This window comes from Balaenoptera acutorostrata, chromosome 16, assembly GCF_949987535.1.
Source record: "Balaenoptera acutorostrata chromosome 16, mBalAcu1.1, whole genome shotgun sequence".
NCBI classification, from domain to species: domain Eukaryota; kingdom Metazoa; phylum Chordata; class Mammalia; order Artiodactyla; family Balaenopteridae; genus Balaenoptera; species Balaenoptera acutorostrata.
In genome coordinates, this window is record NC_080079.1 from 70,999,626 (window position 1) to 71,143,804 (window position 144,179).

Consider the following 144,179-nt stretch of genomic DNA (forward strand, 5'->3'; position numbering starts at 1 on the left):
TGAAATAGCACTTTAATCAGAAATGTCTTCTCTTTAAATTAAGGGTATAAATCTTGCCAGAATTTTTTCCTGTTGTCATATAAAGCCAACAAATGCAATGTTTGATGAATACTAATAGCAATATACTAGTTGGAATTGATAAAAATGTGAAACTTATTTCATAAAGATGAGCTAAATAGTACTAATGCATTCTCCAACATGTTTTCACTCTATGACTTTTGAGATATTTGATGACCAGGTAACAGAAAAAGTGGTCTTAATGCTAAATAGTAACTGCCCAGTTGAAGACATAAAAATTCATCCAGAGGATAAAGAACAATGAATTTACAAACCCCTTCTTCTTATTTCAGATGCATATACATATTTTTTATTGTGGGTAGTGGAACAAGATTAATTTAACTTAATATAGAATTCTACTGTCTTAATAAAAGGAAGTTTCTATGTTAATTTTTTCCCCCAAGACAGTGTGAAAATTATGCCTTCTCGTGAACCTAAGAAGAAGCATGTACTGAATTCACCCAAACCCCCTAGAGTACATCCTCATATTTTTGAGTTACAAACAAAATACAGCAGATCCTTCGTGGACTGAGATATCTAAGATTATAATGAGGAAAGCACTATGGTACCTGCCATAGCAGGACAGGGCCCTTTCTCAACTCCAGGTTACCTAGTATGAACAGCCAATTGAACTGGGGTAAAAAAAAAAAAACACAACTTGAAACCATTTGCCTAAGTTGAATTTAGTTCTCTGGTTTTCATATAATCAATCTCATATCAGAAGAAGGGGTTAATGACCATCTATGTCTGCTACCGACCTTAAGAATTTCTTATATTTAAGCTAACAAACACTGTATAATTGATTTTGCCAATGTGTACAGAACAAAAATATATTCCTCCCTTTCAGAATAAAGTGAAAAACATATGTAACCATTTTTGTTAATTTAAGGATTTTCTAGTACTTTTATCAGATCCTGCAGTATAAAAAAAAACCAACCAAACAAAACAACTAATACTAAACTTTCATTGGGTTATTTGTATGGAAATATGTTAATATAAATGTTTCAGACATTACATGAAATTTCTAAAAATCTTATATGTTCTGGTATAATGTTATAAATCATAATTCTAGTTATTACTTTAAAATGTATATCTCAGAAATAAAAAAAAGAAAGAAAGGAAGAAAGAAAGAAAACAACGACCCAGTGAAGGGAGACTAAGGTTATGGCACCTGAAAGAAAGCCCATAGGCCGAAGTTACCTATAATTAAGTTGAGAAAGAGGGGAGGAGGGAGACACATGGATGAGAAAGCAAGAAAATTTTGCAAATCTGAGAGGTATGTGCAGAAAAACTGTGGGTGTGTGTATTAGTTACCTGTTGTGGTGGAATGCGTTACCCCAAAACTTAGTGGTTCTTTGTTATTTCACAGAATCTGGCCACTGCTTAGCTGGGTTTTCCTCCTTAGGGTCTCCATCAAGGCTGCAGTCAACATGTCAGCTGGCTGGTTGACTGGGGAAGACTCCACTCCCAGGCTCACTCAGTGCTTGTTGATAGGACTTACTTCCTTACGAGCTGTGGGACTGAGGACCTCAGTTACTCACTGGCAGTTGGCCTGAGGCTGCCTTGTCACATGGACCTCTCCAAATGACAGCTTCATTAATTAATGTGTCCTAGCTGAGAAGGCAATGGACTCTGCTAGCAACACAAATGTCTGCAAACTAATCTTGGAGGTAATATCCCATCACCTTTGCCATATACCATTGGTCAGAAATAAGTCACTTGGCCCGGCCCACACTCAACGGGAGGGAATCATGCAAAGTCATTACACAAAGTTGTTATGGGCTGAATTCTGTACCCCTAGAATTCATACATTGCAGCTCTAACCACCAACACCCCCAGAAGATGACTGTAGTTGGAGATAAAGCCTTTAAAGAGACGATTAAGTTAAAATTAGCCTGTTAGGATGGGCTCTAATCCAATCTGACTGGTGTCCTTATAAGAAGAGAAAATTGGACACACAAAGAGATATCAGATGCACATGTGCACAGATGGAAACCCATCAACAAGGCAAGGAGAGGGGCCTCAGAAGAAACCAACCCTGCTGACACCTCGATCTCAGACTTCCAACTGCCAGCACTGTGAGAAAACAAACTCCAGTTGTTTAAGCCAGTCTATGGCATTTTGCAGTGGCGGCCTAAGCAAACAAATGCAAGTGTGGATTCCAGGAGATGGGGAGCACTGGGGCCATTTTAGAAGGCTGACTATCAGAGTGTGATTGTTGCCACAAATCACTGGCTGAAGTCAAACTGATAAAAGCTAAGTTTTCGAGAGAGCTGCACTCCCAAAGGGATGAATAAAGACACTTAAAATGAATCCTTAGGCCTCCATATCTCTCTATGGATGGGCAGTGGGCTGAGAGATCCCATGTGTCTGAAAGGTGGACAACATCAATGATTAACCTTCTGGATCACTGTGAAGTACTGACACTTCCACATAGAATGGGGAAATTTCAGAACACCCCAAGCAAGGGGAACACTTTAAAATCTTGTGGAGAGAAAAAGCATACTAACTATAAAGGCATAAAAATAAGATGGAAATTAGACTTCTCACCAGCAACACTAGGTACCAGAAAACAGGATCAAAAATGTCAAAATTCTGGTTCAAGTAATTTAGACTTAGAATTCTAGAATTTTCTAAATATATAACCAAACTATCATTTAAGTGAGAGAGTTAAAAAAAAGACATTTCCAAGCTTGCAAGGACACAGAAAGTATAATACCCACAACCCTCCCCCCCACCCCCATCAAATAATTTCTAGATGACATACTCTAGGAAGAAAAATGGACTCAAAGGACTTTCCTGGCGGTCCATTGGTTAAGACTCTGGAATTCCACCACAGGGGGCGAGGGTTAGATCCCTGGTTGGGGAAGTAAGATCCCACATGCTGCACAGCATGGCCAAAAAATTAAAAAAAAAAAAAAAAAAAAAAAAAGTGGACCCAAGAGAAAAAGATGGTATAAAAGAAGCAATGGTGAATCACAAGAAAAAAAAACCATAACATATAAACAGAAAACCAAACTTATCACTATTACCATATAAGTAAAACTTATTTATAATGCTAAAAGGAGTGTGGGGAAGGGGGTGGATATCATAAAATTCTGAAACCAAAATCCCAGCTGATACACACAGAGGTTGAATCAAAGCCACGGAGATGTGGGAGATGGTAGACAAAAGTCACCTCATGGTGCTATTTCTTCCCTCAAGGACAGAAGGCAGCTCCAGGAGCCCTGTATTGTACATCTTCTGGAAGTTTATGTTCAGTCGCAGAGGGTGTGACTGGCTCTTGGCCCGTAAGTCCAGTAAAAGAATCACTGTATCTTCTTGGGCCTTGTTGGGTTAGTTGCCCAAGAGGAGATGGTTTGAGTCCCATTCTGGTCCTTGGAGTCTAGGATGGAGTCAACTCCACCAGAAGTACATTGTATCAGTTAAAATTTGAACTTGGATCTGAGTCAAGGGGAGGCACTCCCCAGTAGCAGCAGAGGCTTCCTTCCTCTTATCTTTCCTCATGATCTTTATCTTCTGGACAAGGCAGGGGCTTCACCTCTAGCATCCTGTTTGTGTTCTGGAGAGGGAGAAGGAGATAAAGGTATAGTGGGTGGCCTTATTGTAGGAATATCCAAATAGATCAAGGAACTGAATCAGGAGGTGGGGTCAGGTAGATATTTTGCATAAGATACAGGTGGAATAAATGATCCAATCAATGATGTTGGAATGACTAATTTTCCATTTTTAAAAATATTTGAACACTTTATTACATACATTATATCACAATTAATTTATAAAAATCAAGAACTTGGGCCCAGCCCATTGTCTTCAGCCTCCAAAGAATGAGCAGGATGCGGTACCCATTTTCTTTTCATCCAAGTTTACCACTGAAACAAGGTTGCTATAGTTCTCCAGCATCACATCCCTTTACAGGTTTCTTTGAGCAGAGTCCAGCTGCTGCCACTTCTCCTGAGTGAAGTCCACAGTCACATCTTTGAATGACACAAAACCCTGAGACTTGGTCATCTTCTGTTGCTTTCAGAAGCAGCAGATATCGCTATAAACACTCAGTCATTGATCAAACATGACACCCTAACTCCCAACACGGCAGCCAGTGACTGAAACCTTTTCTGAGAACCGGACTCCTCAACTTCCCGCCTCTTCTCCCTGGCCCTCAGCTGAAAACTACAACCCACGCCTTCCAGTGCTGGGGCTGACGGACTCTCAGTGCTCCTAATTTTTCATTTTGGAAGATTAAAGTTAGAACCAAATATACTAGTATGATAACAGGAAAATGTTTTTGAATTCTTCGTTTAATGAATGCATAATTAAATAAGAAGGAAAAAAAGCAAAACCCATAAAGGAAAGGGTTGATAAATTTGACAACAGCAAGGTTTAAAAACTTTCCTATAGCAAAGACGCTCTTAACAAACTGTAATCTAGCAATAGATAGGTGAACATATTTTCAGCATATATAACAAAGAGTGATATTTAGAATATATAAGACTTTCCTAGAAATCAACAAGAAAAAGAGAAGTAACCTAGTTTTAAAAAAGGGTAAAGGATAAGAACAAGGAATTTACAAAAGAAGAAATACATATAGCTAATAAACATAAAAAGCTATCTGACCTAAGTTAAAAAACAAAATTCAAATGAGTACATTTGCAGATCTAATTGGGTCTATCAAACAATTCATGAATTGGGCAGCATATCATCTCGCCAGCAGAGAGATACTCCAAGGGGTTATAAAAACTGGAAGGCTGTTATAGAAAGGAGGGTGGGACAAGGAAGTCATCAGCAAGAGAAAAGTGAATGATCATTGGAGGAAAGTGAGAGTTCAGGTTTCTCATTGGCTGAGCTGTGGCATTTTCATTGGCTGAGCTAGTTGCTGGGCGGGAAGAAAATCTTCCTTCCTCTTGAAGGCATGAAAGCTCCCTCTACAGGCCTTCCCGACTCCAATTTTAGATGAGGTTTCCTTTGATTACTTTTCATACTTAATATAATCAGGGAAATACAAATTTAAAAATGGTACACCAGGGACTTCCTGGTGGTCCAATGGTTAAGAATCCGCCTGCCAATGCAGGGGACATGGGTTCGATTCCTGGTCTGGGAAGATCCCACATGCTGGCGGCCAACTGAGCCCGTGCGCCACAACTACTGAGCCTGTGAGCCACAACTACTGAAGCCCCCATGCTTTGGGGCCCACGTGCGGCAGCTACTGAGTCAGCGTGCTGCAACTACTGAAGCCTGCCGGCTTAGGGCCCTGCTCCTCAACAAGGGAGAAGCCACCACAATGAGAAGACCATGCACCACAACGAAGAGTAGCCCCTGCTCGCTGCAACTAGAGAAAGCCCGTGTGCAGCAATGAAGACCCAGCGCAGCCAAAAAAAAAAAAAAAAAAAGTATACCACTTTGAATCCTTTAAAACTAGAGAATTCTCACCACTGCTGCATTCAGTTAGGCAAAGACAGACACAGCCAGCTCAGATCGTGGGGCAGGAGAGCAAGCTATCACTCTTGATGGGGGGCAGGGGGAGGAAGGGTCTGCTCCCACAAGCAGGGGAGAAGTCGGGGCTTTTGTTGGAGATGGGCTACCACAACTCGATTGGAGATTTCAAGGGTGGCTTTTGAAGGATGTGACAATTGAGCTGAACTCTGAAGGTCAAGTAACGCTTACTTAGGGGAAGAGGAAAGCTTATGTGAAGCTCCTTTGCTAGGACGGGAAGTCTTGAGGCATGTGGTTGGGGAGGCATAGAAGGGCCAGCCCTTCTGAGCATCTTGGCTGACTTGAGGATGTTGGATTTTATATGAGAGCTGTGGAGACCCATAGAAGAACTGTAAGTAGGAGGTAGGGTGGGAGAGATGGGTCTCACCAGACTGACATTTTAAAAGATGAGCGTTTCTGGCTGCCTGTGCAGTGTGGAGTGGAGGGTAAGTGTTGGCATCCATCCACAAGGACCAGCAACTTAGGAGGCGTGGGAATGACTGAGGCGAGAGCTGATGGAGACTTGGGGTTGGTGGTAGCCGTGGGCACAGATGAAAACAAGGACTTATGCAGTAGGAAATCATACAATCCCCATGCAAGCCTGTGGTGCTGGCATAATTATCAATATTACCCTTTATACTCTTAAAAAGTGTTCACATTTAGAGGCTAGATTGTGTTCCTGCCCTGTATGTGGCAGGAATGACAAGCCAGGTGTGGTGAGAGGGTAGCTGTGGGGTCAGGGAGATGATGTGTCCAGGATGACTGCTTCTGGCTTGCAGACCAGGATGGAAGGTGGTCCCATTGCTGAGCCACTGTGAACCCTGGGTGAGGGACAGTTGGGGAGATGTCACAGGATCAGACAGAACATATACAGATCTGGAGCTCAGACTAGCAATCTGGCTGGGGAGAGGAATTTGTGAATGAGTTATTGATGAATAGTTGGTAACTGAAACTGTTCCTGAACCCAAGTTCATATGCCTGACACACTGTGAGGCCAAACAAACTGAATCATCGGAGTCTGGAGCAGAGAAAGGTTTACTGGAAGGCCAAGCAAGGAGAATGAGCAGCTTGTGCTCCAAATACCTGAACTTCCCGATGGTTTTGGGGGAAGAATTTCTATAGGCAAAATTTGGGGGGAGGGCTGCCAGGTGTGTGACCCTCCTCTGATTGGTTGGTGGGGAGAAAACCGGATGGGGCTCCAGGAATCTCCATCATCAGCCTTGTGGTTCCAACCAGTCTGGGGTCCCTGTGCTTGTACTCAGCCTGAAGTCACCATCCTCCCCTGGGTGGGGCCCCAGTCCCTGTAGAAGAGCTCAGAGATCTGTGTCAGATTGCTATGTATCCTTTGTTTCTGCATTCCTTCACTCTTCTAATTAGTAACTGTTTGAATCTGCCCTTTGGAACTCAGGGAAGGTCTAGGAGGCTGAAACTTTTTTCTCACAAAAAAGAAACAGGGACACAAAGGATTTTGTACCCGGGATGGGCCCCACAGGGTCCTGATCGGTTTCAATCACTCCTTTTCTTTGATTCTCTTCAATCTTGAGGGGACAGGTGTTGAACAAGAAAAGGAATAATGTTTTGGATAGAGAGGTTAATCATATAATGGGCAGATTAACTCAGTTTTAGGCAGACTCGGTTTCAGCACTATTGAAAGCATGGGTTAAATCCACTTCATCTGCTTTCAGCAATGAAGGTCAATTTAAGACCTGCAGGTCCTTCAAGCAGCATGGAGCCTAAACAATAAGATGTTTGCCTGAGTTGTTTTCCAGGAGCTTGGAGTCAGCTGCATCTAGTTTGAGCTAAGCCGGTTAAGACTGGATGGGACCACTGACCCTTCACCTGGGCCTGTGCGAGTGTCTGCTGAGCGACCTTTTCAAAGTGCAGAGGCCTGTAGCTGAGTGACACCTGCCCGGAATCAGGATGACCACACTTTTTTGCAATCACCTTTCCCCATGCTCCCCACACCTCACACCTTTCTGCTTCTTTATTCTTTATCCCCTAAAGACCCCTGCCCTGCGGGGAGGAAGATTTTTTTTAATTAATTAATTTATTTATTTTAAAATATGGCTGTGTTGGGTCTTCGTTTCTGTGCGAGGGCTTTCGCCAGTTGTGGCAAGCGGGGGCCACTCTTCATCGCGGTGCACGGGCCTCTCACTATCGCGGCCTCTCTTGTTGTGGAGCACAGGCTCCAGACGCGCAGGCTCAGTAATTGTGGCTCACGGGCCCAGCTGCTCCGCGGCACGTAGGCTTTTTCCCAGACCAGGGCTCGAACCCGTGTTCCCTGCATTAGGCAGGCAGACTCTCAACCACTACGCCACCAGGGAAGCCCCGGGAAGGGAGATTTGAGACTTGCTCTCCAGTCTCCTCGCTTGGCTGCCTTGTGAATAAACCCTCTCTTTGCTGCAAACCTGAGCATCTCAGCGTTTTGACGTGCTGTACTTCAGGCAAAATGAACCACGTTCTAAAAAGTAAAGCAAGCAAACAAACAACAGATTTTTAAAAAGGACCTGGTTCTGTAACACTCTGAGTAAGACATTGTCTAGAAAGAGCAAATGCTGCAAAGAGAAAAGACAATAGAAGAGATGAGGGCAAAGGAGGCTGGAAATGCAAGGTGGAAGCAAGTTGAATGTCATTCTAAGGAGGATCCACTTATTTCTGTCAACCATTAAAATGGAAATCCATTGAAAGTTTCCAGTTGAGGAGCAATGGGTTACTGTTCTGAGAGTCTACAGAGGAATTTAAGAGTTTTACAGGATAACTATTCAGAGACTCATGGCATGAGTGTAGGAATTCCAGGTAAAATTAAACAATTTTTAAAATCAAATGTAATCTTCTTGACATATCTAATTCAAAAAAACCACTTTGTTCTTCTTTTGTGGATCCCCTAATTAACAGCATTTGACACTTAGGGGCTGTCTCTGTATCTACTCCGTTCTCTTCAAGAATTAATCTATTACAAGCCTCAATTACTCCCCAGAGCTATTATTAAAAGAATCTTTAAATGGAAACATTTGAAAAGCCAATAAGTTTAATCATTTCATCCTGATCAGATCAGAGTTTGTAAGATCAGAGCTTTTACATTTTGGTGTCTTATTGTGTAAAGATAAAATTTAACTATTATGAGAAAACACAATATAAATTAATGATCAAACTTATATATGAGTCCATTGACCTCAAAATCTCTCGTTTACAGTGTTGCATAGATGTACTGAAGTTTTAATTATGATTCTATGACTTATTAGATTTAGAGGAATTAGTTAAATCTCCCTTATCCTCGAGTTTTTAATCAATAAAATAAAAATAAAAATACCTACCTCATGGGGTTCCTGTGAAGTTTAAATGAGACAACATCCATATACTATTAGCACTTTGTAGTTACTTGAATGCATTTTACTAGTTAATATTACAATACAAAATTTCTGTTTGGGATAATGAAAAAATTTGGAAATAGTGGTGATAGTTGCACAACATTATGAATGTACTTTAATGCCTTAAAATGTACTTAATGTACTTAAAATGACTAAAATGGTAACTTTTATGTTTTATATATATGTGTGTGTATATATATATATATATATATATATATATATATATATATATATATACACACACACACGTTTACCAAAATAAAAACAAAAAAGAAAAGACAACAATTATATATTTGCAGTTTATAATATATTTAGCAATATGTTTCTGAAGTTCCGTTTCAGAGCTGCAGTGGAAGCTTTACTCCTACAATATGTGACAGCTGTAATGTTTAGTAACCCAAGCCACGCTGAGCACGTGCTCATTTTCAGCCGGCGGTGCTATGAAGTATGTAGCCCGGGACCTGTGAGAATGGTGTCCTCTAATGGCGAGCATGTGGCATTGCAACCACGGCTGCATCATCAAAGTGGGCATTTGGCAGCAGGATCTTCTTTTTAAAATCCCAAGTTCCTAATTTTTTATGCCTTGATCATTAGAATTTTTAAAAAGATGAATTTAAGAAATGATAGTGAGCTGACTAGTAAAAGGGAGTGCACGTAACCCCATTTCTATTATTTAAGTGAGCCATTGTTTGCTCGTCAGGAAGCAGGGAAGCCCAGGATGGGGGAAATCCGCGGGGGATCTTCACGCTTTCTGGCACCGTGGACCCGAGAGGTGAAGGAGGACATGACTTAACGTCAGTCACTAGTAAAAGTCTGGTTGTGAAGGAAGCTAAACTTACTGTGAGGATTCAGGCTATAATTAAAAAAAAAAAAAAAGACGATTTTTAAATCGTCTTTAAAAAAAGACGATTTTTAAGCAGCCAGCACCTCCTTCAGGTGACTTCATGGCAGACTCAGAACCGTGCTGCATGCTATCCTCCTAGCCAAATTGCTCAACTAAGACCAAGTCCTGGCTGGACTGCTCAGGGTGCCAGACCTCATCCACTCCAAAATATGCCCGGTGCTATCCGCCCAGCCGCTCCTAGACCACCGTTTAGTACTATGAGACCAGCTTCTTCACAGGTTCCACGAGTCATGTCGACACAGCGTGTTGCTAACACATCAACACAGGCAATGGGTCCACGTCCCGCAGCTGCTGCAGCTGCAGCTACTCTTGTTGTTCGCACCGTTCCACAGTATAAATACGCTGTGGGAGTTCGCAACCCTCAACAACATCTTAACGCACAGCCGTTAAGTTGCCATGCAGCAGCCTGCTGTTCATGTACAAGGTCAGGAGCCTTTGACTGTTTCCATGTTGGCATCTGCCCCTCCTCAAGAGCAGAAGCAAATGTTGGGTGAACGGCTCTTTCACCTAATTCAAGCCAGGCATCCTACTCCTGCTGGTAAAATCCCTGGCATGTTGTTGGACATTGATAATTTAGAATTTCTTCATATGCTTGAGTCTCCAGAGTCTCTCCATTCTAAAGTTGATGAAGCTGTAGCTGTACTACAATCCCACCAAGCAAAAGAGGCTGCCCAGAAAGCACTTAACAGTGCCACTGGGGTTCCAACCGTTTAAAATGATCAGGGACCATGAAAAGAAACTCGTGCTTCACCGAAGAAAAATACCTAAACATCGAAAAACTTAAATATTATGGGAAAAATGCAAAATATAAAATAAATTAAAAAAGGAAAGGAAACTTTGAACCTTATGTACCGAGCAAATGCCAGGTCTAGCAAATGTAATACTTGTCCTAGATTACTTACTGATTTAAAAACAACAACAACAAGAAAAAAAAGAACAGAAAAAAATAGTAAAATATAAAAACAAATTAATGTTTTATGCCCCCCGTCCCCACGCATGCACGGCCTCCCTCACTATCAATATCCCCCACCAGGTGGGACATCTGTTACCGTGGATGAACCGACACTGACACATCACCCAGAGTCCACAGTTTACATTACATTCATTCTTGGTGTTGGGCATTCTACGGGTTTGCTGAGTGTATAATGACATGTATCCACCATGATCGTATCACACACACTATATCATTGCCCTAACATCCTGTGCCCTGCCTTTTCACCCCTTCCTCCCCTTAACCCCTGGCAACAACTGCTCTTTTTACTGTCTCCATAGTTTTGCCTTTTCCAGAATGAGATATAGTTGGAATCATAGAGTATGTAGCATTTTCAGATTGACATTTTTTAATCTGGTCACATGCATTTAGGTTCCTCGATGTCTTTTTATGGCTCAATAGTTCATTTCTTTTTAGCGTTGAATAATAGTCCATTGTCTGGATTGACCAGTTTATCCATTCACCTACTGAAAGACGTCTTGGCTGCTTCCAAATCTTGGCAATTATGAAGAAAGCTGCTGTAAACATCCACGTGCAGGTTTTTGTGTGGACATACGTTTTCTAGGCTATAATCTTTTATCTTTAGTCCTCCGTATCTGAGAACAGAGGCTGTAAAATTGGACCCAAGCAGTGCAGCTATCAATCTAGTTCCTGCTATGCCTCCTTACCAAGGCAACCATCCCAAATGCTAGCAAAGTCAATACAAATGTTGAAAGAACCATGGCAGAAGTATTTAATCATATTACCCAGAGTTTATTGTACTTGGGAATGATTAGACCACAAGTATGCAGTCAGTACAGATTAAAAGCAATTACAAGCTTCCTCCTGATTTCATGAGACCTTCAAACATGCCATGGTTGCTTCTGACCATAAAAAGTTTAGACTTTAATTATGGAGGAGCAATGTGTAAATGGCTCACCCAGCACTTTATAAAGGTTATGACAGCTGGGCCGTGTGGGGCCCAAGATATACTTAATTCAGATCCTGGTGACAAGTGAGCCCTGAAGGCTTGACATGAGTAGATGAATAGAACTGAAGCCCACAGATTCCCAGAGAAGAAAATCCAACATGTGTTTCAATGACATATACAAATTCTTTAAAAAAAAACATCCTACAGTGGTCATTATTTTGTTATTTTTTAGAGAATTATAAAGTGTTTAAAAAATTTTTATTTTTCTTCCAGGTTTTGGGATTCTTTTTTTTTTTTTAAATAGTTTGGTTATGATTATAACTCTAATGGTTTAGATCACATTGACTTCTTTTACATCACATAAGGGGAAGATTCTTCTTACACTTTTTTTGTTTTGTTTTGTTTTTTTGTGTGTTTTTTTTTAAATTAATTAATTAATTAATTATTTTTTGGCTGTGTTGGGTCTTCGTTTCTGTGCAAGGGCTTTCTCTAGTTGCGGCGAGCGGGGGCCACTCTTCATCGCGGTGCGCGGGCCTCTCACTGTCGCGGCCTCTCTTGTTGCGGAGCACAGGCTCCAGACGCGCAGGCTCAGTAATTGTGGCTCACGGGCCTAGTTGCTCCACGGCATGTGGGATCCTCCCGGACCAGGGTTCGAACCCGTGTCCCCCGCATTGGCAGGCAGACTCTCAACCACGGCACCACCAGGGAAGCCCTGGGATTCTTTTTTTATTGAGGTAACATTGGCTTATAACATCATATGTTTCACATGTACAACATTGTATTTCGACTTCTGTACTGTATGCCCTACAGCGTGCTCACCACCAAAAGTTTAGTTTCCATCTGGCACCATGCAGTTGACCCCCTTTACCCATTTTCCCCTCAACCCCACCCATTCTCCTCTGGTAACCACCAATCTGTTCTCTATATCTATGTGTTTGTTTTTGCTTTGTTTTATTTGTTCATTTATTATTATTTTAAAAAACATTCCACATATGAGTGAAATTGTGCAGTATTTGTCTTTCTCCAGCTGACTTATTTCACTTAGCATAATACTCTCAAGGTCCATCCATGCTGTTGCAAATGGCAAGATTTCATTTTTTATGGTTGAGTAATATTCCATTGTATCTATCTATCTATCTATCTATCTACCTATCTATCTATCTATATCACATCTTCTTTATCCATTCATCCATTGATGGACACAGGTTGCTTCCACATCTTGCTATTGTGAACAATACTGTGATGAACATAGGGGTGTGTATATCCTTTCAAATTAGTGTTTTCATATTTTGGGGTAAATACCCAGAACTGGAATAGCTAGGTCATATGGCAGTTCTATTCTTAACTTTTTGAGGAATCGCCATAGTGTTTTCCACAGTGGCTGCATCAATTTACATTCCCACTAACAGCACATGAGGGTTCCCTTTTCTTCACATCCTCACCAACACTTATTTGTTGTCTTTTTGATGATAGTCATTCTAACGGATGTGAGGTGGTATCTCATTGTGGTTCAATTTGCATTTCCCTGATGATCAGTGATGTTGAGCATCTTTTCATGTATCTGTTGGCCATCTGAATGTCTTCTTTGGAAAAATGTCTGTTCAGATCCTCTGCCCTTATAAATATCAGGTTGTTTGGTTTTTTTGTTGTTGAGTTGTATGAGCTGTTTATATATTTTAGATATTAGCCCCTTGTCAGATATACAATTGGCAAATATCTTCTCCCATTTGGTTGGTTGTCTTTTCATTTTCTTGATGGTTTCCTTTGCCGTGCAGAAGCTTTTTAGTTTGATGTAGTCCCATTTGTTTATTTTGGCCTTTGTTTCCCTTGCCTGAGGAGACATATCCAGAAAGATATTGCTAAGACCAGTGTCAAAGAATATACTGCCTATGTTTTCTTGTAGAAGTTTTGTGGTTTCAGGTCTTACATCCAAGTCTTTAACCCATTTTGAGTTAATTTTGTGGTTTTCTATGATGTTTTCCTCAGTTTCTTTTTTTTTAAAGAAGAAATCTATTTTTTAAATAAATTTATTTATTTTTGGTTGTGTTGGGTCTTCGTTGCTGTGTGCGGGCTTTCTCTAGTTGTGGCGAGCAGGGGCTACTCTTTGTTGTAGTGCGCAGGTTTCTCATTGTGGTGGCTTCTCTTGTCATGGAGCACAAGTGGCTTCTCTTGTCCCCTGCATTGGCAGGCAGATTCTTAACCACTTCACCACCAGGGAAGTACCCAAGTCCCCTAAATTGTGACTTTTGACAGTTTTAATATAACATGTCTTGGAGAAGGTCTTTTGCATTGAGGTAACTAGGAGTTCTCTTAGCTTCATGGACTTGTGTATCCAGTTCCTTCCCCAGTTTGGGAAATTCTCAGCTATTAATTCTTTAAATAATCTCTCTGCTTCTCCCTCTCTCCTCATTCTGGGATACCCATTATCCTTATGTTGCCTTTTCTGATGGAGTCAAATAGTTCTTGTAGAATTTCTTCATTAAAAAAAAATCTTCAGGACTTCCCTTGTGGTGCAGTGCTTAAGAATCCACCTGCCAATGTAGGGGACATGGGTTCAGTCCCTGGTCCGGGGAGATCCCACGTGCTGCAGAGCAACTAAGCCCGTGCACCAAAACTAAAGAGACAACGCTCTAGAGCCCACGAGCCACAACTACTGAAGCCCACGCGCCTAGAGGCTGTGCTCTGCAACAAGAGAAGCCACTGCAGTGAGAAGCCCGCGCACTGCAATGAAGAGTAGCCCCCACTCGCCTCAACTAAAGAAAGCCCACACGCAGCAACGAAGACCCAACACAGCCTAAAATAAATAAATAAAAATAAATAAATTTTAAAAAAGAAATCTTCATTCTCTCTCCTCTTCTACTTGAATCATTTCTAGATTTCTATCTTCGAGCTCATGAATTCTCTCTTCCACGTGGTCTGCTCTATTTCCAGTACTCTCTTATGCATTCCTCATCTCCTTTATTGAGTTCTTTAGCTCGAGAATTTCTGTTTAGTTCTTTTTAGAGTTTCAATCTCTTTAGTAAAGTATTCCTTCTGTTCATTCATTTTACTCCTGAGCTCATTGAACTGCCTTTCTGAGTTTCCTTGTAGCTTGTTAAGTTTCTTCATGACAGCTATTTTGCATTCTCTATCAGTGAGATCACAAACTCCTGTGACTTTGTTTGGTTTCGGGATAATTGCCATTTTCTTTTTGTGATATCGTGTTACCATGGTTTTTCATGGTGCTTGATGAGTTGTTCCTTTGCGAGTGCATTTGAAGTAGCCAACACCTTTCCTATTTAAGTAAATCTTTTTTTGTGTTCATTCTCACAATTTAACAGGTTCTTAATTCAAGGTCTTTCTTTGGTTTCCCAGTAGGTGGCGCTAGAGCACAAGATTTTGGTTTCACTGCCTGCTCTGCCTCTGGATATATTTGAGAATTGGCACTTTCCAGCCTCCCTGGCCTCTGCCAGAGGTGTTGCAGGTGCCCTTGTTGCTGCTGATGCCTCCAGGGTCGCTGGTGCCCTGCTGCTGCGAGTGTCACTGCTGTCACTGGTGTCGCTGCTGGGAGCACTGCGATGGCGGGTGCCTCTGCCACGTGTGGGGGTCGCTGGGGGCGGGCACCACCACCACCGCATGGAGAGTGAGAGAAAGGGGGAACTGGGGTTGCAGGTGCCTTCTCCTTGGGTGGGGGGCTGGGTTGGCAGGTGCTGCTGAAGCTGGAGGGACCGGGGTTGTGGGCTCTGCCACCACCACTGCCCAGTTCCCTGTGGCCATGGGTGCTGCTGTGGCTGGCGGCAGGCGTGGTGGGCACCACCTCCGTTGTTCCCGCGGTTCTGCCCTCTCTGTGTGTCCCGTTCACCCGCCTTGAGGTGCACAGATGTGTGGAGCTCTCCAGAGTCCCAGTGTGCCGGGCAGAGGCGCCTTTGCTGAGTTGTGGATGTTTTGCTAGTTGTAGGGTGAAGGGGAGAGACAAAGGGAGCTTCTCATGCAGCCATGATGCTGACCCCTCTGTCACAGTGATCCATTATTAAAGGTTAAAACATTTTAAACTACTCAAGGGCTTTATGAAATCTTTTATTTTCTAATTATCCACATGTTATTCTTATTTGCTACCATGCCCTGTCTCCACCTCTACCCCAGCTCAAAATATCACAGAAGACCCTGCCTTTCACCTGCCACCTACCCCCTCCCCTCCCCAGTACCTAAGGAAGACTCTGCCTAGGCACAGAGAATAGAGATTTTTGTTTCTTTTTTTTTTTAAACAGGAGTCCTATTTTATTTTATTTATTTTTTAAATTAATTTTGGCTGCGTTGGGTCTTCGTTGCTGTGCGCGGGCTTTACGGCGAGCGGGGGCTACTCTTCGCTGTGATGAGTGGACTTATTGTGGTGGCTTCTCTTGTTGTGGAGCATGGGCTCTAGGTGCATGGGCTTCAGTAGTTGTGGCATGAGGGCTCAGTAGTTGTGGCTCGTGGGCTCTAGAGCACACGCTCAGTAGTTGTGGCCTACAGGCCTAGTTGCTTTGCAGCATGTGGGATCTTCCTGGACCAGGGCTCAAACCCTTGTTCCCTGCATTGGCAGGCGGATTCTTAACCACTGCGCCACCAGGGAAGTCCAGATTTTTGTTTCTTGATTAGAGTCTTTTGTTTCTTGTTCTTTTGTTCTCTGTTGTTTTATTTTGTTTTGTTTTTTTCCTAGTGATTCCAAAATCAGTTTTTACAACATTTGTGGATGTAAGAAAATCGGGTATCTGTAAAAATCAAATCTTCAAAAGAAAAATAATTAGGGGAAGAGTATTTACATAACAAAAGAGTGTTGTTAAAGTTTTCACTGAACAGCTCCTTTAAATTATCACGCTCTCCGAACACATTATAATATATAACTGAATTTGCAAAAATTGGATTTGTGTATAACTGTTCAGGCGCACCCATAACCCACGTCCAGCAGTGCCCCTGACTACCCATGTAAGTTTCACTCAGTGTCCAGTAAGGAGGGTCCAGGCTTTTTTAAATAGAGAAAGTTGAACAAGATAAACCATCATTTCCTTCAGTATTAATTAACCCTATGAGTTATTAATCCATGTGTTAATAAAAACAATAAAACAGTAAATCAAAGCTTTCCAATAACAACAATCATTATGAAAATAGGTTTAAGTGGAGGTGTTTTTGTTTACAGTTTGTGTTCCTACCTGACTTGGGTTACATGGCTTGGTAGTGCTCACTCATCGTAAACTGGTCTTAGCCCATCCATCTGCCATCAACAGTAGGTTTCCAGGCTGGTAAACTTCAAGCACTTAAGAATTTAAATTTGATCTGATCCCCAGATAGGATTTAATTGGCTTGAAGTGTGTTAAAGGAAAATATTAAAAGATATTCAAGGAAAAGGACATTGATATCCAGCTCAGCTGTAGAAGTCACATCATCAAGTTAATAATTAATATGAGGCTAATTGACAACTGTGTAGCTAAACAAAGCTGATTTTTAAAATATTTATTTTTTATTGAGATGTAATTGACATATAACACTGTATTAGTTTCAGATGTACAGCATAAGGATTTGATATTTGTATACATGGAAATGATCACTACAGTAAGTGTAGTTAATATCCTTCACCATACATAGTTACAAAAATTTTTTGCTCCTGATGAGAACTTTAAAAGAGCTATTCTCTCAGCAAATTTCAAATATGCAAAACAGTATCATTAACTGTAGTCATCATGCTGTACATCACACCCCCAGGACTTATTTACTTTATAGCTAGCAGTTAGGAATTCCCTGGCAGTTAGGACGTGGTGCTTTCACTGCCCAAGGACCCGGGTTCGATCCCTGGTAGGGGAATTAAGATCCTGCAAGTCTGGTCGAGGCCAACAACAACAAAAAAAGTATTTAGTATCTTTGGACAACATTCCCGCATTTTATTCACCCCCACCATCTCCACTTCTAGCAGCCACCAATCTGTTCTGTGCATCTACGAGCTCACTTTTTTTGTTTTAGTTTTTAAAATATTCCACACATAAGTGAGATCATCAAATAAGACTTTTTAATTTATTTTCTTTTATTTTTTTAAATTGAAGTATAGTTAATTTACAATGTGTTAATTTTGAGTGTGCAGCAAAGTGATTCAGTTTTGTGTGTGTGTGTTTGTGTGTGTGTATATTCTTTTTCAGGTTCTTTTCCATTATAGTTTATTACAAGGTATTGAGTATAGTTCCCTGTGCTATACAGTAGGTTCTTGTTGTTTACCAAAGATGATTTTTAAAGTTAACATTACCTATTACCAAGGTAATATTCTTTTTTCCTCCAAGGATTGGTGACAAATACAATGAAAGCATTAGAATAATAGGATTTTAGAGCTGAAGGAAACAATTTTTCTACATGAAAGTTCAAAGGTTTCTCCCATATATTGTCTGTGTTTCACAAATCAGTTTAGGCTAGACCATAAATCTACTCAGTGCCAGACCATATCTCAGAATTTTCAGTTTCATGTTTTTTCCATCCCTCCACACCCATTTCAGATTGCCCAGGACGGATGTTTCCTTCCAGAAACTGTTTGCTCAGCTCTGGTGTCAGCTGGGAGGACGCCCTCTCCTCAGCCGTGCTGGGTCTCTTCCCACAAGCTGATTTCAGCAACTGAGTAGATACTGTTACCACCAGCTTCAGTAACCAGGCCAAGGTTTCTGGACCTACATGTGGATAAAAGAGACCATTTTATTACTGATCTGTTTTATGACTAGGAGGGTGGCCTGTTTTTTGTCTTACTTGCTTAGTGCAGCCTTATAAAAATTATTCTGCACCTCAGTTTCTTGAGATATGAATAGAAGCAAAAGGAGTAATAGAAGTTGTACTAAATGAAAGCAAGGGAACGTGGCAAGAGCAGACATTTGGAATTTAGGAAAATAGAGAGTAATCAAAAAGCCTGTTTTGAAAAAGCTAACAGTGGTTTTGTTAGAAGTTGCAATTTGGGTTAATTTTTTTCCCTGCCTTTCTTTATTTTTCAAAATTTCTGCATTATTTCATGTATTTATATGAAAACTATAAAACATGTTTTTAAAAACACTGTCCCTTAGAAACATTTACTCTGAGGCTGCTTCTCACCTAAGGAAATTAACTTGTGCTCAGCAGAGAGTTCCAATTATTAGATCCTGTGTCTTTTTTTTTTTCTATTTCTTATTCATTAGCAGAAGAATGAAACTGAAAAGAAAATTTCTATTACGTGTTTTTTCTCTCCCCTTGGAAGAAAGGTGCTTTGTGATTCATTATTTTTTTATATCTGAAAATTCACTTTAACTTGGCTTGTCTTCTTCTCTATTTCTTTCCCTTCTTTTCTTTACTTTCTGTCTTTCTCTTCTTAATAGTTTACTGTCTGACACACATACAGGTTTTTAGATTTTATCTTTTATCGTTCCCATGCTAAAAGTAATGACTGACATTATTGATGAGCTTAATAAATAGGGGAAGTTGGCAAAAAAGAAATAATAACACTTTTTTATAAAGTTTATTTATTTATTTTAATTGAAGCATAGTTGATTTACAATGTTGTGTTAGCTTTAGGTGTACAGCAAAGTGATTCAATTATACATATATATATTCTTTTTCATGTTCTTTTCCATTATGATTTATCCCAGAATATTGAATATAGTTCTGTGTATAGTCGGACCTTGTTGTTTTTCCATCCTATATACAATGGTTTGCATCTGCTAACCCAAACCCCCCAATCCACCCCTCCCCCACCTCCCTCCTCTTTGGCAACCACAAGTCTGTCCTCTATGTCTGTGAGTCTGTTTCTGTTCCTTAAATAAGTTCATTTGTGTCATATTTTAGATTCCACATGTAAATTATATCATATGATATTTGTCTTTCTCTTTATGACTTACTTCAATTAGTGTGATAATCTCTAGGTCCATCCATGCAGCTGCAAATGACATTATTTCATTCTTTTTATGGCTGAGTAATATTCCATTATATATATATATATATATATATATATATATATATATATATAATCTCACACCTTCTTTACCCATTCATCTGCCAATGGACATTTAGGTTGCTTCCATGCCCTGGCTATTGTAAATAGTGCTGCTATGAACATTGGGGTGCATGTATCTTTCCAAATTGTGGTTTCCTTGGGATATATGCCCAGGAGTGGGATTGCAGGATCATATGGTAACTCTATTTTTAGTTTTTTAAGGAACTTCCATACTGTTCTCCATAGTGGCTGCACCAATTTACATTCCCACCAAGAAATAATAACTCTTAGGAAATAAGAAGGGGGCATAAATGCCCTTGAAGTTTTAATTCTGTGTTCTACATATTCTTGCCAAGTCTGATTGACAGTGAAATGACCCGAGCTGCCTCAGGACCACACTGCCAGGCCCTAGACCCATGGGCATCACTGAAAACACAGCCCAGACAGATGCAGTAAAAATAAAAGTGGTTAGCACTTGGTGCTCTCACTGCCAGGGGCCTGGGTTCGATCCCTGGTTGGGGAACTAAGATCCCACAAGCTGCACAGCCAAAAAAAAAAAAAAAAGTCTAATAAAAGATAAACATTTCACCTGTCTCCTGCCTGCTGAGCACTCTATGTCCTTGTCTTTCAAGAAGCGGGGCAGCTGTGATCAAGCCTGTTGAAAACACAGAGATGTGTCAGCACCTTCATATTTATTGTAGGACCCAATCCTCCCCCAGGAAAAGCAAGCTGCATATCCTATTACAAAATTTTATCTTGTGTAAGGCACAAACCCCCTCAATGTCCTTTCCCTTGAGTCTTTTCCTGCAGAGAGACAGGCATGGAGACTCAGGCGAAGGCTTGGCCTGCCGGTCAGCCAGGCCTGTGGAGCCAGCCCAGGGAGGAGGGGGCGGCGGGTGGAGGGGGCGTGTGGTTTGGATTATCAGGGGGAGGTTTAGCAGCTGTTTGCTTGGGTGACCAACAGTCAGCAAGGCTAAGATGCCATGACTTCCCAGGAAGGAATCAGAAGGCCAGGGAGATAGGTGTGCTGAAATAGGTTTATCATGGTGACCTCCGCCCTCCTTACCACACCTCCTTGGGGAGCCAGAGGGCAGCCCTTCACTGACACATTGGGAAATTTGTCAACAGTTTGTTGGGAGGCAGACAAGAGCTCTGTGGTTGCTGTCCTCTGGGGCCAGGGTTGGTGGGAGATGCTGCCACTGAGGTGTGCTCCCTGATTTCAGAGAGGAGGCAGGATCCCAGGGAGAAGGACAGGATCCCAGGGAGTAGGATAGGATCCCAGGGAGGAGGACAGGTTTGCAGGAAGGAGGACAGGATCCCAGAGAAGAGGCAGGATCCCAGAGAGGAAGACAGGATCCCAGGGAGGAGGACAGGATCCCAGAGAGGAGGCAGGATCCCAGGGAGGAGGATAGGTTTGCAGGAAGGAGGACAGGATCCCAGAGAAGAGGCAGGATCCCAGAGAGGAGGACAGGATCCCAGGGAGTAGGATAGGATCCCAAGGAGGAGGACAGGATCCCAGGGAGTAGGATAGGATCCCAGGGAGGAGGACAGGATCCCAGGGAGGAGGCAGGATCCTAGGGAGGAGGACAGGTTTGCAGGAAGGAGGCAGGATCCCAGAAGCACTATGAAACCAGCAAAAGACCGGTTGGGCCAGTGACTTTTACGGGTGGTTGGGACTAAGCAGTCATCAGTATTTTGAACTGTAAGATATTTGAGGGATGCTAATGGATCACGGTATCCTTAGGAATGAAATAGGTGGGCAATCTATACTTGATCTATATAACAGCAACAATTCTAGTTTTGTTTGTTTGTTTTTATTTGTTTGTAATACCCCCTTTTTATGAAACGTGGAGAATAGGCAAATCCTTAGAGACAAAAAGTAGATTAGTTGTAGCCTGGGCTGAGGGTGGAGTGGGGATTGTGGCTAAGTGGGGACTGGGTGAATCAGGGGGCTGGACCATTGTACGGACCAGCAGGCTTATCTCTGTAGATGTGTGTACGTTTTGCATAGGGCTGAAGAAACCAGAACAAAGGCCTGCAGAAAAGCACCTGACAGCTTCCAGCTCCAGGACACCAAGCCTGGGATCCGCCTCCACCCGGAAGCCTGCCCTCCAGGGACAGGCAAACCCCGTCCAGATTCAAACCCGGTCTTGCAGGCCTGGGCCTGTTGGAGATGGAGAGACGGCTTGGGATACAGGTCCAACCTTGTCTGTCCCCTGGCACCTGGAAGAAGCGGCCGCCCCATCTGCCCGTCTCCATGCAGCTCATCTCGATCCTGAGCTCCTGATGCTCTGCCCCTGATGCGCAATACTTTTTTTTTTTCTTTTAATTAAAAAAAAAATTTTTTTGGCCGTGTTGGGTTTTGGTTGCAGTGTGTGGGCTTTCGGCAAGCAGGGGCTACTCTCCGTTGCGGTGTGTGTACTTCTCATTGTGGTGGCTTCTCTTGTTGCAGAACACGGGCTCCAGTAGTTGCAGCACACAGGCTCAGTAGTTGCGGCACACGGGCCCTACGGCCCATGGGCTTCAGTAGTTGTGGCACACGGCCTTAGTTGCTCCACGGCATGTGGGATCTTCCCGGACCAGGGCTCGAACCTATGTCCCCTGCATTGGCAGGTGGATTCTTAACCACTGTGCCACCAGGGAAGTCCCCTGAAGTGCAATTCTAGGTCTTCTTACAAATCATCTCAAATCGTAGTAATTTAAAACAATGATTCATCATTATCTTTCGTAATTCTGTGCATGATTCTTTTTTATTGTGGTAAAATATATATAACATACAATTTACCATTTTAACCATTTTTAATTGTACAGTTCAGTGGCATTAAGTACAATCGCATTGTTGTGTAACCGTCGCCACCATCCACGGAGCCCTTTACCTTCCCAAATAGAAACTCTGTCCCCATTAAGCACTGACTCCCCACCCCCCCTCCCTCAGCCCCTGACGACCACCATCTACTTTGTGTCTCTGTGCACTTGACAACTCTGGGTACCTCATATAAGTGGAATCCTACAGTATTTGTTCTTTTGTGACTGGATTATTTCTGCTAGTATAATGCCTTCAAGATTCATCCATGCTGTAGCCAGTGTCAGAATTTCCTTCCCCTTTGAGGCTAAATAATATTCCATTTATAGATGGGCCACATTTTGTGCATCGATTTGTCTATTGATAGGCATTTGGGTTGTTTCCATCTTTTGACTGTGTGAATAATTCTGCAGTGCATGCTGCTGTACAAATATCTATTGGAGTCCTTGCTGCTTCCAATTCCTTTGGGTAATAAATACCCAGGAGTGGATTTACTGGAGCATATGGTAGTTCTGTGTTCAGGTTTTTGAGAGCTCACCATACTGTTTTCCACAGTAGCTGCACCATTCTACATTCCCAGCAGCAATGCACAAGGGTTCCAATTCCTCCACAGTCTACCAAAACTATTTTTTACTGTTTTTGTTTTCTTTGATGGTAGCCGTCCTGATGGGTGTGAATGTGGTGGTTCTTGCTTGGGGTCTCTCAGGGAGCTGCAGTCAGATGGGGACCAGGGCCAGGGGTCATTGGCGGCTCCCTCACGTGTCTGCTACAAGGTTGAGGTAGGGGCCACAGCTGGGGCAGTGAGCAGCGTTCCCTGCAAGCAGCTCCTCCGCATGGCTGGTTTGGGCTCTCTCATAGCATGTGGCCTCTCAGAGCATGATGGCCTCTGGCTTCCCCAGAAAGTGTCCCAGAAGCAGGAAGTGGAAGCTGCCAGTGTCTGAGTTCTGGGCCTGGATTCTGACATGTGGTCCCCTCCTCCATGTTCTTTAGTCAAGCACTTAGCAGTCGGGCTGGTTTCAAAGGGAGGTAAAATGGATTACCATGTAACATGGAGCTTCTCTCCAAGGTGGAGGAACGTCCAGAGGTGTGAGGCCATTGTCAGCCTGCCAGACCTGGCTGACCACAGGGGAGCAGTGGCCTCTCAGTCAGTCAAAGGCAGTCAAAGCCCTGAGGTGTCCCTGAAAGAGGGGCCCAGCGTCCCCAGAGGGTCCCTGTAATGCCTCACGTGTAAGCTGAGATCTCCTTCCATGTCTCCCCTAAAGCAGCAGGGACCGTCTGCTAAGCAGGCTGTGCTCTGGAGAAAGGAAGCTATTCTCCTTTCAGCGCTGGCTAGGCGCTGGATTCTGAATTAACACACACCTGGGTCTTCAAAGTGGCCTTGTATCTGCAGCTTAAAGTGTGGGCTTCTGGGGGTCACAGGGCTAAAGGGGTTGTGACCGTTGTGACCTGAGTTCTCACAGGGGGCCCAGCAGGTCTGCAGACACACCGTGGTCCTGCCCTGTTCCTAAATGTGTGACTGAAAAGACACCCCCAGCAAACCGCTCCACTATGGCTGAGTAAACCCAAAGCCCCTTCCCACCCTGAAGGGAAGAAGGACTTGGAAGATGAGAGGGGATTCTGATCACATCCCCACACGACTTTGCCCATCTAACCTGTGAAAGTGACTGGATCTCAGAGGAATCACTGTGGATTCATGATAAACAGGTTGTGGTTCCAATTGCAGTGGCCATTGTATTAATTGTGGCATCTTTACTGGAGCAACTGAGTGCAGCTCCTGGCACCTGGGATTCAACTACTATCTAGAAAGTGCTTTTTGTCCATGGCAATTTGCAAAGAGCCGGCCCACGTCATCTCTTCAGCTCTGTGCAGAGCCTCGCAGAGAAACTGGTCTTCTTCTTCTTCTTCTTTTTTTTAATTGAAGTGTAATTGATTTACAATGTTGTGTTAACTTCTGCTGTACAGCAAAATGAGTCAGTTATATATTATATATATATATTCGTTTTTATATTCTTTTCCATTAATGGTTTATCACAAGATATTGAATATAGTTCCCTGTGCTGTACCTTGTTGTTTATCCATTCTATATGTACTAGAGAAACTGGTTGCCTTGACCTCCCACAGAATGTTACCTGGTCCTTTGCAGAGGTGGCAGCGTGCTCAGGGGGCCCGATGAGGAGGAAGGGGCAAGTACTATAGTTACATTTGAGTATTCGGGAGACTGTGACCAGACTTCTAAGCTAAAGCATGAGACTTGAGGGACTTCTGCCCCCCACGGGGCAGTTCTCTTGTCTTCACAGCAGCAACTCCTGCCCCAGGACGCACCCTCTCCCGCTGCTCACCTTGCCCGCTGGTTTGCGTCCTATCATCCAGGGGCCCCTCCTTATTGTCCTCTACACATCAATCCTCCCTGTAGCAACTATATATCGGGGTTTCCTAAGGCTTAGTCCTAAACCTTCTAGTCGGAGGGCTGGTCTTTTTCACGTGCAAGTCCAGGAGCGGCAGGACCAGTGACCCCAGCAGCACCGCCAGGCTTGGGATCATCAAGGTCAGCAGAGAAAGGCCACCTCCAGGCCCTGGGGAGCTTGTGGTGGTGGTGGTGTCCTCCTGGCCACCTCTGCTGTTTCAGGGTGTGTGGTTCCTTCCTGAGCCCTCTCGAGTTCCTGGTGATACCCCAAATCCTTGAAAAGAATTCCTTTCTGCTTAAATTAGCTAGATTTTCTTTCTGTTGCTTGGCTGTAAGAACTTGACTAATACGATTCCCAGATTTATATCCACTCCCGGCTTCTTTGAGATTCAGACCTGCAGATGCAACCTATTTAGCACTTGAACTTGGAGGTCTGAATGGTACCCCAGATACCCAAGTCTGTGGCTGACGTCATGCTCTCCCTCAACTCTTCTTCCTTTTGGGGTTCCTTGTGTCATCAAAGGCCATCTGTGTTATCACCCTGGACCCCCAGAGCCCCAAAGGGTGCCTGCCACCCGGCCGGAGCTCATCACACCCTGATGGCTGAGCAGATAGAAGTTCATAAGCATCCTCACTTCTTCACACCCTCATCTCTTGTTGTTTGAATTTTAAAGCTTGCCAACCTGCTGAGTGCCAAAGTGATCTCATTTAACTCCTTTCCCTGATCATGGGTGAGGCCAATAACATGTTCATTGCTATAGGCCATTGTGATTTTTACTCTTCAATAATTCATTCCTTTGCCAGTTTTTCTAACTTGTTGTTGATCTTTTCCTTATCAATTCGAGCAAGTTCTTAATATATTCTGGACACTATTTTTTTAAATAAACTTTGCAAATATTTTCTTGCTGTCTGTGATTTGGCTTTTTACATTGTTTGTGGTGTCACTTTTTTTAAATGCAAAGATTTAAAATTTGATGCTGTTGAAACTCTCAGTTCTGTCCGTTCTGATTTATGCTTTCTGTATCTTAAGAAATTTGTCCACACTCGTGAGCTCATAAACCCTTTTTTCTTCTAAAGATTAAAGATTGTCTTTTCAATTTTAATATATATCTGGAATTTTTAAAGATGTATTATGGAATGAGATAATAAAGAGAATGGGATGGGAACTTGACAAATTCTATTTCTGGAAGTTTTCCGTGACTGGTCCAGGAGGCTGTTGGTGAGTACGAGCCCCAGCACCATGTATGGCAAGTCCTTGCTCTAAGGTTGCTCTCCTTTCTTTGACACTCCCTGGCTCACCTTCTCCCTACAGACACTCCCCACAAAAGGGACAAGCATGCAGGTGTAGGGTGGCCACAAGGAAGACACGGAAACAGGATTGTGGTCAGGAGGAATAAACGTCCCAGGTGAAATTGGTAGGCGAGGTCGTGCTGCTAACAGCTCCCGTAGACAAGCAGACAGAGGTATTTCCTCCAATTCAGCCTTGGCTTTTTGAGAACTTGAAACTCCAGTACAGCAGTCCTATCTCTGACCCCACTACCTTTGCAGTCTGGGTGATACCCAGTGTAGTCTGGCCTCCCTCCCAGGCTGGGGCTGAGCAAGGGGAGACGGTATTAAGGTCACTGAGAGCCAGGTGCACCAAGGTTAGGTCCCCGTGATGCAGGTAAAGAGCAAATCTCACCCGACGCAAATTTGCTACAGACCTGGAGTCTGGGCGTAACCCATTAAGAAGAGAGAGAGATCTGTTTTCTGCATTTGTTCTTTCCTTCTGACTTCTGCACTGTCATGTACAGGCCGGATGTGTAAACTACTTGGGGCCCCAAAGCCAGATGGTAGACCACGTATATGTGGAAGAATCATTTCCTCCTTATTTTGTTTAAGTAATAGGAAAAAATAGTCTGATTAGAAATATTATCTTACAAGTAAGAACTGTGAAGTTCAGATAGTTCTTGGGGGTAGGTTTTGTGGTCACATGAAAATTTGTTTCTGAGATGAGTAAAGATGGGGGCAGAGAAAGTCTGTGTTTAATACATTTCATTTTTTTCAAATTTTAGATGAGAAAATGTCATATGTATACAAGGATCTATAAAGGTAAATGTGTAGTTTAAAGAGCATAATAAAATGAGCATCTGTATCTAAGGATTCAGATTAAGATCACAAAGGTTACTAGCATCTCAGAAGTTCCTTGCATGCTCCTGTTAAGGGTCTCCCCTTATCCCCCCACAAGGGGTAACTATATCCTGATCCTGTACTAATAATTTGCTTGTTTTTTCATAATGCTTTACCATTCATTTATGAGCCCTCAGTAATAAATGGTTTAGTTTTGAAAAACCAAGTCGTGAGCTCAATCCTAACTATGCCAAGAGAGGGTGGCATTGCCCCTATTATATGAAGGATCCTAGGAGAGGAAAAGCTGAACAAGGTCTCTGAGTCATAATCAGGCTCTTCATTTTCTAGTTTCTTAAGGTGGAAGCTTAGATATATTAGTTTTCTACTATAGGTGTTTAAATTTCTCTATAAAAATGCTATAGGGGGCTTCCCCGGTGGCACAGCGGTTGAGAATCTGCCTGCCAATGCAGGGGACACGGGTTCAAGCCCTGGTCTGAGAGGATCCCGCATGCCACGGAGCAACTGGGCCCGTGAGCCACAACTACTGAACCTGCGCATCTGGAGCCTGTGCTCCGCAACAAGAGGGGCCGTGATAGTGAGAGGCCCGCGCACCGCGATGAAGAGTGGCCCCCGTTTGCCGCAACTAGAGAAAGCCCTCACACAGAAACGAAGACCCAACACAGCCAAAAATAAAATAAATTTAAAAAAAAATGCTATAGGGAATTCCCTGGCAGTCCAGTGGTTAGGGCTTGGCGTTTTCACTGCAGGGGCCTGATTTCGATCCTGGTCAGAGAACTAAGATTCTGCAAGTTGTGTGGCCAAAAAAAAAAAAAAAAAGCTATAAATTTCTCTCAAAGTGTTGCTTTGTCTGCATCCTACAGATTTTGATATGTTGTGTTTTCATTTTTATTTAGTTCAAAATATTTTCTAATTTTTCATGAGACTTGGACTCATGGATTACTAAGAAGTGAGCTGTTTAATTTTCAAATACTTGGGTATTTTCTAGATCTTTCTATTATTGACTTCTAATTTAATTCATTATGGTCAGAGAACGAACACACTGAGTTGTGATTTCAATTTTTTAAATATGGTACAGTTTATTTTATGGCCCAGAATATGGCCTATCTTGATGAATATTTTATGTTCACTTGAAAAGAATGTATTCTGCTGGTGTTGAGTGGAATATTCCATAAATGTCAATTAGATCCAGTTGGTTGATGGGTATCATTCATTTTTTCTACATCTTTGCTGATTTTCTGTCTACTTGTTCTATCAATTACTGAGAGAAAAGAATTGAAATATCAATTATAATTGATATCAAGTGTATAATCAAGTATAATATCAAGTATAATTGTGGAATTGTCCATGTTTTCCTTTCAGTTTTATTAGTTTTTTCTTCTTTTTCTTTCTATTACTATTTTGGAATGCTTTAATTAGGTGCATTAATGTATCTTCTTGGTGAGCCAATACTTTTATCATTATGTACTGTTCCTTTTTATCCATGGTAATTTTCCTTGTTCTGAAGTCTACTTTGATGTTAATTTAGCTGCTCTGGCTTTCTTTTGATTAGTGGTTTGATGAGTGTTTACATGATATACCTTTTTCCACCCTTTTATGTGTCTCTCAGTATAGTTTTCAGTTTGCATTTCTCTTATTATGGGTGAGGTTAAACATCTTTTTGTATATTTAAGGACTATATTTACACCTTCATGTGAATTGCTGAACTCATGTTGTTTGTCTATTTTTTTCAGGTTTTTCATCTTTTGTTCTTTCCATTTTTAAATAGTGTTTTGCATATGAGGAAGATTTGCTCTTTAGCTGTGATATATATTACAAATATTTTCTCCCAGTTTACTAGTTGTATTTTAACTTTGTTTATGCTTTGGGGGTTTCATTTCCATGTTAAGATTTTTATTTATTTATTTTATGTAGTTACATTTGTCATTCTTTTTTTGTTATTGCATCTGGGTTTTGAATCATAGTTAGAAAGCCTTTTTACATTAGCCTAAGGACATATATTCCAAATATTTTGTTCAAAAGTTACTTGGGTTAGTACTTTCTTCATATATATATATATATCTCCAGATTAAAAAGGACCATGTTTTCTTCTAGTATTTGTATGGTTTCCTAAATCTATGATTCAGTCGGAATTTATTCTTGTGTATGGTATAAGATATGAACATAATTTTATCTTTTTCCAAATGACTATCGAATCTTAGCACCATTTATTAAAATGCCCATTTTCACTCTGGTGATTTGAGATATACATTTATCATATCCTACAGTTCCATATGTATAAAGGTCTATTTCTTGGCTTTCTATTCTATCCTACTGTTTGGTCTGTCTACTCAATGTGCCAATAATACATTGTTTTCTTTTCTTTTCTGTTTTTTAAATTAAATTTTTAAATTGAATTATAGTTGATTTACAATGTTGTGGGTTTTTTTCTGTTATTTTTTAAATTTTATTTTTTATTGAAGTATTAATTGTTTTAATTCTAGAGGCTTTAGAGTATATTTTAATATTTCACAAAGCTAATCTCCCATGTAGATTTTAAAAAAACATACTCCTGTCTATTCTTGCATGTTTTTCTATATGAAGTTTGACATAAACTTTCTAACTCCATTAAAAAAAACCTTGTTAGTATTTTTTTTTCATTGAGGCATAGTTGATTTACTATATTATATAAGTTTCAGGTGTACAACATAGTGATTCACAAATTTTAAAGGTTATACTCCATTTATGGTTATTATAAAACATTGCTTATATTCCCTGTGCTGTACAATATATCCTTGTCACTTATTTATTTTATACATAGTAGTTTGTACCTCTAAAGCCCCTACCCCATCTTGCCCCTCCCTTCTTCCTCTCCCCACTGATAAGCACTGGTTTGTTCTCTGTATCTGTGAGTCTGTTTCTTTTTTGTTACATTCCCTAGTTTTTCTTTTTTAGATTCCATGTATAAGTGATATCATACAGTATTTGTCTTTCTCCATCTGCCTTATTTCACTAAGCATAATACCCTCCGAGTCCATCCATATTGTACCTTGTTAGTATTTTTATTGGTATTGCCTTACCAAAAAATTGCTTTACAAAAGTATTTTCTCTTTATCGATAGAGAGACTTGAGGGAATTCCCTGGTGATCCAGTGGTGAGGACTCAGCCTTTTCACTGCCTGGGCCAGGGTTCAATCCCTGGTGGGGAAATTAAGATACAGCAAGCCACACAGCATGACCAAAGAAAAAAAAATTAAGAGACTTGGGAAGAAGTTTATGAAGTGGAATCATCTTACTGAAGAACAAGTAATGTCTTTTTATTTGTTCAAGTCAACTTTTGTGTTTTTAAGAAGTTTAAAAAGTTTTTCTCATATAGATTTTGTACATTTATTGGATTAATTCATTCCTAGGATATTTTACCTGCTCTGCTGCTATTGTAGATGAGATTTTTCCTTTCATTTTATCAGCTAACTTTTTAGGAAAGCTAATGATTTCTACATGTTAGTGTTATAACTTGTTACTATACTGATTTCTTTTGTTTTAGTTTTATCATTGATTATCTTGAGTTTTACAGTTACGTGATCAGATCCTCTGCAAATAGAAATGGTTTTGCTTCTTTTCAGTTCTTACCTGTCCAATCTGTCATTGCTTTCTCTTGCCTAATTGCATTGCTTAATACCTCCAGTACGGTGTGGCAAGTGGTGGTGATAATGGACACACTTGCCTTGTTCTTAATCCTAGCAGAAGTGCTCCTGGTGCGCTGGTGCTTTCCCATTAGCAGGATACTGGCTTTAGGGCTTTAGGACTAAGGTATATATATTTTTAAGTATCTATCTATGATTAAGAAGGTGTCAATTAATTCCTATTTTAATTTGTTTTTACCAGGAATGAATGTTGCATTTTATAAAAGGTTTTGCAGCATCTATGCAGGCAATCATATGATTTTTCTCATAGATCTATTAATAGGTTTTATTATATTAATGAATTTCTTAATAGTGACCCCATCTTGAATTCCTTTAATGATTCCCACTTTTTTTAAAAGCCCATTTTACTTTTTTCCTGGAATGCTTTTCTGCATCTCACCCACTTCATGTGAATGATTCCTGCTTATCTTTCCTCTCGGTGTTTGTATGTCCTGCCTTTCCCTGACTTCCCACAATTTGTCTCTTTGTTATAACATCTCATGATAAGTCTATAAATTCATCAAATCATTCTATACATGTTAGCTTCCTCCTACGTGCCAGGCAGGATTCTAGGTATTGGGGAAAGAGTTGTGAACAAGGAAGCAAAGAACTGCCCTCAGGCAGCTCACAGACACCATTTATTTATTTATTTTCCTAACATTCAACACAATTTGTAGTTTAACACTGCCTGTCTGTTACTGTCTGTAAGCTTCATGAGAAAAAGACCGTGTTTGTCTTGTTCACTGTTGATACACCAGGTAGGTACAGTGGTAAGTATGTATTAGATGAATCTATAGATCTATGTTTATTTTTATATTTTACATATTTTGTATTCCAGGCTAGGAGAAGCTAGTCACAATTACACACACACATTTTTTTTTTCAGTTCAACTATAAATTTTTCTCACCCATATGTAGTCTGAAACCTCTCATGAAGAAATGTCACTGAGGGACAGTGTGGGCTTCATTTTCTATTCAGCAAACATTCCTCTCCCTTTTGCTTTTGAATAAATGAGTTCATTTAAATTTTATTAAGCAATGACTAGAAGCCTGGAACGAGCTGGCCCTCCTGCGGGCCTCCCAGAATGGATGGGCTGTGGTCCACGAGGAGGATGTGGTATTCTGGTGGGTAACAGAGCTGGAAGAAACTGAAGTCAGGAGTCAGCCTTTCAAGCCACCGAAACCAAAGCGTTATCTTTCTCAGGAGGGTTTTAGAAGAACAAAGAGTTTCAGATCTATAAAACCAAAATGATGCCTTTTGGACAGGTCTACTTTGAAAGGATACCTGGTCTGTGATGACGCTGCGTGGCGGCCAGAAGCACAGAGCACCATATAGTAGGCAGCCAGCAAGGCTCGGCACACAAACAATTCACGAACAACAGTGTTCCCAGAACTGGAATGACCTCCCTCTGCTTCTAGGGCCCATGATATGTTCGTATCACTTTAGAGCAGGGATTCTCAGATGTCAGGGAGGATACCCAAGTCACTGTGAACTGCAAACCCCCTTAGAGTGTATTTAGTTCTACTGTGGAGGGTGGGTGAGATGGGGAGCAGGCAGGGCTTATCACCCACCACCCGGGCCCATCAGTGTGGAAACCGCTGACGGGGCGAGTGGCTGCTGCAGATCTGGGTGGTTGCATGCACAGTGGCATCTTGGTGCAGGAAAAAGTTGAGGACTAGCTTTAGTGAAATGATCTTATCAGAGATGACACTTGATTGGTTAGTGAGAGTGGTGTCCTAGTCCTTCTCGATACATCCAATTCTGTGTTCTTGGACCAAACCCAGCCTCCTTGAATCTAGCCAGCCATTTAGAAGTTTATTCAGGATCAGAAGAAGATACAAGTGAAAGGATCAGGGTGATTCCATGCCCCTCATTAGCACATGTGACTCACAAGATGTGTCATGTCTATATATATTACAGGACACACATACAGATGGTTTCCCCTGGGTTAACTTCCTTTGTGAAAAGTATGTCTGTTCTTATTCTGTATATAGAACATAGACTCTATAGTATAGTCAAGATAATTTGAGATTAAGAAGTAGGATTCCAGAAGACCTTTCCTTGGGGGACACTGAAACGAGAAATCATCGTGAGGATCTGGGGAAGGATGACACCCTGTGTCCCTTCACCCTCCACAAAAACCACTTCTCTACCCGTTGGTTCCTAGTGGATGCGCTGAGAGGAAAGAGGTCTTTGAAACAGGAAGAGCCAGGAGTTTGCTTCTAGACATGAGGGAAAGATGTTAGGATGATGCAAATAAGCTTCAAGGACAGAGAAATCCACTGTCAAGGTTCTGGGTGCTTAGGAGGTTTATTAGCTATCTATGGCCACCTAACAGATGAACATAGGACGTAGTGGCCTAAAACAACATTGGTTATCTTCCAGTTTATGTGGGCAGGAATTAGGGAGCAGCTTAGCTGGGTGGTTCTGGCTCATGAGGTTGTGGTCAAGGTATTGGCTGGACTGCAGTCTTCTGAGGGCTTGACTTCAAGAAGGCATGCTCACAGGGCTTTTGTCGGGAGGACTCAGTTCTGTGCCAGGTGGGCTGCTCCAGAGGTCTGCTTGAGTGTTCTCGTGACATGGTGGCTGGCTTTGTAAGAGAGAGAAGTCACACTAGGTCATTTCTGCAATATCCTATGGGTGGGTGATATGCGTCACCCCTACTCAGTATGAGGGTGCAAATGCCTGGAGGTGGGGTCACTGGGGGACAGACACCACACGAGATCATGCCTGATGCCAGCCTGAAAGGGTGCAGAAAACTTGCAATTCATTAAAGGTAAGAACTGCCTCATCAACTGGTTAAAAAAATGGATTGGGACAAGTACTGAGCAAGCAGGGGCCCAGAATCTCAGGGAACTTTGGGAGAGGAGGGAAAGGAAGAATATGCAAAGTAGTTACAAGGTGGTTTCAAGCTCAGATGTAGAATGTTTGGAAAGACGTTAGAAAACTGTCTTTCTCATCTAGAAACCTGGGGACTAAGGTGTGAACTGAGAAGATTGGGATGGTGATGGAGTGATGTGGACATCTGTACCCAGGACATGACCTGGGGACCTTCCACTCTGCAGGTGGCCTGGGATGCTGACTGTGGGGGGATCTTGAGAGCCAGGGACGATCCCACCAGACCTGCTGGCAGCGCCAACCCAAACAGCCTCGGCTACATGCTTGATGGAGCAAGAGGCAGCATGGCTTTAAAGCAGAAATATAATAGATATTTAGATTATAATAATCTATGATCTATCTATCTATCTATTTATATATTTGGGTGCCCCACGCAGCTTGTGGGATCTTAGTTCCCAGACCAGGAATGGAACCCACACCCTCTTCAATGAAACCTCGGAGTCTTAACAACTGCAGCGCCCAGGAATTCCCAGAAATATAATATTTAAGAGCAGCTATGCCACAACACCTACCTTGAGGGAGTAGCAAGCATACAAGTAGGAGTGAGATTTCCTGTAAGCTTTACCAGCCAAGTCAATATTTGGCTGGAGCATAGACCAAGTGAGACTCAAAAATATGTCCTCATACGTTCCTGTATTATTTTGCTTTCCCATCCGTCCATCCATCCATCCATCCCATGTTTATTGGTCATTTACTTCATGCTTTGATTTGCTAGAGAAAAACAAAATTGTTGAATTTTCAATTCATAAAATTGTGTTTTCCCAAAATCATGACCACAATATTCTGTCTCTGGAGCATGTTACCACACTAATCATATTTGTGGAGGGTGAAAGTAACACAATTAACAAATGGCAAAACTGAAACTTAATTCAGGTTAGCCAGTCTGTCTATACCCTTTTGGATCACATCACCTAAAATGATTTACTTTTTCCTGGCTCCGTATCTCTCTCTCCTGACCCTCATTGCTTGTTGCTTCTTTTGAGAAGACTCCTTTCTCCCAAGCATACCTGATAACTCCAAAGAAAATTACATGACAGTATCTCTATACCTTAAAAAAAGTTAGACGTTAAGTACCCTTTTGTAAACATCTATATTGGTCTCACATTGTAATCATAAGAATTCCTATTAGATTATGGGAAATCAAGCAAAATTTTTTTGTGTACAAAAATAAACATTTAGAAACAGAACTTTGATTAACAGATAATATGTATTATTATGTATACGTAATACTCAATATACAACATAAGCATAATATAATACTCTCTACAAGTAGTATTATCCACATTGTTATGGGCTGAATTCTGTCCCCTAAATTCATGTACTGAAACTCTAACCCTCATACCTCAGAATGGGTGAGAGTATTTGGAGATGGGACCCTTAAAGAAGTTGATATGAGGTATTAGGGTGGGCCCAAATCCAAAAGACTAGTGTCCGTCTAAGAGGAGATTAGGGTACAGACAAGCACAGAGGGAAGATCATGGGAGGATCACGTGAAGACACAGAGAGAAGGTGGCCATCGACAAGCCAAGGAGAGAGAACTCGGAAGGAACCACTCTGCCGACATCTTGACCTTGGACTTCCAGCCTCCAGAACTGTGAGGAATAAATGTCTTGTTGTTTAAGCTGCCCACTCTGTGCTATTTTGTTATAGCAGCCTCAGCAAACTAATACACACATTTTACAGATAAGGGGATTCGAGGGTCAAGAAGTGAAATGATGCACAGGTAAGAGGCCCTCTCAGGCTCACACAGGGGCCTACCCCACCCAGAAGCCATGTCCTGGACCCCACCCCCAAGAAAGCATGCTCCAGGGAAGTAATAAATACTAGTCAGCATTTTCCTCGAATGAAGTCACTTTTACACGGCTCCCTGGACCCTCTCCCCAGCCCTCTCCACAGTCCTTTTCAGGTTTGCAGAGCAGACCACCGGGACCTCCGTGTGTGTCTCTTCTTGCTGGACTCCCACCATGTACTTTGAGAATTCAACTGTCACCTTGACTTTCAAAACAGTAACTATAAGAGCTTCTCAAATAATTCAGAGGATCCGAGAGAACATTTTTCTTCCTAAGACATGCTTGTCATAAACAAGATATTTTACTACTTTAAAGAGGAAATTGATGGCTGGAGCTTCCTTATTAGTCATAGCAGAGCCTGAGAACCCCTGTGGCCGGCCTTCAGGCCTGGTGAGCTTGGAACACACTTGGGCTTTATCTGGCAAAACCAGCTTCAGGCAGGTCTGTTTACTGACCTGACAGGCTCAACGTCCAGACCCAGCGGGTGCGCTGCACAAAGAAAACCGGCCTGTTGGGTTCAGGGCTGTGCCGAGGACACACCCCCAGCCTCCCCTGATTTCTTTTGCTGCAACCTCGATCACCCTCTCCTTCACTGAAATTCAACCCGGCACCAGGATCTAATGAAGCAACCCGTTTGCACACAGGGCGGCCACAGAGCCACATTGGGTTGATTATTGGCCATCTTGTAAACAGAGGAGCAGAGGACCGTTTCCAGTTCCAAAGGGGCCCGGTGGCTAAGTGTGCAGCCAGGCGGAGGGCGGCTGTGTAGACAAGCTCTCACTCTCTCAGGCACTGCCCTGGGCAGGCATTTACTGCTTCCTTCCCAGCTTCTGATATTTGGCCTTACTTAATATTTCTAGATTTTTTAAAAAAATTTATTTTGTTCAAGTATAGTTGATTTACAAGGTTGTGTTAGTTTCTGCTGTACAGCAAAGTGATTCAGTTATACACACATACATTCTTTTTCATATTCCTTTCCATTATGGCTTATCACAGGATATTGAATATAGTTCCCTGTAATATTTCCAGCTTTTTAATGTCTGTCCTTTTATTTGTCACTGGAGTCCTGGAGTTCAGCCCTTGGACTCTCCTCTTCCCGAGTGAGCTGATGCCCTGTTACCCTTCACCCTTCATGTGCCGAGGAAATGCCACCTCCATCTCCGACCAGCATCTCTGTCTGAACTCCGGACATACATTCAACTGTCTACTCAATGTTTCCTCTTAGACTGCTCAGAGGCAGCTCAGACTTCACATGTATAGACCGAATTCCTAACCTTTCCCCCAGAACTTCCACTTGCTGGAATTTTCCTCCTCTCAGTCAATGACACCTTTGGTTTGTCAGGCTGTGATCCCTGGACTTGTCCTGCCTTCCGTGGACCCTCAAACCCGGGACCTAATGTGCCAGGTGGCTGGTGCTAGCTCCACCCTCAAGGCATGTCCAAAGCCAGCCTCCACTCAACACCACCTCGGCCACTCCTGGTCAAGTCCCCACCCTCTCTGGCCCAGAACTTCCTCTTTAACTGGCCTCCAGGACCCCCTGATCCCTGACAGGTGCTTTTCCTCTGCAGCCCAAGGGATCCTGGGAGCTGAGTCAGACGATACTACCTACCACCCAACCCAATCCCAGCAGCTCCTGGCTCACCTAGAATGGATGCCTTCTCCACGGCTGCCTACACTCATGTTCTTTTTTTCATGTCTTCTATGACCTCATGCCCCTCTTGCTAACTTTTCCCAAGGCCCACGAGGCTCCTTGCTGCTTGTCTGATCTTCAGACACAGTCCCTGCCATCAGGGCTTCTGTCTTGCTGTCCCCTTGCCTGGAAGGCTCCTTCCTGACACCCACAGCCCTCAGGCCCCTCCCTCCTTCAAAGTCTTTGCTCCAGCGCAACCCGCGAGAGGCCCTCCCTGACCACGGATTAAAGCACACCCTGGCCCGTTCCCCTCCCTGCTTTTCCTCCTCTGTGGAGCTTGGCATCCTCTGACAAGGTCCACATTCACTTATTCCGGTTACGGTCTGTCTCCGCCCCTGGAACGTTCGCTCCACGAGGAGTGCTTTGCACCCCTTGTGTTCATCGACAGAGCCCAACCGTTGATGAACTACGGGGCTCGATGCAGTGGATGCTTAATAAATATTTGCTGAGTGAGTGAATTAATGGCATTTCTCCTACACAACTGCCCCTATTTAGACGGAAAGGTCCCACTGTCTGAGGAGGAAGGGCAAACGCGTGGTGGCTCGAGCCGGTTACCTTTGAATTACTCCAAACCTGGTGGATATTGTTTTTGGAGTTCTCCCCCGTGGCAAGGGCTGTTTTAACTTACATTAATTCTGTGAGACGCAGGGTCCTTCCTCTCTCGTTATGTCCATCTCATCCTGGTCATTAAATACCCCCCTTGATGCACAGAGGCATTCAACAGATAAGGGCTGAAGCGAGTCAGCCCAAACCGGGCAGCTTCAACACCTTTCCTGGAACAGAGCAGAGTCGCCCATGCTGCTATGTTGTCCTTGAGTCCTTTCTTGTTGGACAGTCATTTTTCTCTGCCTTTTCTTTCTTTCTTTTTTTTTTTTTTTTGAAAGTCTTTTTAAATTAATTTATTTATTTTTGGCTGTGTTGGGTCTCTGTTTCTGCGCGAGGGCTTTCTCCAGTTGCGGCAAGTGGGGGCCACTCTTCATCGCGGTGCGCGGGCCTCTCACTATCGCAGCCTCTCGTTGCGGAGCACAGGCTCCAGACGCGCAGGCTCAGTAATTGCGGCTCACGGGCCCAGCTGCTCCGCGGCATGTGGGATCCTCCCAGACCAGGGCACGAACCCGTGTCCCCTGCACCGGCAGGCAGACTCTCAACCACTGCGCCACCAGGGAAGCCCCTTTTCTTTTAGTCTATTAAAAAAAAAAAAAAACTCCGGACTCCTGTTACAGGGATTAAAGGAAAAGAAAACTAATATTGTTAGCACCACAAAACCCTTCTTGCTGCCCGTTTTCATCTTCTACAGCATTGGGTTATTTCAGATTAATGAATTTGAAGGAGTTCCTTTGGAGTATGCAGCAGGAATGCATTCTGCACACTCAAGTCCCAAAGGGCAGAGTTCAAAATTTATGGAAACTAGATCCCAATGGCTACTAGGCTCAGTCTATATTGTTAGGGAGGAATAGTCCAGAAGAACTCAGCCCATAGTTCAGACATCTTGTTCCCTGCCATGTTTGGGAAGTCCAGAGCCCCAGGGTCAGTCCCAGACCTGAGTGGTTGTAGCAACCCCGGGGGTCCTTGCTAAGAGGTCTGCCTGGAAACTGTGCCTCTCTCTTCACCCTCCACCCCAACAGAGCCCAGGGGAGCTGGGAGGAGGGGCAGTGTCCAAGGGTCTAAGCAGCGCAGGCAGGACTCCTCCCAGGGTGGAGAGCACGGAGGGCAAGTGATGGCAGTACCTCTAGCTGGACCAACAAAGACCCTTGTGATTTAGTTTGGTAAAGGCGATGGAAAGGACTCTCAAGACAGTGATTGCACTATGAAATGTTTTATAATGCAACTTAAAACTTTCCAATTTTTACTGATTAATGAACTTTTAGAATTATAGAAAAGAATTTTAAACATAAAACATCGGATCATTAACGAGTCCTTATGTTGACAAAGGGACTCAATCAATGTTTATGGAATTGATTTAATGAACAGATAAACTGATTTTAGATTAGCAATATGTAGGAATGAGGATGGTATTTCAGTGGGACATGATATGGATGTTGTTTCTAACTACTTAAGCCTTCCCTCTACAATCCTCTTAATATCTTAATAAACATAAAAAATAGCTTCTAAGAGGATAATTTTACCTCAGCCTTTAAAAAAAAACTTCCAAATTGTTGTGAATTGTCTCTCTCTTTTTTTCTTCCTAATTTTCAGGTTTTATTATTTATGCACATTTGTGTTCTTCTCCCCTTGATACCACAAGACGTCAGAGGCCTGTTTCTCCTGTCTTTCCTGAATGATCAGGGCCTGTGTAGTCTGTGTACCTCAGACGGAATCAGGGATCAAGGGAGCTGCCCCATCGCTCTGTTCTGTGACATGCTGCTAAAGGTTTGCTTCTTTTTTTCTTTTCTAAAAAAAAAAAGCATCGTTATTAAAATAACCCCATTGCTTTGTCATCTTTTGATGGTGAGGTTATAGGCTACAGTGAAAACCTCTCCCTCTTGAGAGTCACCAGCGGGGTTACCTTGGGTCCCTCTGAGCTGCTGTTTCCTAATCTATAAAGTTGGGGCAATAATGGTACATGTTTAGATTTTGTGTGTATTAAATATGACAATGCATACAAAATGCTTAGGGCATCGTGAGCCTCACCAGTGTGGCTCTAATTGATTGGAGCTTTGTGATGAGGGAATGGGGAGGAGAGTCTCTCTGGTCTCAGAGGAAGGGTGTTTGCACCCCTGACTTTCTGTTGCACTTGGCACATCCCGTTACTCCCACTACACCCCGCCTTGCACTCCAGTTATTTCATAGATATTTTCTCTCTTACTGGGATTGTGAACTCCTTGAGGTCCAGACTCTCTAAGCACATCTGTACAGACTGCCACTGTTCTCTTTGGTCATACTAAGTTCACGAGTGGAATCCCTCCATCCAATGACGTAGCTAACAACTGTATCCCTTTCCCTCCAAAATCAAACCAATGGCACAATCCCGTGTGCAGAGGCAGTATCCACCTTCTAATACATTCTAGATGCACGTGAAAGAGAAAGCGGACCGCCTGCTACAGTCTCTCTTCTCAAAGACAGACTTGGGCAGCTTTGTAGGGTGTTTGGATGTGCACACATTCATTCAAAGCATTACACAGCCATTGCAAACCCAGAAGTGGATTGTGAGCCCTATTTGAATGTATGAAAATTCCTTTCTCTTCCCTGTTGTAGGATTGTGGGCGTTTCCTTGCCCTCAACCGGGAAGATCTAGAAAAGACAGATGGTTGCAGTTTCTGGAAGTGAGGAAGATAATTCTACCATTTCAGAATTGCCAGCCCAGGTGATTACAGTTGTTGGGAAATGATTGCATGGCGAGTCCTTATCTTCATGGTGGCTGAAAAATTAGAGGACATCAAGGTTTTGCAATAGCTAAGAGGGGTTTCTGAAGAGTTCTTATCATCTGCGAGGATTTGGACAGCTGGGAAATGTCTGGCCTGGGGAGTTTCTGTGATGTGTGTTTGGGGAGGGAAGTTGGAAACATATCATTTGCCGCAAGGGTCTGGGGAAGAAGCTTTTTTATGGGAAGGGTCAGAACAGCTGGGAGGGCAGTTCAGAGGCTGCAGCAGGTCTGAGGGAGTGGAAATGGGGGCATTTCCCTGCAAGGCAGATCAGCAACAGCTGGGAAGACCAGAGTGGGGTGGGATGGGGGGTGGGAGGGGGGGTGGGAGGGGGGAAAATAAACAAAGACTGAGGGTAGAAAGGGGCCTGCAGTGTCGCTCAGCCTTGCGTGGCACCTTTCCTCGGCATTCGCAGTGGTTCCAGGCTTTCTGCCCCAGCGAGCTCCCAGTGCAAATTTACCTGCCATCCTTCCAACAGCCCTCCCGGGGGCTTTCATTTTTCTCCAGGAACTTATGTATGTAAATCATCATTCATCTCTACTGTAATAATCTTGCAGGACCAGTTTAGCTTGTTAAAAATATTAAAATACCTATCAATAACACTTGTGCAGGATGATACCCTTATTAAAAATAAATATTAGAGATGTAAAAAATGCACAGTCATACTTCATGATATGTGTTCCTGGGAAAGTTCTGTAGAAATAGGATTTGGGCCAATCAAGTCACATTTACGTTTTACTCTAAAGTTTGTTATTTAACTTGAAAAGTGCACACAGGTCATCAGCACTGTGCTAGGTTTTAGCAAATAGCTCTTTAAGATGCAAATAACCATGAGTCCCATGTAATACAACTTATAGGTTTGACAGTTTTTAATCATTGTAATTTTGAAATATAATGCAATTCATAAAAATGAATAAAACAAATACATGGTAAAATGAAGTAGTACAAAACAAACGCCTATGTAACCACCATTCAGATCAAGAAACAGAACATCTGAACATGAGAAGCCCTGTATGGCCCCTCTCCCTTCCAGTGTATAAATTATCCTCAATTACTCTGGCATCTAACACTGTTTAGTTCTGCCTGTTTCTTTAGAAATGCTTTTACTATACATACATCAAATTTTATAGTTTACACCTTTTTTTGTGTCTGGCTTCTTTCACTCCTCATTCTGTTCATGAGATTCATTACTGTCGTTGCATTTATCTGTAGTTCACTCATTTTCTTTACTAAATAGTATAACATAAATTCCCAAATTAACTCATGCATTTTACTGTTTTTGACGTTTAGACTGTTTCCAGGTTTGAGCTCTTATAAGACTGCTCTTGCACACATGGGTACGTGCACAGAAATACATGGGCACACATACAGAAATGCATGGTACGTATACAGAGGTGTGAGCAGAAGTCATTTCCAAGACGAAGCATTTCATAATTGGTGGATGACCCTCCACACTCTCTTTCCTGGAAACCATGTGTCCTGGGCCGCATGGTTACCAGATGCAAGCAGCCTGAATCCCTGAGTCACCGCTTGGAAGGGCGCTGCCTCAGACAGTCATTTGACCTGCGGTGGACTTTGCATGACCAAAGAATCACTCCCATGTTTCTAGACATTAAGATTTTGAGTTTATTTATCACTGTAGTGCAGCCTAGCCTAATCTGACCAGTAAAAATAATATAAACATTTTCTTTTCAGAAATATTTTTTAGAATCAAAATTAATGACTGATTTTTCACATCTGAAAGTTTCATCATGTCAATGGGAGCTCTTTTTGAGTAAAAAAAAAAAATTATTCATTCTAGTTACCAACAGGCAAGAGACAAAAGGACGTCTGTAGACAGGGCACCAATTTCAACATGTTGGATAATGTCCGTGACCCCTCACCATAATGCTAGCTGATGGGAGAGTCTGGGGTCTGCAATTACTGACAAGGACCCACTGGTGGGCCAGCTGGTGGTCTGGTGACATTTATATGATTCTCCCATCTACTCTAGTGAAAAATGCCAACATTATTTTCCTTGTCAATTTTTTTTTTTCCTAGGCTGGTATCCCTGGTGGTAAAAAAGAACTAAGGAAGGGTATGGTCAGGGCTCAGTTAGGAAAACAGCCTCTCCAAGGCACAGGGGTAAGGAAGGGAAGCTTTCACGAGGTTGGGAGTTGCAGGGAAGAGGGAAACAGTCACTAAGCCTGTCCAGCTGAATCTGGTACAGGGCTCCAGTTGAAGCTTTTGAGAAAAGCCGGTAGCCCTGCAGACATGGCCACCAGCTGGGCCATGAAAGGGAGCGCAAGGTGTGCTTTGTGGGGGCTGCAGCCTCTGTGGGTCCAGTGAACTCAGGCTGCTGTGAAGACGATGAGGGGGTCACAGAGCAGGAGGAGAGTAAAGGCGTGCCGGGCCCTGTGAGTCTGTCCGCCATCATGTGTAGCCCTATGACGGTCCTCTACTTCCCAATCCCCAGGGAGCTCCTCTCACTGGACAACCATAACCTGGCACACACAGAGAAGGATGCTGTGGGGAACAGCGGCCCAGCCTCAGATCCTGGTTCCCCGACCAGGGATCGAACCCAGGCCCTTGGCAGTGAAAGTGAACAGTCTCAACCACTGGACCACCAGGGAATTCCTGAGAAGTATTTCTCTAACTGGTGGTCTCTTACAGGACATTTAAAAACCAAGGCACCGCTAAAGAAAAGAAGTTTCCTTCAGAGATGAATGTGCCCAAGATAAAGGGTGATGGCTTGAAGAAAGAACAAACACTCATAGCTACACGACCCATTAACACGAAAGATCCAGAAACCATACACTTCTGATTTGGTTCCCTGCTGGTATTTATTTATGGAAGATGGGTAAATAGTGAAATGTTATAAATAGTAAAAAAGAAAAAAAAAACAGCTTTGTATTGAATTTGATGATGGAAATTACACCCTGGCAAAGAATGTATTAATTAGAAAATTATTTTAGCTTATTTCTTGAATATGTCAAGATAGAAAAGTGAAACGTACACAGTATAAAGTCTATTGGCACGGTTTTTACTCTATTAGTTCCAAAGTATAAATTCATGATAATTAGTACATTTGAAAATTAGATACTCTTTGCTAGTAGAACAGGTAAAAGAGCTTTAGGAAAAAAATATACTAGAAAACGTGCTGGGAATAAAGAGTTTGGTGAAGCAAGGGTCATGCTTTTTTTTAGGAGATTAAGAGCAAGTGTCAGTAGGTTATTTTAACAAAGTACTATGATAGGGATTAAGCATAAGTTCACCAGTGTAAGGGCTCGGGTGCGGTGGGGGAATGTTCACAGCTGGGCTGGAGAGCCACGTAGGCACCAGAACTTAAGAGTGGAAGATTGCTTTGTGCCCACGTAAATGCCAGCATTTCCCAAATTTACCAAACCCAAGACACAAAGGAGACATTGCACCAACTATGCCGTCCTGGTGGATATAGATGGGGAGTACAGGAGGGGTAAGGCATTCTCAGAGAACAAAGAAATGGTCTTTCTTGTTAATCGCTGCAGGATTCATGTGTTCTAAAAATATTTTATAAAAGCATAAAACAGAAAACAGCAACCTACTACTTTCCCCACATGATGTAAAGTGTTGGGTATAAGGATGAACAAAATAAAGTCTCTGACCTCATGGGGCTTGAACGGGCAGAAAGACAGTAAACAAACAAGAGAACGCATCATATGATTTATTGATTTATTGTAAGATTTACTGATTGATCATACACTTGGAGGGGCGTCCACAGCCCCGGCCCTGGTCAGCACTGAGTTCCAGGCCATCTCCCTACCTCTGGACTTGGATATCACGGGCTGCAGAAACGTCTTCTCGTAGTGGGCAGTTAGTTCTGGGGCTTTTAAATAAGGCGCAGGGGGTTGATTAAATTGGATCTAGAAAGATGGGCCAAAACGAGTGGAGTGGGACAATATTCGACACAAAAAAGGGAGCGAAGCAAAGCCGGGGGCTACAGGATACAAAAACTACTATATGGCTAGAGGTGGGGGGAGACCCACATTTTGTAGGGCCTGAAGCTGATCACATTTCGGGGCCTTCTTTAAGAGAAAGGATAAAAATTTAAGGATAGAAAATTAGGCACAAAAATATTGACTTAAAATGAGACATGCATCACAATAAGCTATGCAATTTAAAAGGCCGACAAACACCATAAACTTCAAAAATATCCACAAGAAAACATTTAATAAACCACCTGATACACCTCAATCATGCTATTTTTCCCACATTTTTCAGCTGCATACCCTCCCCCCAGCTTTACTGAGGTCTAGTTGACAACGAAAAATTGTACATATTTAAGGTGTACAACTTGATGATTTGATATATGTATATATTGTGAAATATTCAAGTGTGTGTGTATGTGTGTTTTAAGAACACTCAAGATCCACGCTTAGCAGATGCAAGCATACAATATTGTTAACTCTAGTCACGTGGGTGTGCATTAGCTCTCCAGAATGTATTTATCTTGCATAACTGAAACTTTGTGTCTCTTGAACACCACCTCCCCCATACCCCTAGCTGCATGCCCTTTGACTACTTTTTCAATTTTGTAATGTGTTTTCTAGAGAATAATGGAAATGTACTTCACATACAGGTGAACTTGCTGTTTGTGGTACTGCAACAGGTTTGTGGGAACTACACGTGGGAACTGAAAACCACACAGATACATCCCATCAGGGTCAAGGCTCATTCTTTGGGTCAGGGAAGTGCAAGTTTGGTCCCTTAAACTTTGCTCCCTTGTCTCCTTCCTTCCCTCACCTTGGTCCTGGCTCTGTATCCATTAAACGCAAACGAAATGTCTCCCCAACTTTACTTTACTTTGGCTTGATCCTCAGAGTGTCCACTGCCACATCAAAGCTTCTCCGTATGAGAAGTTAGAGTTGAAAGAGATAGTGGGATTCATTGATGGTGGTTAGAATATAGGATTTGGGAAAATTTACAAAAACATAACCATGTGTTCACACTCTTAGGGCCCCCAGGGCCTTGGAGAGGTTCTCTGCAAATGAAGAGCCATGGATTCAAGCCTCCAGCCTCTTGGTAAATCCACCTCTGCATTCCAACTACAGCCACACTTCCAAGGCTGAGTTTATCACTCTGGCTTATTTTTGCTTTCACGGACACTGGGTAAGAACTCAGGCTCTGGAGCCAGACTACTTGAATCCTGGCACTGCCAATTCCTCGCTTGTGGGACCTCAGCATTTTATCTAATATCTCTGTGCCTCAGATTTTCTCATCCTATACCCATAAGATGGGTATAAGTAATTTTAAGATGACAGGAATTAGCTCATGCAGAGTGTTTACCAGTGTCTGGCACGTAAGAAAGGATCGATGTTTATTAGCTACTGTAACTTTTATTACTAGTATCACCATTCGTGTTCACAGTATGTGCCTCTTCTCACACCACAGTGCAAACCCCGAGGAGCCTTTTTGTCCGGACTAGGCCCAGAAAGGCTTCCCTGTCTTTCCGGATGGATTGCTGACTAGACGTAGGAGGAAGGAGTCACAGATAAACGGATCCCCCCACCCCCACCTCCCACCCCCCGATAATATTAACGTCACCACATTACATTTAAGCAAATGAAGGAATTGGGGCTATAAAGACATTTGCTGGTTCAGGGCACGCCAAAGAGAAAGTCACACGAGCATTAACAAAGGACCTTACGTTCTTTTGCTACCAAATGATAGAATACATTACTTTGGAAGAAGAAAAACCACACGACGGGCAGCGGCTAGACCTTAAACTAAAAGTTGGCTGTTAATTCAGCCTCCTTCCGACGACTGTCCCCCACGCATTTCACTGCCCCCCTCGGGTGCAGCGCTGTGGCCGAGGAGGCAGGGACCGCGTGGAGAAGGGGGCGAGGGGCGCGGGGCCGGGAGGAGCCTGGCCGCCGGCCGCGTGGGCGCAGGAGGCGGGACCGCGGGCCTCTAGGCGGTGGCGTCAGTGTCGGCGCCGGGAGGAGCTGCCCTCGGCCGGCCCGGCTCCGCGGCGCCGCCCCAATCGGGCGTCCGGGGGCCCCCCGGCGGCTGTCTGGGTCCCCCGCCCGCGGCCGCGGTCCCGCCCCCCGCGCGCCCGGCTCCGACTCGAGCGCAGAGCGCAGCGCGCAGGCGGGGGCGCTGTGGGCCCGGCGCGGAGAACGAACGGCCGCCCCGCCTCCTCCCCGCGCCCGCCCCCAGCGCGCCTGGCCGCCGGGAAGCGGGAGGAGACAGCACGGGGCCCCGCGCCGCTCGGCCCGCAGTCTTCGGCCGCGGAGCGGAGCCGGTGCCGCGCGAGCCGGAGTCCAGCCCGAGCCGCCCGGCCGCCTTTGTCTGCACCGCGCGCCCGGGTCGGGGACAGCTTCCCCCGCGGCGGGCGCGGGCCGATGCCCCCGCAGCAGGGGGACCCCGCGTTCCCGGGCCGCTGCGAGGCGCCGCCCGTGCCGCCCCGCCGGGAGCGTGGGGGGCGCGGGCCCGGGGCGCCGGGGGGCCGGGGGCGCGCGGGCGGCGCCGAGGGGCGCGGCGTCAAGTGCGTGCTGGTCGGCGACGGCGCGGTGGGCAAGACCAGCCTGGTGGTGAGCTACACCACCAACGGCTACCCCACCGAGTACATCCCCACCGCCTTCGACAACTTCTCAGGTGAGCGGAGCCGGGGACGGGGGTCTGCGGGGGGCGTGGGGCCCTGGGGACCGGGAGCCCTAACCCGGGCGCGGGGAGAGGCGGTCGCCTCGCCATTCAGGGGCAGACGGTGGGGTCTAACAGGTCGCGCCCAGGTGGCCTGGTCAGTTTCCTGGGTAGAGAAGTTGCGTCAGGTCGACGTTGCTGGCGCTGCTGCCGGGTTTCGATCGGAAGGTGACGCGCAGGTGCCATTACCTGTGGCCCGAGGGTCCGTCCTTTCCTGTTGGTGGCTCCCCACCCGAGGGCGTCTCCACTTTAAAGAGCCGCGGAGACGGGGAAAGAGAGTGGATTTAGTGGAAATGGCACTAGAAGCACTAGGGAAGGCCGAGGTTTGGATTAAACCTGGAGAGTAAACACAGCTTCTTCCCTCCGAGCCCCATCGCTTCCCCTGCCCCCGCTTCCACCGCCCCCATGGGCTCTGTTTCTGAGTCTTATATCTTTTCAGTATCTCCTTAAGCTACTGAAAGCTCTTATGTGTACAGTGCTATGTCATTTGGTTTGGTAGCTACCAAGATAAGGGAGTCCTTACTCTTGATTTTTCAAGTCTTTGAAATTTAAGAAGTTAAAATCCACGGAAGTTAGGGTGAAACACTTTCTCTGTTTTTTTTTTTTTTTTTTTTAAAGCACACACACACACACACACACACACACAAGCTTCTCTATCTTTTGGAAAGTCGTGATGGCAAGGACTTGCTTTCATCCACCTGGAAGGCAACCCTAGGTAAAGCAGTGCTGTGCTACTGGGTTTCCCACCTAAACGATATTGTTTTTTTCCTTTTTTTTCCCTCCTCCCAACTGAGTAGTGTAAACATATATAAACAATTTAGAGAGTTGTATTGAGACAAAACTGAGTACTTCATTCAAATAGAAACCTCAGAGCAGCGCCCTGATGAAGGCCCCTCCCCAGATACCCCTTCCCAGTGGAAAGGTGGGAATGGTTTTCTTTCCTTTCCTTTTCTCTTTTAATCCGCTCTTTGAGCTGACATGGAGAGATAAGCTGTGCCCTCTTTTATAAGCAGGACAATGCGGGCAGCCTGTGTTTGCACGTGTTCTCAAAACAAGCCACACTTTTATGATAAACCCCAAAGTCACCGAATGGTTCCCAAGGGAAAACAGAATTATTTGTGAGGTTTTCCACTGACTTAAAGTTGCAAGGTTGGTTCCCACTTACCCCCCAGTGTTGTTTTGGGTTTTTTGAAACAAGTGTGACAGGAAAATAAATCTTCTGGGGCTGGGAGAAAAGCGCAGGCCCTTCTGGGTGCCATCAAAGCTTCTGGCCTCCTGCCTTCTCTGGGGCATTGAGCGAATTGCCCGCCCTGCAGGTTTGGGTGCAAAAATGCCTCACGGGCCTCTTTGATTTAGGCAAGTCTTGAATTCATTGGGGACCCAGAATGGGAGCTGAAGGGTTTGGAGTGAGAATGGTCATACAAATTAAAACTATTATTCTTCTGGAAAAGGTTAAAAGAGACCCCCCCTGACAGTCCTTTTGGTCTTATTTTTAAGCTGTGGTTTCCGTGGATGGGCGGCCCGTGAGACTCCAGCTCTGTGACACTGCAGGACAGGTCAGTATCACATCGCTGCTCAGTGCTGGGCGAGGAAAGGGCCTTTTAAAGCCCTTCACTGCCCCCCCCCCCGCCCCAGCTGGGCCATTCTAGAGCCCCACCCCCATGTATGGCCCCTCGCAGAGGGTGGTGGTAGGGGCAGAGAGCTCCGTGCCAATAAAACAGGGTTTGGCCCGGCTCTGTGTGGGCAGGACAGGGGAAACAGGGTCAAGAGCGGTTCTTATCTTCTGGGAATGTCTGATCTTATTTACTTTCTGGTTTTTATTAAAAATTATCAGTGTTGCGTGGTACTCATTTCTCAAAGTAAGTTGGCCGTAGCTTATGATCATTTTATTAAAGGTCAACAAGCCAAATACTTAATAAACTTACTCAAGAAAAAGATGGAGTTCATGTCAGTAAGTGTTAATGTTTCCCTTCCTAAGCATGGTGGACTTGCTGGGGCTGCTCCCATCCCTTGAAGCAGAGATACAGCGGCCCAGGCTGTCCTGAGCTGGAGGAATGAATGAGCCAGGACTTGATCCTTCTGAATCGCGACCATTTATTCCTGTCTTGGCCAGGCACTTGGACAAGACAGCCAGGGAGCTGGTGTGAAGACCCGGTGTGAGGTCCCCTTTGGAGTGTCCCTGAAGAGCTCCAGGGACCCCGGTCCCCCTGAATGGTGCTTACGTCACTGAGTTTTCACCGTGCTCTGTGAGAGCCCAGGGTGCCGTCTCTTGAGTTTGCCAAAGTGACAGTTACTAAGCATGTAGTCTCTCCAGCACTTGAGAAAGCGCTGGGGTACTTTGTTGGCAGGTGAAAGTGCCCACTTCACTTCTGAGGTGTCACACGACCATATACATTAAAGAAGAAGCTGGCTTTCCAGTGTCCCCAAGGGGCTCCTCCGAACCAGGGCTTCTCAGTTACTCACCCACTTGGGACAGCAAATTCAGTCAGGCCTTTGTTTTTCAAACCTCGATGTGACACGAGACTGGGCAGCCTCGATGCCCGGCAGAATGCTGGTTTGGCGGTGGCCACGGTGGCACACGTCATAGCCAAGCCTCTTCTGCTCTGTCCTTACCCTTCCACTGGGGCTTCCCAGTTCCCCCTTTTATGGGGAGCAGAAAAAACCAACCAGTCTGCATTTTCTTGCCTGTGGAAAAGAAAAATCAAAGAATACAGGCTCTTCTAATATTTAATCTTTTTGGATGCCCTGCTGCTATTTATAATGAAAGCTTAATTGCTTTGTATAAAGTGAGAATGTTTTTCCTACCTCGGGTCAGATTTTCTGATATTTAAAGTGAAGGTTGGGACTTCCCTGGAGGTCCAGTGGTTGAGACTCCGGGCTTCCAACGTGGGGAGCATGGGTTCGATCCCTGGTCGGGGAACTAGGATCCCGCATGCCGCACAGCACGGCCAAAAAATAAAATAAAATAAAATGAGGGTCGAGTAGCGCCTCCATAAACAGAGGCCTCCCCGCCGAAGCAAGACGTGGCAGCTGAACAGCCCGAGAATAAGACAGAAGGCAGGAAAACTCAAGACACCAAAGGGTGCGCTTATCTGGGACCCTTTAGGGAGGAGCAGGCAACCCACTGCAGGCAGCTGCCCACCGCTGGCTCACCTGTCAGGTGTTGGTTCTGCTGGCAGACACGGCTTCCTGGGCTGGGGTTCCCTGCCTCATGCCTGCTCGGTGGCTGGCACAGAGTGGGGCTTATTCACGGTTTGTAGAATGGATCAATAAATAAATGGAGTGCTGGTTCCTGGGGGATGCAAACTTAAGTCATGGGCTTGCCCCTCAACAGACTTACAGTCTACCTGTCAGTGGAACTTGTGAAAGAAACCAGTGAGGTTACAGGAGGAGGACAGCAAAGTCAGCTCAAGGGGCAGGATGGGTTAGACCCAGGAGGAAAATCTCTGAGCAATTTTGAAAGAGGAATAGGTCTTTTACCAGGAACACTGTGTAGAAATGATCCTGAATTATCAAGAAAGAGTTTAATTTTTTCCTTAATAGGGTCTGTTTCAAAGTCAAGGCATCAAGAGAATCATTTTAGACATATTTTCATGAAAAAAGTTCATAATTCAGGAAATGAAAAGGTTTTGGTGCAAGTTGGTAAGCTTTGGTTTATTTGGAAATTATCCTTCTGATCTCCCAGCAGTTTTTGTTTGTTTGTTTTAATAGATCCATTGTTTTATTTATTTATTTATTTTTGGCTGTGTTGGGTGTTCGTTGCTGCACGTGGGCTTTCTCCAGTTGCGGCGAGCAGGGGCTACTCTCCGTTGCGGTGCACGGGCTTCTCATGGCGGTGGCTTCTCTTGTTGCAGAGCACAGACTCTAGGCGCGTGGGCTTCAGTAGCTGTGGCAGGTGGGCTCAGTAGTTGTGGCTCGGGGGCTCTAGAGTGCAGGCTCAGTAGTTGTGGCACACGGGCCTAGTTGCTCCGTGGCATGCGGGATCTTCCCGGACCAGGGCTCGAACCCGGGACTCCTGCATTGGCAGGCGGATTCTTAACCGCTGCGCCACCAGGGAAGCCCTCCCAGCAGTTTTTTTGTTGAGATTCACAGTATTTCTTACCTGATTAGTAAGTATGCCTAATTGTGTAAGGAATGAGGCCAACCATCTACAGATTTGTAGAAAACCAGCTTCAAAAACTATTTGTGAAAAATACACAGCTGGTGAGATAAAGTCAGTTTTTTCCCTCTCCCCAAGTATCAGTATTTGCTTTGACCATAAGCAAAGCTGGGCTAGGTGGTAGTCCTTTCCTACCCTCCCTACTCCAGATCTGATAAATTACCTTTTAAGGGACTTGATTTGACACGTGCCGTATTTCCTTCGTGTTGTCCCAGCCTGTGGCACTGCGCCCACCCCCACAGGCAGTTGTCATGGTAGCTTCCTGAGGACACAGCGACTCGAGCGACCTCCTTTGCAAACTCCCAGAGAATGTGAGCACCCCGTAGCCGTCGCCTAGGGACCAAACGCAGGTTTCACATAGCAGCTGAGAGCTGGATAAATAACTAGAAATCGCTTCTTGTGCCTTGGGGTTTTCTTGTTGGGGGCTCAGTGAGCACCTAAGATGTTAAAAGGAGTTTTTAATGCTGTGGAAATTTCACTGTGATCAATTTCATGCCAGGTGAAATTGATCAGACTGAAATAGCGTGACCAATAGCAGGTGAAAACTCTTCAGCCTTCTGAACCATGAGGCACTTGGGAAAAATCTTTATACTTAAAAAAAAAAAAAGAAATCCGACTGCAGCTTGACCAGCAATGCTGTCCAGCGGCCTGTCAATCCCTCCCTGCCCTGCCCTGCCCTGCATCCCAGGCACATCTCGGGGCCTCAGAACATGTTTCCTTGAGGGTCCATTACAGTTGGCCCTATCACATGTACGTGTGCTGCATTTATTTCAGCAGATAGCTAAGATTTCTGGTCAGCAGGGTTTAATTTCTGCCTTGCTTCCCGAGTCCCTCAGCCAGAACCTCCCGAGGTCTGGGAGCCAGATTGCCAAAGCCCGGTCACAAGGCCTGGGCCTGTGCTCACCTTTCTTTTTATTGGTAACGCAATCCCAGATCCAGGGCCCAGCAGGTGCGATGACTGCCAGCAACGAGGGCAACGCCTCCGTCCTGTGCTTCTTCCTTGCAGGCCTCTGAGAACAGAGGGAATGTTTCACGAAAAGATCCTCGTGGCTGGGCTGTGGGCCACCTGGATGGGTTTCTGTGTTTCTTCTTTCAGCACAAAGTTGGCACTAAGAAATCCAAGTCTTTTTTTTTTTTCCTTTCTTTCTTTTTAACTTCTGTTAAAAAGTCGGAGAAGTGGCAGTGACACGGAGAGATGCCGTATTCCTTCCTGAGGAAGGACTTTAATATTGGTTGACTTTAATATTGTTACTTGGTTGTTGCCCCACAAACTGAAATACGGAGCCTCAGATGAGGAAAGTGAACTCAAATAAAAAGATCCAGGCTTCCCTTATCCCTAGAAAAAGGCCACAGATGCAACATAACATGCATGTAAATAATAGTTCGTAAATAATCATATGTGTCAACTGAGCGGCAGAAACCTGGCTGACGTTTACCTTTTCCTTGCTGCTGGGAATCTGTTTGTCACCTTACACCTGAGGATGGTTGGCAGCCACATATAGAAATTTTAAATACAAATGAGATGATGTAAATATTTTCCTAGAAAGGAGATGAGTGAAAGCTTTCAGTTAGCTAAATATGGTGCTGCAGGGGACTCTAGGGTGTTTGATATAAAGAAACACTGATTTGGAGACAGATGTCCCTACAAGGGCTGAGGCCGTGTCTGTCTGTCCCCAGCCGAATCCCCTGGTGTCTGGTGTCCGATGCGTGGTGCCTGGAGTCCCACATGCATCTCTGTTAGTGAGTGAGTGCGGCACGGCCTTCAGCAGTGTGGTGGATGGTTGGTTTATATAATCAGCTCTAACTTGTTCCATCCAGTTCTCTATCCCTAGAAGTTGGGTGGGTACACCCTTTCTCTGGTTCTTTATCCTCCCAAAGCATCATGCGTGGAGGCCTCTGGGATTCATGGAGAGGAAAGAAGGGGAGGGAAAGTAAGAGAAAAGGAGGGAGGGAGAAAAAGATAAATCGAGAAGAAAGTGTTATATCCAGCAAATGTGAGACTGTATTCACCAGTGTTGTATGTGACATTGAGAGGCACACGTTCTCTGGGTCCCTAATGAGAGTGGCCAAGTCCAGGTCCTCAACTCCAGACCTGTGTCTGATTCCCGTGATTCTGCACCGCGTGTGCCCCGGGTGTGCCCTGGGTGTGCACAGCGCAGATGGGATGGAACAGGCATGGCTCATGGCTGCCGTGAGGATGGGCAGGGATGGGTCCTTACAGAGGCGCTGGGTTCACAGACTGGGGTTCCCTGGGGTCAGGGTGGAGCCCCGAGGGTCAGCGTGGGTACTGTGTACGTTTTAAAAGCCTGACTAAGTACCAGAGTTGAAGGAGTGGGTCTGAGTCACTCTGCGCTGAAGCCTAGAGAAAGTAAATTTTATTTTGAAAATCCATCTAATTTAAGGACCTTTTCTATGGTAAATTGCAAGTAGGTCTAGAGCATCAAGGAAAACGTTGAGCACATCGGGCAGGTTTCCGGGGGCTGGGAACATTGCCCCACTTGGCAGCAGGGGCCTTTCGAGGACTCTGGCTCTTCCTTCCATCCCTCGTGGGCTTTCTGTTACCTGCCAGACCCTTTCCAGAAAAATGTTCAAACGGTCTTTGTGCTGATGAGAACTGATGTAAAAGATAACGTTTGGGTGCTTGGCTCGCTTGCAGGATGAGTTTGACAAGCTCCGGCCTCTGTGCTACACCAGCGCCGACATCTTCCTCCTGTGCTTCAGTGTCGTGGGCCCCTCCTCCTTCCAGAACGTCAGCGAGAAATGGGTGCCAGAGATTCGGTGCCACTGTCCCAAAGCCCCCATCATCCTCGTGGGGACGCAGTCGGATCTCAGAGAAGACGTCAAAGTCCTCATCGAGCTGGACAAATGCAAAGAGAAACCCGTGCCCGAGGAGGCGGCCAGGTTGTGTGCCGAGGAGATCAAAGCCGCCTCCTACATCGAGTGCTCGGCCTTGACTCAGAAGAACCTCAAAGAGGTCTTTGATGCAGCCATCGTCGCCGGCATCCAGTACTCGGACTCTCAGCAACAGCCCAGGAAGTCGAAGAGCAGGGCTCCGGACAAGATGAAGACCCTGTCCAAGTCCTGGTGGAAGAAGTACTGCTGTTTCGTATGATGCTGGTGGGGCCCCGACGGGCTGTGTTCCCACGAACTCCACACTAGAGGCTATATTAGCTGAAACAACTCCTTTGACCGTGTAGAACCTGTATAGAGAATGCGCGTGTATATGGATTATAGGAGGTGCTCCAATGTATGTATCCTTTCTTGCCTTTGACCTTCTCGTTTGTCTGAGCTGAGGGATGAGATACTTATGCAAGAGATTTTTGAAGTAAGTTAAGCATTTGTCATGACTCTGGAAATTTAGAGCTCTAGACCTTTGGATTAATTTATACCTAGTATGAAAAGGCACCTCCAATCTGGGCGTCCAGAGTGAAGTTTTGCCACGAGATAATGCACAGAAGAACAAAGAGGAAATGTCATGGTTAGCCGTCCCTTGATGGAGGGCCAGCTACGGTCAGAGTAACTCTTAGCTTTGAAACCTCATACTTTTTCCCCTTTTTTTAAGGAGCAAAAATCTGAGAAAAAAAAGAGAGAGACTTCTGCCTATGAAACCTCAAATCAGTCACTTTGGTTGTATTCTTATACCTGGTTGCTTAAGATTTAAAAGCAACCAACAAAAAAACATGCCACTAACTATGGTGCTGTGTAGACCAAAAAGGAAAAGTTGTTGATGGGAGTTTTTCATCCTGAGACCGTATCCGCAGCCAAAATGCCATGAGGAGTGTAGCAAGCGATAGCTCTGTTTTCTTTAGGGAGCGATTCACGTTGAGATCAGAGCGTGGTATTTGCTGTCATACACGTGAGCCAACTGCCTGAACCTCTGTGATGACAGCGCTCAGGAGACCTGTCGGGGTTGTTTCTAACCTTCTAGGCTTCCCTTGGCCCATCTGCAGGGGGCGTGAACCCTCTTGCAAGGCCTGTAGCAGGCAGATGTTTGGGGGACACAAAATGTCCTTTTTTTCCTCAAGTCAGCGTAAAGGTACTTCGGTGTGTACGCACGCAAACACGGATATATACGTGGCCATTCTTCCTCCTGATTCAGACTTTTGAACAGTTAATGGGAAAAAATGTGGCCCCAGAAACAGCTGTGAGTCTAGAAGCCTGGCTTCCTCTTTTAAAACTTTTTGGAACAGATCTCTTTTTGATGATGCCTTGAGATGTGATTCTAGGTATATATATCTTCACACATTTTGGAGCCCATGTTAAAACAAAACACGAGCGTCTCTTAGAACCTATTTTAACATGAATGTCTCTTGAAACCTATTAAAACAGCCAGTGAAATCCACACATGCCTTTCAGGGAGCTGGTGATAGAGACAGCGCCTTGTGTGGGATCGCTGGTGGCAGGGACCACAGTACCCTTGCTCAACTGTCTCCTCACTGTGGAACAGTCAGAAAACCACAGATCTGTGACACGTTTGTGTTCTTCCAGGTGGCGGGTTTTTAGGGCTTCGTGTTCTGGAGGGAAAAAAGTGCCAAAAGTGCCAGAGAGCAGTTTTACTCTGGGATGGGGCTGCTTCTGAGATGCCGAGGAGTAGCTGAATGCCTCAGATTGTGACGTCAGGCTCGCAGTGGTGCTGCAGATCTACCAAAATCAGTCAGTAACTGGGGAAATCTCTGTAGCGCCAGCAGGTAGAGGAGTGTATCTTTCTGTGGGTCTTGTCCTTTTTATGTTAAAAAAAAAAAAAATCCAATTTGTGTTTCCTTTTAGAGAAAGTAAACGATCAGGCTATACTTTAGGTTAGAGGCTTCTTTTATTCCTATTAGTAAATAAAATTAACTAACTTCCTTGTTTAAAAACTGAAAAACATGCTGTTTACTATTTATTTTTCAATACATTGAAATTGATATCATTGTTTCCTGAAGCGTTTAGTTACAACCTGAGTGAATAAAATTACTTCATTTGTGGAAATGCCCCAAACGGACCTGATGAAATGTTTTCGAAGCTTGGTGCCTGGCTCACCTACCCGTGAGCTTCCCAGACGGGGCTCTGCCTGCCCTGGTGTGGAGGGGGTGAGGAAGGGTTATTTGACTGGCAAGTGATTTCAAACAGTATTTTTATAGTAAAGCAAATGTCATGGAGTAAAATGCAAGTTAATTTTTAAGACTGAACACAAAACCTGAAAGAAATTTTATGCCTGTGACAGCATATGGGGCTCTTCTTGGTCCCCCGGTGGAGGGGGGAACCTTTGCCACCCTCTGCCTTTAGGGCCAGCGGTTGGTGAGAAACACCTCTGTGGTCCAGTTCCAGAGCTTTACTCGTGTTTCATTTTCAGCCCCGCTTGATGCAGCCTGTACTATTAGTGCTAAAAATCCAGAAGGTTGACACTGAAATGCAACAGGTTTTAATATGTTGCCAAATTTATAGAAGAGTAAATGCACAATTGTACTCAGGTTTTCCTCCATTTTTACTTCTTGGGGAAAATAGAGATTTGGGCAGAAAAGTTTTTAAAAGTATGTGCTTGAGTTAAATATAAATTTGATTCACTTCAAAGCTCAGATGTTGTTAAACTTACAGCTTGGTATCGAGGAGGACATTTTATCAGAGTTGTGCTTTGGGAAATACCCTAGCATAAGTCCTGCATGTAGGCCAGTCATAATTCAACAATGCAGGGTCCTCTACAACTGTCACCTCTTTTCACCATGTGTGTAGAAATGAACCTTTTGTAATGTTGATCTCTGTGCTTGACACACTTAATGAGAAACCACCCAGCTCTTAACACAAGCCCAGAGGAGGGCAGGTCTTCTCCCCAGTTTTCTAAAAGGAACAGCAGGTGCAAAGGCCCTGAGGCAGGTTACCTTGTGCCTTACCAAGTCATACTTTTCTGTTTTTCCATCATGTGGCATGCGGGAATCTTAGTTCCCCAACCAGGGATCAAACCCACACCCCCTCCAGTGGAAGCGCAGAGTCTTAACCGCTGGACCACCGGGGAAGTTCCCATACTTTTCTGTTTTGAAGCATAAATGATGTTGAGCAGAACGCTCTCCTTGAAGATGCTCTCCAGGAGGTGGCAGGAAATAAATTCTGACCTGTGGCTCTAACGGCACCTGCCTTTTCTACCAAAGAATTTCTTTGGGAGTGAAGAGAGGTTCAGGGGTGTGGAGAAGCAGGCCCCTGAGGTGTGGTGGGAATGCATCTGTTCAGGGTGGGGTTTGAGAATTCCGGGTTCCATCTGAGATGAACACCCTCTGGGTCTGTGTCTGTGATGGGCTGTGTGCCGGCCTCCCTGTCTGTTCTAGGAGCCCAAGTCCAGGCCCAGAGCGGCATTGAGCATGGGGTGACGCTGAGGTCACAGATACGCCTGGGTTTCCTCCTGTGGGGACAGGGCTGCCCTTCTCACCGGGCCGTTGGTGTCCTGGGTGAGAGCACAGGTGCACATGTGGGGTGAACGTCTAAGGTCTGCAGTGGCCATGGGAGGAACCTGGGCTCCACCAGCTTCACAGTGAAGGCCAGCAGGGTTCCCTGTCTGCAGGAGGTGGACAGCCTTCCTGGTCTTCCAGCGAAGGACAGGCCTGTCTGCTTCCTTCCCCACATCACCTCCCATGTCAAGGCTACGACTCTTTTGTATCCACTGACCAGTCAACCGCAATGGACTGGAAAACTGGGCAGAGAGCAACTAGAACCACTGCCCACCCGCATGTGTCCTGGAGTGCCGAAAGCCAGCCGGCCAGCCTCCTGGCCCCCACTGGCCTCCGAGAGCAGCCTGACCCTTGCCCAGAGGCACCTGGAAGTTTCTACTCACCCAGCCCCAGTCCCACCTCCCTTATCTGGGTCAGGCCTTCCCGGGGTACAAGGACAGAGCTCCCAGTCCCTTTAGAGGAGTTCGGGGCGTCTTCACAGAGATGTTCACATGACCTGAAAGGAGATGAGGGGAGAAAAGTTTTCTAAAAGGAATAGCAGGTGCAAAGGCCCTGAGGCCGAGGAATGTCTGGCATGCCCTGGAGGCCGGTGTGGGTGTGGACAGGACAGAAGGAGTGCAGGGAGGGGAGGGGGTCAGGGAGGGGAAGGGAAGAGGGGAGAGGGAGGGGAGAGGTTAGGAGGAAGCCATGACATCAGGGAGAGGCATTGGGTGGGGGGAGGGGGGCAGGGGGGGAGGGGAGAGGGCTGGGCCCAGCAGGCAGGTTGTTTGGGCTTGAATCCTGGCCCTGCCGCTTACTGGCTGTGGTTCCTTAAGCAGCTTAACCTCTTAACCTCTCTGTGCCTGAACTGTGGAATCTGTAAAGGGGAAAAGCGTGGCACCTGCCCCAATGCGCCCACGGAGTTATGAGTATGAAGTGCTGGTGCCCTGTAAGCCTCAGAAAACGTCCACTCTGACCAGACTTTTTGGTAACGTCTTCCTGGCAGGACTCCCAGTTGATCAACTTACAATTGGCCCCTGAAGGCTTTCATCTTCGTCTTTGTTCAATGTTATGAGGCTTATGCCTTTTCTGCTTAATAGCACATTCATTTTTCAGTTTCCACTCATTTTTATAGAAGAGAGAAATCCTTCAGTTTTGCCAAGCGTGGCCCGGGCCGAGGGGGTGAGGGGTGCACGTGCCATCTCCTCGCCCCCGGCTGGAAGATGGGAAGACCGAGTCGGAGCACTGAGGCGGCCTGGAGTGTTGGGTGAGGCTGCGAGTGAGTGGGGGGCCCGGGGCCCTGCATTCCTGCCAGGGCTGGGCCTCCCTCCGCCCCCTTCACACGGGGAGGCCTTGCTCAGCCGAGTGCACTCTTGCTTTTGTGAACTGGAGCCATTTTTAGAGCCCCTGTTTATCAGAGTCGCCAACTGCAATGTCCCCTGTCACCCCAGGCAGCACCCACCCCTAACAGTAAAACCAGGTCCTGGAGAGGTGGGTCTGCACATGACAGAGGCGTGTGGGTGGGGTCGATGCTCATCCCTAAAAGGAGACACATTTCTGGGCAGCTTCTCTGCTCAGTCCCTCCTAATGTCCCACGTGCACTTCAGAGTCGACTCGCTGTGTTAGTTTCCTGTCACTGCTATAGCGAAAGACTGTGAACTTAGTGCCTTAGAACAACACAGATTTCTCACTACGGTTCTGGAGGTGAGATTCTGAAATGGGTCTCCCAGGCTGAAGTCAAGGTGTGGCTGGGGCCGAGTTCCTCTGTGGAGGCCCTGGAGACCCATCCTCTCGCCTCTTGCATCTCTGGGCGCTCCTTGGCTTGGGGGCTCCCTCCACCTTCAAAGCAGTGATGGTCTATTAAGTCTTCCTCAAGTGGAATCCCTCTGATACTGACCCTCCTACCTCCTCTTCCACATTTCAGGGCCCTTATTTTTGTATCGGGCTGACCCAGAGGGTCCAGGGTGATCTCATCTCAGTGTCAGGGGATGGGCAATCCTAATTCCATCTGCATCCTTAATCCCCCTTTGCTGTGTAATCCACGTGGTCACAGGATCCAAGGCTTAGGGGGTGGACATCTCTGGGGGCCATTCTGCTGAGCACACTCATCTCCCGGAGGTCGGCTCACGGCTCTCCAACACCCCTCCTTTGTGTGCCCCTGTGCTCACAATCCACCGCCATGGCCGCCCACTGTCCAAACCGGAAACCGCTTATCAGCCCAGACTCCCTTTCCTGCACGTTCACGTCTGATTGGCCACCAGGTCCTATCTGTTGGGCGTCATCCTCATCGTCCTCCCCTTTCTGCCACAAGGGTCCTGTCTCCTCCTCCAGCCTGGCCTGTCCGGCCTCTCTCCATGGCACCTGCAGGCCAGCAGGATTCCCCCCCTCCCTTTTTTTAAAAATAAATTTATTTATTTTATTTTTATTTTTGGCTGCGTTGGGTCTTCGTTGCTGCACGCAGGTTTTCTCTAGTTGCAGCGAGCGGGAGCTACACTTCGTTGTGGTGCACGGGCTTCTCATTGCGGTGGCTTCTCTTGTGGAGCGTGGGCTCTGGGCACCGCAGGCTTCAGTAGCTGTGGCACGTAGGCTCAGTAGTTGTGGCTTGCAGGCTCTAGAGCACATGCTCAGTAGTTGTGGTGCACGGGCTTCAGTAGTTGTGGCACACAGGCTTAGTAGTTGTGGCTCACGTGCTCTAGAGCACAGGCTTAGTAGTTGTGGTGCACGGGCTTAGTTGCTCTGCGGCATGTGGGATCTTTCCGGACCAGGGCTCGAACCCGTGTCCCCTGCATTGGCAGGCGGATTCTTAACCACTGCGCCACCAGGGAAGTCCTTTTTCCCCCTTTTTTAAATAAGCAAATCTTTTCATGACGCTTCACTTCTAAGAAATGTTCGGTGGTTCTCCATCGCCTATAGCACTGATCTCCAAACATTTTATTATGCCTTCAAATTTTGCAGACTGCACACGATAATAGTTGTACTTTTACTATTTCTACCAAAATGATAGATGACAAAAAGCCCATGTCATTATACTTTTCAAAGCCTTTGTGAATTCAAAAATGATTTTCATTTGATTTTATGTCTGGTAATACTTTCATTTGATACTAAGTTAATCACAAAAGCATCGATACGTAATTGAAAAGCAGTTCATATGTGTGCAACGTTATTCTGCATGCAAGGCTCCGTGTACCTGTGGATCCTGCCATCCCATCATTAACGCCGTAGCTTCTCCGGGCTTTGTGGCCCTCAGGTGGGGCACCACAGGTCTGCAAAGATTCTCCTGCTCTGGATCCCACCTCCTGTCCACTTTGTGTGTCCTGCCCCTGCCCCACCTGCTTCACACCCCGGGGCCCCTGGATGAGCCCTGCGCTCTCCTGTGCCTGGACGCTGGCGCACTTCACTCCCGGGGCGTGGAAGCCCCCTCGCACGTGTCTGCACAGCCAGCCCGTCCTTGGTCTCAGGACTAATGCCACGTTCTCTGATGAGTATTCTGATGCCCCCTGCAAACTTGCTTCTACTCTCTCTTGGCAAAGAGAGCACACTTTTTCTAAAAAACAGCAATTACAGCTTATTCCAGCCTTCTCTGCCCCCTAACTCTGGAGAGGGTGCCCTCCACCTGCTTTTACTACTCAGGAGAGGGCCCAGGACACCGGCCACATGGCTCTTCCTCCTCCTTTGCCTTCTTCTCTCTGCTAATTTGCACGTGGACAACAATTGCTTTTCTTCTGCTGAACGTAGTCACAAGAGTAAGACAAAACCAAAACCCAATAAAGAACAGTCGTGTGTGTGTGTGTGTGTGTGTGTGTGTGTGTGTGTGTGTGTGTGTGCAGCTGTTAGAGATGCTATGATCTCCTGTCACTGATAGTTGAAGGCCAAGGTGAAGGTGGTCCCCAAGGATGTGAAGGGCAGGGCCTTCAGGGTGTCGCCTTCACACAAAAGTGAATTATTAGGTGAACACAAACGAAGCAGAGAGACCAGCTCCAAGGCCAGCAGAGCTTGGGGACCACCTGCCTGAACTCACAGCCACGTGGAGAGGGTTCCAGGCAGGTTCGGTTCCAGTCTTGGTCAGAGATGGGCAATGTGGGCAGCACCCTCCTTGGCTTCACTGGCTGACCTGGGACAGACATGCCAGGTCCTCCCCAGTGGGGTGAGAGCTGCTGGGGGGAGCAGTCATTGACTGTGAATATCTCTGGTCCCATTGACAAAAGCATCTCTATTGGGAGATGGATGAAATCTTGTCCTTTCTTGATATCATTAAACATCTCCCCTTATTCTTCAGGACACCACAAGCAGCTTTACTGTGACCTGGCATCTCAGGGAGGTCTCCAAAGTGGGGGACTGCACCCATCATACCAACTGCCAAGTTTCCCTTCCCAAGACCCTAGTAGAGTGACTTCTGACCTGAATTGGGGAGAAAACGTACTAAAAATGCTGATGTAAATATTTTACATCTTCGCCTGGTTTTACAGAAGGTGCAGGAACATTCTCCACAGGGCTGTTTCTAGCATTTCCTCTCAATCAAACAGCTGGACGTGTAACATTCATTTAGCAGCTGTTGGTGTTGCTACGGAAAGCATCCCCGAGGGCACGTATTCTTCTTGTCCTGCTGCTCTGGAGCCTTTAAACTTCTGGCACGAAGAGAACTTAGATGTTCGCATGGACCCCTCAGCACACGAGTGTCCTAGTAGCATGTGCATCAATCACACTTTGCCGGGTACTGGGTAACGGTCGGTTCAGGTTTTAACTTTAAGGCGAGAACCAACATCGTACCTGGCTGTCGGAAGGAGACTGTGGTGCTTTGGAAGCAAATGTCACACCTGATGTCCTACCATGGAAATCAGGAAGCCTGATGCTATTTGATTTAGACTTCGCCAGACTGCTGGCTGGGTTCCATTTCTAGTTGACTCAAGTATCCAGAGAGGCACTTGTTAGGATTTTAGAACTCTGCTGTCTAAAACGTCACCAGCCATAGCAATGACAACGGAAACGGTTTGGCTTGGATTTGTTCATCAAAGGTTTAATTGGTAAAAATCACACACACACACAATCACTCAGAACCCCCAGACTTCTCCCTCCACTCTGATCCTCTCTCCACCCCCCATCCCTTCCCTCTCCCCGTCTTCCTGGTTTCCTGCTTTTCATTCTGGACGAAATCTCAGGCCAGACCACAGAGCCAGGAGGGCTGTACACGGGCTTGTATTACTCATTAGTGATGCAAACCAGACCCGGCCACCGATAAGTGGGTTTTCAAAGCATTTATTTGATCAACACAATTTACCTCCTTTGTCACTTTATTTCAGGATCTGAGGGAGGAAGATGGGTGAGGTGGGACTGCCTTTGGGACAACCTCCCGTGATTGTTAAGACTGGTCCTCACCCAGGTTCGATAGTCTCCATGTCAGCAGGAACCGGGCCCTCGTCTACACCACCTCACCTTAGCCCCCCAAATTCATCGGTGCTGCTGGACGTCAAGTGTGTCTATTTCAAAATGGAAAGAGTAGAAGGGGGTCAATTATTGATTAGCTAAACAACCATTTAGGTAAAACAATTGAATTTTTTCTTGTAAAATGTTGGTAGAGGAGACCAGGGAACAGAGAGGTTTGATAAGAGGAGAAAATGTTTCGGAAATGTCATAATATCTGAAATTTATGAAGCACATTCATTTTCTGAGCATGAAGAATGTTTTACTTATTTCTGTAACCTGTCTAAATCTTCTCTTGATCAAGCTATTATATAAATGAATACATACATACAATGTCTCTCTTAACTTCACACCACCCATGATGGGCACGCATTAGATTGGTTGCTATTATTTTTATATTATTTTATTTTTTTTATTAAAAAAATAATTTTTATTGGAGTATAGTTGATTTAAGATGTTGTGTTAGTTTCTGCTGTACAACAAAGTGATTCAGTTATACATATATATGTATCCACTCTTTTTTAGGTTCTTTTCCCATATAGGTCATTACAGAGTATTGAGTAGAGTTCCCTATGCTGTACAGTAGGTCCTTATTTGTTATCCATTTTATATACAGTAGTGTATATATGTCAATCCCAATCTCCCAATTTATCCCTCCCCCCCTTCTCCCTTGGTAACCATAAGTTTGTTTTCTACATCTGTGACTTTATTTCTGTTTTGTAAATAGGTTCATTTGTACAATTTTTTTAGATTCCACATATAAGCGATATCATGATATTTGTCTTTGTCTGACTTACTTCACTCAGTATGACAATCTCTAGGTCCATCCATGTTGCTGCAAATGGCAGTATTCCATTGTATATATGTACCACATCTTCTTTACCCGTTCCTCTGTTGATGGACATTTAGGTTGCTTCCATGTCCTGGCTATTATTGTAAATAGTGCTGCAATGAACATTAGGGTGCATGTATTTTTTCAAATTATGGTTTTCTCTGGATATATGCCCAGGAGTGGGATTGCTGGATCATATGGTAGTTCTATTTTTAGTTTTTTAAGGAAACTCCATACTGTTCTCCATAGTGGCTGCACCAATTTACATTCCCACCAACAGTGCAAGAGGGTTCTGGTTGCTACTATTTTTAGAGAAAGAAACAAAAAGACTAATTTTCTAAGGAAGGGACTGCATGAGTTAGTGGTAGAACGCTTACTCAGCAAGGGTATTTTAAGCGTGAGTTTCCTTTTTCCCTTTCTGTCCTTGTATAGAAGATACAGAGGGGCCTTTAAAAACCCCAGTAGGGATGTACTAATTCAAGGATCTATTTCTGTATAACAAGCTACCCCCTCACTTGGCTTAGGGGCTTCAAACAATAGCTGCTTATTTGTTCTTGGGATCCAGTGGGTTGACTGGGCACAGCTGGGCAGTTCTGCTGGGGTCACGTGCAGTTGTGACCTCCCCCAGGGAGACGGTCTAAATACCCCCCCAGGTCTCTCTGTGCCCTCCCATCTTCCAGCCCGAGTTTCTTTGCAGTGTGGAGACTGACTTCCACAGATGAGTGTGCAAGGGCTTATCAAGCCTGTTTGCACTGTGCTTGTTAATGTCCATGGGTCCAAGCAAGTCCCAAGGCCAAGTCCAGAGACAATGCGGGTGGGAGGGGCAGGGGTTGCACAAGTACAAGACCACCGGGAGGGGGTTTCCTTGGGGCCCACCAAGTGGATTGATGTGGGAAAAGGAGGCTCTGAGGCTGCCAGGGCTGGTGCAGCCCATCGCTCATGTCTATCCTGGGTGAAGTGTGGTGGAGAATCCAGCTGGTCCAGCAGCTAGGACTTCTGCTGATAAAAGGTGTACTTGTCACCCATGTTGTTTTCATTGGGGTCAATTCAAATGGGTGACGCAGTATGTTGCCTTAACTCTCCACTGAATCTTCCACCTCTCTGGGGAGAACACCTGCTTGAAATGGGTGAAAATTGGCCCCTGGCCGAGTGTGCGGACAGCTGGGTGAGAGAGAGTGTGGATGTTTCCACTGTTTCCATCTGCCCCCTTTTCCAGCCAGAGTGACAGATTTCAGCTGCATTGGGACAAGTAGAATAATGTAGATCACAGGGTAAAATGAAGCCCTTTAAAAAACCTTATATTAAGACTATCTCCATGGGGGGACTTCCCTGGTGGCGCAGTGGATAAGATTCTTCGCTCCCAATGCAGGGGGGGCCCAGGTTCAATCCCTGGTCAGGGAACTAGATCCCACATGCACGCCGCAAGTAAGAGTTCACATGCCACAACTAGGGAGCCCACCTGCCGCAACTAAGACCCCGGGCAACAACAACAACAGCAAGAACCTATCACCATGATGAGCATGATTGACAGTAGTAGATTCCAGACAGAACTGAGACCACCCTGTACCCTGTCCCAGGGCAGCAGGGCTGGGTTCCGGGTGAGCTGCTCCCCGACCTCCCTCCCCACATTGCCGTCATCGGTGGTAGTGCCTGCGGTCCTATGTGGGACCCTCTGATCTGACTGTCTCTCGTTATTCTCCTGCCATGCCCTGTCCACACTTCTGAGACATTAGTTTGCTTTTCCGTCATGAGCAGTTCATAATATGCCCCCATTTGGGGTTAAAAGGAGAGCGAAACCCTGGGGAAGGGGCTGTGGCAGTGCCTTCGGAGGGGCTGCAGGGCACAGAGCCAGGGCCGGGGCCGGGGGTTGGGGCAATGCCCAGTGTGACCAGGCTTCCTGGGGCCTCGTCCTGCCTTGGCCGCTGACCAGCTCTTGATGTTTAATTTCTCTGAGCTTTAATTTCTTCAACTTCACCAGGAACTGAAGCTATGGAATCTCCATTGTCCCTTTTCTGTATAATTTTAAGATAATCACACTCCTTTTCAGCCTTGATCTCCATAGGCTTAAGAGTTGTCATCTTCAGCAAAATCAGTGTCAAGAAATCATTAGTTGTCACCAAACTCCAAGTACAGAAAATGATGTCTTAAGGCTGTTGGGATCAGCAGGCCAGGTGCTGGTGGGCAGAGGCCTTCTGCACAGACACTTGGAGGGAAGAGGCAGCTGTGCTTCTTACAAGCACAGCAGGCTGAGTCCTGGGGAAATACACGTTTTCCCAGGAAGACAGAAAATCTCTCACTCTCTGATGCATGAGCTGGTCAGTGAGTTAATCTTCACTAATCAAAACTTGCGAAAAGTTAAAGGAAAAAAAGGAAAAAAAAAAAAGGAAAAGGGAGAAGATTCAAATAGTACAAAATAGAGAAAATGATGAAGTTAACTAAAGTGAGCTTATGCCATGAGGGTTTGTTGGTTGTTCTCTCCAACAGGAAAAGACTTTCTCAGGCACCCGTCTGTGCTACCCACATGATGCCAAGCGCACAAAATCCTTGCCCTTTAAGAACTCACTCTGCTGGACTCGGAAAGTCATGTAGAGAGAAATATGCTCCCTCTTTGATCTGTTCTTGCTGAGATTTCCCAAGTTAATTAGTCTCTCTTGGGGAGACGGAGTTATCTCTTATTGACTCAATAACGATTAACTTTTAACAATTAACCATGGCTTTCAACCACAAATATGCTATAATTTAAACAATATCATTATGTCCTTAACGGACAAAGATGGGAGAGTCCTTAAGGACATATTAATCGTGGACCTTTAGCCCCAAAGGCTGCGTTGAGCATAGGTCTGCCAGGCCTCCAAGAGTGTGAGGATTTAATGCGTAACGAGGGCTGGCGGTCGTCCTGCACCGTGGCCATGACCGCTGTGCCCCAGGGGGTAAGGGACAGGTGCCGGGAACTGTGTGCTGAGGGAGAACTTACCTTCGGAAACTACTGTTAACAACTGTTTATTTTAATACTTTCTGAATCATAAAATTAAAATATTCCCTGTGCTCTACAGTAGGACCTTGTTGTTCATCCATTCTCTGTATAATAGCTTACGTCTGCCAACCCTAACCTCCCACTCCATCCCTCCCCCACCCCAGCCCCTTTGCAATCTCCTTTGACAAACCATAATGGAGAAGAATATAGCAAAAAGAATATATATATACACATAACTGAGTCACTTTTGCTGTACAGCAGAAACTAACACAACATAGTAAATCAACTATACTTCAATTAAAAAAATAAAAATTAAAAAATTAAAAAAGATTCTTGTTATAAGAATATTGGAAAAACTAGAAAGGAGAAACACAGTCACAGGTCCACCCCCCAGTATTTTGGCACTTTTATTCCAGCCTTTTCTCTCATGCACTGCACTTTCTCCTTACTGTCTGTCCATGTCCCCGACGCATCATCAGGCGTTTCTGTCTGTCTTACCAGAGACAGCCGGTCAGCCTGCCCTTATGGCTTTGAACAGACCAGCTTAAACTCCATTCCTACATTGATGGGGCCTCTCCTTGGGGCCTCTACCTCGGACGGCTCACTTCTGCTGAAATGTCAGTCTTGATCTTTGTCTTACGAATGTTCTTTAATCTTTCACACTAGTTTGATCCAGGCGAGGGACACAGCTCCCTCAGTTTCCTCTGTATGTGAACATCCTGCCGGGTGTCAGGCCCATCCGTGCTGGGGCCCCGGGATTTCTCACCTAAGCTGCGCCCCCTGATAGGAGGGGTCCTCCACACCTGCCTGAGCCCCCCGCTCCCTTGTTCATGACAGGTGTCGATCGTATGGTACAAACCATTGGCAAGCATCCGATGTTTTATCTCCATTCTCAGGCACCATGGCAAGGAAGTTCACGTCCAGGCTGCCTCAGCACGGACGCTGGAGAGCCCACATTGCCCCGAGGGTGGCTGGCCTTCCGGAGACTCCTTTCCAGGCTGAGCTTCCTCTGGGTGCCCGTCACGGAGAGGGCAAGAGGGCCCCCCGGATGCAGACAGAACACACATTTGGGAAGAGCCGTTGTTACCCTCCCCTGCCCCACCCCCAAGGCTCTGTGACTTCTTAGATGTGGTCCTGCTGAGAACAAAACACAGCCTTGATTCTGTGTGGAGCTGGCAAGATATTCAGGAAGTACAGATTTTCCAAGAACCAAGAAAATTTTGTGACGGCCATGCGTCCTGGCTGCCAGGTGGGAGCAGCAGTCAGTGCTCCAGTCCTGGAGATCTGGATGGCTGGGTGCAGAAGGTCCTGGAACAGCTGAGGGTGGGCAGCTGAGTGGGCAGCTGGCGGGCACACCACAGTCCGCCGGGCAGCGGCGGGCAGCACAGGCGTCTGCAAAGAGCGTCTCCATTGGTCTGTCAAGTCGTGGGATGATTCGGGCCCAACTTTTTCTGCAGACACGTTGAAGGGGATATGCCAGTCAGCAGGTGGGTGACTCTGCAGGTTTACAAGATCAAAAGGCGATGCGGCCGTGTGATGCCCACAGAGGCCACACGTGACGCAGCCCATGGCGGCCCCGCTAGGGACGTGCAGTCGTTGAAGTGACAGGTTCAAGTCTGTGACTCGATCAATGTACAATACTCTCGTACGGAAATTGCTCACTTCCAAATTGGTTTTGAGGAGGTGGTGGGGGGAGGGATAAATTAGGAGTTTGGGATTAATATACACACACGACTATATATAAAATAGATAAGCAACAAGGGCCTGTCGTACAGCACAGGGAGCTCTAGTCAATACTCTGTAACAACCTGTATGGGAAAAGAATCTGAAAAAGAAAAGATATATATATATATATGTATAACTGAATCACTTTGCTGTACACCTGAAACTAACATAACTTTGTAACTCAACTGTACTCCAATATAAAATAAAAATTTAAAAAACAAACAAACCAAAAAAATTGGTTTTGGTTTAACCGTGAAGGAGAAGGCCTTGTTCCCACTGTTCTGAGACTTGATTAAGGTTCTGAAGAGCCACAGTGTAGCAGGCTTAGAGGTCAGACAGACCAGCTCTGAAGTCCGGGGCTCTGCCCTCCATGACTGCAGAACCGTAGTGCTACCTTTCTCTGCCTTAGTTTCTTCAGTTAAGAAAAAAAATCCTCCGGACTTCCCTGGTAGCGCAGTGGTTAAGAATCCGCCTGCCAGTGCAGGGGACACCGGTTCGAACCCTGGTCAGGGACGATCCCACATGCCGCGGAGCAACTAAGCCCGTGTGCCACAACTACCGAAGCCCATGCACCTAGAGCTCCACAACAAGAGAAGCCACCGCAATGAGAAACCCGCGCACCGCAACGAAGAGTAGCTCCCGCTCGCCGCAACTAGAGAAAGCCCGTGCGCAGCAACGAAGACCCAAAGCAACCAAAAAAAAAAAAAAAAGTCAAAAAGAAAAAAAAAGAAAAAAATCCTCCTTCCAAGGACAGCTTTGAGAATAAAACAAAGTAGAGAACGAGTAAGGAGTTTTTGATAAGAAAATCTCTCGTGCTTGCTGATGTTTGATGTGGTTACCAGCCCTCTGAAAACTCACCAGGTATTGGGGATTCAGGGGCCCAGAGCTGGCTGGAGATGGTCCTGGGTGTGGTTCAACTTGTTTTAGGGTCCTAGCCAGCTGTGGATGTGATTGCCAGGTGAAGTGCAGCGGAAGCTTGGGTAGAGACACTCCCCGCTCCTCAGGGGGCCGGATCTTAAACAGGATCCGTGTGGTTGTTGGATGCCCTTTCTTCTCTTTCTGTGTGTTGTTCAGGTCGTCCGGGAAGCAGACCATGGGTTGAGGGTGTGGGAAGTTTATTGGGGGAGTGACGTCTGTGGCAGATGGAGGAGAGGAAGCAGGCTGGATTGGGTGCCCACAGACAGAGATGTAGGTGAGAGAGTCTTAGTCAATCTAAGGGGAAGCCCTGGGCCCCCGGTGCCCTTCAGAGTAGCCCCACCTTGGGCAGGCGTAGCTGGGCCCTGGGACCCTCCCTGCTCGGTCAGCTGGGGCTGCCTGGGTCTTCCTGGGCTGCAGGCTCCTTCCGGTGGGGACTGGAGCCATGGCCCATGGCTGCCGCCCCGACCGAGTGGACTCAGACCTCAGCGGTCCATGTGCTCGTAGCTTGGTGGTGGTAACAGTGACTGTATCGGCCTCTAGTACGTGCTTGACAGCGTTTTAAATTATTGTATGTAAACTTCAAAACAACCATGAGTTCATTTTTATTTTCTACATTTGAAAGTTGAGAATTAATCTCAGAAAGCTTAAGCAACTTGTCCAAGTTCAATAGCTAGAAAATAGCAGAACCAAGGAATCTGAATGCAAAAAATAATATCATCAATGCAGGGTAGAAACTTGGCTTATATTCTTACAAATATAGAAGATGTGCATTCAGCTTATCTGGAGAGTGTAGGAATTTTGTCCAGGTTGTAGAAGGACTAGTGTCCTCACGTCCACCTGCCTCCAGAATACTGGTCTGAAAAAACCAGTAACTCAGCATTCAGAAAGTGAGCACAGAGGAACAGTATGTAATTGGGAGGAGGTGGGGGAGGGAGTAGAGGATTGCCTTTTAGAAAAATGGGCCACATTTAGAAAGAAAACTGGCAAAATTAATTGCACCTGTAGAGTCAACAGTGATAAATACATTGCTAAGAATTAGAGCCCAAACTTTGAACCATATTGGGTGGCAGAAACTAGCTTCCCTAGGTGCCTTATTTAATTTGGATTTGCTGATACACTCAGTGACCTTTACCCAGTTTGTTGGGGCAGATCTCCACGGATGACGAAGAGGGAAACACTGAGTCCCGGCAGGTCATCGGAACACCTGCTTCCATTTTCCATCCTGGTGGATGAGCCCCATTCTGCCTCTGAGGTGTCGTTGTACTTGGGCTTTCAGAAAACGATAAGAAATTTATCATCTACTTTGAGTCTGATAACATTCCAGGGAGCATCTTCCGAATTCCATCTCACTAACCTGGACGAGGCCTTTCCAAGGCCCGACTGTCCTTATCAAACCAGGAACTGGCTTCTTTCATCCATTCACAGAGCAAACGGAGCCCACTGAAGTTCATCCCAATTCCGCTGACAAGCGATGGGAGAGGAAACCTCTCTCTCCTGACGTCTGAGGCGGAATTGTGATGGACCTTCAGAGAGCAAATGGTGACCGTGAGCGTGTGAATCCCTTGCCTCTGTTTCACACAGCTCACCCTGCACTTCCTACACGTCCAGCACTGAGAATAGACACCAGGATTCCGATGCTGAGGGTTCTAGTGAAGGCGAAATGGCTGCTTTACTCCCAGTGGGGGTATCTGTCCAAACATCCCCTCTGGGGCAGCAGAGCTGTTGAACCTGGGCTCAGGTCCGGGGCCTGCACCGGGGAAGGGGAGGCCATGGTGGCAGATGGGCCGGCCTGGATGTGACACTGACTCGAGACGTGGCCTCCAAACAAGGGTTGCCATGCAATAGTCGGGACATACTTCTACTAAAAAGTTATTTGTTGTCTGTCTGAAATTCAAATTTTTTTCTGTTTTTGGTCACGCTTCATGGCTTGCAGGATCTTAGTTTCCTGACCAGGGATTGAATCCACGCCCTCGGCAGTGAAAGCTCGGAGTCTTAACCCCTGGACCGCCAGGGAATTCCCTGAAATTCAAATTTTTTGACTTTTTTTTTTGGTATTTTATCTGAATATTATCTGTATTTATGTGTTTTAAAATCCTGTGTTTTATCTGGCAGCCCAACTCTAATCACAATCTGTGAAAGTGAAGACCAGACCCAAAGTGTCGGCCCAAAGGGAGAGACAGAAAGGTGGATTCTGGTAACCAGGCAGTGGGGTCAATTAGAGAGTGCAGCTCGAAGCAAGAGCTTGTGAGTTGTTGGAATCAATAGAAGTTATTGGCTGATGGAAAATACCAAGTGGGACGTCACAGTATTTGATGAAGGCAGGGCAGTCACTACAAAGCCGTGTCTAAGGGGCAGGTCCTATCATTACCCTTGTGTTACAGCTGAGGAAACCGAGGCTCCCGGAGTATAGGTGACCTTCCCCGGGAAACACAAGTGATGGCATCGGGACCAAAGGAGTCTGTCTCCCGAGGCCATGCCTTACACATCTTGGTACTCTGTTGAGAGAGCTTTGCTCTGTCATTTATTTATAAAAAGAGGTGCTTGAAGACATCAGAAACTCCCATCTGAAGACAATTCTTCTCTGAGTGGGTTAGGGACGAGTTAGTGGAGGGGAAAATCACTTATCCGATCCTCTTTAATATCCACTGATTAATAAAAGAAAGACATTGTTTTAGGAGTTTGAAATAATGTTAATACGTGATGCATCGCTTGTTTTAAAAAAAACAAAGATCACGATTATTTTCCTGTGAGTTACAACCAGAGCATTTCCAGAACACCTCACTTCTAACCTATTCAAGGATTCAGTAAGTAGGATGGGGGGACTCATGGTGTGTCAAGCTCCACATGAGACACGGTCTAAAAGGATGAGCGAGCACGTCCCTGCCCTCGGGGGCCTAGCTTCCCTTACTGCCTTCCACGGGGGGCTGAGTTTTCTCCCGACCACCCATCTGGACCATTGTCACCTGGATCTCTTCGTCCCCTCACCTTCGGCTGATGGTGGGCACTGGGCGGGTGGGAGTGGGAGAGGTTGAGGGTTTCCTTCCCGGCTCCCCCCCCAGGAGACCATCCCCGCAGACATGCTGAGTTCTGACCAGGGCTCCCCGCTGGACTCTCCGGGAGGGTTAGTGTTAGGGTCAGGGTCAGGGTTAGGATTAGGGTTAGGGTTCTGCTGGTCACTGATCTCTGGGCTTTACCGTGGCTGGCTGGTTTCCTTCATCCTGTTCTGCCTTTTCTAGACAGCCTGCCGCTGAGGTCTCCTCCACCTTTTGAAGGTGTCATCTCTGTCCTGCTGGGACACTGATTGACACAAGCTTCATAATCTCTCCTGAGATTACTGCTTTTCAGGTTGTCCATAAAATCTGATGAAAAAAATGCGAACCCAAGACAAAAACGCTGAAGGGAAGGAATACACTGGGAGAAAGTAATACTACAGTGGCCGGCATGCTGACGATGCCTGGGGGTGCAGAGGGCCTAGGGAGGCTGGTGTAGTGTTTGCCTTGTACCGACCAAGGTCCACTGTAAAAGAACTGGTCATGTACATATCATCCGTGTAAGTATCGTGTACTTGGACAGCCACATGCAGAATATCCATCCCAAACTACGCAGTGACAAACTTCCGTAAACATAGATTTTATATAATATACGTATATACGTCTCATCTAAAGAAGCCCTCACATAACTGATCAGATTTTACAAGGAAGAAAGGAAACCACCCAGGACAAACGACTGCTTCCTTTCCTTAAACATATTTTGAGCTGCCCTAAGACATATCAGAAAAAACCAAGGAGGATGTTCCAGGGAAGAAAATCTTACTTCTGTTTGAGAGAAAACTTTGTAACAGTGTGAGATCCAGAAAGAATGTACCGTTTAGCTCTGTGTAGTTTGTAAGACTCACTTGGCTTTGGTTTTTGGTCATGTAACCTATTTTGGCCCTGAAAAGAAAATCTCATGAGTTCAATGACATAAACAGATTAAAAAAAAAAAGTTTACTAGGCCGTGCCTGGTAGCCTCTCTTAATGTAGGGCTTGCTCTTTTTTTTTTTTTTTCTCCTTGTATGCAAGGAGCTGAATTTTCTTTTTTTCTTTTTTCTTTTTTTTTTTTTTGTTGGCAATACAGATACGAATTTAATACAGTTGACAATATGGCCACATCTCTCTTTGAGCTTTGAGGAATGAAGAATACAAAAACAATCAAGCCAATATCCATTATTATTTTCCTATATCCCTGTGCATCCCTTTAACATCAAAATCCCTTGCTAATGTCATGTCACTCTTTCTGGTCCCTTTTCAAGGTCTTCAGTTTAACCCCACTGTAGTCACAGACCATCACAATAACACCTGGCCCTCCTTGTTCTAAGGAACTTCTCTACTGGATTAAGCAGTTTGTGGGCTCTTGGTAAATGTTGTTGAATGAAAACATGGTACCCCTTTTCCTACCATTTCTCTCACAGCCAATCTTACCTACCAATCTTGCTTTTCTCTGCCCCTTACGGGCATCTCCAGCCATCCTAGTGTCTTGGTTTCATCCAGGCTATTTGGTAGAATTCTATGATTATCCATTGCAAGAGTGCCTTTTCCAGTACCTTTGGTCTATTACAGGTACTTGACCATTTGCAGTTTATCAGGCTTTCTTTCTATTCTCCACCCCCTTCTGCAAACACACAGACACCAACACTTTGTCTCCTAATTCCATAGCATGCAGTCAACAGTAGTATACAACAAGCCCTGGCTATGAATTTTAAAGAGGTTTAAGGAAAAATGGATTCTTGCCAGAAATAACTAGGAGTTAGTAGTCTTTTGCATTTTGGAGTGTGTGATATCAGAGAAAAAACCCTCACCATGTGTTAATACATGCTAAGCGGTTAGAACGTTGCCCAGCTCATAGTAAGTGCTGGATGAGGGCCCACCAACATCACTGTTAATATTTGACTTTGGCAACGTCTTTTCACTCCGCGCTTCCAGGTCCTGCAGAGCTCTGCTCCAACAGCAGGCGCTGCTTCACGTCCCACCTGCATAACCACAGCCTCCCCGCAGCTGGCCCCCCTGTCACCTGCACACCCGTGGGAAGTTACACCGGGTCTCTGCTTGTGCACACACCCCACGGGGTTTGAAGAGGAAGAGCAGGGCCTTGCTGTGCAGGCTGCAACCCAGGAGGTGCTCCTGGGGCTTGCTTCCTCATCACCGGGGTTGTCCCCTGGTTTCCAGCAGGCTCCACCACCCTGGCCATGATATAACACCAGCAGACACAGGATGGTCACACGCTGTCTTTCCATAGACTCCAGGACAGAAGATGGAAATGAGACTGAGGGAAAATGAACAAAGTTTCTACATAAAAAAGTGTGACTCTTTGCAGTTGTAGTCTATGCTTGCACTCGCCCAACAGCCAGTTACAAATAGTCACCGATTACCAGAAACTAGACCGGGATGTTCATGCTACAGATTAGCTATTTAAACTTAATTATGCAATAATTAAATGGAACACTTCTCTTTTGCACTTTTTATGTCCTCAAAATAGTTCAAGTCTTTGTAAGATTCTAGTTAACTTGCCATTTTCACAGAGTAGGAGGCTTAGTTTTATTTCTGGTTCCTGTAAAAATGGAACTAGTATTAATTCATCCTTGCAGTTAGAATTTTTAAGTACACAACTCATTGCAATGGGGAAGACCCATGAAACGTCTTAATAGAAGAAAACTCAGAAGCAGCCATTGCTTCCAACTTTGTACAAACATTGCCTCTTTTTAGATATGAATCTGTATTTTTATTGGTTTAACAGCAAAATAAAATGTAATTGCTCACCCATGAGCTGACTTTAACAAGGAAACTGTTCCTTATTGAAGTCTGATGAAAGGTCACCAGCAGCAAGAACCTCTGCAAGAGGGGACATACAATATCAAGTTATTTGGGCTCAATTCGGTGAGTGTTTTTTGATCAATCATCACATTGTAGACACTATTCCAGGCATTGTAAATTCGGAGTTGATGAAGGTGCTGTGTCCTTAAGAAGCTCACAATTTATTCCTGGGACAGGAAGCTAGCGCACTGTGATGAGTTCTGTAGATGGACCCCGATGGGGTGCCCAAGGCGGGCAGTTCCTTCCCGGGTAGTGTGTCTGTCCCCTCTGGTAGGCCAGCTACTGCTGGAGGGCAAGGACCGTGTCTTCTTGTTGCTCTATCCCTACCAAAAGTTCAGGGCTCAGCTTATTTTTTTAAAGAAAAATATAAAGAAAAGGGAGGAAGGGATGGAGGAAAGGAGGGAAGAAGGTAAAAAAGGAGAGAGAAATGTTAATAAAAGAGGGGATTCTTGAATGAAACATCAAAGGATGAGTATGATTTCTCTAAATTGGAAAAGGAAGAGGAAACGATTAGTTCTGCCTGGAATAGGAAGAGTCAGCAAAAATTTCATAGAAGAGATGACATTTGAGCCAAGACTTAAAGGGCACCAGAATTTGCCCCGTGGAGAAGGAACAAAAGTGTAAGTCACAGGCTTCCCTGGTGGCTCAGTGGTTAGGAATCCGTCTTCCAATGAAGGGGACACGGGTTCGAGCCCTGGTCCGGGAGGATCCCACGTGCCACGGAGCGGCTAGGCCTGTGCACCACAACTACTGAAACTCGCGTGCCTGGAGCCTGTGCTCTGCAACAGGAGAAGGCACCTCAGTGAGAAGCCTGTGCACCGCAGCGAAGACCCAAACGCAGCTAAAAATAAATAAATAAAAAATAAATTTAAAAAAAAGTGTAAGTCATAACAGGTGGAGTGACACATCTATAAAGAAACATAAGTCCTTGGAAATTGGATCCATCAGGTGTGTTGGACGTGTAGGCTGGAAGGGGAGAACTAAGGAGAGATGAGGTGACTGCAGGTGGTGACACCAAGAAGGCAGTTCACACAGTAGAAATAATTGATCTGGTCTTTGATTTAGAGACATACCTGGACTGGAAGGAAGGAGGAGTGAAGAGAGACCAGGCAATTAATGGAGGCCCTTCACAGTGGTCCAGAGAGAAGGTGATGAGGGTCTGAGTCAGAGAAGGGCTGAGGGTCAGTGTAACATTGTGCGGTATAACCTCTAGAAATGATTGACCATGGAAGAAGCTGCATTCAACTACAATAAGGTTTCAAAAAGGAAGTCTTAAAGGGAAGATGACTACACCACACACAGAAATACCAAGTCAGGAGGAGGAGTCGGTGATGGGTTGGGGGGAGGTAATGATTTGATTACGTTGCAGGATTAGGAGAGATCTGGAAGGGAAGGCTGCACCTGGGGGCCAGCAGGGGTTTTAGCGCCGTCTGCCCCAAGCAGCGGCATCCACATGATGTCAGAGCCGACCCCCAGTGTCCTGGCCTGTCTGCACCTCAGACTTAAACCGCTAAGGGTGCAGCCTCTGCACAGCCCAAGCTTCCTGACTCCTGCCCTGTTGAATACGACCTCGCTTTACCCGTCCCTGAGGAAGGATCGGCTTGGTGGCGGTGCCATGACTCACCCCCCCAACCTCAATGCCTCACAGCAATAAAGGCGCATTCCTTGTTCACAGTACATGTCGCTGCAGGCCAGCTGGGGTCCCGGCTCTGTGTCGTCATTGTCCTCCCTCTGGGTCCAGGCTGATGGAACCACCGTTGAATAGTCCTTGTGGTAGTGGGAAGAGAGAACATGACAAAACCTGCACCGGCTCCTAAAACTTCCATGCCAGCTGCGCAAGGGACAAGGGACCAACCTCTTGCCTCCTGGGGAAGAATTCCAAATAATGTATATAAATGCTCCTCCCCAGCCCCCAGCGTGTGCTGGGCTCTGTGCTCCTTCCCAAGGGCACGGAAAAGGGAGAAAAAGTAACTTGACGGTGGAGGAGCCTGGCAAACAGCCCGTCGGCCAGATGATCAAGGAGAAGCCACACTAGTAGCTCATGGCCTTGATACGGTGTCATGAGAAGGCACTAGGCTCTGGGTCTCCCTCCTGAAAACCTACAATCCCAGGCTAATCATGAGAAAAGCACCAGACAAACCCAAATTGCAGCACATTCTACAAAATCCCTGACTGGACTCCTCAATACTGTCAAGGTTGCCAAAACAAGGAAAGTCTGAGAAACTGTCACAGCCCGGAAGAGGCAAATGAGACGTGACAACCAGATGTGATGTGGTATTTTTTAAGTTTTTAATTAATTAATTAATTAGTTAATTTTTGGCTGTGTTGGGTCTTCGTTGCTGCACGCGGGCTTTCTCTAGTTGCGGCGAGCGGGGGCTACTCTTTGTTGTGGTGCGTGGGCTTCTCATTGTGGTGGCTTCTATTGTTGCGCAGCACAGGTTCTAGACACACCAGCTCAGTAGTTGTGGTGCACGGGCTTAGTTGTTCTGCGGCATGCGGGATCTTCCCGGACCAGGGCTCAAACCTGTGTCCCCTGCATTGGCAGGCGGATTCTTAACCACTGCACCACCAGGAAAGTCCGTGATATGGTATTTTGGATGGGACCCTGGAACAGAAAAAGGACATTAGGGGAAAACTAGTGAAATCCCAATAATGTGTGGATTTAGTTAATAGCAATGCACAAGGTGGGCTCCTTAGTTACGGCAAATGTGGCATCTTCACATGAGATGTTAATGATAGAAGGAAGCAGGGCAGATTTATGTGGAAAATCTATTATCATCTCTGCACCTTTTCCATAAATCAAAAAGTATTCTAAAGTAAAAATTTTATTTCTATTAAACAAAAAGAGGCACATGCCGTTTCCAACCACAAAACTGACCCAAGAACTTAGAGCTACCTGCTCACACCGGATTTTGCCTCTCCGATCCTGTCACTCAATATCATTATAAGATTATGAAAATAAATAAAGTCTGCATTTCCCTGGTAAATGACTTGTGGCCAGGAGTGACCAAATACCAAATAAATTTGTCTGCAGCTGCAATCAGAGGGGAAGAGGAAATCAAGTCAAGTGGCATTTGCTAATGTTCTGTAAAACAAAGCAAAACAGCAAAGGGAAATAGTGTTCAGAATCATCGCTTCACTCCTGTTTCATTGGCCGATGCTGGTCTGCTGGCCACACCTAACCCACAGCGTGTCTGGGGTATTTACCTCCTTCTACCCTTTGAAGCTGAAGCTTAGTGCTACTTCCAGGGCTCCTGTGGCTCCGGGCTCCCGGGTAGCAAGGATTTGGGGAGTTTCCCTGCCCATCCTGGATGGACACCTCCCTTGGTCCCAGCTGGTTCCCACAACATAAAGTCTCTCCTCGTGCAGAATGTTCCTGCCGAGGCTTCCCTGCCCCAGCAGTGCACCGAGCAGAGGTAATGATACCTGGGTTGCAACGTGAAAGGGCATCTGAATTCCACAGAATCGAGCGGGAGGGAGAGCAGGCGTGACCACACCCAGGACCAGGTGGCGGCCCAGGCTGGTTGTGCCGGCAGGCTCTGCTGCGGGGAGCGGGGTACAGTGGCAGGGCCGTGGTGCGGGGCTTGCCTTTCTGAGTAGAGGGAACCACAGAAGGGGAGTGGGGCGGAGGCCGTTCTGGGAGATGACTCTGAGGATAGTGCCCAGAAAAGATGGTGGCAGACGTTCCGTCAGAAACCGTAATCTGAGAGAGGCTACGCGTCTTTCATTCAAATTACCAGGAGCGTTCTGGAACAGAAAACAATGAAAAGAAGTTCAAAGGTGTAAGCGAGATGGAAGTTGTCTTTTAAACTTTGGGTTTGTTTGTTTGTTTGTGTATTTATTTATGGCTGTGTTGGGTTTTCATTTCTGTGCGAGGGCTTTCTCCAGTTGCGGCGAGTGGGGGCCACTCTTCATCGCGGTGCGCGGGCCTCTCACTATCGCGGCCTCTCTTGTTGCGGAGCACAGGCTCCAGACGCGCAGGCTCAGTAATTGTGGCTCACGGGCCCAGTTGCTCCGCGGCATGTGGGATCTTCCCAGACCAGGGCTCGAACCCGTGTGCCCTGCATTGGCAGGCAGATTCTCAACCACTGCGCCACCAGGGAAGCCCAGGAAGTTGTCTGTTTTAACTCCAAAATGCTTGTGTATATTCCATACTGTCTGCTCTTGACATTTGCGAGAAAGCTGTTTCCCAGAGGCTTACACGGAGATGACTTGTTTGTAACAAAATGCTCCAGGAGAGCTCTTTTCTCTCTTTGTCATCTGATTTTTTCTGTAGCCCTCTCTAGCCCTTGTTTCCACTTCTGCTCCTCTCAAAGTAACCTGCGTCTTTGAGTGGCTCACAGGGTCACTGCTGCCTCCGACGAATCAGCCTCTGGGCTGGGAGCCAAGTTCATGCAATTTCGTGTTTACAAATGGCCTTGTTGCATCTGCCGGCCTCAGTCACAGTTGGTGGGCCGGTGGCCACACTGGCTCTGGCTGTGCCCCCGGGGGAGAGTGTCTTGTGTTTTCTACTGTCCCTTCTCTAATCAGGGTCATTATGTTCTCATTTCCTCGAAGGCTGCCACTGATTGAGACTTCTGTCTCATGAAAGAAAGTAATTGAGTTGGTGTCTTTGCCATGAGTGTGCATCGACTTCTAGAGCAGCTGCTATGAAAGGAGAGTGGAGCTTGGGTGCAGTGAGCAGGCTTGGAAGCAGCGGGGTGGGGTGGGGGGGCCCTGAGTCTTCCTCTCGCTGCATCCTCGCGGTGCCTGGAAACTGTGTTCAGCAGGCTGCCTCTGCTCTGCTGAAACACTTCCTGCTCGTTTCAAGATCTGCTGTTTAGTTGATAACTTCATTGCTGTCCTGGACACTTGACTCCTTCACAGAGATTTTTACAGTGTCTGTGGGGTCCCTTTGCTAACGGAGAGCAGAACTGCATACAGCAGTCAGCACGATGCATAATACCCAGGTGGAGAGAAAGGATGCTGGCCGCTTGCTGTTAAGTTTCCAAATCTCCCTTTTCTTTTCGCCCTGGTTTGATTTTTCTTTGTTTCAGGAAACATTAGCATATAAAATTCAATTTGGCTTTCCTCCTTCCTCGATTAGAAGTTAATGAATTTTATTGGTATTTGATCTGACCACAGGCTATTTCATTAGCTGAATAAAAGTTTCATTAATTTTCGTGATCTCATAATTACACCGGATGGTAGACTCTGGATGGTGTGAGCAGGTAGTAAAACTGTCCACATGCAGTTTCATCTTCTGTGTTTCCCCTCGAGATGGGCAGTGTGGTCCTGATGATTTACATAACTACTTAAATATGGGTTGCAAAGCAGCATCTAAAATCGGATACTGTCATTGTTCTCTGGGTAATCAAAGGCTGCTTCTCTGTGGGGAGGGCCTGCCTCCAGAAAGGGGGCCCCCTGGGGCCTTGTGGGAATGGGACAGGTGAGAAGACACTCAGACAAATCCCGTCGGGCACCTGGAGAACTTGACAGGCTCTGATGACACAGGCAACTCATGGTTCCCTTGGCATTTCTTTTTCATAAAAGAAAGGATTTTAGATCCATCATATGAACATGTTAAAAATACAAATAATGCTTTGCTTCTGCTGGTAGCTTTTAAGATAAGTAGAAGAAATGATTATACTAAATGGCATTTGAATTGTACAGCTAAAACCGAATTCCATCTATTGCTTTACAGTGTAAAAACATTCCGAGTGACAGCGATACACACAGTGTGGGTGGATCTCACAAATGTTATGTTGAGCGAAAGAAGCCAGATCCAGAAATTCCATACTGTACGATTCTGTTCACATAACGATTACTTATGTAAAAGGAGGCAAAACTACTCTGTGGTGTTAGGAGACCAGGGTGGTTATCACCGGGGTTGTGATGGGGGTGGGGCATGAAGGGGGCACCTGGGGGGCTGCTCACGCTCTGCTTCTCATCCTGGTCACATGACTCTATTCACTCTGAATTAGCTCATTGCAAGTTGTGTACATTTTTGTAAATAGGCTGCGTTTCAATTAAAAAAAAAATCAATAGAAGGCACCTATGCGGGAAAAGAATTTTAAAAAGAATGGATATATGTATAACTGAGTCACTTTGCTGTACACCTGAAACTAACACAACACTGCAAATCAATTATACTCCAATATAAAATAAAAATTAAATTTAAAAGAATCAATAAAAGGAAATAACTTCCCACCGAGAAAGAGAGAGGATTCACATAAATTATGTCATTACTTCCTATGAAGGAGGGGTGTTGGGCCCTTGCCCTAGGGGTGATTTAGGCCTTGGAGGACCACTCTCTTGAAGGAGGGCCTGGCCCTCCGTCCTCTGAGGGGGTCCAGCATGTTCCCTCCCCTGGTGCCCTCACTGGTGGGCTCATCAGTTGGGAATGTGCCAGTGGAATCAGGGTGTATGGGAGGAAGGCGGGGAGCCCTCTTGACACTGTGATACAGAGGAGAAGCAGAAGGCAAGCAGGTCCCACACTTCGATTCATAAGAAGAAAACTGAGACGTGAAACGCGGTTTCAAAGCCAGCTGGACCCGTTGTGAGTCTGCTCTGCAGGTGGCAGTGGCCTTTGTCTCTCTTCCCACCCCTGCACTTGGATGCTGTCACAGCTGGAAGTGTCCGCGTGTGTGTGGGAGGAGATCGGAGAGGGCAGGTCACCCAGGAGGTTGTTTCATCTCCAGGGCTGAGTGACCATGTCTTTCTCTTGGGGAGAAGCCCGTCACCTCTCCTATCACAACCTGCCAATGAGGGTCTCCTCTGACTGTCTGTGTGCGGTGAGCCTCCTTCTCAGCAGCACAAGCACTGTAGGCCCGTCCTCGTGTCTCCTCTACTCAGAGCTGGCCAGTCCCAAACAGGGACATCTCAGCCTATCTGCTCTGGGGACTGACTCTCAGCAGCCTCTGAAATAAAAGGGCAGGTTAAGGTGGGAAGGTCTTTCTTCTTTATTTGCAGTGCCTTCCAATGAAGGGATTGAGCTAGGTCACTTCCACTTCAATGTTCTATGTTTTTGACTCAAACTTCTCCAAGACTTCCAGTTACACAGAGAGGCTTGAACCCATGCTCCCTTCCAAACCCCCAAAAAATGACAGTGAATGAGTGAATGAGTGAATGGGATAAACCCATGAGGACAAGGAAAGAAGTAGTGCTGAGTCTAGAAGACAGGGGACATCAGCAAAGTTTGGGCAGATGAGAGTGGGTCAGCGATTGGTAACTGAGCAACAAGACAGAGAAAGAACACAAACAAGAGGCAAGGCGATGCTGCTGCAGGGCCCCAGAGGGGCTGGAGACCCCCAGGACCTGGCTGAAATGTGTCCAGTGAGCAACTGGGTGCGTCCCTCTCCACTCCCTAGTCTTCCTCCTCCAATAACACACAGCTGGGAGAAGGAGAGTTTATTCTGCAAAGAAACCAAATCAAACTTGGGACTTAGTGATGCAAGCAAAGATAGGGATGAGGCACCCTACTAAAAAGAGGGAGAATAAGTGAAATCCTGCCTTCTAAGGGGGTGCCGCCCAAGAGAAAGATGTAGAGGTAAGAACATGTGAGGGTTTCCTGAGGAAACAATGGGGCAAGACAACCCACCATCGTGTATGGTAGAGTCCATCAGATGCCAGCTTCTATCTGCTTTTTAGCGCCTCACTTCTAGCAGACAGAGGACGCCACCAGACACCTCAGGAGAGGTTTTACCATGAGAGGCAAGAACCAAAACTGTTTAAAACAGGAACAAGAGACAATGCCAGAAGAAAAGAAAACTGTAGTGCATATCATCAAGAGATGAGAAAGGGTTTTGTATTCATGAAACAAGAACAGTATGCTATTAAAAAACCTTTGGAGAACAAGAAAGAAAGAGCTCTTGAAAATTAAAAATATAATAGCAGAAATACAAGTTCAAAAGAACATTGTTGCTTTTTATCACAATAAAAGTGTGAAAACCATCACTAAAACTAAACCCAAGGCCAAAAGAAATCACATCAGTATCCAAATTGTTACACGGACAGATTGAGGCATGTCAGTTTCTCCTGGCTGCCTGATTTCAGATGGAGTGGAGTCAGCAAGAGAACTTGTGGGTGGTCCACTGCTCTGCAAAGAGCTTCTTCAAACACAACTGGGTCATGAATAAACTAAAGATTAAGTAGGAACATGGATCCCACTGTTGTCTCCTAGTAGGTGTCTGAAAGCAGCAAGTTCAAGGTGACCACCACTGATGACGACTGTGTGAGTTTCTTCTTGCTGCCGCAACAAATAACCACAAACTTAATTGCTTAAAACAACACAAATGTATTATTTTAAATGTGTTGGGACATGGGCATGGATCTCACTGGGCTAAAATCAAGGTGTCAGCAAGGCTGCTCTCCTTTCTGGAGGCGCAAGGGAAAATCTATTCTCCTGAGCATTCAGATTGTTGGTAGACTTCAGTTCCCTGTGACTGTAGCCCCAAAGTCCCCATTTCCGTGCTGGCTGTCAGTCGAGGGCCAACCCCAGCATCGAGAAGCTGCCACCTTCCTCCACCTTCAAGCCAGCAATGGTGGGCTGAGCCCCTCTCATGCTTCAAGTCTCTCCAGCTCCTCTCCATCTTCTCCTCTCTCTGCCGTCAGCTGGGTTCTCCACTGTTACGAGCACATGCGGTTAGATTGTGCCTCCCACATAACCCAGGATAATCTCTCCATCTTGAGAATCCCCCTTTGCCACGTGATGTACTGTAGTCACGGGTCCCAGGGGTGAGGACGTGGCATCTTTGGGGGCCATTACTCGTCCTACCACACCTGAGAACATCTACCAAAATCATGATCAGACTCACATCTCACAGCTGACTCCCCTGACTGCTGCCGTGCTGTAGGTGAATTCGTGGCTGACGACTCAAAGACTAAGTGGGGGAGATAGGAGGAAGTCACTAAAGACATCAGATGTACATTTCAAAGGATGTACAGTAGGCACTTAATGCGTATTGGGATGAATGAGTAGCTTATTTATGGGGAAATCATTCTTTCTCAGCAGCAGAAAATCGCCTACTTATGCCAGCAAGCAGCTTGTGTTTGGAAGCCAGAAACTGTGGAGAGCAGGGTCCTAGGGCACAAAGGGCCCAGAGCTCCTCTTATCAGAACTGCTGAGGACACACTACGGATGACTTTGAACTGCAGTTTTGTCTGCTTTTCACTTCTGTACGATTGCAAGCTTCCTGAGACCTGGCCTACTCTGCACGTCTTGCCCTGCACGTTCTCGAGCTTCAGTAGATATAAGACACACCTGGGGAGATTGTAAAAATGCAGGTTCCTCAGCTCCATCCCCAAGGGGTCCTGACTCAAGAAGTCTGGAATGTGACCCAGGAATCTGCATTTCCACAATTAAGAACCTGCAGAACCACAATTAAGAACATTCAAGAACCTGGTGCTGGGCTTCCCTGGTGGCGCAGTGGTTGAGAATCTGCCTGCCAATGCAGGGGACACGGGTTCGAGCCCTGGTCTGGGAAGATCCCACATGCCGTGGAGCGACTAAGCCCGTGAGCCACAACTACTGAGCCTGCGCGTCTGGAGCCTGTGCTCCGCAATGGGAGAGGCCACGATAGTGAGAGGCCCGCGCACCGCGATGAAGAGTGGCCCCCACTTGCCGCAACTAGAGAAAGCCCTCACACAGAAACGAAGACCCAACACAGCCATAAATAAATAAATAAATAAATTTAAAAAAAAAAAAAAAAAAGAACCTGGTGCTTTGTTCTATGATACTCACTATGGAATGAACATTCTACTCTGGGCGAATTCTGGAAAAGTCACTTACTAGATTAAATCATGTGTTTCCAAAGACCACCTTGCACCTCTGTAGGTGGGGGATCAGAAGTGTCTGGTATGCAATGATGTGCTGAGTCCCCAAGGGCTCCAGTCCAGGGAGGCCCACTTTAAGGAGCGAGACAGAAAGTAGGAGCCAAAAGGACGTGGCAGCAGGTGAGTTGCATGGTGAACAGATAATGACCAGAGAGGAAGCAAGTCAATTTATGTGGTTGCAGAGCCACATCCTGCACGTGGAAGGACCAAGGTGGAGCCAGTAACACAGGGGACCAAGCCTGAATGTCTGCTGCCCACAGCTCAGGATGTCTTAGAAAGAAGGGCGGGACACCGGCCTGCTGGACACCGGTGCAGGCTGTGCCTGCGTGATGTTGGACCTTGATCCTGGGCCCCACGTCCCCATCACGTGGCACAGGGCCCTGCCCTTGGTGGAGCTCACAAAAAGCATCTTCTTCTTTTTTTATTTTTAAATGTATTTATTTATTTATTTATTTATTTTTGGCTGCGTTGTGTCTTCGTTGCTGCGCGTGGGCATTCACCAGTTGCGGCGAGCAGGGGCTACTCTTCGTTGCGGTGCGTGGGTTTCTCATTGCGGTGGCTTCTCTTGTTGCGGAGCATGGGCTCTAGGCACGCGGGCTTCAGTAGTTGTGTCTCACAGGCTCTAGAGCGCAGGCTCAGTAGTTGTGGCGCACTGGCTTAGTTGCTCCGGGGCACGTGGGATCTTCCTGGACCAGGGCTCGAACAGATGTCCCCTGCATTGGCAGGTGGATTCTTAACCACTGTGCCACTGGAGAAGTCCCAAGTGTCTTCTTAACTGGAAAAGGTGGTAGGCAGCAGCCAGGTGGGTATGAGCCTTGAATCTGATGCTGTAACAGGAGGATTTTCTGCTGCAACAGGAGGATTTTCCATGGCAAATAAATAAGGGAGTTGTCAACATTGACAAGATACTCTGGGCAAAAGTCAGCTGCTCTCCGAGGCCATGAGTAGAATTAAACAAAAACAAAAACCAAATTAGAGTCAAATCACACAGAACAAAAAGGCTCTTTGTCTCAGTCGAAAGCCTGTTGCATCTCAGAAGTAAAATAACCTGGATGTCAGCTCACTGGGGAGGCAGCCACCAAGGGCAGGGCAGGGCAGGGCAGGGCACAGCCCGGCTGAGTAAGACTGTAGCTGCTCCTGACATCCCAGCAACTGTGGGGTAAGAATGCGCTTAAACAGACGCGGTGAAATCGACGAGAATCCTTGTGAGAACGACTGTTTCTCAGTGTGCTTCTCTGTTGTGATTTAAGCAGCACAGATGGGAAGGAAAGGAGATTTAGGTCCATTGCATTGTTTTTTCATCATCTTTTGTTCTGATAGGGACACGCGTCATTTGCTCCACCCGCCCCCACCCCCACCCCAACACACACACACACCGTGCTGCTTATTCCCTGTGCTTTTGGAGAATTTAGCTCCATCAGAATGTTACGTGTTAGTGACAGTGGCCAGGGACATCTGTTTCAGAGGTGGGTGCAGCTCATCTGACAATTGCCTGAAGACCAGAGCTTTTGTTTCAGAGACAGACGCCAGGCCCTCCCAGGGACTAGAAGTCTTCTTATCCCATTTATGATTACTCCCAGAATTCTTTAGGGGAGTGTGTGTGTGTGTGTGTGTGTGTGTGTGTGTGTGTGTGTGTGTGTGTGTAGAAAGACAGACAGAGACAGAGAGAGACGTTTTGGAAGGTCACCTCCACAGGAATGATGGACGTACTGTCATTCATTTCAGAGCTCAAAAGTTCAACAAATTAGTCTTCAGCCAGCACCTTAGACTTTGACTGTCCTACAGCCCAGATGAGTCATCCAGGATAGAGCTCAGTAAGAAGCCCCGTAAGCACCTAATTCCTAAGAGGTGAGGTAGCCCGCTCTGTCCTGTCCCAGGGATGAGGGTGGGGATGGAGGGGAGGACAGGATGACAATTTCTCCCACTCCTTTTACCCCTAAGCGGGAGGGAAGGTGCATGGCCTTTGGCTCCTGTGTCTGTTTTCCTGCCTGTCCCGGTGGCTGAGGTGTCCCCTCCTCTCTCATGACTCACAAATCCACACTGATCGCCTGGCCCACCCAAAGCGGGGCCACCACAGGCAGGAGCACAGTCTCTGGCAGCAGAGTGCATGGGTCCAAGGTCTGATTCTGCTCCAGGGGCTGGAGAGGTCATCGAACTCCTCCTCCATCAGGTGGGCTTGATCACACCCATCCTGATGCCCAGCATGGGGATGAGGATTCGCACCTGGACAGGTGTGTGGTGGCTGGCACCATAGCCACAGCCACCTCCCCAGCTGCTGTTGGACAGTCGACCAATTAGACACGGGCAAGACCATCACACATGGACGAGTAATGGGCACACGGGACCTGACAGCCCGTCCGAGGGTCTGGATCTCCGTTGGCGTCCAGTCTAGTGGGGGAATAGACTGCCTTTGGGCCTCGCTTTGATCCAGCCCTACTGGAAGTCACACCCTCCGCCTCAATCTCAGCATGTCCCATGCTGAGGCTGGGGTGACCTCACCTCCAGAGCCCGCTTTTCTAGGGCCTTCTGTCTGCCCCCAGCACCTCCACTTTCCTGGCCACTCTGCCTCGGTGACCCCTCCTCCCCTTCACACCCTCCCTCCCCTTCACACCCTCCCTCTATCGGGAGGCCCCGGGATTCCCCTCCGGCCTGTCCCTGCCATCCTGCGGCCACCGCCCTGCGCCAACCTGAGGCCCCAGCCATGGAAGGCCAGAGCCGCCCGGAGGTCTTGCAGCCCCTCACACGCCAGGCGGTCCCAGCTGAGACATTGCTTTTAATAAACCCCTTGCTGCTCCAGACCCCTCCAGGCGGCCTCTGGTTCTCCCCCCGGCTCTCCTCCTCCAGTCCCCGCCTGCCGTCCCAACCTCATCTCCCACTCATCCACAAGGGAGTCCCCATCCAGCGGGGGTTCTGCTCTCCCATCCCCTGAACCTGCCCTTGTCCTTCTCCGGTTCTTGGCTCTGACTTGTTTCTCTTCCCTGAGTCCCTCTTCCCCCCCTCACAGACGTGGGCCTGGCCAGTCTTGCTTTTATAGAGGAATGAAGAGGCTGCTCCTGACAGGACGGCCGGCAGCAGCTCGGAATCAAGCCACTCGGCCCCAACCTGGCGGCCCACATCCATCCAGAGGCTGCACCTGCATTTCTGAGACCAATCTTGCACTTTGTTGCAGGGACTGGCCATATTCTTTCATAGCCCAGCACCAGGCCCTCCCTTTACAATCTTCTAGAGTTTAGAATCTGGACAGGACTTCAGGCCACTTAAAGCCTGCCCCCCATCCGCCCCCCACCACTTCCTACAGGTCATCATAGGGCACTGGGTGGCCCCTATTCTGTAGCCTCACATCTGCCCCGCTTCAGGATCCCTCCCCCTGTGGCATCAGTCCAGGCCCCTGGGGACTCTTCTTTGAAGGTCCAGAGAGGCCTGTAACTTGGCCTTGAGAACCACCCTCCTCACCACCCATTCCCGTCCCAGCTCACAACCACGTCTCAGGATTACGTCTTGAGCACCCTTGTCCCTGGCTCCCCTCTGGGCCTCTCCCCACTCTGATGCCTGGCCCTCCACAGCCCCCCGAGTCCTTCCCCATTTGAGGCACTGCCGTGCATAGTACAGATTCTGAAGTCCCCTTGCTGTGGGCTGAGGCAGGCTTCTCCCACTTTGCAAATGAGGGTCCCTTTTACTAAGCCCGAGACCCTCTGGGGCCCCCGCCCTGCCCCACTGTGAAAACCGGCCTCACCCACTTCCCTGGCAGGCTCAGCCCCATCGCTCCTCCACAAGCCCCTGCTTCCCACAAGCTTGGCCAGCGCTGCCCCTCTTTGGGGCCCTCTTTTGTAACATTTACCACAATGGTGCTTAAACGATTATGATCAATCATTGACTAACTTGTGATGAGTGGTTGGATGTATGTCTGCAGCGCCGTCAGGTAAGCTCCATAAAGCAAGGACGCAGAACTTCGGGTTTTTTGACCTTTGTACCCCCAGGATCCAGCACAGCTGCTCTGAGCAAATCCCGGTTCCCTGAAAACACCGCCACAGGACCTGCTGGGGGCCGAGTCCACTGTTGACGTGGTCGGGGCGGCGTGGCCTTGGCAGTTTGAATAGCATCTCAAAGAGGGGAGTCAGAGTCGGGGTATTTATGAGGATTTTGGGGGTGGGTTTAAGAGGATCTTCCAATGCTGGGGTGGGGTGTTAGTCTGGATTGGGTAAAGTTCATGATATCAGAGTTAGGATTGGAACACAGATAGCAATGTGAGGGCTTTGAGGCAAGAGGTTCAAAGAATCTTGGGGTATAAATAGTTGTGAATGTCCTTTATTGAAAGGTCTAATAGTTTAATGTTCCTTTGAATGGATTTTGCCAGGAATTTCTTGAAACACAGTTATTTGGAACTTTTACTTTGCCGGGCAGGGGTTTCCTGAGAGAACGAAGTCACGGTCACGATGACAGTAAGCTGTGAGGTCAGGTGATTTGGGTTTTCAGAATGAAGTATTCCAGATGTCCCCAAATCCCCCAGCCTTCTACGGTCACTCATGAAACTGCGGGATGGCTAACGCCGGCCCTGTGCTGCGGTATTTATGAGAGGTCCCCAGGGATGCTTGTGTTCGAGGGGGACCCCGTTCCCTCCGTTCAAGAGGTGGTCTGTGCAGGGTGCTTCTGGAGCCACCCCCCCCCCCCCCCCCGCCAAGTCCCCGGCCCAGCCTGCAGGGCCTTTTCTCTTCTCTGGCAGAGAAAATGAAATTCCTCTGTTTGAGACAACAGGATAAAGCAGAACAAAACAGAAGAAAGCCTGAGAAGGTCATAATTTGATTAAGCAGAGCAATTTTCGCTCCCTCTAGCCTTCTGCCATCTCTCATCTTTTGCAAATGCCCATGAAGGGATTTCCCCCAAAGAAAAGAGGGTTCCCTCCCGAAGAGGGATTCTATTGTTACCTTCGCAAACAAATCTTCCTCCCAACCCATCTACGTAAATAAGAATTCCATCGGTGGTTGAAAGTACTAGGTTGAACCAGAAGAAACTGTCATTGTGTAGGTCAGAATGATCAAATAGTGACAATTTCATGTTGCCCAACATGAAGATAGGTAAAAGGCTAAGATGACGAATTAATTTGAATTGCTCTTGGGAATTAATTTTCTTCCTATGACTAAACACAAAGGATTCTAGCAAGAAGTTTGAAAACAGTGCTTATCACTGTCAGCATAAACTGTAAGGATAAGAAACCATTTCAGGACCCCGACGTGGGGGGACAAGCAGAGCCTGGCTCCGTGAAGCCAGGCTGACATGAAGCAGGCTGGTTGCATCTCACTGACCCACGTCTCACGCCCTAGAGCTTCAAACTGCTCTCCGGATTCTACTGAAGCAGGTTCTTTTGCAGCTTGGAAAGGTGGGCAGGGACTGGGTTGAAGCTGCAGCTGGGAGAGAACAGAAAACCTGGCCTCTGGGCGGGTGGGAGAGTGAGAGAGCCCAGCACAGACCCAGCCTTCCTGGGACCCTGCATGGGTGGCTCGAGATGCCTCAGGTAGTAACACCAGGAGGAACCCGGCAGCAGGCCCGGGATGGGTGGGCTGCTGGGGGCACATGGTCCCAGCAAGCCCAGGCCCGGGCTCCTGGGCACTTGAGCCGTGCGCTCTGCTGTTTCCCGAGGACGCAGGCACTGGATCCTGGGTGCAGGGGATGGTTGTGGAAGGAGAGGGGGTCAGCATCAGGGAAAGGAACAGGGTAAACAAAGTCACCCCCAGTCAAGTCAACAGCCTGGCCGATGGGACGCCCCACGCTCGCCTGTGGGCACAGATGGAGCTGCCGAGTTCCCCCATCACATCGTGAGGCGCCTGCGTGTCCCCAGCTCTGTCTGGGGTGGGTGGGGGTGGGGTGGGGGTGGGGGTGGGTCCCACCCTTTGGGAGCCCCGGGCCAGGCTACCCTCAGCCTGTTCAGAGAATTAGGCAGCCTGGCTTTGCTCGGGTGTGTTTCACCTTGAGGCGTGATCTTCCCTCTGCCGGAGTCTGCTCTCTGCCTGCGCACGGCCCCATCATGGTCCCATCACGGCTGCGGAACACGGGAGCCGGAGGCTGGCTTTGTGCTCACCGCGCCCCTCCCCTCCACTGCCCGTCTCCAGCAGAGAGCCCCCTATCATGGACCAGGCCATCTGGGGCGTCCCCTTGTCTTCGCTCCTCACGGCCGCTCTTTACCTTCTAAATATCTGTAGTCCGGTCCCTCCTCTCCTCCCCGCCCCATCTTGGACCAGACACCCCACCCGGCTCACCTGCCTGTTGTAAGAGCCTCCCAACTGGTCTGTCTCTTGCTCTGCTCCCTTCAGATCCATCTTCCAGTTGTCCGAGTGATGGCTGTGTCTTAACGAAAATCTGCCAAGTGACTCCCTTGCTCAAAGCCTTAAAATTGCTCCTCAGCAAACATTTTACCCTGGCCTCCAAGGCCCTCCCGCCCGACGCTGGGTCCCCTCACCTGTTCTCCTCGACGGGCGTGGGGGCTGGCGCTGCTCCCTCTGGGACCTGCTGCCCTGCGTCCTCTTGCCTCCTTGTCTGCTCTGTTGGGCTGAGTCCTCGGGGCCCTCATCCAGAGAGGTGCTCCCTGGCCACTCAGAGGGGTGGCCCTGGGCGGCCTCTCCCAGCTCCTAGGTCTCCTGTCCCAAAGCTCCATTCACTCGGACAGGGGGACAAACACCAGCGGATCAGGGGACCCCATCTTGCTCCTCCTCTCATCACCCAGACTCTGGGGGCCCGTGGACCCTCCCTCCCCGTGGACCAAGCTGTGCCGAGGTGGACTGGGGCCCCTGGCAAGAGTCACACGGTCCTGTGAGCCTCAGCGTTCTTGCATCAGGGGGGGATGGCGAGCCCCACAGGCTGTCGGGAGGGTCAGGGCCCCCGTAGGCGTGGAAGCCTGTCCGTGTGGACAGAGTCGCCCCTTCCAGCGTCTGGAGCAGATTTGTCCTCCCAGTTCCTCACCTCCTCTCTCACCTTCTTTTAGAACTCAGTGAATTGAGGTTCCCCTGCTCCTGGGACAAAGGTTGCCCCGGATGCTAAAGGGGGTGGACTTCTACATCACGGGGGCCCGAGGGCTCTCCTCCATGCCCGCAGAGCAGGTGCACGGCTCAGAGTGTGTGCTGCAATCCGTGCCATCCAGGGAGAGCCCCTGGCTCCCTCCCCTCCTGAGAGACATGGTGAGGTCTGATGAAGGGGGCCGGCTGGCACTGCCCCTGTCCACGTTAGTACTGACCCTGAGGAGAGTGTAGTCCTCCCCTGGGACCTTAACCTGCCTGGGGAAGATTCTGGAAGCATCCACGTAGAGCTGGTTCCAAGGTGGGCTCTGAGGCACGGACACTGCCTGGGGGGCTTGTTGCCATCTGCATCTCTCTGTTCCAGAGTGGAAGAGAGAAGGACGCCCGTGTCCAGGCTGTGCTCCTGGCTACGTGCACACATAGCCTCTGTCGCCTCTTTCACCCGTCAGTGAAATAGCTCTCCGTGGGTCTCAGTGTCTTCCGAGAGGCCGTGGTGCCTAGACTATCCTCTGTGGGCATCAAACTCTGCGTTGTCCGCTCACCTCCCTGGGGGCGGGGCCAGCAGGGGAGGGTAAGGGATGGACCCGAGAGCAAAGGCAAATGACCAGCTCCCAGGGCCGGTTGGCTGCTGTTTTACGGAGGCTCTTCCCTGTTCACCCCTCCTCCCCATAACGGGATAAGGAAACACAATGAACCCGGGAATTGTAAGCTAAGCCAAGGCAAAGGTGGTGCTGTCCATTGTTGGAGAGGTGTCATTGTTTCAAGGCAAAGTTAGGGAACCTGAGGGAAAACCCGGGTGGGGGAGGGGAAAGGATGCTTCCAGATGAAATCCGGTCAAGGGGGTGAGGTGACAGGGCAAGTCTGGTCAGGAGAACTGGAACCGGAAGAGGAACAGGAGAAAAATCCCATGAACAGACAGGATGAGGGGTACTGCTCCAAACCGGCAGTGCTGGTTATCCGTAAGACGACCTCAGGCTTTCAGATGCCAGAGCAGGCCTGCAATGGGGACACTGTGTGACTGTGCGTGTACCAAGGGGTGCGTGGAGTGGTGGGATGGAGAAGTGTGCCCCCTTCCTCTGGAGCTCTTAATCCAGTGGAAGAGACAGATAAATACTTGTTTATGGAATATACACATGAAAAAGCTCTTTATAAAGCAACACAAACAATGAACTCTAGGTGTCCTTGAGGAATAAATGTCTACTGAGGAGAGGAAAGCTGTCTGGAGTGCTTTGGTTTAAATCGACTTAGCTTTCCTTCTGGCTCCATCCACTCCTCTCTCCCGCTGCTGCTTTCCTACCTTCTGTCCACCTGCTTTGGGATAAACACACCTGTCACTTCATTGGGTCAGTCACGTGGCTCCTCTGGACCTTGGTCTCTCAGCTGTGCATGAAGATGAGACCCAGCTCTGCATTTGGAGAACACTCTCATGTTTCCATCAGCCTTTGTCAGTTTCTCTGACCTCATCCCTGATGTCCAGCCCCAGACAAAGCACAGGGACTGTTCACTCCCTGACCTCTTGCCCTGCTCCTGGGACAAGCTAGGAAAACTTTTCTCCCTGAGGTGGATGCCTAGTCAATGGGAGCTCTTGGGGAGTTTGATGGACTACATGTTTGTGTCCCTCCAAATTCAAGTGTTGAAACCCTAACACCCAAAGTGATGGTATTAGGAGGTGGGCCTTTGGGAGGTGATTAGGTCATGAGGGCGGAGCCCCCACAAATGGAATTAGTGCCCTCATAACAGAGGCCCCAGAGAGCTCTCTGCCCCTATCAACACATGAAGACACAGTGAGAAGACGGCCGTCTGTGAGGAAGCAGCCTCACCAGACACCGAATCTGCTGCCACCTTGATTTTGGACTTCCAGCCTTCACAACTGGAACAACTCTCTGTTCTTTACTAGCCACCCGGCGTATGGTGTTTTGTTATAGTGGCCCCAAGTGGCCTAAGGAAGTGGAGTATGGAGTCACTGGGGCCTGTCTTACAGGCGTGTTTTCTTCCTTTCTGTCCTGAGTTATCACCTTTGCTTACATCCTATTCACTCATTTCACAAATACCGAGGTGTCTGCAATGTGCCGGGTTCCAAGCTACTCTAGGGATATGAAAGTTTATAAGAAGTTATCTTGGGATTTCCCTGGTGGTGCAGTGGTTAAGAATCTGCCTGCCAATGCAGGGGACATGGGTTTGATCCCTGGTCCAGCAAGATCCCTCGTGCCACGGAGCAACTAAGCCTGTGTGCCACAACTACTGAGCCTGCGCTCTGGAGCCCGTGAGCCACAACTACTGAGCCCTCATGCCACAACTACTGAAGCCCGCACGCCTAGAACCTGTGCGCCACCATGCTCCACAACAAGAGAAGCCACGGCAATGAGAAGCATGCGTACTGCAATTAAGAGTAGCCCCCACTCGCCGCAACTAGAGAAAGCCCGCATGCAGCAACGAAGACCCAACACAGTCAAAAATAAAACTAATTAATTAATTAATTAGTTAATTATTTTAAAAAAGAAGTTATCTTTGGATTCACGAAGCTTGCTGTTTAGTGGGGTGTATGGATATGGAAACAAATATCCCAGAATAGTGTGATAAGTGCCCCAGGAGGTGAGTGTGAAGCATCACAGAGCCCAGAAAATGGGGACCTGCCAGAAGGCACTGGGTGGGGGGATGAGAACAGAAGGGCACTGGGGTAGAGTTCCCGAAGATGAACCAGAATTTGCAGGCAGAAGAGGCAAGGGAGGCTGGGAAAGACAGGGTTTCAGGTGAGAGGGGGCTTGGCAGCAGGCAAGGCTGAGGAGGGACAGAGCTGCGTGGGTAGATTCGGGCGTCCTGCTTAGGAGTTCAGATTTCACCCTGGAGGCAGGAGGAGAGTAGGTTTTAAGGCAGATTTGGATTTTGGCAAGTTGGGAGCGGTGGGTGTGGGAAGAGGAGCTTCCTCTGGTTCCAGCTGGAGACAGGAAGAGGTGTGGGGATGAGGGGAGACCCTCAGGGGTGCCTTCCACAGAACCTGCTCGCTGCTGAGGCTTAGAGGCAAGATGAGGACCAGGATGACTTTGAGGCTTCTAGTTGGACAGCTGAGTGAAAGGAAAGAGGAGATGGCAGGAGAGGTGGGTGTCATTCAAAGTGACATCTTAAAGTGCCCCTGAGAAGCCTCTGGGGTCTTTGCTTCTGCAGAGTACTTCCACATGCTGGGTCCCTCCTGGAAGCCCCTCCCCACTGGCCTGTTTTGGTGTCTTGGTTGAGATCTCCGTTGAGCCCTTTGGAAGAGAAGCTTCCTTTGAAATTTCCCACGGACGGTGACCTTGGACGTCCTTGACTGCACAGCCCCCAGCCTGCCTGGCTCCATCCTGCTCTTCCCAGGGTCCTGCTTCAGCTTCTAGAATCCTAGCCCAGGGGCCCTGCTGGTCCAGATTCATAGGCAGGAAAGATGAGAAGAAAATAATTTCTGACACGTTAGGCTCAATGTGCCTGGGGGACATCTGTGCAGAAATTTCTCGTGGGAAAGAGTCCAGAGGAGGCAGGGAGCTACGTTTGGAAGCCAGCAACACAGGGGGTGGCCCAAATCGCTCAGAAAGAGTGTCGGTGTGGGGGGAAAAGAAGGAAGACTGAAGATCGACGTCTAAGCAAGTGAGGTGGGCAGGGCGTGAAGGCCAGTGAATGAGGAAAGAGGATCACTGGGTCCCAGGGGACCGAGGGAGAAGGTGTGCCAGAAGCTAAAGGAGGCAAGTTTGAAGGAGGCCATGAGCATCAGTATAAAACTGTTGCACAGGGGTTTCCCTGGTGGCGCAGTGGTTGAGAATCTGCCTGCCAATGCAGGGGACACGGGTTCGAGCCCTGGTCTGGGAAGATCCCACATGCCGCGGAGCAACTGGGCCCGTGAGCCACAACTACTGAGCCTGTGCGTCTGGAGCCTGTGCTCCACAACAAGAGAGGCCGTGATAGTGAGAGGCCCGCGCACCGCGATGAAGAGTGGCCCCCCCGCTCGCCGCAACTAGAGAAAGCCCTCGCACAGAAACGAAGACCCAACACAGCCAAAAAAAAAAAAATTAATAAACTACTAAAATTAAGATTAAAAAAAATAAATAAAAATAAAACTGTTGCACAGAAGCAATTTTATTTAAACAGGGAAACATTTGCTAGCCTTCCACTCTATGACACACACTGTGCTAAGAACAGAGGGCCTTCAGTCCCTGCTCTTTAAGGACCTTACAGTTTAGTGAAGACACATAATTAGAAAAACGGGCAAGTTGTAGGATACACGGGGAACTTAGAACCAAATTCCCTGAACAGGTGGAGCACATGGTTGAAGCTTCAGAGAGGAGATGATTTCCAAGGTGAGACAGGAGCTGTGTGCAGACCTGCTCCAGGTGGGCAAAGCAGCGGCAGTGGGCGCTCTCAGGCTGTCGGCGTGAGCATGGGGGTTGGGGGATGAGGCATGAAGGGGGGCAGAGAGAGATGGGTCTTTAGAATACCCGGATGCCAGACTGCTGAGGGCTTTATGGTTTAGAGCAACAGGGTTTTGGTCAGTGTCTGTTTCCTGCAGCTGCCATAAGAAATCACAGACCAGGTGGCTTGAAACAAAATAAACATATTCTCTCACAGTCCTGGAGGCCAGAAGTCCAAAATCAAAGTGTTGGCAGGGCTTCACACCCCCCAGAAGCTCTGGGGGAGGGTCCTTGCTTGCCTTCCCCAGCTGTTGGAGGCTGCTGGCATTCCTGGCTGTGACCGCAGCACTCCAGTCTCTGCCTCTGTAACTGTGCTGCCCCTCCTCTCCCTCCGTCCCCCTCTTATGAGAACACCTGTGATTGCACTTGTGGGGTGCATCTGGATGATCCAGGATCATCTCCCCATCTCAGGATCTTTCACTTTAATCACATCTGCAGAGGCCCTTTTTCCATACAAGGTCATATCACAGGGGCCAGGGATCACAGCACTTGTATATCTTTGGGGACCGTTATTCAGCCTATTACCATCAAGAAGATGAAGTGGTAGGGCTGGCAGTTGGGTAGATGGTCTTCCTGGAAGAGGACAGAATGGATTGGAGAGGCCCATGCTGGAATCAGGGTGGTCTATCACATTAGAGATTACTGGTGAAGTATCGGTAAGAGGTGACCAAGGCCTGATCCCCGTGAGCACTGACAGCTGGGATGGGAGTAAGATCCCAGCTGGAAAGTGTAAGTCGTGCTGGGCGGTTCTTAATATCTTTAGGTTCCGGGGACAGAAGCCCAACCACATGGGGTGAAAGTGACAGGCAATTTCATTTCTTCTTAATTATCTACTGGACGCTGAGCTAATTGTCAAGGACAGTGATGGGCCTGCATGTGACTGGTAGTGTCGGGTGGAGCCCAGGATATGGTGTCAGAAAGGAAAAGGAGGTGGAGAAACGTAGCAGCTTTGACAAAATCAGCGCCACGTTGAGGCATCTTGTCTCTATCTCACTGCAACTGGAAACCATCAAGCAGGTAAAAGATATTTGTTAGCTAAGAATCCTTTAGAATTTTGAGCCTTAAAAAAATTCCATCTAGGGACTTCCCTGGTGGCACAGTGGTTAAGAATCCGCCTGCCAATGCATGGGACACGGGTTCAAGCCCTGGTCTGGGAAGATCCCACATGCCGTGGAGCAACTAAGCCCATGCGCCACAACTGCTGAGCCTGCGCTGTAGAGCCCATGCTCTGCAACAAGAGAGGCCACCGCAATGAGAAGCCTGCACACCGCAACGAAGAGTAGCCCCCACTCGCCAACAACTAGAGAAAGCCCACACGCAGCAACAAAGACCCAAGGCCGCCATTAAATTATAAATAAGTAAACTTATATATAAAAAAAAATTCCATCTAAGAAATTTGCTTAGCAATAGGCCTTGAAATAGGAGATCTGGATTCCAAACAAAATGACTTGCAAGGTGGAATTGGGGGAAGCAAGCTGCTGGCCCGACTTTCCCTGTGTTTGGGGACAAAGACTCACCAGGCCACCAGCCATCAACGGTTCTGCCCCAGCCAGTGACCCAGGCCAGGACCCAGCTGTCAGGACTCCTTCGCCTCCAGACCCCCTAGGGGTCCAGTGATCCCTGGAGGATGCAGGAGCAAGAATCTTGAACTTCCAGCTTCAAGGGGCCCAAGCGGTAACCATTTCATTTGCACCTAAAATCATGAAGGACTGCAGCTCATTACTCTCAGGAACAAGATAGCTGAGTTTCTACAGGCTAGTGGGCTTCTGGGTACCAGAGGAGTTCCCATGAAAGATGCAAGTTCTGGAACGATCTGGTCCCATCTGATGCTGGTCTTCCACTCCTGTCTTCCAGCAACGTGCCTCCTGGGAGCTGTCTTCCTGGTCCCAGCTGCTGACTGGCCAGCTGCTCAGTGCGGCTGCTGTCTTCCTGGGCGCTGCCGGCTTCCGCCCTCGGGTGCCAGGGTTGGGCTGTGTGTCACGGGGCGCCTCCCCTCCCGGCCTGCAGCCCTTCTCCCCATGGGCTCAGACCTACGCCCCGGACACAGGGCAGGAAGACCAGCATCTAGAACAGACATCAGGCTTCCACCCCATCCCAGGCCCCTACCTGCCGTCAGGGGGTGCAAGCCCCTCTTCCCTCCATCTCAACACCCCCCCTCCTTCACTCCCTCCAGCAGAGAAAAGCCTCCTGCAGGTTGGTTCCCATCAGAGCTTCCTCAGTTTGGGTCGATTCTGAGGCCAACACTATTCATTACATATTTTAGGCCTTTTACTGAGCTCTTCCTATTTGTCAGGCAACGCACTGGGTGCTGGGCACACATAGGTTGACAAAACAGACATGAAGCACAGGAAATGTGCCCCAGATATTCCATAAGTGCCTGCATCAATGAGCTGATAGATTCATGGGCACGCGTGCTGCTACGCCTGTGGCAGGAAACTAAAAAATCCTTCTAAAAAGGAATAATTCTAATTTCTCCTTGTGGCTCTTTTCTTAGGAACTAAAGTGCTCAACTGGGACCTTGCCTTCTCCAGCTCTCTTTGTTCTTTTTTCTTTTTTTTATTCTTTTGTATTTCATTTCTTTAAAAAAAATTTATTGAGGTATAGTTGATTTACAATGATGTGTTAATTTCTGCTGTACAGCAAAGTGATTCAGTTTTATATATATATATGTGTATATATATATATATATATATATATATATATATATATATATATACACACACACACACACACACACACACATTCTTTTTCATATTCTTTTCCATTATGGTTTATCACAGGATACTGAATATAGTTCCCTGTGCTATACGGTAGGGCTTTGTTGTTTATCCACCCTATACGTACTAGTTTGCATCTGCTAACCCCAAACTCCCCATCCTTCCCTACCCCACCCCCACTTTGTTCTTTTTTGAAAGTAGGATAGGACACCTACTCTGCCATCAACTAGGAAGGGAGCTTTGTTGCAATATCATTTTTAAGATGTTACCATTTTTATCATAAAATATAAAAATTATCAAGTAAGTTTTAAGCTTTCTTTTGCCATAAATACAAATACATACACACAGACACATTAAAAAAAATCATAAACCTGTACGGTGGGCAATTAGAGGTGGGCTTGGCCACTGACCGCTGGGCCCGGCGTGCTGGTCTGACAGTGACCAGGGCCGGGCACGTTGTGGGAGGGGACTCACAGGCACCCCGTGAGTGTGTGTTCGTGGACACAGGTGTACACGTGCATGACGTCACCGCCACCTGGGCGGTGTTCTGGTGCGGAGCCGGGGGCTGGGGGGAGGCTCATTTTGTGAAACTACTAGCTTTATAGACACAGCTGCAAGAGGGACATATGTCAGCTGAGGACTGTGCACGGCGTATGGCTGCAGCAGCACTTGTGAGAGACCAGACAGGCCCGGAAAGGTGAGGACACCAGCTAAAGCCCCTCCCGGAGAACGAGGAGCAAAAGGGGGAAGGTCAAAGGGGACACTGATGGGCGTTTTATTCCCCTGAAAACCAGCAAGGATTAAGATGAGACATCGAGGGCTTCCCTGGTGGCGCAGTGGTTGAGAATCTGCCTGCCAATGCAGGGGACACGGGTTCGAGCCCTGGTCTGGGAAGATCCCACATGCCGCGGAGCAACTGGGCCCGTGAGCCACAACTACTGAGCCTGCGCGTCTGGAGCCTGTTCTCCGCAACGAGAGAGGCCGCGATAGTGAGAGGCCTGCGCACCGCGATGAAGAGTGGCCCCCGCTTGCCCCAACTAGAGAAAGCCCTCGCACAGAAACGAAGACCCAACACAGCCATAAATAAAATAAATAAATAAATAAATAAAATTAAAAAAAAAAAGATGAGACATCGACCTCAGCAGCAGGGAGGAGGGCGGCCTTTCTGGGAAGGCAGCTGGAGGCCAGCCTGTCGGGCCCAGGATGACCAGGGAGAAGCCCAGCTCCAGGCCGGGCATCTCAGTTCTCCCAGCTGGGGTGACTACAGCATGCCTAACAGTTTTCTTTAAACGAGAACCCAGCGGAGGACTTCTAGGATGGGTGTCCATTCTACCTTATTGTGCAGATTTCTGAGATTCTATTTTATTATGAGGCTGTGCTTTAAAAAAAAAATAATATTTGGCCATAAAAAGCCAAAGACACCAGCTCTCCCTGGTCACTGTTGCCTTGGCTGCCACCTAAAGAATTACGGGGCATCGGCCTCTTTATTTTTGTTATTTTTAAATTTTTTTGGCCACACTGCTCGGCCTGTGGGATCTTAGTTCCCCTATGAGGGATCGAACCCGGGCCCTCAGCAGGGAAAGTGCGGAGTCCTAACCACAGGACCAGCAGGGAATCCCCCGGCCTCATTAAACATGCATGTGGCACTGGTTTCTGCCTCTCCAGCTGCCCTGGCCTGTCCCCTCTTCTCCTGGATCGAAGGATCCAAAACACACCCGAGACCACTGCTTAACGGCCAGCTCTGCTTAGCATCGGCTAACGCTTTATATAAAGTCCAGGGAGTGACTGTTTCAGGCTGCACGGGCTGTGTGGTCTGTCTCAGCTGCTCAGCTCTGCTGTTGGAACAGGAAAGCAGCCACAGACAAGAGGCGAACCCATAAGCCTGGCTGCGTTCCAATAACACTTCCCTTAAGGATGCCGGAATTTAGAGTCCATATAATTTTCACGTGTCTCGAAGTATTATTCTTTCTTTGATTTTTTTTTTCAACCATTAAAAATGTAAAAACTGTTTTTAGCTGATGGGTCATACAAAAACAGGAGGCAGGTCGGCTTTAGCCCATGGGTCGTGGTTTTTCAACCCTCACCCTACTGTACCCCGGGGCGAGGAACCCCCAGATGATAGCTCCTGTGGATCGGGCAAGTTTTAGGTACATGACTCTGGACCACTCAGCCTAACAGGAAACTTCGTTCTCTCTGTAACTTCTTTCTTATTCTTTCTGTTTTCTTCCTTTCACTTCTTCCCTTCCTTCCTTTTCTCCTGAATATTCCAAATCTGTGCTCTCCTCTTCCAGAAGCCCTTTCTTGTCTGTCTCCAGGCAGGCAGTCTGGGTGGAATCCCCCGCACCCCCGCCGACGCTGGCCCAGCCGGGGACAGTGGCATCTTCTCATGTCCCTCGGCGTCCCTAACGAGCTCCGGCACCCCTGCCTCTGTCCTTCTGCCACCTCACTGTTCCATTCGCTGTGGGTGAGCTCTGGGCTCACTGTGGAATTCTGTTGGCAAATCTCCCATTTTGTTGAGGGCATCTCCCTATAGTTTGTATCCTTTTTGTTTGATTTTGGAGGATTAAATGGGGAGACTCAGAGACGGGAGACATGGGAAGTAACGGTGTTAGATATTGGACTGAATGGAGTACCTTGAATGGCCTTTTGGTTTACTTGGTCCAGATAACGTCCCAGGATGGGGTGGGATTGTCCAGCCACGGCTCCTGATATCAAAATAACGCCAGGAGTCCCAGGAGAAGCAGAAAGTTCCTGGGTTTTATCGTGTCCCCTGCCTAATAACCCCATCGTCCCCCCGTGAGGCCTGTTCAGCCAGTGACCCACCCACACAGCTGTTCCTTCAGAGCCCCAGGCAGCCCAGCCTCCCCCTTCACAGCGGCTGGTCCTATGAATTAGTGGGTGTCCGGGACCATGGGGTCAGTGACCCTGAGCCGCTGCTCCTGGGGAGACACACGGGGGGCCCTCCAGGCACAGCGTTTGGTCAAATGCGACCCTGTCTTGGGGCTGGTTCCGTTTAGACACTTGACTTGATGTGCGCTGTGGACCCGTTGGTGTCGGGCAGCGTGGTGGCAGCGCTGACTCAGGCCTGGACCAACAGAGCTCCTCTAACGTTGTCACTCGGTGAACTGTCCCCACAGCCCTACACGTAGGTACTGTTATTACCTCTTTTCTTCAAATGCAGAAATGTGGACTGAGCATGTTTAGTAAGTTGCTCAAAGTCACATCCAAGCAGGAGAAGAGAGGTGGAGCCCAGACTCAGACTGTGAGGTCCTGCCTCCCAGGTCCCGGGCCCGTCCTTGGCAGCAGCCGCCTTCCAGCAGATCAAGGCGTCCGGTTCGACCCAAGCCTCCCCGGTTTTTGCTTGACTTCAGAGTCCCCGAACATCATGGAAATGCGATACTCCAGAGAACAGCGCTCTCTGTGGTCCTTGGGGCTGTGAAGGGACCCCTCCCCATGCCTCCCCAGTGCTGTAGCTCCGTTTGAGAGCGTCAGATCCAGAGAAATCATTCAGCTGGGACGTGGTGTATCAGTGGGGCTGATGGGCTTGGACATTAGGCCTCGTGATCTCACACATCATAAGGGAAAACTTCAGAGGTGACGGGGCAAAGGATGGTAGCTGCCTGCCACCCAACTTGGGAATCATGCTCTAAACCTGACATTTTGTTTCCTTATAGGAAGAAACATCACATCTGCCGATAAAGCATGAAGCGATTTTTGGAGGGGAAAGCGGCTCTCAGACGCTCTCACATCCCTGCCAGCCTCTGGGCCTCAGGCCAAGGTCCAAAGGGACAGCAGGAGCCGCCTGGCCACACAGAGGGGGTGCGGCTCTGGCTTGGAAATGGAGGAATCCCTCCCCCCACGAGATACGGATCCAGCGGAGCCGGGCTGAGCCCCCGCCTGCTCTGAGGAATTCAAGTCGATTGAGAAATGCGGCCCTGTTTCTTGCAGGGAGAAGCCCGTCAAGAAGCCGCTTTGAAGCCTTTTCCTCTATCAGTGCCGGGCAGCTTTGCAACAGGAGTTTATCATCACAGCGGCCGCCCAGCAGCCCCTCTCGGCCACACAGCACGGAGCGCTTTGAACTGTGCTGGCCTCACGTCCACTCACGCCCAGATCCTCGGGGGTCCCTGGTTTTGGACCTGAGCCCCTCTGATAAGGGTGCAGGGCCTGCCTCTCTGCTCCCATCCCCAAGGGCTGCTCCCACCAACACTGTTTCCTATAGCTGAGTTAGAAGACACACAAGGCGGGTAAAATACAGCTTGCAGTGTCACTTATACGTGGAATCTAAAAAGATGATACAAATGAGCTTATTGACAACACGGAAATAGATTCACAGACATGGAAAGAAAATTTATGGTTATTGAAGGGGAAAGGGGGGAAGGGATAAATTAGGAGGTTAGGATTAACAGATACACACTACTGTGTATAAAATAAACAGCCAGGACCTACTGTATAGCACAGGGAACTCTACTCAATATCTTATAATAACCGATAACGGAAAAGAATCTGAAAAAGAATAGATAAAGACGTATATGTATAACTGAGTCACTTTGCTGTACACCTAAAACTAACACAACATTGTTAATCAACTATACGTCAATTAAAAATAAACAAATAAATAAAAATACAAACAAAACCCTAAGCTTGAAACATGCGGTACCGGGAAGCATTAAAAAGATGAAGTGATGAGTTTCTGGAGAGGAGAAATGATTCATGTTTGTACTGACCCCTCCCCTCTCCGGTTACTGCACAGATCCTTGTGAACACAGTGGGCTGGGGTGAAGGGACCGTGCCCGACGCCGTGGCCCTGGCTGACCGTCCCGTACGACACGGGGACCCCTCCCTCCTCTGGTTTGGTTGGAGCTGCTGGGCCTGTTGTCAGGAGATGGTCACTGAGCACAAGCTGTCCACGGGTCTTCAGAGCTTCAACTCTTCCCAAAAGCAGAACAGTGCACTTTGACACAGGAAAACAAAAGTCCCTTAGAACTGAGAAACGGGTGGCTGTCCCAGGCCTCCTCCTGTCTCAGCTCGAGGAGGCCTCCCTGCGGTGCCCGCCCCCGTGTGGGAGCTGGGAGAGGCTTCTTCTCCCGGGCTCCCTCCAATACCTGAGTTCACCCTCCCACTCTCACCTGATACCTGCTGTGGATGCCCAGGTCCCGCCTGGGTCCATCCTCATCCCGCAGTGTCCCCACTAACGCCGCCTGGGGCAGCTGAGCCAGGCCCGCAGCCGGTCAATATCTCTGAGTCTCCGGGGGGAAACGAGGGAGCCGGGCAGGACCTGGACGCCGGGCTTCACGACGGAAACACGTGCTGGGCTTTAGGGGAATCTCTGTTTTTCTTCCTAAGCCCGTCCTGGTGAGCCAAGAGTCTTAACCATGGCTACGTGGGGTGCACAGGGGACTGAACTCCATGCCTCAGTTTCTCTGCTTGTAAAACCAGAAGCAGGAGCCTGCCTAAGTCTCTCAGCAGCCTGGTGTCTGCACGGGGGTTGTGGTCATGAATCAGAGCCCCAGGCCAAGGACACTGGAGAGAGAGACAGAGAGACAGAGACAGAGAAAGAGAGAAAGACAGAGAGAAGGAGAGAGAGGGAGAGGGAGAGGAAGACCGAGGGAGAGAGAAAGAGACAGGGAAACAGGGAGAGAGAGAGAGAAAGAGAGAGAGAGACAGAGAGCTGTTGCTTCCTGGAAGAAGCAGCACAAGTTGTTAAAATGCTAAACGGCCAGGCAGACAGCAATGTCCCTTTGGTCTCATTTATGCCTTTTACTGGAACGCTCAGGCATGAAGTGTTCCCTGAAACAATAAAAAAGATAATTTATCAACCGGATTGGTCTCCGCCTTGACTCTCTGCTTTTTCAGGATGCTGTCCATTCCCAGAACTCCAAGAGCCCCTTTTCCTCTTTTTGTTTATTTTCTTGGCTTGACTGCCTTTCTCTTACTTGCTGTGTCCTTTTCCTTTTGATGACTGACTTTTAGCATCTTTTCACTGTCTGTAACCACATAAGCGAAGCCTCTGGGTCCCTCACTGTAATTCTAAATCTTACCGTAAATACCAATGCATTGTGTCCACAGATTGGACTGAGCAATTGTAAAGCCCAAATAAGCCTTAGGCTTTGCTTTCAAGCCAGGCATTCAACCACAGATACGTGGTCTTCTGCACATAGCGGGCACCGTGCCAGCCGAAGGAGGCACAGAAGTTGCGAAGCGCAGCAGGGAGATAGCGAAGAGTGGTTTTGGAGGGACAAAAACAGGTATTGTTGAGTGTGGATTCAACTGAGACAAACGGCAGTGAATTTACAGAGGACTTGCATCACCCATCAGGAATGTATTAGACCTAGTTTTTGTTTGTTTGTTTTGTGGCCACACCATGTGACATGCAGGATCTTAGGGTCCCAACCAGGGATCGAACCTCTGCCTCCTGCAGTGGAAGCACAGAGTCTTAACCACTGGACCACCAGGGAAGTCCCAGGAATGTATTAGACTTAGGAAAGTGGGATGTGTGACTGAGTCAAGATCTGCATTGGGTTCAGAGGCTCAGGGATGTCAGGGCAGCATCTGGACCTGGCTCTCAGCCTCTCTCCATGGTCAGAAGGTGCTGCCTCAGTGCAGCCTCATATCTGGGTTCAAGGTGGGAAAGGGGTGCAGGCAGGTGAGGGACTAGGAACAGGGGCTGGGTTGGTCCACGCTTGCCGTGGGCTGCCCTGGACCGAAGGATGGGGGCCTGAGGTGGAGCTACGTGCAGCGAATGGCTGAAAGATGGAGGGGACCAGACGATGCACAGATGACAGCAACAGGGGATTTAGAGGGCAGCCACGTCCAACAGCAACCACCGCAGAGGAGCCGCGGTTTAGGAAACGGTGGATGTGAGAGAGCAGATGCCCAGTGAGTCCCAGGCTCACAGGACAAACCGCAGTCCCCGGGCAAAGGCGGGGGCGGTGGTTGCAGGGATTTGGGGAAGAGAAACCAGACCTCTCGGGCTACAGCTGTGGAGACGAGTCCATAGTCCAGGCTGGGGTGTCATCTTGCAATGAGGCGTTTAGAAGTTCTGAAATTCTGGAGGCTCCTTTTCCCTGGGACAGGCATTCCCTCCAAGCAGCCCTGGTCTTCTTGGTCACCTAGGAGGGAAGCATGACTTTACCTTTTTCCCTCTGCCTCGGGCCCTCGCTGATGCGCTTCGGGCAGGAGGGCGGATGGAAGGGCACCCCTGTGCGGGCCCATCCGCTCAGCCTCTGCTTAAACGGACCAGAGCCGGACTCTCTGACCCGCACACTGAAAGTGAAGGAACCACTTTTTTGTTTTTCCTGCTTTGCTAAGAGACACTTGGCCCAAAATGTCACCCCTCTCTCTAGACTCTGTAAATCAGCAGTACTTCTTATCTGTGCCTCAGAAAAGTGTATTCAAGATCAAGGTTATCGCAGCCAGCCGCCTGGAGGAAAGTGGGCCAGCTTGTAACTGGCTCCTTCCGGGTGCGCTGGGCGTCATGCTGGATGGGAGAGTCATTTCCCTGGATGAGCAGCAAACCCCACAGGCACCCTTGTCCTAGGGGGTCCTTCCCCCACCAGCCCAGGCAGTGGGATGGGTGGTGTCTGAGGTCCCTGGGGATTCCAGAGTGAGATGGGATGTCTACAGCTGGTGTGGGTCATAGCCGTACCAGGTGGGGCAGGAGACACAACACGAACACAGACAGTCAGACAGGAGTGAGGTGAGAGGTGGGGTGATACTGGACCCTCTTCTCCAAAGCACCTGGAGCCTCGAGGCTGGGGTGCAACAGTGCAGGGTGGAGGCTGGGACAGGGCATGCCCCCTGGTCACGGTGGGGGTGTTTTCCTGTCAACAGCTTCTTATTTGCATGTGTCATTGTTTAAAAGCCTTTTTTAAGAGTTTGTGTTAACCTATGGCTGGGTTAACTCATCAGTTTATTATTATTAGCAAAACAGTAAAATAACATATTAGGAAGTTAGGAAAATAAAGAAAAAAAATCACCTACAACCCTACCACCCTACTGCAACTTGATAGATGATTACTTTATTTAGAACAAAGGAAATCTGCTTTGTTTTTTTTTCCCCCATGCATTTTTTCTTTGGTGTTCAAACCTTTGAGATTTGAACAGTGACACAGGTCACAAAATATTCAGGCCCTTCCATCCTCAGGTTCTTTCTCCTTCTGTTACTTTCTTATTCTCTTGCGCAGTATCACTTAAAACTATTTTCCTAATTGAACATTCTGTTGCTAATGGACTCAAATTTTTTGTTACTTTTATGAAGTATCCTCATCTTAGGTTCCATATTTCTTTAAACGTCCTGTCCCCCTAATGTGACAGCCATGGACATTTCAGGCCACAGAAATTTCAGAACCCAAAGTCACCATGGAAGAGAAACAGTCAGCTGACTCATGTGCACCCCAGGCTGGAAGTCTCTGAAGGCCCGTCTGTACCCTGTGTTTTGGAAACTTTCTTGAGGAAGGATATTATTTACTCATTCCCACTCATCTTTAAGCAAAAACATTGAGTTAATGGTCCACAATATTGACCTGAACTGTCTGGAACTTAACACACCGCATTTCGGGCAAAAGTCCCCTGGGGAGTTTCGCTCCTAATGACCGAAGCTGATCACAGGATGAGATACAGAGCCGCAGACCCAGGCTCCTCCCTGAGGCCGGGAGACCCCTTTGTCCCCTGGGGTCCCTGATGGGGGCTGGGGCCGTGTTGTCATCAGCATTTGAAGCTCTCCACTTGCATAAAGGGGGCTTGTGATGACCCTTGGCGGGATGTTACATCCTTGGACTTCTGGATGAGATGAGGATACTGGTGGTAACTTGCCCACATTAACATGGCCTCTACACTTGTATCTCGGTATAAGCTTCGCCTCCTGAAAAGGGGTTACATTTCACCCTTGTTTCTTTCCCCCAGTCCCTCCTCCATCATTTATACTGCCTTCCTGGGAGTCTGGGCAGTTATTGAGCTCCGTGGGGTGCATTTTGTTCCCGTCCTGTTCAAACATTGGGGCCAAACGAGTATCGTAGGGTCCCTCGGAGGGTGAGCCCTGTCTCTGGACATAGGTCATGTCAAGGTGCCTTGGGCTGTGGAAGTGCTGAAACCACAGTATCAACCAAATTAACCTGGGAGGAACACTCTGGATTTTTATAACTCATAACACGTGATTTTAATTGAAAAGGCCAATTATGTATTCTACACATGTGTATGTAAGAATCATCCTTAACTTTTAGAAAGCCATCCAAGTTTTGTGAGAATTATCATCTATGGAAGGAATCAGTCCAGTCCTGGAATGAGCACTTTCTTTTTCTTTTCCAGTTATAGTGAAATGTAATTGACATACAGCACTGCATAAGTTTAATGTGCACAGCATACTAATGGTTTGACTTACATATATTGTGAAATGATTATCACAATAAGTTTAGTTAACATCCATCATCTCATATAGGCACAAAAAAAAAATAAAAAGCAAAAAATGTTTTTTCCCTTGTGATGAGAACTCGGGATCTACTCTCTTCACATACATGATATATTTCAAATATACTGTATAGCAGTGTTAACTATAGTGAACTTGTACATGACATCCCCAGTACTTATTTATCTCATGACTGGAAATTTGTACCCTTTGACCATCTTCCTTCAACCCACCCAACTCTCACCCCCAGCCTCTGATAACCACAAATCTGATCTCTTTTTTTTCTATGAATTTGTTTTCAGATTTCACATAAGTGAGATCATATCATGTAGTATTTGTCTTTCTCTGTCTGACTTATTTCAATTAGTCTAATGTCCTCAAGACATGCTGTCACAAATGTCAGGACTTCCTTTTATATGGCCCAATAATATTCCATTGTATATATGTACTACATCCTCTTTATCCATTCATCTGTGTTGATGGACATTTAGGTTGTTTCCATGTCTTGGCTCTTGTGAACAGTGCTGCTATGAACATAGGAGTACAGGTAGCTCTTCAACATAGTGTTTTCACTTCCTTCGGGTATATTCCCAGAGGTAGAACTGCTGGATCATACGGTAGTCCAATTTTTAATTTCTGAGGAACCTCCATACTGTCTTCCATAGTGGCTGCACCAACCTACATTCCCTCCAGCAGTGCACAAGTGTTCCCGTTTCTTCACATTCCCACCAGCATTTGTGACCTCTTGTCTTTTTGATAATAGCCACTCTGACATTGTGAGGTAATAATTTCCCAATGATTAGTGATGTTAAACATCTTTTCACATACCTGTTGGCCATTCACATCTCTACTTTGGAAAAATATCTGTTCAAGTCCTTTGCTCACTGTTTAATTGGATTTTTTCTGGTTTCTTTTGCTGTTGAGTTGTATGAGTTCTTTATATGTGTTGAATATTATCAGATACATGGTTTGCAATTTTTTTTTCCATTCTGTAGGTTGTCTTTTCATAATGTTGATTGTTTCTTTTGTTGTACAGAAGCCTTTCAGTTTGATGTAGTCCCATGTATTTACTTTTGCTTTTTTTGCTTGTGCTTTGGGTATCATATCCAAAAAATCATTGACAAGACTCATATCAAAGAGCTTTTTTCTTACGTTTTCTTCTATGAGTTTTAGGGTTTCCAGTCTTACATTTAACTCTTTAATCCATTTCAAGTTAATTTCTGTGAATGGTGTAATGTGAAGTATTCACATTCTTTTACATGTGAATATCCAATTTTCTCAGCACCATTTTTTGAAGAGACTGTTTTTTTCTCCATTGAGTATTCTTGGCTCCATTGTCAAATATTAGTTAACTGTATGGGTTTATTCCTGGGCTCAGAATGAGCACTTCTAAGATGGGTGCCTGGACCTGGGCAGACCCCTCCCATGTGTGTATCAAGAGCATTTCAGAACCCTGGGTCATGGTTAAAGAGACAGCTGGGATGGAGACCCCATGGGTCTGGAACGCTGGTGCTAAGCCCTGAGTTGCAGCATTTATAATTTGCCCCGTGGCTTTACCACACTCCTCAGGATGCTTTTGCTCAAAAAGAGTCCTTCCTGTTTTGTTTTTTGATGCCCAGGGGCAATGTCTGGCCCAATTAGAAGTTGAAAGTGAAAAGCTTTGCTGCATGGTTCAACCTACTGCCAGTCACTGAACAAAAACCTATGATGTTCTTACTTTCCACCGTGATAGGTGCTAGGAGCAAAAAGATAGAGAAGATGTATTCTTGATGACTCAGAATCTGGAGGAGGAGAAAGCCATGCAGTGAGGACGCATCCTGCAGAAATGTGAGGAGAGAGCTGAGCTCGTGGCCTGGTGGCAGGGAGCCTCACAGACATGCCCACATTAGTGTGGGTCTTAACGAATAAGAAGGATTCTCAGGGGGAAAAGGTGAGAAAGGGCTCTCCAGGCCAAAGGAACCGTGTCTACAAGGACACGTAGGGATGTGGATCAAGGGCCACGCCAGGAAGTGTGAGCAATTTGCTTTGATAAAAATGTGTGATACTGTGTTTGGAAGGGCACTGAACTGAAAAAGTAGTGGCAACAGGGAGGAAAGCCCTGTTGTTTGTTATTCAAGTTTTTTCATACTTGCTAATGAACAACTTACTATGGCTTTTTAGACAATAGAAGCAAATAAATTACTGTAACAAAACTTTGTAGCATGGATGGAGAAAATCCAAGTGAATTTTCCTAGACTTTTCCTAGGCAGGAGTTCTCCTACCTTGAATTCTCCAAGGCATTAAACATTAAAAAGAAAAGAGGAAGACAAATAAGATGAAAAGTCAGACAAATGCATTCACCAAGATCTTAACTGAATTGGAGAAATGATAAAGGCAAGAGGTAGAGGTGGCTTGTTCCAGATGGCAGAAGTGGTGTCTGTTAATTAATCATCAGTGTAGTTAATTAAACATTTGGAAGAACATAATGAAAGAACATTTGAGAATCTCAGCTGAAAGGTTAGTTAAAGCTAACCTCAGCTAAGAGAGTTGGCTTTGTTCCATATAACGAGCTATAGTCAGAGAAAGTGATAGTATACTTTTCACCTTTCATTATGTTTGATTGCTATTTTGGAGAAGTTGACAAAGAAAAATAACCTCACCAGACAAAGCTCCTGTTTTGTTTCTCAATTACAAACATTGCTTCTAGAAATTCATAAAAGAAGGATTACAGTCAGTAAACAAATATATGAAGAGATGCTCAACCTCACTTCCAACCAAAGCCATGCAAACTGAAATATCAGGGAAGAATCACTTTATGCCTATTAATTGCCAAAGACATGGTTTGTACTTTTGTATACAGTAGTAATATAGTATACTATTACTTTTGTAATAGCAACAGTTAGCAAGATTAGTGGTGGCAAATGTTAGAAAGTATTCATTCAAGAAAGTTCTGATGGCCAAATTCAGTATATCAGACACTAAGAAAGACACTAATACACGGAATAACAGAAGCTTTTATTTTCTTTCATTAGTAACAATGCTTTAAGAAATATCCCAGGAACAATCTTCACCTCTACTCTACTCCAAAGAAAACCCTGCGCTAAGTGTATTACGTAAACAAAGACAGTCATTGCAGCATCATTAATTACAAATAACTGAAAAACCAGAAGTCACATAATCGCCCAAGGATCTAAAAATGTGTATTAAATCATGACATTATAGTTCATTACTGCATTTGTCAGATAGAACAGGTTATGGTCACAATAACAATTCCAGAAGTTACAGTCACCTAACACACCAAAGGCTTGTCTCTTGCTCATGTGATGCCCAATGTATGTAAGATGAACAACTCACCAGAGACTCTCTCCTCCAAGCAGTGACTCAGGGACCCAGGCCCCTGCACGATGGGAGGCACCATCTCAACACATGGCTTCCGGGAAGAGGAAGAGAGAAAACATGAAAAACTCACACCACCTCTTACATAGTCTGACTGGCAGTGATGTATCACTTCTCAGAGCCCTTTAAGTAAAACTAGTCACATGGCCTCAGCCTAGCTGCTCACTATGTTTTGCCCATTTTTTGACTGAATTGTTTGTTTTCTACTATGGAGTTTTAAGAGTTTTAAAAAATATATTCTGGTTATTAGTTCTTTGTCAGATAGATGGTTTAAAAATATTACATTCCACTATGTGGCTGTCTTTTCATCCTCTGAACAGGGTCTTTTGTAGAGCAAAAGTTTTAAATTTTGATGAAGTCCGATTCATCAATTGTTCCTTTTCTAGATCAGGCTTTTGATGTAAAAGTCTAAGGGCTCTTTGCCTCACCCTAATTCTCAAAGAATTTCTGTTACATTTTTCTATTCCTGAAAGTTTTATAGTTTTATGTTTTACATTTAAGTCTATGATCAGTTTTGAGTTAACTTCTGTATACAGTGAGACCTAGGTTGAGGCTCTTTTATTTGCCTATGGATGTCCAGTTGCTCTAGGACCATTTGCTGAGAAAGTTATCATTCCGCTATTGAATTGCTTTTGTGCCTTTGTCACAATCAGGTGAGCACATTTCTGTGGGTTCATATCTGAACCCTCTGCTCTGATTCATTGATGCATGTGACTACTCTTCCATCAACATGTCACAGCTGTAAAATTCAGTAAACTGATTCCTCCCACTTTATTCATTTTCAAAATCGTTTAGCTAGTCTAGTGCCTCTGCCTTTCCATATAAATTTTAGAATAACTTTATCTATAGCTAAAAAAAATCTTGGTGAGTTTTTCATAGTAATTGTGTTAAGCCCATGTATTAATTTGAGGAGAACTCACACCTTTATCATGTTGAGTCTTCCAATCTATGAACATGGTATATGTCTCTTTATTTAGTTTTTTTATTTCTTTCATCAGCTTTGTGCAGTTTCAAGTATACAAGTCCTGCATATGTTTTGTTAGATTTACACCTGTGTTTCATTTTTGAGTGATATAAATGGTATTCTATTTTTAGTTTCAGTCTCTTGTGTTCATTGCTACTATATAGAAATACAGCAGACTTTTGATCTTGTATTCTGTGACTTTCCTGAACTCAATTATTCTAGAAGTTTTCTTTTTTTCAGATTCCTTGGGATTTTCTATATAAATCATGACATCATCTGCAAGTAGACGTTATTTGATTTCTTTCTTTTTGTACTGTATGCCTTTTACTTCCTTTGCTTACCTTAATGCACTGGCTAGAACTTCCAGGACTATATGAAGTAGGGGTGGTGGGTGTGTACATCTATCTCTGCTTTATTCTCAGTCTTAGAGGGAAAGCATTCATTCTTTCACCATTAAGTATGTTAGCTCTAGGCTTTTTGTAGGTTCTCTTTACCAAGTGGAGGAAGTTCTCTCTATTCCTATTTTTCTGAGGAGGGGTATTGAATTTTGTCAAATTATTTTTCTGCATCAATATATATGATCATGCGCAATACTCCAATGCAATTCCAATGCTAATTCCCTAAAGTTAGTGTAGATGCCAGTCCCCAACCAGGCTGCCCTCACTTCGATGCCAAAAACAAGTTCTGGTTTTTTCAGGCCACCCAAACTTCTGACCAGCTGGCTACAAATTCAGCCAGAACTGAACTCAGGAAAGCCCTACATTTACTATTACATTTTTATGATACAAGATACAAATCAGGAGCAGCCAAAAGAAGAGACCCAAAGGGCACGGTCTAGAAGAGTCTCCAGTGCAGAGATTCTGTATCCTCTTCCGAGGGAATCAGGATGTCTCACGCTCTAAGCACATCAATATGTTCACCAACCAGGAAGCTCAACCAAGTTTGGTGCCCAGAGTTTTTACTGGGGTTTAATTACAAAGGCATGATGGCTTGAATCACTGATCACATGGTTGAATTCAATCTCCAGCCCACTCCCTTCCCTGGACACTGGGAATTTGGGCTGATATCATGTAGTTCAAAGCCCCAACCCTTTAAAGGCAAGGTTGGCCTTTCTGGCATAGCTAGTCCCCATTCCCAAACTATCTAGGGGCCCATCATGAGTTACTGAATTAGCATAACTCAGGTATGGTCCCAGGGACCACAATGAAAGACGAAGACACTCTTGTCACTGGGCAATTCCAAGGGTTTAGAAGCTCCTTCTCAGAAACCAGGGACAAAGACCAGACAAATTCTTTATTATGTGACCTCATGTGACTTTCTTCTTAGCCAGTTAATATGATTATGTTAATATCGATTGATTTTTTGAATACTGAAATACCCTTGCATCCCTAGAATAAAGACCACTTGGTTATGTATAATTTTAAAATATATTGCTAAATTCTATTTGCTAATATTTTGTTAAGGATTTTTGTTTCTATATTCATGAGGGATATTGATATTTAGTTTTCTTTTTTTTTTTACTATCTTTGTCTGAATTTGAAACCAGGGTAATACCAGCTTCATAAAATCAATTAAGTAGTGTTCCTTCTTCTTCTATTTTCTGGAAGAGATTGTGTAGAATTGGTGCTAATTTTCTATAAATCTTTAGTATAAATTTCCACAGAAACTATCTGTACCTAGAGATTTTTTTCCTCTGGGAGGTTTTAAATTATGAATTCAATTTCCATAATATTTATAGGGCCATTTAAATGATCTGTTTTATATTGGATGAGTTGTGGTTTGTATCTTTTGAGAAACTAGTCCATTTCATTAAGTTGTCAAATTTATATGTGTAGGGTTGTTTATAGTATTTCCTTATATTTTTGCTGTCTGCAGTGTCTGTACTGATATCTACTGTTTTATTCTTGAAAGCAGTAATTTGCGGCTTCACTCTTTTTCTTTGTCAGTTTTGCTAGAGGTTTGTCAATTTTATTGATTTTTTTCAAAGAACTATCTCTGTTTTATTTATTTTCCCTATTATTTTTCTGCTTTTAATTTCATTGATTTCTGCTCTTTGTTGTCTTCCTTTGCTGTTGGCTTTGGGTTTATTTTGCTCTTCTGTTTTTAGTTTTTTAAGATGAGAGCTTAGATTATTAATTTGAGACATTTCCCATTTTCTGATGTACACATTTTAGTGCTATAAATTTCCTTCCTGGGACGGCTTTAGTTGTGTTCCACAAATTTTAATGTGCTGTACTTTCATTTGCATTCATTTCAATGAATTAAAAAAATTCCTTGAGACTTCCTCTTTGAACCATGGATTATCTAGAAGAGTGTTGTTTAGTTTCCATGTGTTCGGAGATTTTCTTATTATGTTTCTATTTCCAGTTTGATTCCATTGTGATAGGAAAACACACTCTGTGTGACTGAGATACTCTTAAGTTGTTTGAGGCTTGTTTTATGGCTCAGGACATAGTTTATCTTGGATATGCCAAGAGCACTCAGTCTCATGAGCACTGAGAACAATGTGTAACCTGACGTTGTTGGATGGGGTGTTCTATAAATGCCAATTCAATCCTGTTGATTGATGGCGTGGTTGAGTTCTTCTGTATCCTTGCTGATTTTCTGTCAAACTGTTCTATCACTTGTTAAGAGTGGGATGTTATATAGTCTGAAGTCAGGGAGCCTGATTCCTCCAGCTCCATTTTTCTTTCTCAAGATTGCTTTGGCTATTCGGGGTCTTTTGTGTTTCCATACAAATTGTGAAATTTTTTGTCCTAGTTCTGTGAAAAATGCCAGTGGTAGTTTGATAGGGATTGCATTGAATCTGTTGATTGCTTTGGGTAGTAGAGTCATTTTAACAATGTTGATTCTTCTAATCCAAGAACATGGTATATCTCTCTATCTATTTGTATCATCTTTAATTTCTTCCATCAGTGTCTTATAATTTTCTGCATACAGGTCTTTTGTCTCCTTAGGTAGGTTTATTCCTAGATATTTTATTCTTTTTGTTGCAATGGTAAATGGGAGTATTTTCTTAATTTCACTTTCGATTTTTCATCATTAGTGTATATGAATGCAAGAGATTTCTGTGCATTAATTTTGTATCCTGCCACTTTACCAAATTCATTGATTAGCTCTAGTAGTTTTCTGGTAGCATCTTTAGGATTCTCTATGTATAGTATCATGTCATCTGCAAACAGTGACAGCTTTACTTCTTCTTTTCCGATTTGGATTCCTTTTATTTCTTTTTCTTCTCTGATTGCTCTGGCTAAAACTTCCAAAACTATGTTGAATAATAGTGGTGAGAGTGGGCAACCTTGTCTTGTTCCTGATCTTAGTGGAAATGGTTTCAGTTTTTCACCATTGAGGACGATGTTGACTGTGGGTTTGTCATATATGGCCTTTATTATGTTGAGGAAAGTTCCCTCTATGCCTACTTTCTGCAGGGCTTTTATCATAAATGGGTGTTGAATTTTGTTGAAAGCTTTCTCTGCATCTATTGAGATGATCATATGGTTTTTCTCCTTCAATTTGTTAATGTGGTGTATCACGTTGATTGATTTGCATATATTGAAGAATCCTTGCATTCCTGGAATAAACCCCACTTGATCACGGTGTATGATCTTTTTCATGTGTTGTTGGATTCTGTTTGCTAGTATTTTGCTGAGGATTTTTGCATCTATGTTCATCAGTGATATTGGCCTGTAGTTTTCTTTCTTTGTGACATCTTTGTCTGGTTTTGGTATCAGGGTGATGGTGGCCTCATAGAATGAGTTGGGGAGTGTTCCTCCCTCTGCAATATTTTGGAAGAGTTTGAGAAGGATAGGTGTTAGCTCTTCTCTAAATGTTTGATAGAATTCGCTTGTGAAGCCATCTGGTCCTGGGCTTTTGTCTGTTGGAAGATTTTTAATCACAGTTTCAATTTCAGTGCTTGTGATTGGTCTGTTTATATTTTCTATTTCTTCCTGGTTCAGTCTCAGCAGGTTGTGCATTTCTAAGAATTTGTCCATTTCTTCCAGGTTGTCCATTTTATTGGCATAGTGTTGCTTGCAGTAATCTCTCATGATCGTTTGTATTTCTGCAGTGTCAGTTGTTAACTTCTACTTTTTCACTTCTAATTCTATTGATTTGAGTCTTCTCCCTTTTTTTCTTGATGAGTCTGGCTAATGGTTTATCAATTTTGTTTATCTTCTCAAAGAACCAGCTTTTAGTTTTATTGATCTTTGCTATCGTTTCCTTCATTTCTTTTTCATTTATTTCTGATCTGATCTTTATGATTTCTTTCCTTCTGCTAACTTTGGGGGTTTTTTTTTTGTTGTTGTTCTTTTTTCTCCCTTATCTTTGATAAAGGAGGCAAGCATATACAGTGGAGAAAAGACAGCCTCTTCAATAAGTGGTGCTGGAAAAACTGGACAGGTACATGTAAAAGTATGAAATTAGAACACTCCCTAACACCATACACAAAAATAAACTCGAAATGGATTAAAGACCTAAATGTAAGTCCAGACACTATCAAACTCTTAGAGGAAAACATAGGCAGAACACTCTATGACACAAATCACAGCAAGATCCTTTTTGACCCAGCTCCTAGAGAAATGGAAATAAAAACAAAAATAAACAAATGGGACCTAATGAAACTTAAAAGCTTTCGCACAGCAAAGGAAACCATAAACAAGACCAAAAGACAACCCTCAGAATTGGAGAAAATATTTGCAAATGAAGCAACTGACAAAGGATTAATCTCCAAGATTTACAAGCAGCTCATGCAGCTCAATAACAAAAAAACCAAACAACTCAATCCAAAAATGGGCAGAAGACCTAAATAGACATTTCTTTAAAGAAGATATACAGATTGTCAACAATCACATGAAAGAATCCTCAACATCATTAATCATTAGAGAAATGCAAATCAAAACTACAAAGAGATATCATCTCACACTGGTCAGAATGGCCATCATAAAAAAATCTAAAAACAATAAATGCTGGAGAGAGTGTGGAGAAAAGGGAACACTCTTGCACTGTTGGTGGGAATGTAAATTGATACAGCCACTATGGAGAACAGTATGGAGGTTCCTTAAAAAACTAAAAATAGAACTACCATACGACCCAGCAATCCCACTACTGGGCATATATCCTGAGAAAACCATAATTCAAAAAGAGTCATGTACCAAAATGTTCCTTGCAGCTCTATTTACAATAGCCAGGACATGGAAGCAACCTAAGTGTCCATCATCGGATGAATGGATAAAGAAGATGCGGCACATATATACAATGGAATATTACTCAGCCATAAAAGGAAACAAAATGGAGTTATTTGTAGTGAGGTGGATGGAGTTAGAGTCTGTCATACAGAGTGAAGTAAGTCAGAAAGAGAAAAACAAATACAGTATGCTAACACATATATATGGAATCTAAGGGGGAAAAAAAAAGGTCATGAAGAACCTAGTGGTAAAATGGGAATAAAGACACAGACCTACTAGGGAATGGACTTGAGGATATGGGGAGGGGGAAGAGTAAGCTGTGACAAAGTGAGAGAGTGGCATGGACATATATACACTACCAAACGTAAAATAGATAGCTAGTGGGAAGCAGCTGCATAGCACAGGGAGATCAGCTAGGTGCTTTGTGATCACCTAGAGGTGTGGGATAGGGAGGGTGGGAGGGAGGGAGATGCAAGAGGGAAGAGATATGGGAACATATGTATATGTATAACTGATTCACTTTGTTATAAAGCAGAAACCAACACACCATTGTAAAGCAATTATACTCCAATAAAGATGTTTAAAAAACAAAAACAAAAAGAACAAAAACAAAAACAAACAAACGAACAAAAAGGAGTGGGATGTTAAAGTCTTCAGCTGTAATTGTGTATTTGTCTAGATCTCTTTTCAGTTCTACCAGTTTTTGCTTCTTAATTATTTTGCAGCTTTGCTGTTTTGGTGCATGTACATTTAGGACCACTATGTTTTCTTGATGGATTGACCTTTTAAATTATTATATAATGTCCCTCTCTGTCACAGGTCATTTTATTTGCTCTGTGGTCTGCTTTATCTGATATTAATATACACTCCTGATTTCCTTTAATTGTTGATTATCTTTTCTCAATCTTTAACTTTCAACCTGCTTATGTAGTTATAGTAGAAGTGAATTTTTTTATTGCAGTATAAGTATATGCTTTACACTGCTCTGTCAGTTTCTGCTGTACAGCAAAGTGAATCAGCCATACATATACATATATCCCCTCTTTTTTGGATTTCCTTCCCATTTAGGTCACCACAGAGCACCGAGTAGAGTTCCCTGTGCTATACAGTAGGTTCTCATTAGTTAACTATTTTATACATACTAGTGTATATATGTCAATCCCAATCTCCCAATTCATCCCATCCCCCTTTTCCCGCTTGATATCCATTATTTGTTCTCTACGTCTGTGTCTCTATTTCTGCTTTGCAAATAAGATCATCTATATCATTTTTCTAGATTCCACATATATGCATTAATATATTGTACGATATTTGTTTTTCTGTTTCTGACTTACTTCACTCTGCATGACAGTCTCTAGATCCATCCACGTCTCTGCAAATGACACAATTTTGTTCCTTTTAATGGCTGAGTAATATTCCATTGTATATATGTGCCACATCTTCTTTGTCCATTCATCTGTTGATGGACACTTAGGCTGCTTCCATGTCCTGGCTATTGTAGATAGAGCTGCAGTGAACATTGTGGTGCATGACTCTCTTTGAATTATGGTTTTTTCCAGGTATATGCCCAGTAGTGGGATTGCTGGGTCGTATGGTAGTTCTATTTTTAGTTTTTTAAGGAACCTCCATACTGTTCTCCATAGTGGCTGTGTCAATTTACATTCCCACCAACAGTGTAAAAGGGTTCCCTTTTCTCCACACCCTCTCCAGCATTTATTGTTTGTAGATTTTTTGATGATGGCCATTCTGATCAGTGTGAGATGATACCTCATTGTAGTTTTGATTTGCATTTCTCTAATAATTAGTGATGTTGAGCATCTTTTCATGTGTTTGTTGGACATCTGTATGTCTTTTTTGGAGAAATGTCAATTCAGGTCTTCCACCCATTTTTTGATTGGGTTGTTTGTTTGTTTTAAATTTATTTATTTATTTTTGGCTGCATTGGGTCTTCATTGCTGCGCATGGGCTTTCTCTAGTTGCAGCGAGAGACTACTCTTGAGCGGGGGCTACTCTTCGTTGCAGTGTGCGGGCTTCTCCCTGCGGTGGTTTCTCTTGCTGCGGAGCACAGGGTCTAGGCATGTGGGCTTCAGTAGTTGTGGCTCGCAGGCTCTAGAGTGCAGGCTCAGTAGTTGTGGCGCTTAGGCTTAGTTGCTCTGTGGCATGTGGGATCTTCCCAGACCAGGGCTCAAACTTGTGTCCCCTGCATTGGCAGGTGGATTCTTAACCACTGCACTACCAGGGAAGCCCTGTTTGTTTGTTTATTAAAAGATTTAATTTTATTTATTTTTGGCTGCGTTGGGTCTTCGTTGCTGCACACAGACTTTCTCTAGTTGTGGCGAGTGGGGGCTACTCTTCCTTGTGGTGCATGGGTTTCTCTTTACTGTGGCTTCTCTTGTTGCGGAGCATGGGCTCTAGGTGCGTGGGCTTCAGTAGTTGTGGCACATGTGCTCTAGAGCACAAGCTCAGCAGTTGTGGCACATGGGCTTAATTGCTCTATACCATGTGGGATCTTCCCAGACCAGAGATTGAACCCGTGTCCCTTGCATTGGCAGCCTGATTCCTATCCACTGTGCCACCGCGGAAGTATTGGGTTTTTTGTTTTTTGATATTGAGCTGCATGAGCTGTTTGTATATTTGGAGATTAATCCCTTGTCAGTTGCTTCATTTGCAAATCTTTTCTCCCATTCTGAGTGTTGTCTTTTTGTCTTGTTTATGGTTTCCTTTGCTGTAGAAAAGCTTTTAAGTTTAATTAGGTCCCATTTGTTTATTTTTGTTTTTATTTTCATTATTCTAGTAGGTGGGTCAAAAAAGATCTTGCTGCAATTTATGTCAAAGAGTGTTCTGCCTATGTTTTTAGCCCTGCCCTCTTTCTCCTTTCCTTCCAGGACCCTAATGACATGAATATTAGGTATTTTGTTATAATCCCACAAGTCCCCAAGGGTCTGTTTCTTTTTCCCCCCCCTATTTTCTTTCTTGTAAAGATTGAGGACTTTGTATTATTATATCTTCCAGTTCACTGATTCTTTCTTCTGTCCCATTCTGCTTTGAGCCTATCTACTGAGCTTTCCATTTTGGTTATTGTATTTTCAGTTTTAAAATTTCCATTTGGTTCTTCTTTATATCTTTTGTTGCTGAGGCTTGTTCTCTTTCAATTTGTTCCAAGAAATCTCATAATTGCTTGATGAAGTGTTAAAAACTTTCTTAATTGTGCCAAAATACATATAACATAAAACTTACTATCTTAACCATTTTAAAGTGTACAGTTCAATGGCCTTAAGTACATTTATTTGTAATGCATTATTGAAGCACCTTATCACGGTTGCTTAAAAATCTTTGTCAGATTTTTCTAACATTTCTCTCTTCTTAGTGTTAGATCTGTTGATTGTTTTTTTTTTTTTTTTCGTTAATTTTGAGATCTTCCTGGTTCTTGGTATGATGAGTGATTTTCAGTGGAAACCAATACATTTTCATATTCTGTTTTGAGATAGTGGATCTTATTTAAACATCTGTTTTAACTGGCTTTCTCTGACACTGCTCTGGCAGAAGAAGGGGTCCCTGCCTCAGCACTGCCAGGTGGAGATGGAAGCTTTTGTGTCCCCACATGGTCTCCACTGGCACTGTGGGGAATGAGGCTTCCTACCAGCCAGTGGGGATGAGAGACCTGGCTCCTTACTGGTCTTCTCTGACAGCACCCCAAAGTGGTGCTGGGCATTTTGTTATACTGTAATGAGGATAGAAGTCTAGGCTCAGGCTTTGCTAGTGTGGGTGGGACTGAGGTCACAGTTCTTCTGTGGCGTTGCCTGGAGAAGAGCAGTTATTGTCTAAAAGTTTTCTGTCCTGCTAGGCTGCCCTTCCTGGCCTGTTGGGTGGAAACAGCAGGCTTCTTCTGGGACTTTTTTGGTCTTTGCCCATTGTCATATCTGAGTTACCAGCTTCTCAGCTCAAGTGATGGGTTATAGATGGTGAACAAACCAAAACCAATAAACAAACCTAGAGAATTTTTCACTATGTCATTTGTCAGGTCCCGAGGTCCCTGCCTTCTGCTCTCCACCTTTTGGAGTCTTTGAGGTTTGTTTCATATACACTGTCCAGGGTTTTTAGTTGTGCTCAGCAGGTATAAGAGCTTGATGGAGGTCTACGTCATCTTCCTGGGCTGTCTGCTTACTTCTTACCTTCTGCTCTGCCTAGCTTCAGGTTTTGAGAAATTTCTGGGGGGAAAGCCTGGCAGAGTGACAGATCCACTTCTCTACCCTTTCATTCTCATTGAAATAATTGACCCTTCAAGTATGCGTGAAAAAATCTCAATGCTCTGCTGATCCTCTGCCCCAGCAGCACCTCTGCCTCAACAGAGCCCAGCGTCTCTGCCCTTGACCTGTCCTCAGACTCAGCAAGTATCCCAAGGGTTAAGGTAACTGCACAGAGCTGGCTCACTCATCCATGCTTCTTCCCTCTCTGGACTCCTGGACCCTCCAGTGCTCTCTGATTCAGTGGCTCTCTGATGTGTGGGAAATGATTTTTAAAATCTTTAATCCAGCTTTCAAAGTTATTTTTGGCAGGAACATTAATCTGCTGCAAGGTACCCACTCATAACTGAAAGTGGAAGTCTGTTTCTCGGAATTCATGTGATAGTATCGTACGTGAATGGCTTTATGTCAAAAGCAGCTTTTCCATTGGCTAATATACTCCAAGTAGTAAAGGATAGCGTCACAGACAGTGGCTAGAAGTGTGGGGTCCTGAGTTGGAGGGCGTGGCTTTGAACGCGGGCCCGCTTACTAAACTTGGTCATTTTTCAGACTTCTTGAGCCTTGGTTTTCTCATCTGTAAAATGAAGATGATAAAATATCCATCTTAAATTGTCATTGTAAGGATGAGATAATGCAAGTAAAGGACTTAGCGTGCTCCCTACCATGTGATAAATGAAGACAAAATTGTTAGCTATTATTTAATACCGGTGTTCAAAATGATAGATTCGTATCGGTCAATACAATTTTATATATCCTACAAATACATGGGTCAGTTAGCTATTTACTTATTTGTGACTCATATTTATGACTTTTATTTGGACAAGGAAAATACTCCAGATATTAGGTCCACACCTCTCCTTATCCTAGAGCTGGGAGACAGCCCATCCTGTGGTCAGCATAAACAGACACAGGATAGAATAGGATTCTGTCCTGCAGACAGGATGAAGTCGATAGGACAAAGCAGGCCAAATGTCACTTGTTATTCTATGAACCAAGTATAATACTATGTGGAAAGGTATAGCTACTTAAACAAAATTAAACAGACTGGAGAAGAGAGGAGGAACTGTGTGGGTCAGAAGATCCACAAAACTCCTGGCTTGACTGCAGTGGAGAATATTTGGATCCGGATAACAGGAGAGAGGAAGAGCGTATTTCATCCGAAAGTTCTTGCAGTTCTCTGGATTGTGCTTGTGACGTTTATAGCTTCGTTCATAGAAAACAGATCAATGATAAAGGGGTAGGTCAGTGCTTGGGAAAGAACTATAACGTTTGCAAAAAGCAGAGTCTCTCCATTTCTGTTTTGCTTCTATCTTCTCTATCAGTGAGAATGATCTCAAAAACAGGAAAGAGGGGAAGGATGATTAAGAGCAAATGAAGTCCCAGGATAGGCAGAGATCCACCAAGGCAACATAACTGCAGTGTGTGAATCTAGGATAAACCAAGTGGGCTGCAAGAATCTATGCTTTCAAAGTCAGTGTTTGGAAACTTTAAAAAACCACAAAAGCAAGAAAGTATAATGGTCAGGAACTTATAATGGTCAGGTTTTGGTATGACAACGTGCCCAGAAGTCCTAGCTCTATCACTTATTAGCTGAATAATGCAGGAAAAGGAAATTTTCTCTGGGCTTTATTTCTTTATCTCTAAAATGAGGAAGGTCTGAATTTTTTTTAAAAAAAATTTTTTAAAAAAGAAAATATTAAAATGGAGAAAGTCTATGAATTCATAATGATCATCAAAAAAGAGTGACAGAGAAGTCCTCCATTTTCTCATTTTCACTATTCATTGCAGCAAAGAATCAACTTATCAACTTCTTATCAACTTCTTATCTTATCTTAGTATAACTGTTGTTCATCTTACCCGACACGCTGGCCAAGTGGCTTCAGTTGGTAAAGGAAAGCTTTATTTTACAGAAAATGGCAGGCAATAAATGCAGAAGGGAAGATAGAATTAGAAAATCATTGATTTGACATTTCTAATGAAATTATTATCCAATAGTGCCCCAAAAGGGAAAAGTAGGAAAGGAATAAATCAATCGTCTTGGCATTAATTTCCTTCTAAACTCCAAACTGTGCTATGAGTTCTTAATTTTAGGAGACGACGATAAATGAAGGTGTTCAGAGCAGGTAAACAAAGTGGTGACGATTCTACGTGTGAAATGGAATTTCTATGGCTGAAGATAGAGCCGGCTTGGAGAGGAAATTGAATGTCTTCAACCCCATGGGTCCGCTTCTGCGGCAGACAGAGTAAGTTTACTGCTGGGTGGTTTCTGAAGGCAGGACGAAGGATGCCCTTGTTACCAACCTGGGTTCTTGGACTCTTTGATCAATAAAAACTGATAAAAGACCAACAAGGACTTCAGGTAAGGCTTTACTGGGACTCATGCTGCATCATGAGGGGGCAAGAACAAGTAAAGGTGCCCTTGGTTGCTCCCTGAGGGGGTGGGCGGGGTTGTCCCTTAAATGGGGTGAGGATGGGAACAGATCGGTGGGTTGGGCTGGAGGCATGGCTTAGGTGTTCTGCCCACCCCCTTGGTGGTGCTTTGTGCAGGGATCATGAGCAAGACCCTGCTTTTGCTCCAGGCACCTCAGAAGAGGCTGTTGGGCTTGTGGCCTTTCTGTATCTTGTCATCCATAATTTGCCCCAACTGTACAGGCACGCAGTTATTTTTAGTCCTTTCTAGTTTCTTTGTATCCATTGCTCGAGGGGATGTTTGTCCAGGTGCAAGCCCTGCAGCAAAGGGTCCCAGGTCCCAGGTTCCAGGTCCCAACCTGTCTCATTCTGGGGAGTCAGAAAGGAAAGCTTCTGTTAGTGATGAAGAGAGAAGCAGAGGTGGAGGGAGGCATGTGCTGGCTGATAAAAAGGAGACTGAGTCACCAACACCAAGTCCTGGGACCATGTCCTCAGACACGGAGGCGGGGGCCTGACGGCCAGGCCAGGGCCCTCGGGGCTGCAGTTCCAGGGGTCTGACCTGATCCCTGGACACTTCAGCTGGCTGTGCGCACCGGTCTCTGCTGACTTGCATGGTTGGTCTCTGTCTTCTGCTGTGAAATCACGTGGGCTTGTTGGCCAGGAGGGAGGGCCCTGTGGTGACACCAGGCATGGTGTCCCCACCTCCGACTGCTTCCAGGGTACCATGATCTCCCAGTCAGATGGCAGAATAAACACAGACTGAACCCAAGAGCTATGCCGTTTCTTTGTGGTTTAAAAAAGAAGAAGGCAAATGCACATGATGAGCAATTGTCTGATCTGGGCTGGGAAGCCTGTGAGTGGTGCACACAGGTGGGATCACCCTCCCCGGTGGAGGGGGGCCGACGGCAGCCCCAGGGGAGAACTGGCCAAAGGGGCTCTTGCTACTTGTCGGCACTGGTGGCTGAATGTGTACAGAGCACACGCATGCAGGGTGGGTTGGCAGTGAGACCTTCTGTCTTTTCATCTCAGTGCTTGCTCGGTTTTCCAGATAGAGAAATTTGGAAATTACCAGGCCCCAGGGGCGGGCTGGGTCCCCACGTCTGCAGAACTTCCCTGTTCCCTGAACCGCACTCTTGATTCCTCTTAATTCCATCTTGAGGCGGCAGCCCTGTGTGGGATTGGGTGAAGGCCCAGGGGCCAGACTGCCCAGGGGGAGACACGTGCGCACGAGGACGGCCTGGATCGCAGGCTCTCCAGCAGCAGTTGGTTGGCCAAGGTGGCCCTGACCACAGAGCCATCAAACAAGGCCCAGAGGGGAGCCCCACCAGCCTCAGGGAGCCCAAGAGTCCTTGGAGGGAGCGACAGAAACCCTGCTGACCCCTGATGTCTTGTGCTGGGGTCTGGGGGATTTTCATGAGTCATCTTCAGCTCAGAGCCCCCAGACTGGGTTGGGACTTAAAGCTGTATCGGGTGTAGGAGTCCTGAGCCCCAGCCTCAGTCAGTTGACTCACCCTCGAGTCCCCTCGAGGGGTGCCCTTTTCGGACACCCGGCAAAGAGTCTTTAGCCCAAGTGGCTTTGATCTTTGGTATCATTAGGGCACACTTTTATCTTTATCCCTCTTCCTGATTCTAATCTTACTGTGCCATTAAGACTCTTCTTTTGTTTGTTTTAATAAACTTTTTATTTTAGAACAGTTTTAGATTTATAGAAAAGTTACATAAGTGGTACAGAATCCCCATATGCCCCCAACAGTTTACTCTGTTATTAGCAAAGTACTAATGAACTTACTAAGTGAAGTCTACGCTCTGTTCAGATTCCTTAGTTTCTATCCAGTGGCCTCACCGTGTCCCAGTGAGCCACCCAGGACACCACGCTGCATTTAGTTCTCATGTCCCCTCAGGCTCCTTTGGCTGTGACAGTTTCTCCAACTTTTCTTGAGTTTGATGATCTTGCCTTTTTATTTTTTTTTAACTGTGGTTAAAAAAAAAATCATTAAGACCATTTTAAGGTTTGTTTTTGAAATGGCTGAAATGTCCCCAAATATTGCCAACTGCTGTGAATTTTTAGGAGCAACTGGGGGAGTTTGGACTCTTCTTTTGAGCTCTGGCTCCCATAGGTCTTGCGTATGGAGGTTACTTAGACCTGGGTCGGATGAGAGGATACGGATGTGCCCATCTCGGCCCGTTCAGTGCTCCTCTGTTGAGAATACCTCTCCTTTTCCTGTGTATGTTTCACGGAAGGTTCACCTTGGTGAGCCTGTGGGAGGGGCATTGTGGCTCCTGGGCACCCGCCTCTTTTCTGCATTCCTACAACATTTATAACAACAGCTTGTGCTGTGCTGCCCTGTGTCACTCAGCAGCTCAGTCTACCCTTGAAATCTCTCAGTTTGGCTTCCCAACCAGACCGAAAGGTCCTTGACATCAGTCATCATGCCTTTCACAACAGTGTTATTATATTATAGAGCGGGCGAGTGGGAGGAAAGGTGAAGTGGCTTGGTTGAGGCTGCATGGAAGATCCACTGACATCAAGCCTGGTGACGCTGGGTGACATCATCTCCAGGGTCCTGGGGCCGGAGCTGGGGAGGCAGGGGGGGAGGCACCCACCTCCTGTGTGAAATTTAAGGAGGCACTGGAGAGCTCAGTTCTCAAGCAGAATAATATTTTAATGCAATATTTTAAAATGAATGCAAAAAACCCATGATGAGCAAAATCAAAATTTTAAATAAAGACATGATGTTGTCAGTCCCATGGCCTGTGTTAATGTGCAGTAAAGCAGTGGTTTCCAGTCGGCCCTGGGACCCCAGGCCTGCGGCAGAAGTCCCCTCCCCGCCAGGTAATGGACAAAGTTACCTATGGCAACACCGGCAGGAGATGGAGTCATGTTTTTGGTGGTAGAGCTTTAATTAACTTTTTACCTTTGGTTCAAGGTACCTGAGGGTATCTCTATAGGTGCACGTAGGGCTACACATTTTTCTTTTCTCTTTTCCCTTGGCTCCTATATGACGCTTACGGCACTATAATTTACAAACAGCTTTAGCATCATCATTTCATTTAACCCTCAAAAAAAAAAAAAGTCCTGATTAGATGGTGTTATCTTCATTTTAAAGAAAAAGAAACTAGGCCTCAGATTAAGTTCCTAACCAATAATATCGTGCTGGCTGGTGGTGGAGCTGGGATCCTCAGGTCCCCTGACTTGGGCAGGTGGCCTTTGTGATCACAACCCAGCCTCTGCTTCCCCTTCTCAGTTGTGTACTCACATCCAGGGGGTGTGTGCCTGCGTGTGTGAGCATGTGGGTACACATATGTGTGAGCGTTCAGAGTGTGAGAAGATGGGACACAGAAAATGGAAGCCGTCCAAAGGAGGGCCAAGGATTCTGTGGCCAGACTGGCCTCGTGCCTCACAGTTGGCAAGCTTGCCCTCATCTTAAGAGCTCAGAGAGGATTTTACTTCCTCGTCCATCCTCAGGAACCATTGCCAGGGCCAGTGGCAGGGCAATGGTCTGCCTCCCGTCTCAGGCTTTAGGGAGAACGCTCAGAATCTTGGCAGGTGATGCAGAAGAAGTTGCCGACTCCGTAGTTATAAGAATAAAAATAGTGTGTGATTTGGGGGAACCTCGGTTTGCCTTTTCCAAAGTGAGTGCCTGAAAGACTCTTGCAAACGTGCAGCCCAGCTTCTGGGGTTTGGGTGCAGTACTGGGGTTTTTTTGGGAGGCATCAGGAATTGTTCCACATCAGGTAAACATCCTCTGAAATACCCTCTCCCTCCCAAACCCGAGCCCAGCATCATAACCTGAGAAATCACGGTTAGCCCATCACTCTGATACAGGGAGGACCACACACGGGCAGCATTCCGCAGTTTTCCCAGCTAAATATTGTTCTACCCTGCGTTCGTCTGCACAGGGTTAGTCATGGAGTCCTGACAGAAAAGTCTCAGGACCCCTGTAGGCTGGACAGCTTATTAAAATACTGTTTTATTTTCTTGCAGTTTGCAAGTTCCTGGAGCCCTGGGAGAGAGGTTAAGTGTACCACCTCTCGGTCAGCCTGTTCCAGAACACGCAACCAGAAGGAGGAGAGCAGCTGAGTGTCTGAAGATGCTCCTTTAGGAAGGGAGGTGAGGCTGCCTCCCCGCGTGGCAGGCCCAGGCACATGGCTGGGCCCCAGCTGTGCTGGGGGCTTAGCTGGTGGGTTCGGGGCTCACGGGGAGCAGAGGGGCCCACAGGTAAGCACAGCTGTGGTGCAGGGAGGCTGTGAGGGGCCAGCTGGTGAGAGCTTCGGCAGGGCAGTCTGGTGCTGTGGACCATGGCGCACGCGGCTCCTCTGAAAGCTGGCATCCTGGATCCACACCAGAGGGACGGTCCCATCACCAGTGGCTCTGCACTGCTTCAGGTATAGGACCTGAAGAAGGAGTGGCTTGTGGCTGAGGCAGGATCTCGGACCATCGGGAGAAGTGTTACTGGTTTTGGATTCTATCGTGTCTTGGGTGTTAGTTTACAGATTGTATTGATTTGATGGAAAAATAATAGCTTTCATCAACTAATATAAATGAATACCCACCTCGTTGTCGTTTTTATTGCAGCAGGCTATGTGCTTTCTTCTGACTTTTTAGGCTGGATTTAAAAGATCACAAAAGAATGAAGCCAATATTATACTGGTTTTGTGTCATTTATTTATTTTTTTCTAATTAAAACTACCCTAAGCCTTGCTGTTTTATGTGTTATCACTTCCAGCCTCTGTTGTCATAGAAATATTTGCTCACATTGTCTCAAAGTTCCCCTCTTCAGATGCAGTTCTGAACCTGTCGGTCCGTTCCTGACCACCCGTCAGAGCTGCCCCACTTCTCAGCTGAAGGAGGACTCAGGACGGGCCGCTGGATGCCAGGCCTCAGTCAGTGTGCTCAGTGGACAGACTGCCTGGGGGCCACGGTCTACAGGGGCACGATCTTCCATGAGGCTCCCTTCCACTCACTCCATCCCCAGAAGCCTGCTGGGCCCGAGAGTCACACTGGAGAATAGGCCTTGTTGACTGGGATGTCCAGAATCTGACCTTTTATGATCTTACGAGGGGATGGATTCACTACTTCACAGAGTCACCTGGCCTAACGTTCATCGATCCTATATCCCACTGGGCATATTACTCACCCTGGTGAGCGTGCATTTCTTTATGTATGTTACTGCCTGTTATCTTTTTATGTGCATTTTGCTTGTCTCTTCCTTTGAAGGAAGATACCTTGGGGGGCAGGAATGCAGTCCTTCATTTCTTCTACACCTCCTCACGGCCTCTAAGGGTGTCTGCAGCTCAAAGATCCCTGGCAAACAGGGTGACTAGAGCATTTGAATGAACCAGAGCACAGATGAAGGCTGTACCAGCAAAGGGCTAAAATACTCTGAGAATCAGGCTTGCATTCATTCCTCAGGTTTCAGTATGTTTATAGGGCAGTTAACCCGGCAGTTTGGGTTGCTCTGTTCAAGTTACCCCATATCCAGCAGGACTAGGTGCTGATGGCCATCACTCAGCCATGTCAGACGGGGTGACTGGACCGAGGCAGACATAAGGTGTTTGATTTGGTGGTGATGGGGTGGGGGCGAGCTGTTCCCGTTTTTATTTGTTTTTAACAGGGGTGTGTGGGTGTCAGGAACACACAGAAGCTTCCTTGCTTGGAAGAAAGATGCTGAGCCTGACTTTCCAGGCCCGTGTTTATTACATGTTCATTACATGTTTATGTTTACTACATGTATTATTTACTACATGGATTGTAGAAGCAGCATCAACGACAGTAAGAAAAAAGTGGTGAAGACTGGCATACGCCCCATAATTTAACCCGCAAGAGAACACGCTCTAAATTGCTTGGTTTTGTATTTGCATTTTTTTTTGAATTAAAACGAATTTGGAGAGGGCAGACAGCAAAAGCAAGAAGAACTACAATCCTGCAGGCTATGGAAAAAAATCACATTCACAGAAAGATAGACAAGATGAAAAGGCAGAGGGCTATGTACCAGATGAAGGAACAAGATAAAACCCCAGAAAAACAACTAAATGAAATGGAGATAGGCAACCTTCTAGGAAAAGAATTCAGAATAATTATAGTGAAGGTGATCCAGGACCTCGGAAAAAGAATGGAGGCAAAGATCGAGAAGATGCAAGAAATGTTTAACAAAGACCTAGAAGAATTAAAGAACAAACAAACAGAGATAAACAATACAATAACTGAAATGAAAAATACACTAGAAGGAATCAATAGCAGAATAACTGAGGCAGAAGAACGGATAAGTGACCTGGAAGACAGAATGGTGGAATTCATTGCTGTGGAACAGAATAAAGAAAAAAGAATGAAAAGAAATGAAGACAGCTTAAGAGACCTCTGGGACAACATTAAACGCAACAACATTCACATTATAGGGGTCCCAGAAGGAGAAGAGAGAGAGAAAGGACCTGAGAAAATATTTAAAGAGATTACAGTTGAAAACTTCCCTAACATGGGAAAGGAAATAGCCACCCAAGTCCAGGAAGTGCAGAGAGTCCCATACAGGATAAACCCAAGGAGAAACATGCCAAGACACAAAGTAATCAAATTGGCAAAAATTAAAGACAAAGAAAAATTATTGAAAGCAGCACGAGAAAAACGACAAATAACATACAAGGGAACTCCCATAAGGTTAACAGCTGATTTCGCAGAAACTCTACAAGCCAGAAGGGAGTGGCATGACATACGTACTTAAAGTGATGAAAGGGAAGAAACTACAGCCAAGATTACTCTACCCTGCAAGGATCTCATTCAGATTCAATGGAGAAATCAAAAGCTTTACAGATAAGCAAAAGATAACAGAATTCAGCACCACCAAATCAGCTCTACAACAAATGCTAAAGGAATTTCTCTTAGTGGGAAACACAAGAGAAGAAAAGGACCTACAAAAACAAATCCAAAACAATTAAGAAAATGATAATAGGAACATACATATCGATAATTACCTTAAACGTGAAAGGACTAAATGCTCCAACCAAAAGACACAGGCTCGCTGAATGGATACAAAAACAGGACCCATATATATGCTGTCTACAAGAGACACACTTCAGACCTAGAGACACATACAGACTGAAAGTGAGGGGATGGAAAAAGATATTCCATGCAAAGGGAAATGAAAAGAAAGCTGGAGTAGCAATACTCATATCAGACAAAATAGACTTTAAAATAAAGAATGTTACAAGAGACAAGGAAGGTCACTACATAATGATCAAGGGATCAATCCAAGAAGACGATATAACAATTATAAATATATATGCACCCAATATAGGAGCACCTCAATACATAAGGCAACTGCTAACAGCTATAAAAGGAAATTGACAGTAACACAATAATAGTGGGGGACTTTAACACCTCACTTACACCAATGGACAGATCATCCAAAATGAAAATTAATAAGGAAACACAAGCTTTAAATGACACAATAGACCAGATAGATTTAATTGATATTTATAGGACATTCCATCCAAAAACAGTAGATTACACTTTCTTCTCAGGTGTGCACGGAACATTCTCCAGGATAGATCACATCTTGGGTCACAAATCAAGCCTCAGTAAATTTAAGAAAATTGAAATCATATCAAGCATCTTTTCTAACCACAATGCTATGAGATTAGCAATCAATTACAGGGGAAAAAACGTAAAAAACACAAACACATGGAGGCTAAACAATACGTCACTAAATAACCAAGAGATCACTGAAGAAATCAAAGAGGAAATAAAAAAATACCTAAAGACAAATGACAATGAAAACACGACAATCCAAAACCTATGGGATGCAATAAAAGCAGTCCTAAGAGGGAAGTTTATAGCAATACAATCCTACCTCAAGAAACAAGAAAAATCTCAAATAAACAATCTAACCTTACACCTAAAGAAACTAGAGAAAGAAGAACAAACAAAACCCAAAGTTAGCAGAAGGAAAGAAATCATAAAGATCAGAGCAGAAATAAATGAAATAGAAACAAAGTAAACAATAGCAAAGATCAATAAAACTAAAAGCTGGTTCTTTGAGAAGATAGACAAAATTGATAAACCATTAGTCAGACTCATCAAGAAAAAGAGGGAGAGGACTCAAATCAATAAAATTAGGAATGAAAAAGGAGAAGTTGCAACAGACACTGCAGAAATACAAAGCATCCTAAGAGACTACTACAAGCAACTCTATGCCAATAAAATGGACAACCTGGAAGAAATGGACAGATTCTTAGAAAGGTATAGCCTTCCAAGACTGAACCAGGAAGAAATAGAAAATATGAGCAGGCAAATCACAAGTAATGAAATTGAAACTGTGATTAAAAATCTTCCAACAAACAAAAGTCCAGGACCAGATGGCTTCACAGGTGAATTCTATCAAACATTTAGAGATGAGCTAACACCCATCCTTCTCAAACTCTTATAAAAAATTGCAGAGGAAGGAATACTCCCAAACTCATTTTATGAGGCCACCATCACCCTGATACCAAAACCAGACAAAGATACTACAAAAAAAGAAAATTACAGACCAATATCACTCATGAATATAGATGTAAAATCCCCAACAAAATACTAGCAAACAGAATCCAACAACACATTAAAAGGATCATACACCATGATCAAGTGGGATTTATCCCAGGGATGCAAGGATTCTTCAATATATGCAAATCAATCAATGTGATACACTGTATTAACAAATTGAAGAAGAAAAACCATATGATCATCTCAGTAGATGCAGAAAAAGCTTTTGACAAAATTCAACACCCATTTATGATAAAAACTCTCCAGAAGGTGGGAATAGAGGGAACCTACCTCAACATAATAAAGGCCATATACAACAAACCCACAGCAAACATCATTCTCAATGGTGAAAACTTGAAAGCATTTCCTCTAAGATCAGGAAGAAGACAAGGATGTCCCCTCTCACCACTATTATTCAACATAGTTTTGGAAGCCCTAGCCATTAGTCCTAGGCAATCAGAGAAGAAAAATAAATAAAAGGAATACAAATTAGAAAAGAAGTAGTAAAACTGTCACTGTTTGCAGATGACAGGATACTATACATAGAGAATGCTAAAGATGCCACCAGAAAACTACTAGAGCTAATCAATGAGTTTGCTAAAGTTGCAGGATACAAAATTAATGCACAGAAATCTCTTGCATTCTTATACACTAATGATGAAAAATCTGAAAGAGAAACTAAAGAAACACTCCCATTTAGCACTGCAACAAAAAGAATAAAATACCTAGGAATAAACCTACCTAGGGTGACAAAAGATCTGTATGCAGAAAACTATAAGACACTAATGAAAGAAATTAAAGATGATTCAAACAGATGGAGAGATATACCATGTTCTTGGATTGGAAGAATCAATATTGTGAAAGTGACTATGCTACCCAAAGCAATCTACAGATTCAATGCAATCCCTATCAAATTACCGATGGCATTTTTTACAGAATTAGAACAAAAAATCTTAAAATTTGTATGGAGACACAAAAGACCCTGAAGAGCCAAAGTGGTCTTGAGGGAAAAAAAATGGAGCTGGAGGAATCAGATTCCCTGACTTCAGACTATACTACAAAGCTACAATAACCAAGACAATATGGTACTGGCACAAAAACAGAGATATAGATCAATGGAACAGAATAGAAAGCCCAGAGATGAACCCACACACCGATGGTCAATTAATCTATGACAAAGGAGGCAAGGATATACAATGGAGAAAAGATGGTCTCTTCAATAAGTGGTGCTGGGAAAACTGGACAGCTACATGTAAAAGAATGAAATTAGAACACTCCTTAACACCATACACAAAAATAAACTCAAAATGGATTTGAGACCTAAATGTAAGACTGGACACTATAAAACTCTTAGAGGAAAACATAGGAAGAACACACTTTGACATAAATCACAGCAAGATCTTTTTTGATCCACGTCCTAGAGTAATGGAAATAAAAACAAAAATAAACAAATGGGACCTTATGAAACTTCAAAGCTTTTGCACAGCAAAGGAAACTATAAACAAGACGAAAAGACAACCCTCAGAATGGGAGAAAATATTTGCAAATGAATCAACGGACAAAGGATTAATCTCCAAAATATATAAACAGCTCATGCAGCTCAGTATTAAAAAAAACAAACAACCCAATCCAAAAATGAGCAGAAGACCTAAATAGACATTTCTCCAAAGAAGACATACAGATGGCCAAGAAGCACATGAAAAGCTGCCCAACATCACTAATTATTAGAGAAATGCAAATCAAAACTACAATGAGATATCACCTCACACCAGTTAGAATGGGCATCATCAGAAAATCTACAAACAACAAATGCTGGAGAGGGTGTGGAGACCAGGGAACCCTCTTGCACTGTTGGTGGGAATGTAAGTTGATACAGACACTATGGAGAACAGTATGGAGTTTCCTTAAAAAACTAAAAGTAGAATTACCATATGACCCAGCAATCCCACTACTGGGCATATACCCAGAGAAAACCATAATTCAAAAAGACACATGCACCCCAATGTTCATTGCAGCACTATTTACAATAGCCAGGTCATGGAAGCAACCTAAATGCCCATCGACAAGACGAATGGATAAAGAAGATGTGGTACATATATACAATGGAATATTACTCAGCCATAAAAAGGAAGGAAATTGGGTCATTTGTCGAGACGTGGATGGATCTAGAGACTGTCATACAGAGTGAAGTAAGTCAGAAAGAGAAAAACAAATATCGTATATTAACGCATATATGCGAAATCTAGAAAAATGGTACAGATGAACCGGTTTGCAGGGCAGAAATTGAGACACAGATGTAGAGACCAAACGTATGGACACCAAGGGGGGAAAGTGGCGGGGGGGGGTGGTGGTGTGATGAATTGGGAGATTGGGATTGACATGTATACACTGATGTATATAAAACTGATGACTAATAAGAACCTGCTGTATAAAAAAAAATAAAATAAAATTCAAAAAAACCCACAAAAAACGAATTTGGAACCTGTGAACACCTCATGCTACAGGAGGTCTCTGATAAGAGACTGCATTTCTGAATTATGTGTCGTTTCTGATCGTCTTGTCATAGTGTCAAGGATATGTTAAAATGTGTGAATTTCCATAAACCCTCTTATCAAAAATAAGCAAACAACAACACCTCTTGCGCTTTTTGTGCTGCTCCCAGAACAAGGTTGAGCTGGGTCATTTGTTCACTGTTCCATGGGGCACTGGCTGTGGCCCATCGGGCATCCCTGCAGCTTGTGGGCCTCCTCAAGACACCTGCAGCTGAGCCCCACGGGCAGCCCGAGGGGGAGTGGCAGAGGTGCCCCCGCAGCAGGGGAACCGGGGCACATGGCTTCCTTCTGCAGCGCAGTAAGATCTGGGGGCTCAGCAGCAGGCCAGACCCCAGCCCGCTCCAACCCGGAGCCTCTCTTAACCCTCTCACGTGTACTGTGGGATCCCCTCCCATTTTACGCACGAGCAAATGGAGGCCCCAGGAGGTTGGGGGAGACCTGGGTCAGGGTTCTGGCCTCCGCCTCAGGGTCTGGGGGCTTTTGTTCTTCCGTGGGCACCGGCCTGCCCCCCGACGGCACATTCACCCAGGCCGGCTGGGTCTGCGGCTGCAGCCTGTTAACCTTCACTGGGTGTGGACAGACCCTCCTGGGCTGGGGGACTTCCGTTACAGAACCAGCTTCCACAGTTACAGAGGCCAGTGCCGGGAAGCTGACTGAGAGAAGGTTTTACCTCCTGTTCTGAGTTGCGCTAAGGAATAGCCCAGAGAGGATTATCCCCAGTGGGAGAGATAAGAGGACGGAAAAGAAGAGGTGGGGCCGCAGCTGGACGCGCGGATACCTTCTGCCCATCCCTCGTCCAGCGCGTTCCTCCGCACAGAGGCCGTGCTGCTGGGCTGGCCTGGACCACTCGAGTGAGCCAGGGCCGCGCAGGCGCAGACGGGCCAGCGCAATCTGGGGATGCGCTCACGGCTGCGCTCAGCATCTCAGCTTTTGTTGTTTCTTTTCCCTTCACTTCTCACCTGTATCTGCAGATCAGGCCTCTATTTGCTTTGAGTTGGAGCCAAAATGACCTCAGAGGTCAGAGGCTCATGCTACTGGCTCGTGAACCGTACCAGGTGACCCTTATGTAAGGCATTTTGCCACTGAGAGAAGGGACGGCTGGGTTGCTCTCCGTTAGAAGTACTCGTGTGGTTTTGTTTGGTGATGTGTCCCCCGCGCTCAGTGTTCTAGGATCCTGTGCAGGAAGAAAACTTTCATGCAAGAGTTTAAAAGATTCTGAGTGGTAACTAAACCCTAACTGGACAAAAGAGCTAATTCCACCCCCCTCAGCCCCCAGCCCCGACTCGCCCACAACACACACACCCCTCTTGGCCTTGGGAGGTCATCCTTAAGGAAGGCCCCAGACCTGGGCTTGGCTCCCTGGGCCAAGCTTTGGTGGTTGTCTTATTTGTTCGAATCCAGTCACACTGCTGTGGTCTGAATGTCCGTGTCCCCTTCTAATTCCTATGTTGGAATCTTCACCCCCAAAGATGCTGGTATGTGGAGGCAGGGCCTTTGGGAGGTGCTGAGGTCAGGAGGGGAGCCCTCAGGATGGGATTAGTGCCTCACCCCTTCCACCGTGTGAGGACAGAGAGAGAAGGCACCAGTGATGACCCAGGAAGAGGCCCTGGCCTGAACATGCTGGTACCTTGATCTTGGACTTCCAGCCTCCAGAACTGTGAGGAATACATTTCTATTGTTTATAAACCAGTCTATGGGATTTTGTCATAGCAGCCCAACTGGACTAAGACACCCGCAGCAGCCATACAAGTAGACACTTCCCACGGAAAAAAGAACTTGGGAAAGAGGTGCTCTCAGCTTTTATCTGACTTTCTTCTGGGTGCGGGGCTGGGCATTGCTCTAAATTCTCTTCCCTGGCCCAGCAGGGATGAGACAGCCAGGCTCCTGTGGGTGCCGGTGCTGTCTCCCAGCCTCACCCCATCTCCCCTCACTCCTAGGCTTTTGTATGTTGTTCTTACCTCTCAACAACCAGGCCCCTTAGACAACATTATCAGGCCCAATTTACAGATGAGTAAACTGAGGCTCAGGGAGGATAAGTCACTTGATCAAGATTAGGATTCTGCCAAGTAGCTGAGACTTAAGGGCATCTAGCCTCTCACACACATCAGCCCACCACATCTGCTGTTTATTTTTTTAATGTTCAGGGACTCAGCCAAGATGCTGCGGCAGTGGGGTGGTGGAAGAGAGCCTAATCTTTCCAGAGAGCTTGTGGGGCAGAGGAAGACAGCTAAGCCCACCTTGTATGGAGGAACTACCTCAATCGAGAGTGGTCCAGCACCTGGGGTTGGCAGGGGCTGTATGATGTGGCCTCTGACCATCAAGGAGGGCTGTGGGACTAGGGAACGAGGACAAGGGAGAGATGGCATTTTAGAGCATCTTAGCCAAGCGATTTGTTCAGTTGTCCATAACTGGGAGGGGAGGGACCAAATTACAAATGAGAAACAGCTGATCCAAAGCCCTGTTGGGACTGCTATTGACAAGGCCCCTGGCCCTCACTCTGTGCGGACATAGAGGCTTGAATGCTCACACACACACAGAGTTTTGTTTTGCCATGTTTTGTTTTCACCACCACCAAAAATTTATTCTTCCATTAAATAAGTCTAGAGTGTGCTGAATTGTCTGGCAGTAGCTGCAATTCTGCCTAAGACTTACGCTACTTTTTAAGATTTTCTTTTTCTCATATCGAAACTGAGAAGACTGAAAATTTCACTCAAGGAAAAATCTTTTAACACCTTCCAAAATAATGGCAAGTTCATTCTGAACTCCATCATCCTTATCACAATTGGAGTGAATGAGCTGCGTGATTGATTCGTTTGATGTCTGATTCTCCTGTAGACTGTGAGCTTCTAAGGCTGGGAGCAAGCCTGTCATTTCCTCATTCGACAGATATTTATGGAGCTGGCCTGTGCCAGATGCTGCTCCTCATGGTGGGGATAAAAGAGGGAATGAAACACCAAGGACTCTGGAGTGGACTTTCTCAACTGCTTCTGTGTCCCCAGCCCCTGGGAGTCCCTGGCATTTACACAGCAGGGGCTTACTGGTACCTCCTGGATAAGCGGTGAACACATTTCTTCCCCACATAGTCCCTTAGTGAGAGACTCAGGGCCTCACCCGTCCTCCTGGACGAACCTCTGCCAGCCAGCACCTCCCTGCTCCCTCGGCACACAGATCTGTACTGTAGACCTGGGGTCAAGGCCACTCTGCCCACCCTAAGCACCGGCTGCAGACAGATGGGGAAAAGGGACACGGGCTGTCCCAGCGGGAGGAGGGAAGAGCAGAAAGGGCTGACCCACTTTTCTGGTCTAGCTGGGAACTCCCAGCTGGGCCCTGGGGCTCCGGGGATTGGACCGTCTGGCTAGCCGCCCTGACCCTGCTCTGTGTTGCATTATTCGCAGGACGGTGACGTGCGTCAGTGCAGCGGGTGAGGGTGAGTCACCAGCGGAGCTGCTGTCAGCGGCTGGAGAAAGAAGGCGCCGGGAGATCAGAATCCCACGGGCTCAGATCACCGTTCAGGTCAGCCTGTTTGTTAGCCTGAAGACAGAGGCTACAGAGGCCGTGGTGCCACTGGGCTCCTCCCCTTGTCCCCAGGCTCTGGCCAGATCCCCAACCCTTCCCTCTGTGAGGGAGCGGAGAGAACCTGGGCTTTAATGAGGGACAGATGTGCCTGCCGGCCCTGCAGCCGCCCCTGCCCGGAGCGACAACTTCTCTCCAATTCTCTAAACCTCAGTTTTCGTAGCTGGAGATGGGATGATAATATCTACCCCAAGGGATTGTTGAAAGATTGGAAATGTCATTTGCACAGCATCTGGTACTTGAGAAATGGTGGGCGTCATTTCCCAGGCCCCTCGGCTGGGACTTGACGCGATTTCGTGCTAGCGATAACTGCGCATCACAACTCACAGCCCCACTCCTGCCCCTCCCTGCCAGTCACGGCTGCGAGGACCGAGGAGTGACCCGCCCCAGCCGCCTCTCGCCCTCTCTGGGGGGGAAGGATGCGCGCTGCGCTCTGTCGGCTCCTGCTGGCCCTGCTGGTGATGGGCGAGGACCCGCGAGCCCATCCTCTGAGCCCAGCCAGCCCCTCGGCCGCCGGGTCATTTCCCACCCCTTCCCCACGGTCCTCGCTCTCACCCCAACTCCCTCAATTTCCTTTTCTGCCCCTGGAAATGGAACGTCTTGGAATCTTCCCGAGTACTCCTTGGTCACTCTCCTTTTCCTTCTTGGCCTGGAGGAAGGGATGTCCCGTCTTCACAAACAGACGCCCTCCCATGCGCCCCTCCTTCTCCCAGTCCCTGCCCACCCACTCTCCTGCCTCCCTTCGGTTCCTTCCAAACTGTCCTCCCCATGGAACCTTGCGTGGGCCTTGTATCCCCCCAGGGAGCCTTGTGCTGCACTTCCTGAGATGTCCACGGTCACCTCATCAAGGGTCACCTGGACTTCTTATCAAAACACAGATTCCCTGGCTTCTTTCCCACATGCTGAAACAGAATGGGGGGGGGGGGGCTGGGAATCTGGGTAACATTTGAACAATTCTCTCCTTTAAAAAACATTTTCTGGGCTTCCCTGGTGGCGCAGTGGTTAAGAATCTGCCTGCCAATGCAGGGAACATGGGTTCGAGTCCTGGTCTGGGAGGATCCCACATGCCACGGAGCAACTAGGCCCGTGAGCCACAGCTACTGAGCCTGCGCGTCTGGAGCCTGTGCCCCGCAATAAGAGAGGCCGCGACAGTGAAAGGCCCGCGCACCGCGATGAAGAGCGGCCCCCGCTTGTCGCAACTAGAGAAAGCCCTCGCACAGAAACAAAGACCCAACACAGCCAAAAATAAATAAATTAATTTAAAAAAACACAAAAAACAATTAAAAAAAAACATTATCTTTATACATTTAAAAATTATATAAGTGCAATAGCCAAGACATGGAAGCAACCTAAATGTCCATCGACAGATGAATGGACAAAGAAGATGTGGTACAGCTATACAATGCAATACTACTCAGCCATAAAAAAGAATGAAATAATGCTATTTGCAGCAACATGGATGGATCTAGAGATTATCATACTAAGTGAAGTAAGTCAGAAAGAGAAAGATAAATACTATATGATACCACTCATATGTGGAATCTAATTTTTAAAAATGATATAAATGAACTTATTTACAAAACAGAAACAGACTCACGGATTTTGAAAACAAACTTGCGGTTACCGAAGGGGAAACGTGGGAGGGAGGGATAAATTAGGAGTTTGGGATTAACACACACACACACTACTGTATATAAAATAGATAACCAACAAGGACCTACTGTATAGCACAAGGAAGTCTTCTCAATAGTCTGTAATAACCTATATGGGAAAAGAATCTGAAAAAAATAGATATATGAATATGTATAACTGAATCACTATGCTGTACACCTGAAACTAACACAACATTGTAAATCACCTATACTCCAATAAAATTTAAAAATTACACAAGTGACATAGCACTACAGCAAAAGGCTATGTAAATAGTCACAAAGCTCTCTCCAACACTCCCTCCTCTTCTCCCCAAGGAACCAAAGTCAACAGATTTTTGTCTTTCTGACCATATCTTTCTCACTCCTCACACAAACATACATGCACAGATAGAAAATTGTATTGTGGATTTTTACAGAAATGGGATCATGCTGTAAAGATTACCCTGCAAATTGCTTTCCTCTGTATCAACACAGCATAGACATCCCTCCAGGTCAATATATGGTGCTATCTAATTCTTTTTAAAAGTCATGTAATATTCCATAATGTAGATGGACACAGCTTATAAAACCATTCCTCTAGTTATGGGCCCCAAGGCTGTTTCTAGTTTGCATTTGTTTGCTTGTTATCTTTAGCAATTCTCTATTTAACATCCTTGTGTATATTCTAATATATCAGTGTTTTTATTTCTGTAGACTAAATTCACAAAAATGAGGTAGGTTTATAAAAGGGTATATGTAATTTTTAAAACAGATATTGTTGCAGTGATTTCCCGAATAGGAGTCACTCTCACTCCGCTCCCCCCGCCCGCCCAGCAATACCAACTGTCTATTTCTTGTGTTCTCAAGATCATTAGGTGTTATTCTTTCACTCTTTTTAAAAAATGTTTGTCAATAGCCTGATAGGGGATATTGTCATGTGTTACTTTATTTTACACTTTTCTAACTATCAGTGAAATTGAGCATCTTTTCCTACTGACCTTCTGGATTTCTTCCATGGGAAGTCTGTATATACCTTTTCATCATTTTCTTAGTGGGCTGCTTTTTCATATACATTTTTAGAAGTTCTTTGAACATTAGGCACACTAAACTTTTTTCTACTGTAAGTAGTGAAAGTATTTTGTTCCCAGTAGGTTTTTTTCACTATTAGTTTACTATTCTTTTAACCACACAAAAATCTGACATTTTTATTTGTTCAAATGGCCTCCAAGTCTCCTGTCTAGCTTAGAAAGAGCATCTATACTGTAAGATTATACAGATATCCTCTTTAATTAAAAATATTTTTATTACTTATATTTTTAAAAATATTTAAGTCTTGAATCCCTTTGGAATATATTTCTGTATATAACTTGAAGTAAAGTTTACCTATTTTTTCTTTCAGATGAAGAACTAATTATGCCAGCACCATCACCATTTTTTTGAATTTTATTTATTTCTTTATTATACAGCAGGTTTTATTAGTTATCTATTTTATACATATTAGTGTATATATGTCACTCCCAATCTCCCAATTCATCCCACCACCACCAGCCCCAACCATTTATTATTAAAGTAATTACTTTCTTCCTAAATTGAAATATCACCTTGGTTATTACTGTCCTTTATGTCTCTTGAATTTCTTCCTATACTCCAATCTCTTCCATCAGTCCATCCAGCTACCTCTGTGCCAGTGGCAAACTTCACTAAATTACAGTGAATTGGGGTCATTTTATTATGTGGTCAATAAGGACAGAATCTGCCTTTTTTGTGGGTGGCTCTGGTCAGTCTCATTTACTGATGCTGTGATTTGGGGCAAGGTGAGTTGATTTCTGTACTGGGAGATTTCTGTACAGTTTCTTTATCTGGGAAATTCAAGGCCAAAGCTTCCTTCCTCACAGCTTGGCCATAGGATGTCCTGACTGTGTCTCTTCCCTTCCCCTCTCGTGGGCACCAAGTGTCCAGCCCTAGGGTTGGCTCTTCCTGTTCTGAGATCCCTAGTTGTCTTTGGGCAGCTCCTTCTCAGCCCTCTCACCTCCTCTCTCAGCTCACCTGTATCACCTTCAGTATCACCTCTAAGCAGGTGATGCTCAACTTCTTAATATCAACACTGACTTCTCACTTCAGTTCATTTCTGAATTTTTTCTTATTATTATCTTAGTTTGTAGAGTTTCTTTCTTAGTTACTTATGCTTTTTCTTCTTCCAAACAGGATTTGGAGTGGCTCAGGCCTGGCTTTCAAGGTGTCTGCTGGGGGGTTGCCTCAGAGCTTCTTGCGTTCTGCTGACCTGAAACACATAGATGGTCAGATATTTCTCCAGCAAAGATGGATTTACTCAAGATCAACAGAGAATTGCAGTTTGGGGTCTGCATCCATGGTGAGCCACGGGCAGGTCCCCACACAGCAAGGGAAGGATACACTTTATAGGAGGGAAAGGAGGTAGAAAGGGCTAGAGTAAACGAAGAGTCCATGGCTTCTCACTGGCTGAGTCCTTGCCAGGAAAAGGAGGAATCGTTCGTTCTTCTTCCTGTTGGGCTCTGGTGTCAGCTCAGGGCTTGAGAGCTTCCCCTTCTGGTCACTCTATTTAGCTGAGGTTTCTGTTTATTCTTTTCCAATTCCAAGTTCATTTCATGAGCCACACTTTCCCACACGCACTTCTGCCTCTTTTCGGTTTTGTCTTTCAGCCTGTGCCAGCAACCTCCCCGCAGTCACTCGGATTGGAAACACCACAGCTACGATCTCCTGTTCCTCTGTCACATCCAACCAAGTGCAAAGTCCTCCACAGCAACCCAGTTCAGTGTCTCTCCAAGACCTGGCCCTGCCTTCCCCGGGGCCCTCAGCAGCCTTGGCCGGGTGCCTACATCTCCTCTCCGATTCCGCTGTGATTCTTGCCCTTCCACATCTCCGTGTGCCCGCCGCACCGCTTCCCTGATCAAATCCCCTATGGCATCCCACTGCCTGCAAATACCCTGGAGCTTCTTAGAAGAATATAGGAAGCTCTCCAGGTTCTGTCTATAAAATTTTTTTGGTTTGTTTTCTATTTGTAAGATTATTTTGTTC

The 144,179-nt window shown here is 45.9% G+C and overlaps 1 protein-coding gene across 2 annotated transcripts; it reads left to right on the top strand.

The window, feature by feature from the left end:
* Positions 1-46,551: 46,551 nt before the first annotated feature.
* RHOU (ras homolog family member U) lies at positions 46,552-103,870 on the top strand. Of its 2 annotated transcripts, none has more exons than XM_057531613.1 (3): positions 46,552-46,997; positions 48,540-48,598; positions 102,954-103,870. In XM_057531613.1, the coding sequence occupies exons 1-3, from the start codon at positions 46,745-46,747 to the stop codon at positions 103,500-103,502; spliced, it is 861 nt and encodes a 286-aa protein (XP_057387596.1). In that variant the 5' UTR covers positions 46,552-46,744; the 3' UTR covers positions 103,503-103,870. The 2 variants fall into 2 exon arrangements, with proteins under 2 accessions (XP_057387596.1, XP_007182425.2); XM_007182363.2 differs by lacking the exon at positions 102,954-103,870 and adding an exon at positions 53,858-56,169 and having other exon boundaries at positions 46,557-46,997.
* The last annotated feature ends 40,309 nt before the right edge of the window (positions 103,871-144,179 follow it).

Bases quoted from the DNA above. Each gene is read 5' to 3' on its own strand.
- RHOU (XM_057531613.1), top strand. From the start codon at position 46,745: ATGCCCCCGCAGCAGGGGGACCCCGCGTTCCCGGGCCGCTGCGAGGCG. The intron at 46,998-48,539 runs GTGAGCGGAGCC...CTTATTTTTAAG, and splicing joins CGCCTTCGACAACTTCTCAG to CTGTGGTTTCCGTGGATGGG. The intron at 48,599-102,953 runs GTCAGTATCACA...GTTTCCTTATAG, and splicing joins TCTGTGACACTGCAGGACAG to GAAGAAACATCACATCTGCC.